At 33.3% G+C, this 106,710-nt stretch overlaps 15 protein-coding genes, 1 long non-coding RNA gene, 1 other non-coding gene and 1 pseudogene across 20 annotated transcripts; 14 read left to right on the forward strand and 4 right to left on the reverse strand.

Annotated features, from left to right (window-relative positions):
- Positions 1–2,982: 2,982 nt before the first annotated feature.
- On the reverse strand, positions 2,983–7,135 carry LOC11407216 (probable lipid phosphate phosphatase 4). Its single transcript, XM_003599288.4, has 7 exons — positions 6,890–7,135; positions 6,597–6,684; positions 5,409–5,518; positions 5,035–5,128; positions 4,549–4,737; positions 4,354–4,413; positions 2,983–3,189 (listed from the first exon to the last, which is right to left on the reverse strand). Exons 1-7 carry the CDS (start codon positions 7,079–7,081, stop codon positions 3,059–3,061), a joined length of 864 nt encoding a protein of 287 aa, XP_003599336.2. The 5' UTR covers positions 7,082–7,135; the 3' UTR covers positions 2,983–3,058.
- Positions 7,136–9,158: 2,023 nt separating this feature from the next.
- Positions 9,159–13,786, forward strand: LOC11408368 (glucan endo-1,3-beta-glucosidase 9). Its single transcript, XM_024778442.2, is given in 3 exon segments — positions 9,159–9,574; positions 12,446–13,389; positions 13,392–13,786. Coding segments are annotated over 3 exon segments (1,434 nt in total). The 5' UTR covers positions 9,159–9,233; the 3' UTR covers positions 13,541–13,786.
- A 1,162-nt stretch (positions 13,787–14,948) lies between these two features.
- LOC112420498 (probable disease resistance protein At1g61300) lies at positions 14,949–21,738 on the forward strand (annotated as a pseudogene).
- A 1,901-nt stretch (positions 21,739–23,639) lies between these two features.
- On the forward strand, positions 23,640–24,524 carry LOC120579341 (uncharacterized). The gene is made up of 3 exons (XR_005645139.1): positions 23,640–24,133; positions 24,227–24,328; positions 24,426–24,524. It is a non-coding gene; the product is annotated as an uncharacterized lncRNA (long non-coding RNA).
- Positions 24,525–24,624: 100 nt separating this feature from the next.
- LOC11410794 (uncharacterized) lies at positions 24,625–27,182 on the forward strand. The gene is made up of 6 exons (XM_039831312.1): positions 24,625–24,758; positions 25,010–25,089; positions 25,210–25,508; positions 25,634–26,012; positions 26,111–26,212; positions 26,310–27,182. Exons 4-6 carry the CDS (start codon positions 25,875–25,877, stop codon positions 26,886–26,888), a joined length of 819 nt encoding a protein of 272 aa, XP_039687246.1. The 5' UTR covers positions 24,625–24,758; positions 25,010–25,089; positions 25,210–25,508; positions 25,634–25,874; the 3' UTR covers positions 26,889–27,182.
- A 2,076-nt stretch (positions 27,183–29,258) lies between these two features.
- On the forward strand, positions 29,259–33,104 carry LOC11409261 (transcription initiation factor TFIID subunit 15b). Of its 3 annotated transcripts, XR_003010415.2 has the most exons (7): positions 29,263–29,630; positions 29,726–29,828; positions 30,349–31,036; positions 31,694–31,844; positions 31,933–32,014; positions 32,436–32,624; positions 32,737–33,104. XR_003010415.2 is itself a non-coding variant. In XM_003599284.4 (6 exons), exons 1-6 carry the CDS (start codon positions 29,330–29,332, stop codon positions 32,530–32,532), a joined length of 1,422 nt encoding a protein of 473 aa, XP_003599332.1. In that variant the 5' UTR covers positions 29,263–29,329; the 3' UTR covers positions 32,533–33,104. The 3 variants fall into 3 exon arrangements, 2 of the variants coding, with proteins under 2 accessions (XP_024635178.1, XP_003599332.1); XM_003599284.4 differs by having other exon boundaries at positions 32,436–33,104; XM_024779410.2 differs by lacking the exons at positions 31,694–31,844; positions 31,933–32,014; positions 32,436–32,624; positions 32,737–33,104 and adding an exon at positions 31,427–31,609 and having other exon boundaries at positions 29,259–29,630.
- Positions 33,105–36,157: 3,053 nt separating this feature from the next.
- On the forward strand, positions 36,158–36,318 carry LOC112420593 (U1 spliceosomal RNA). Its single transcript, XR_003010766.1, has one exon. It is a non-coding gene; the product is annotated as a U1 spliceosomal RNA (small nuclear RNA).
- A 442-nt stretch (positions 36,319–36,760) lies between these two features.
- Positions 36,761–40,016, forward strand: LOC11426118 (protein DOUBLE-STRAND BREAK FORMATION). The gene is made up of 6 exons (XM_024779184.2): positions 36,761–37,654; positions 37,726–37,933; positions 38,033–38,176; positions 38,361–38,508; positions 39,216–39,414; positions 39,747–40,016. Exons 1-6 carry the CDS (start codon positions 37,596–37,598, stop codon positions 39,748–39,750), a joined length of 762 nt encoding a protein of 253 aa, XP_024634952.1. The 5' UTR covers positions 36,761–37,595; the 3' UTR covers positions 39,751–40,016.
- A 1,860-nt stretch (positions 40,017–41,876) lies between these two features.
- On the forward strand, positions 41,877–44,096 carry LOC112420194 (uncharacterized). The gene has a single exon (XM_024778891.1). It carries the CDS (start codon positions 41,877–41,879, stop codon positions 44,094–44,096), a length of 2,220 nt encoding a protein of 739 aa, XP_024634659.1.
- Positions 44,097–46,705: 2,609 nt separating this feature from the next.
- LOC112420195 (uncharacterized) lies at positions 46,706–50,090 on the forward strand. The gene is made up of 4 exons (XM_024778892.1): positions 46,706–46,751; positions 46,874–47,627; positions 48,738–48,911; positions 49,061–50,090. The coding sequence occupies exons 1-4, from the start codon at positions 46,706–46,708 to the stop codon at positions 50,088–50,090; spliced, it is 2,004 nt and encodes a 667-aa protein (XP_024634660.1).
- Positions 50,091–51,005: 915 nt separating this feature from the next.
- LOC11420457 (protein DOUBLE-STRAND BREAK FORMATION) lies at positions 51,006–53,832 on the forward strand. 2 transcript variants are annotated; one of them, XM_039831313.1, is made up of 6 exons: positions 51,006–51,093; positions 51,165–51,372; positions 51,468–51,611; positions 51,829–51,976; positions 52,848–53,046; positions 53,552–53,832. In XM_039831313.1, the coding sequence occupies exons 1-6, from the start codon at positions 51,035–51,037 to the stop codon at positions 53,553–53,555; spliced, it is 762 nt and encodes a 253-aa protein (XP_039687247.1). In that variant the 5' UTR covers positions 51,006–51,034; the 3' UTR covers positions 53,556–53,832. The 2 variants fall into 2 exon arrangements, with proteins under 2 accessions (XP_039687247.1, XP_024636021.1); XM_024780253.2 differs by lacking the exon at positions 53,552–53,832 and having other exon boundaries at positions 52,848–53,525.
- A 6,255-nt stretch (positions 53,833–60,087) lies between these two features.
- Positions 60,088–61,822, forward strand: LOC11409260 (LOB domain-containing protein 12). The gene is made up of 2 exons (XM_003599279.4): positions 60,088–60,334; positions 61,277–61,822. The coding sequence occupies exons 1-2, from the start codon at positions 60,176–60,178 to the stop codon at positions 61,649–61,651; spliced, it is 534 nt and encodes a 177-aa protein (XP_003599327.1). The 5' UTR covers positions 60,088–60,175; the 3' UTR covers positions 61,652–61,822.
- A 3,668-nt stretch (positions 61,823–65,490) lies between these two features.
- LOC11410793 (phenylacetaldehyde reductase) lies at positions 65,491–70,137 on the forward strand. The gene is made up of 6 exons (XM_003599277.3): positions 65,491–65,653; positions 65,827–65,999; positions 66,099–66,284; positions 68,453–68,615; positions 69,126–69,312; positions 69,746–70,137. The coding sequence occupies exons 1-6, from the start codon at positions 65,545–65,547 to the stop codon at positions 69,885–69,887; spliced, it is 960 nt and encodes a 319-aa protein (XP_003599325.1). The 5' UTR covers positions 65,491–65,544; the 3' UTR covers positions 69,888–70,137.
- A 112-nt stretch (positions 70,138–70,249) lies between these two features.
- Positions 70,250–72,130, reverse strand: LOC11409772 (putative receptor protein kinase ZmPK1). The gene has a single exon (XM_003599276.3). The coding sequence runs from the start codon at positions 71,737–71,739 to the stop codon at positions 70,447–70,449; it is 1,293 nt and encodes a 430-aa protein (XP_003599324.2). The 5' UTR covers positions 71,740–72,130; the 3' UTR covers positions 70,250–70,446.
- Positions 71,841–73,069, reverse strand: LOC120579591 (putative receptor protein kinase ZmPK1). Its single transcript, XM_039832044.1, has 2 exons — positions 72,147–73,069; positions 71,841–72,061 (listed from the first exon to the last, which is right to left on the reverse strand). Exons 1-2 carry the CDS (start codon positions 72,847–72,849, stop codon positions 71,841–71,843), a joined length of 924 nt encoding a protein of 307 aa, XP_039687978.1. The 5' UTR covers positions 72,850–73,069.
- Positions 73,070–84,142: 11,073 nt separating this feature from the next.
- Positions 84,143–86,626, forward strand: LOC11405231 (putative receptor protein kinase ZmPK1). Its single transcript, XM_003599273.3, has one exon. It carries the CDS (start codon positions 84,143–84,145, stop codon positions 86,531–86,533), a length of 2,391 nt encoding a protein of 796 aa, XP_003599321.1. The 3' UTR covers positions 86,534–86,626.
- A 1,635-nt stretch (positions 86,627–88,261) lies between these two features.
- LOC11405230 (putative receptor protein kinase ZmPK1) lies at positions 88,262–91,308 on the forward strand. Its single transcript, XM_003599272.4, has one exon. It carries the CDS (start codon positions 88,295–88,297, stop codon positions 90,695–90,697), a length of 2,403 nt encoding a protein of 800 aa, XP_003599320.1. The 5' UTR covers positions 88,262–88,294; the 3' UTR covers positions 90,698–91,308.
- A 2,243-nt stretch (positions 91,309–93,551) lies between these two features.
- Positions 93,552–96,080, reverse strand: LOC11410792 (putative receptor protein kinase ZmPK1). Its single transcript, XM_003599270.4, has one exon. The coding sequence runs from the start codon at positions 96,029–96,031 to the stop codon at positions 93,674–93,676; it is 2,358 nt and encodes a 785-aa protein (XP_003599318.1). The 5' UTR covers positions 96,032–96,080; the 3' UTR covers positions 93,552–93,673.
- Between the last annotated feature and the right edge of the window lie 10,630 nt (positions 96,081–106,710).

The following is a 106,710-nucleotide window of genomic DNA, read 5'->3' on the forward strand; positions in this document are numbered from 1 at the left end:
ATTAAGAAGATGTTTATATTATTGGTCCTCTCAAAAAATAAAAAGGAGATATTTATTGGCTTTCAGATATTTTTATAAAAAAAAAAATTCTTTAAAAATTTGTTAGTTGTACTAGTATATACAAAATAAAACACTAAAAAAAAAGTACATACAAAATAATCACCACAAATATATATTTAGAAAATAAGAGTTAATATATAAAATTATATTAGACATGGACCTTCAAAATCAACATTTTATAACTTGGCGGTTCAGTGACCTTTATGACTATCCAGAAGATGAAAGACGACGTGATTCATGGAATTTACTTCGTACTTTAGCATAAGATAATTCTCTTCTATAGTGTATTATGAGAGATTTCAATGATACTTTATCAAATAAAGAGAAAATGATCACAATGGGACACCCTCCATGGCTTATAAGAGGGTTTAGGGAGTCGGTGCAGGAAAGCGGTTTAGTTTATATCCCGCTTATATGATATTAGTTTACTTGAGTGCATAGGAGGGAGAAGAGGGATAGGGTGTATGAGATATTGGATAGATTAATGGCTACGCAATCATGGCTTAACATATTTCCAAATTCACAATTATCTAATCAGGTGGCATATAGGTTCGATCAATCACCGATCATTTTGCACTTATTTGAAAGCAATATAAGGAGAATCTAAATACCTATCCAATTTAAGAACACGTGGAAGAAGGAGGAAGGGCTGCACATATATATATATATAGTAGTTATAGATACTCGATATAACGCTAGGGATCAACATGTCTGGATCGTTTGAATCAATCCAGGACATAATTAGAGAAATGGAGTAAGCAAATGCGAATGCGGTTTAGAAAAGACATAGATAAATGTCGTAGAGAGTTAGAGAATTTAAGGTAGAATAAGGAAGATTGTTAAAGATACTTGGTTAAAAGAGACAATATGATTCATCTATTGGCTCAAAAGGATGCATTTTGGAGCATATAGTGTGTGAATTGAAAATAAAAACTATTGTTCCAACAATCGTTTAGCAGCAAACGAGAGTTCACTGCCGTTGGAGGAATTTTCAAGAGTTTGAGGTGCTTGTGAGCAATCATAGGTGCCTAAAGATCAATTTTATTGAGGGGGAGCCTTATTGGGTTTGCACAATCACATTAGGCATAGAGAAATCACACAAGTGAGATTGGACACCAAAGCCTTAAGGCATTGAATTTTTGTGTCCTCTCACTTATACGTTGTTCAACCTCAACATGTGGGACTTTAGCTCACATCTAACGAATCATATATCTCCCTTAAGTGTGAGACTCTCCGTGTCCATGATCGAGCACCAGAAATCTCTCTCACTCGCCCAATGGGTTGGATCATCATATTGGATAAGAACAACCACTCAAAAAAGATTGGACACCACATATTTACCTTGAAACCTTAAAGAATTTGATTGATGGATCCTCTCACTTTTATATTTCTCAACTTTAACTTTTTCATCTAATGTGAAACTTTAACTCACACTTGACATATCATACATATTTAAAATAAAATTGTACATCGAGTAAAATAATTAAGAGTTAAGTGTTTATAGAAAGGTGATTCTACTTACCTTTCTCTTTCCACCCAACCTCGTTATATCATACTTCCCTCACATAATTCATTTCACACTTATCCCTTCTCACTCTCATTCACATGGATATTTCCATTTTGTCTTTCCCTAATTCTCTGAGCATAAACACCCTGCACTATTGGTCTAACCAATTGTTGTGCTAATTGTCTTTATTCAGTTCAAGTTTATAATTTAAAAGAAATGGCAAAAAAAACAAAGATTTGGAAAGAAAAAAAGATTGGGGGAAATAGTGAAGACTTAAGCAAAATGTATCAATTTTTTACTATAGGATCAATTTTTGAATCGACACTGATTTATTTATACCATTAGTAACTTAAACGAAATGTTAAAGTAATAGGTCAAATGACTAAATTAAATGAATATTAAATAGTGAGTCCAAAATTTTATAAAATTTTAGATTTATCGATATTTATTGAACAAAGTTCTTTGGGTTAAATATGTTTTTAGTCCCTGTAAATATGTCAACTTTTCGTTTTAGTCCCTCTAAAATTTTTCTTCAACTTTCAGTCCCTATAAAATTTTTAATTTTCACTTTTGGTCCCTCTTTTAAAGTAAACTTATATGTAGAATTCATATTTTTTAATAAAATTTTTCAGAAAAATTCAAAATATTATAAGAATCACTACAAATTTTTTTAAGAATTTTTTAACAAAAAATGAATTTAATATGAATTTTTATATTTTTTACGGTTAAAAATTCATATTTAATTTGTACTTTGTTAAAAAATTCTAATTTTTTTTAAGAATGTTTTTTAGAATATTTTACACATTTCTGCACAATTTTATTAAAAAATAAAAAAAATAAATTAAAAATGGGGACCAAAAATAGTGATTGAAAATTTTATAGGGACTAAAAATTGAAGGAAAATTTTAGAGGGACTAAAACGAAAAACTGACATATTTATAGGGACCAAAAACATATTTAACCCCAAGTTCTTTTAATGAAAATGTTTATTGTTATGAGAAAGTATTGACAAGAAACACAAAAATCCTATGTGGAAGCATGGAATTAACTCTTATTTTAACATTATATAAATTGTATGGTGGATATGTTTAATTAATGTTTTAATTAAGGTACAAATAAAGTAAGATTGAGAACACTCACCTTAAAGAGTGAGTTCATTCTGATGTTTAAATAGTTGTTTTTTATAAATAAATAAAAACTTGTTAAGTAATCTAGTGTCTTGAAATTCACTTTTTTAAGATGAATAAGTGAAGTGTTTGGAATTCGAATCTCGATCCATATATATATTTATACAATGTCTTTATCATCTGAGATAAACTTACGGAGACTTTATGAAAATATTTTAATAGTTATCAAAATGATGTTGTGTTTTTCATTTTTTAAGTATAGAAGAAAAACGATAAAGATAATCATGTACAAACTTACTACTATCATTAAATAATTAAGATCTCGCAAAAATAAAAATAATGAATAAAATCATAATCATGTACATTATTTTCCACGTTCCATTTTATCCATCTCTAAGGAGGAGTCTTCTAGCCTTACAAATGATGGAGTTTGACTCTCTCTTTGAGAACTTTCACTCTCTTTCAACATGTAAAAAAATGCATGAGGAGCCCAACCTACACATTTAGATAAGACAATTGAAGTAAGAAAATCAACTATTTGATTGATAACTCTTTTTAAAAACTTATACTATTTTCAAAGAAAATTCAATAAATAGTTATTAACAATTTAAAAAGAAAATAAATTGAGCCGATAAGTTAACTTGTTAGGTAAAAGTGTTTCATATTTTTAAAACAGAATAAAAATAGATAAGGTTTTATTTTATAAAACGGTTTTTAAAATTTATTTATTTATGCCTATATATAAGGTGGATACATGGTTTTGAGATGGATTTTTCACCTTCAATTATATCCTTCATTTAAACTATTATACATACAATTTTATTCTTTTACGTCATTTTTTAAATTGTTAATTAAAATTCTTAAATCCCGTTAAAATATGAACAAAACCGCTATTATAAGAATTTAAAATATTAATTAAAAATTAGTTCTTTTTGATGAATTAAATTGAAAAATTAGTTAAATCCCATTAAAATATGAACATCACTACAACAGGAACAATATTTGAAACAATTAAAATAGCTTATTTTAATCTTATTTTTCAAATATTTGATCATAGTATATGCTCAAAATGATACCACATTATGTATGCAATTAAATGTAATAGAAAAGCGGATGGACAGACATGTCAGTGTCCGTCTTTCCTCTAGATTATATAAAGATTTTTTAGTTTTGGACATTTATTGTTCATGTAAAGCAAATTTTCACTAATATCCAATAAAAATAATTGACTTTTTTAGTCATGCAGTCAATTTGAAAATACCCTTTTATTAATTATATGTGATATTACAAAATATTAAACTTTCATTTGAAGTTAGTGGCAAATTCATTTACACTGCTTAACTACCCTTAAAAATATATTTTAAAAATACATCAAAACAATTCACTTCCTTAACTACCATCTAACATATACTTGTGTATTTCCTCAAAAAAAAAAAAAAAATTGTGAATATTTGCTTATTTTTCTCTAGCTGTATTAGAGATTACTCATGTTGATATTAACAATAAAGAGTAGTCATAATTTGAATATTTGGTGATACTTTTCATTGGAGAAAAGAAAAACATGGTAAATAAGATACTAGTGAAGATAAATTAAACGATATAATGCCACCACCTTTACTAATGTATTTTTCATCAATTTTTGTTTACAATAATACGTACCATGAGCATAAGTTGGAAATGGAAAGAGTAGCAAATAACATGTTGAAGACACGGTAATTCCTAAAAAGCAACACATCAAATTAACGAGTTAATAAAACTAAAATTATTATAGAGAAAAACAAAGATTAAATGTAATGCATTATATATCATGAATCTAACTATGATGTTACAAGATAAATTAATTTAGTTACTGACCTATAAGACCTCCAGTAAATACATCAGTCCAATGATGCCAGTAATCATCTACTCGAGTAATTCCAACAAGGGCAGCAATAAGTAAAGGAAGCAAGACTATACTCAATTTACCAATATGGCCCCTACGATCAAACACTCTAACTTTTCCTGATAAATACCATGAAAGAAAACCAAGACCAGCAAAGGACCCTACATTTGGTTAAATCATTAATTAACCACCAATTTAAGGATTAAATCATTTCATTACAATAACAAAAAAAAAACTTGCATAAGAGATGTTATTTATTCTAGATATATTCAATATCTAGTACTCAGTCAACCTTCTAGATGGCCTTTTGTCATCAACTATCATCTAAATTTGGATTTCAGACTGTAATTTTTAACACATTTAATTAATACATGTAAATATGTTATTTGCAAATGTAGAAAATTCAATACTTTTCAGCTACCCAATTTTTTTTTTATATGATATGATCCGCTACTTACATGATGTATGACCGCTCGGAAAGCTTTTGTATCCTTCTTTTATAACTGACTTAATCCCGGTACAAAGAACATCACCAGTTTCTTTGTCAAACACCTGATGAACCAATAAGAGTAAATATTCAACTTAGTTTATAAAATTATAGATTTAATCGATTTGATCCATAAAATTATTGAGATTGAGCATATTTAATTGCACTAGTCCTAAGATAATTTGTCTGTCTCCCGAGAAGTCACTAGGTTGAGAGTTTCTCTCTTCAATCTTGAGAAACTCGGTTTGAATATCGGCAAATAGAGTCGTAAGACAATTTCAGAGACTAAACTTACCAATTTTATAGACCATTTTAGAAAGACTAAGAGTAAGAACAAAAACATACCGGTATTTTATTGGGAAAACACCTTTGAAAAAAGTTTGGTCTTGGTCTACCAACAGCATCTTTAATGGAATCCGTGATAACTCCTGTTATTAAGCTTGCAAACAAGAGACCTAAGTATACAAAACCAAATAAGTGGTTTCAATGTGACACAAAGTCTAAAACATAAACAATATAATAATTTGGTAAAATTGCTCTTGCGGTTCCAATCCTTTATTTTTTTCCGATTTAATTATTTATTTTTAAATTGTCAACGTCGTTGTCCTTTAAAAAAAAAAAAAAAAAAAAAACTAAAAACACATAAATTTCATCTTCATAAAAAAAAAAATCCCTAAATTACAAAAATATTTATCTTTTTCATTGTCTCTGATCTTCATCTTCATAATATTTGTTATTTTAAGCAAATGAAAACCCACAAGTGTGGCACCCCTTTGTTTCAATCCTCATACTCATTCACATGCCTAATCACAGAGCTTTCTTTTCTTCATTTGGTACCAACATTTGATTTCTACAAATCCTGTTTTTTTAGGTGGTAATTGGGGTTCGAACCCCATACCTTACATATATTATGCATTGTCCTACCAACTGAGTTAAAGCTCATGAGGACATCTACAAATCATTTGGTACCAATATTTAATTTTCCTACAACCCATAAACTAAACTCTTAAACCCATAATTTTTTTTAGTAAACAAGTCTTCATCTCATACCAAATACAATACATCTATACATCCAGCCTATTTTTTTTTTTTTTGGATATTTCCCACCTTAGTTTGCACTAATACCTTTTAATCCAACCACACAATACTTTCCTTTTTTTTTTTTTTTTTTTTTTTTTATATATATATTTTCCACCCTATTTAGAACACTTGAAAGAAATCAGCGAGAAGGAAAATGTCATAGCATAACCCCATTGAGATTGCTTGTTTAGATTGTGGGACAAATTGAGAGTTCATATGTGTCAATCTTACAATTTTGGTGTTTTACTATTGTCCACAAAGAATAAAATTTAGGTTATGTATGAGGATCTAAGTTTAGGTTATATAAATTTAGGTGTTTGTAAGATTTGAAAAAAAAAAATATGAATGACAAGAACGTTAAATGCTAACTGAAATTAATATAAAAGACTACAAGAGCAACTTTGCCTAATAAGTTTAATAAAAACAATAAAAAAATTGAGGATAAGAAAATACCCAATGTTGCATGGTGTAAATCATAGATATCCCCTCGGACAAAGTAAAATGCAATAAAGATGAGAATTGGGATGAAAATTGACAAGATCTGTTTCAAGGAATAAAATTTAATAAAGGTTGTTTCCTTAAATTATAAAGTACATATTCAAAATGACAATGAATTTAGCATAATCACTGTGATTTTATCAAAAATTACAATTTAAAACCTTATCCAAATCAAGATGTCACCGTGAGTTTGCTAAATTTATTGTTAAGTCAAAAACATGATTATTGGAATCAAAATAAATACTTACTGGGACACCCCACATGGGTATAGTGTCTTGTTTAAATGGAAACATAAGATCTTGCATTATGTCCTTATTAACATAACGATGAAAAGGTTCTATCATATTCAATAATCCATCCATAACACCAAGGGCCAATATAATCAACCAATCACGCATATGAGCTAATGCCAACTTTGCTCCTGGTGATTGTGAAGCCATCTTTTCCAACTTTGGTTACCAAAAAAACTGTTATTTGATATTTCAGTACTAATATTTGTGCTATATGTTATAATCATTGAAGTATCAAATAGTGATAGACATATATTACAAATCTCATGTCGATGACTAGTGAAATTATTGTTATAGACTGTATAAATGCTAAATGTATATTTGGATTGATGGTAGGATTATCAAAATCACATCGAGTCACAATGATTTTGAAAACAACTATATTTTTTTTGCATGTGTTTGAAAAGTATAAATCCACGACGTCATTGCACATTCAAAGTGAAGTTCTATTTTGTAGCTTTTAAATGTCACGGTAAATATGCATTATTCGGCTTTGAAAATGACATTGTTAACACTGATTCAAACACGTTATTTGTAGATTCAACAAAATAACATTGTCATCATGATTTTTCAAAACTCATCGCTCATCCAAAATACACTTAATTGTTAAGAGACATGATGAGGTATTACTCAGAGACTGTATGATAAACAAATTCCTCCTATGACATATCATGTAAACATTGATGGCATTGAGAATAAAAAATTATTGGTCACTATATACATATGATCATAGAAAATAATTAAAACAATAAAATAAATTGAAAGGTATTGATAAATTAGTTAAGAGATACATACCTTAATGATAAAAACAAACCTTTAAACACAAAGCTTAGGCAGAAATATATGGAAAATTCGTTCTGCAAACTGCACGACCAATGTCCAGAGGAAAGATGTGATAGAACTTCACATAATGAAATAGTCTGATGAATGATTTGAGAAATAATTGCATCTTATAATCTAAAATTAGAATAAAGTGTTTATTACTAATCTCAATTAGTATGCATTTAAAATTTATGTTTCAGTTTATAGAATCTAAATGAGGGTGAAATTGAAAATTCGAAGAAAAATTTAATATATCACCCAAATATTTTCTGCGTTGGACTAGTTCATACCACACATTAAATGCATCCTTCCAATTCAAACACCACCTGCTCACTCACCAATCCATGGACAAAAAACCTAAACAAGTCACTAGCCTCCAATATATTTTGAATTAAAGTGCTTGGATAAACATGTTTTATTCAACAATAATGCGGTGTAAGTAATAATGATATTAAAGTAACGCAAAAAAACTTAATAATGATAGAGCAATATTATATATCAAAAAAGATTTTATAAAAAAAAATTCAAGAATGACATGGCAGAATAACCATTTTTAGATTTTATTAAAAAATAGTCCTTAAATTAATGTGGTGGTGGGTGTTATGTATTTTTTTATGAAAGGTTAATAAATGAGACTGAAATCTAAGGGTGATTATTGTGCCATGTTATTCTTGAATCTTTCTTAATAAAATCATTATTGATATCTAACATTTTCCATAATGATATATAAACAATAAAAGAGTCTTGCTAACCCGGGACAATGGTTAAGGAATCTACAAATAAATGTTTTGTCTCAGAAATATAAAATGTTATTTTTAATCAAGTAATAATTACATAACTTTTTTTATGAAAACTTACTTGTTTTGGATGCTTAACCAACGCAACAAGGACACTCGTTAGCATTCTCTATGATAAAAATATCTTCATTGTAGATCCATTTCGACGAGCTCATTATTAAGGTAAAAATAATAAACAAGGGTACATTTTTGTCATGACTAAAAAATTAATTTTTGAGATTATAGTTTTCCTAAAATTCCTATTAATGGAACATTATTTTCGCAATTGTATTTGGTTGGTAAATTCTTGAAAATTTTAAAAATCTATTTTTAAACAATTTCTGTATTTTCTAAAAAATTGAATAGGCTACTTTTAAGACAATTTTTATATGTATCGTAATTTATTTTTTTGTGATCTATGTACCGTAATTCTTTAACACGCATTTATTTTTTTGAAAGAATGTGCCTTTGAAACATGATATTCCTAACTAAATTTGTTAATGTTAAATTGCTAACCTCGTTTTCCCATGAAAATTTTATGGTAAACCCTTAATCTTATACAAAAATTAATTACATTAATAAATTCAAATACACTTGAAACAACATTTTCAAAAAGTACAACACTTAAAACACCAACAAAAGTACCACAAAAACAACCAAACATTTTACAGTTTCCTAAAAAGAACCCCAAACTCACTTCAACAATGTCCACTGTTTCTTCCTTCATCACATTCACCTTCTTTTTCTTCACCATTTTCAACATAGCTTCTATCTCTGAAGCTATAGGTGTGAACTGGGGAACCATGGCTTCACACCCACTACCACCCATAAAAGTAGTGAAGCTTTTGAAGTCCAACAACATCAACAAAGTGAAACTGTTTGATGCAAAACCTGATGTTCTTCAAGCACTTTCTGGGTCTAACATTGGTGTCACTGTTGGTATTCCTAATGCTTTTCTCAAAAGCTTGAATTCTTCTAGAAAAGTTGCTGATACTTGGGTTCATGATAATGTTACTCGCTATGTTTCTAATGGTGCTAAAATTGAGTATGTCCTCTTTTAATTGTATATTTTCTCATTTTATATTATTTATTTAATTTTTAATACATTGTTGGTTATTTTTTATTTTAACTCATATTTGTCGTTATGTTCTTTGGTAATAACGTAAAGACTTAGTATAGAGTGAAACAAGAATTAGTCACTCAATGAGGAAGTTTTATATAGATTATAGAATAAATAATGTCACAGGTGTCAAAACCTATTAAGCACAGACACATACACGAACACCAGACTAACACACGTTGATGTCGTCAACAATAATAATTTAGGAAAATGAATTAATAAATGTAACTACATGTGCGGGAAGCCGACACATGTCAGATAACAACAACAGACACACTTTTGATCAGAAGTGTCGTGCTAGATGCCAAAACCCACAATTATAGAACAAACAATGCCATAGGTGTCAACTGAATGGGGTTGTGTTATTAATAGTTAAGTTAGGGAAGAGATGTATGTAGCAGAGTTGGAATGTGTCAAAGATAAAATGTAGCTAATGTGATAATTAAGGGATAAAAGAACTAAAATTAGCTAAGCCAATATTCATTGCAAATGAAAGAAGTGAATCAAATGCAGAATTTTGTTAGAAACCAGTATCAAAATACAACTTAAATGTAGAATCTGACTTTTATTTATAGTAGAATACGTTTACAACAGAAACAGATTTACACTAACTATAGAGAATGCACAATTCACAGGTAAACTAAAGAAAGAAATTGTACACTATTACAAGACAAATCCTATCCGAGAAATTTGAGAGTCTTGGTCTCTCCCTCCGAAAATCATTAAAAAACTACGCTATAATCACCTTTTCCTTTCATTTCTCTATTTATACTTGACATTAAACAACATACATAACTGCCTATAACTGCCATAATAAGAAGTCTAACAAAGTTATGATTTATAGCATCCAACAAATGTAAGAGGACTGCATTTGTTAGAATAGAATGCTTGCAATTGCATTTCAGTGTTGAAGCGGCTGCACGATGTAAAATCTATAGTTGGAATTTGATTTTAAAACAAATCATTCTTTTTTCTAACTTGTATGAGCTGATAAAATTGGAAATCAAATCAGTTATGATGAATTAATCACCTCAGTGAAGGGGTAAGATGGCACTCATATTATGATGATAAATTTTCTGCAAACAAGGGATTCTCTTCAGGGATTTGGCGTCTTCCAGCCTGTAAAATAACTACAATTTTTAACACAATATTCTTTCAAATGCAATAAAAAAAGAAACTTGATAAAAAAATAGTTGCAGAAGCAGAAAATTATGAACTAAAGTGTGATAGTTCTATAGAAGTTTCATCTCATAAAGTAGAGAAATTTAACTTTATTGCTTAAATATTGAGAATGCCCCTTGTTTTCAACACCGAACATTAAGAACTATTTATGGGTTTTGCATGATTTAAAACACCAACTAATCCCTTCATCCCCATCTTTCTTCTAAAGAGAAAAAGTTTATCCAAAATATTAAAATAAGATCCAAAGTGACTACAATTAGCAGCTTGAGTTGGCATGACAGCATGGACATCATGAATCATGATAAGACGCATCACTGTTAGATAGCATGCTACTAGGATTGCTATGTTGTAGGCTCTTAGTATTCTATGTTTGCATTCAAAATGTGTCGTAACTCCCAAGTCCTAAGATGCTAGATTGCCAAAGAAATTATCAGCTGACATATTCAGGATCTGTTTGGTTTGAGAAAATAAGGAAGGAAATAATATGACAATAAAAGCTAATCATGAAACAGGACAGTTATACAAAATCAAATCCCTATGATTAAGACTACAGAAGGTGTGTGTTGTTTTTCAATAACAAAAATGAATCGATGACTGTTCATGAAAGAAGCAATAACTGGAGGTAGTGTTATGGAAGAGTAGATTAGTGATACTGGTGTACATGATTTGTTGATAAGATGATGTTTCTCCTTGGCATAAGGATATGGCCGATGCTGAAGGGAGAAGAACGAAAGCATGTTCTTTCATTGAACCGGGGATCCCACGATTGGTTTGATGTGGAGAAGTTGCTGTAACTAACAGTAGGCTTCTGTAGATCTACCTTTAATTCTATCGAAGGAATTATTTAGAGATGTACCTTTTGTGCAAGACGCTTGTAGGGTGACTTGTTGCAATTTACTGAATAAAAGTTTCTTTTTGCTTGTTCGAAAAAAGCTGTATGGTTTCTCTCTGCACGGGTATAAGAGAGTTTTCAATAGCTAAATAGCTTAATTCAAATAAAAATAAATAGCTGCAGAATTACATAATCTGCACCTGGAGTATTAGAGACCATGTATCAAGAACAAAAGAACCTAATGCCACTTTTCTTGAGTGCGCTTTTTGCATCAAGTCTGTGTCTCTTTTCTGTATTAGATTAGCTTTATTGGTTGTTACTTTCAGCCGTGTTGCAACTTCATTTTCACTTTCTAAGTGGAGTTGGGTGAGGTATTTCAACAACAAAATTTGTCAAAACTCTTTTCTTAGTTCATATAAAGAGATAATGACATGAGGGGTTTCTAAGATATGTTCAACTAAATTTGCTTATATTTTGAATATACGTATTTTAGATGGAAACTTTAACTAGGTCATTTTTCTTTTTAAGAGTTGATTTTTTAACAGAATTAATGTTACTGTTTTCTCAGTGGTGTATGCTAGGACCATGAAATGCTAGATCAGTTAAATTCACTAGCCATAGAGCATCAAATAAGTATGCTTTCTCGAAGGTTTAATCAGCTAAAATTTGAACAAGTAATTGAAACTTTTGAAAAATTTACTCCTAGTTCAAAAAAGATAGATATGTATTTCTGAAGTATGACTCACTTTACATATATGGTTCTAAATTTAACTTATATGCAGATATGTTGCTGTTGGTGATGAACCATTTCTTAAAAGTTATGGCGAACAATTTCATCCCTTCACGGTTGGTGCTGCTATGAACATTCAAGCTGCTTTAAAAAAAGCAAAATTGGACAACAAAATGAAAGTTGTTGTTCCATGCAGCTTTGATAGTTTTGAGTCAGGATCCAACTCGTCCACCGAAGTGCATTTCAGGTCTGACATCAACAAAACCATGATCGAGCTACTCACATTTCTCGACAAGCACGAATCACCTTTCTTTGTGACCATTTCTCCATTTCTAACCTTCCTTCAGACCAAAAACATTTCACTTGATTTTTCACTCTTCAAAGAAACTGCACACCCTCATAAACTTGGCCACAAAACATACAAAAACAGCTTTGATATGAGCTACGATACAGTGATCACTGTTTTATCAAAAGTAGGATTTCCTAATATGGAAATTGTTGTTTCAAAGATTGGTTGGCCGACCGATGGAGCTGCCAACGCAACCTCGTACCTAGCCGAAACCTTCATGAAAGGCCTAATGAACCACCTTCATAGCAACTTGGGAACACCACATCGGCCACCACATGAAACATACATATATAGCCTTCTCGACGAGGATCAAAGGAGCATTACTGCTGGAGATTTCGAAAGGCATTGGGGTTTATTCACCTTTGATGGCCAATCAAAATACCACGTAGATCTTGGCCAGGGTTCAAAGAGCCTAGTGAATGCTCAAAATGTTGAGTATCTTTCTTCCAAGTGGTGTGTTGTGAACAACAATGAAGACTTGTCTAATGCAACTGCAAAAGCTTTAGAAGCTTGCGCAAATGCTGATTGCACTGCACTATCTTCTGGTGGATCTTGCTTTAACATCACATGGCCTAGTAATATATCATATGCTTTTAATAGTTATTATCAGGAGCATGATCAGAAAGCTGAAAGTTGCGACTTTGGGGGCTTGGATTAATCACAACTGTTGATCCGTCAGATGATCGTTGCAGGTTTCCGATTGAGATTCACACTTCTAATGTAGAACTTTACAGGGTGTGTAGTTTTCAGTGGTTGATTTTACTAGTAACAATCCTCTTGGCATCTTTGGAGGTTTGACTTAAGTAAATTTTAGGATCATTTTTGCAGATAATTTACTGCATTAATTTTGTTGTAGATGTGTATTAGTGAATTAAAATGGTTAGGTCTTCCTAGAGTTAATTTATTTGTGAAATTAAAGTATTAGGGCTATCACTTTGGTTTGCCTGTTTCATGGTTATTAACTGCATGTGATTGAACATGAGACTACGATTTCCTGAAATTGAGATGTACTAGTTCTTAAAGAAGGCTCTGTTGATTGTTAAATTATGATCAATTATAGTGTATCTTTTTGTTAGATTAGTAGTAGTTCGAACACTATAAAAACACCACCATACTTAACGCTTAAGAAACCCACAACCAGGGCCGTCTCCGATAATTTGGAGGCCCCGCTGTAATCTTGACGATTTTAACTTAAAAAGTATTGAAAATAAAAATTCAACACCACTTAGAGCACAAACATCTACGTTCTAGTTAAATATATGAGCAATGGTTCAAAATCAAACATGACTTTTAGCCACAAACAAATAGACATTTATATACGGACAATGTATAGTTGACAGTAAAATAGTTGAATTCTAAACTTCTACGACCCTCTGCCAAGGGCCTTGATGCACTTGCATAGGACCGGCCCTCACCACAACTGAGAGGATATAGTTTCTTTCTCTGCACATAGAGAAAAGGGAAAAAACAAAAATTGAGAAATCATACTTAATCCTGCTAAGACGGGCACTAACTTTTTTTTTTTTTCCTTTAGCTTAAACGAATTATCTTCCGCAAGCGCAATTAACTAATCTTTCGAGCATTGTGGGACCCAAACAAGCGGCAAACTCTCCGCAAGAGTGTTTTAACGCTACTGTATGCCAATGCTGAATTTAATCCCAACTCAGGCAATTGATTTGAAAAGTGGAGTAGATCAAGATTTTGCAGATAAATACTTGTTCAAAAAAGAGTTGCAGATCAATAAATTTACTATTACATTCCAAAAAAATATTAAAATAAAATTTACTAGTCTTGAGCTGCAAAAATTTGTGGCTGGGTAAGAGTGATTTGTAGTAGTATATTTTTTAATAGTACGATGTAGTTGCATTATTAATTTATTATATTGATAGAGTTTATCGTTTGGGAGGAACAAAACAAATAAAAAAAAAAAACCATAAAAACCAAAAATCGAGGTTTGGGAAGTATAAACACGAGATTAAAAATTGATTTTTAAAGGTTTCAATAGAATAATCGATTTTTAAAATGAATGAGCAGTGTGAAAGTGTGAAGTTCGAAATGGGATTAATTTAAAAAACGAAAAAGGTACAGGTGGTAGTAGTAGTAGTAGACCAAGACAAGACTGAGGTTGGTATTCTCTGCTCTTAGTTAGAAAAACAGGTATTAAAAAATCGTGTAGTGTGAGTGAGTATTAAAAAAAAACAATTCAGTGGAGTGTAGACAAAGTGGTTGGTTTTTCTAAAGTCAAGACTAGACTAGGGGTTAGAAATGTTATAGTCTCTTTCTCTCTGCTGCTATTGTTTGAGTTTCATCCATGCTTGTTGGAGAAAGAAAAGGGACCAAAGATTCATTCTTGTTGTGTGCCCGCTGCTAGCTGAACGTAACGGAACTGGTCCAGAGGTAACAAGCATTTCATTCCAATCACATTTTCTGTCCATTATACTTACTTCTTTAGCTGATTTATTAAATAACCAGTATATCTAATTTATATATAATACGAAATAGATATATCACTTATTCAATCGATAGTTTTAAAAAGTAATTCTTTTTTTATAAAAGATATCAAAATGAGAAGTTGTTAAAACAAGCTAATTCGTATAGGTCCGTTCGCCAGGTAAATTATAGGATTTGAACTTTAAATTTTTAACCTAAATTTTTTCCGAACTTTATAGTTCAGCCCGTAATAGTTTCGATATCCATTTGGGTTAGTCCATATGAACCATGAGTAGCCTGTATAAAAAAATTATATTTAAAATTCCTTAGAATGTTGGTTATTAAAGTGAAAATCCAATAATCAACACAAAAATAGAAGTAATAAAAAGTTGTATTAATTTGTTTAACATGTAATCCATCTAAATTTATTTTTTGGTAGACCAAATTTAAGACTTAGGCCTAGGCCTTCAATATTTTGGTAGACCAAACTTAAGACTTGCAAAGTCTAGTTTGTCCTAACATATTCCTACACCTAGGTGCAAAGTTAGATCTTGTTCCGGATCGGCAAAGGCCATATAACAAGCAACCTAATGAACCAAGGTCTAAGGGTGCACAAGACTAAACACGGTTAGCTAACACGTGAAGCCCTGTGCGGATCACCGCACAAGAGCACGTCATAGTCTTATCTCCATCGTCCACATTATCTGTATAAGAGTGACTCAGTGTCACGCTCAAGGTACTGACTTGACTTGAACGTTAGAGTGCTAATGTGCCTGCATGCACCTTTCTCCTCCATCGTGGAAGCTCAACCTCTGTCACACCAGAACATCACGAACCACCACTTCACATCTTCGTTCTTCACCGCACTGATATTTTGGTGCTAGAAAGAGGGGATTGTTCACTGGTTCCCGTTGGCTCAAATGATTCTGAGCCTTAACGTTAACGGTTTTTGATTACGCATTTCTCTGACGTAACCGTTTTCGGTTACAAGTTACTCTACCACAACGATTTACAGTTAGTCTCTGCACAAGAAATCATGACTGGAATTCGCAAGAGAAACACCGAAGTAAATCCTCCACTGCAGCGGAGGTTCGATCTGTGATTCAAACTCTCCAAGATCGTTCGATTCTGATCCTCTAACTGGTTGACCAAAACGAGAACAACGTCAAAGCTTTTCCAACGATAGCGAACAACGCAATCCCTTCTTCAGCAATGCCTCCACCACCAGGTCCATCCTCATTCTTCTCGGCGGAAACCTGCACTCAGATTCCTAACCAGAACCTTCTTCCACCACCTCCAGGCACTAACAAACTCTTAAGAAGCCTTTGGAATCTATTTCAGCAACAGAATGAAAGACTTAGGCGAATGGAAGAAAATCAAGTAAATATCCCTACGGAGATTGCTATGCAGCTTGAAGTAGCATAACAAAACCAGTGAAACTCCACTCCAGTGGTGATTGCAGATGCCGTTTCGATTCTGATGAAGTTGCGTCGAGGAGGAGGCGACAAACCTCCAGATGATTCAGACTAGGGAAGCAGCAATCATTCACCTCATTGACGCGGTCGCAGAGCAGCACAAACGCTACACATTGGACATCCACAAACTAGTGTAAGAAGGTAAGATTCAAGTTCTTCTGAAAGTTTATCGAGAGCAGTAAAAAATTTAAAAACAAATCTAGATCCTTGATTGAGGTAGTAACTCACACTGAAGATCAAGGAGATATTTATAGCTCGAGTCTAACAAACTCTAACTAATCTATGAAACTAACTTCTGATAACCTTGCTGAATGTCGAGTCAACACAATAGAAAAGATAAAGTTATGCTACTCTATGCTAATGCTCATAACAAGCCTATGGTTGAGCCAAGATGCTAACTAGCACAAGTAGCTTGTATTACAAGGCATCTCTATGCTGCTTCTAATTCCAAATTGTTTAACAATGACCAACTTTGTCATCGAAGGAGAGGCCTAGTGACAAGAGTTGAGACACTAATATATTTTATGAAGGAAGTATAAGGTTCAATATCTTCTACTAATAAATCGCCATCTCCCTAACGAATTAATCTCTAACAATTTGCATATAGGACTAAATTCAAATTTATAAAAACTATAAATATCAACAATTCGGTAGCAAGTACAGTATATTCAATTAAAGACAAAAGACAAAGCAATGAATCATCTATCGCCAGTTACCACAATAACATTATTAGGATGTTGAGGGTCTGATCCTGCTGCTAACAAATTCCATCTCCCCTGAAGTTTCCATGGTATCATCTCTATTCTATTTCACAATCTTAAACCATTGGCGTATGTTACATCAATGATAATCACTGTAAAACTAAACATAGCTAGTTTATAAAAAAAATGATTGAAAAAGACACGTAGTCATACCTTTCGTTCTACTTCTATCTTTATTGCTTATAGAACTTCGCCTAAAAAATAAATCATGTCTATTTGAAGTTGGCAAACATTTATATAATTGCCTAACTTTGTTTTATTGAAAATGATTTAGATGGCGAGTTTTCTGTGTGATTTAGTGAAGCCATATGTGGAAAAAATGATAAATGGGGCAATAACAGAAGCGCGTCATGTATTTTGCTTTACATGCATTGTTAAGGATTTCGAAGAAGGAAGGGATAGGTTGGAGCAAGAAAGGTTAACTGTGGGGCAACGTGTCAAGGTGGCAATGGGAAAAGATAAAGATATTCAAGCTAATGTTGGTTTTTGGGAAGAAGAAATTGGTAAGCTCAAAAAAGTGGACATCAAAACAAAACAAACATGTTTTTTTGGATTTTGTCCTGATTGCATATGGCGATATAAAAGGGGGACAGAGTTGGCAAATAACTTGGAGGACATTAAACGACTAATAGAAAAGGGAGAGCAACTTGAAAATATTGAACTCCCTCATCGTCTTCCAGATGTTGAACGTTATTCATCCAAAACTTACATTTCTTTTAAAAGCAGAGAGTCAAAATACAAAGAATTGTTGGATGCACTAAAAGATGGCAACAACTATATAACCGGATTGCAAGGGATGGGGGGCACTAGGAAAACTACATTGGCCATAGAAGTGGGTAAAGAACTAAAGCAATCTGAACAATTCGCTCATGTCATTAATACGACAGTGTCATTTACTCCTGTTATAAAAAAGATTCAAGATGATATTGCTGGACCTTTAGGATTGATGTGGGAGGATTGTAATGAATCAGACCGACCCAAAAAACTATGGAGCAGATTAACAAATGGTGAAAAAATTCTTTTGATAATGGATGATGTGTGGGATCGAGATCCACCTCTTGATTTTGATGCAACAGGGATTTCCCAACCATGACAATCACAAAGGTTGCAGGGTTCTTGTAACCTCACGTAGTAAAAAAACATTCAACAAAATGGATTGTGATAAGGGAATTGAACTGTATCTTTTGTCGGAAGAAGACGCATGGATCATGTTCAAAATGTATGCTGGTATATCCAGTAGCTCCTCAAAAACATTGATCGGTAAGGGATGTAAAATTGCAAAGGAATGCAAACAATTACCAGTTGCAATTGCAGTTATCGCTAGCTGTGATCGAGTGCATGAGTGGGATGTGATATTAAAATCCTTGAAGAAGCCTGTATCCATGCAGGATGTTGATGACGATATGGTTGAAGTTTATAAATGTTTAAAGTTTAGCTATGATTATTTGAAGGATGAAAAAGTCAAGGGATTGTTCCTCTTATGTTTGTTATTCCAAGAAGATGTAGAAATTGATGTTGAAACCCTAGTCAGAATTTGCACTGGAATGGGTATTTTTAGGGATGATTACTGCAGCTACAACGATGCTCGAAACCAAGTAGTTGTAGCCAAAAATAAACTCATTGATTCTTGTTTATTGTTGGAGGTCAATGAAAGAAATGTAAAAATGCATGATTGGGCTCGTGATGGGGCTCAATGGATAGGGAACAAAGAGTTTCGAGCAGTAAATTTGTCTGATAAAATTGAAAAGTCAATGATTGAATGGGAGACAAGTATTAGACATTTATTATGTGAAGGGGATATCATGGATATGTTTTCTTGCAAGCTTAATGGTTCTAAACTTGAGACTCTAATTGTCTTCGCAAATGGATGTCAAGACTGTGAATGTATGGAAGTCCCAAGTTCTTTCTTTGAAAATCTTCCCAAGCTTCGAACTTTTAACCTTTCTTGTCGAGACGAACTACCTCTATCCTTAGCACATTCAATTCAGTCATTGACAAATATTCGATCTATATTGATCGAAACTGTCGATTTAGGTGACATCTCTGCTTCGGGAAACTTGCCTAGTCTTGAGGCTCTTGATTTGTATGATTGCACAATCAATGAATTGCCAAGCGAAATTGCAAAACTGGAGAAATTGAAATTGTTGTTCTTGCAAGATTGTGTAATTAGAATGAAAAATCCATTTGACATTATTGAAAGATGTCCTTCACTTGAAGAGTTGCATTTCAGAAATAGTTTTAATGGATTTTGTCAAGAAATAACCTTACCTGAGTTGCAAAGGTATCTTATCTATAAAGGGCGGTGTAAATTGAATGATTCACTATCAAAATCTGTAAATTTTGATGCGAGGCGTGGTAATGAATGTTTTTTTTCAAAAGAAACATTCAAGTACTGTATGCAAACAACAAAGTTTCTTTGGCTAAATGGAATGAAGGGGGGGATGGAGAAATCTCATGCCTGAGATTGTTCCTATAGAACTAGGTATGAATGATATTGTTGAGCTTCATTTGAATTGTATTCCAAAGTTAGAATTCCTCGTTGACAATATTGGTTCTCAAGTCCCAAATGTCTGCTTATCAAAAAAAAGAAAAAGAAAGTCCCAAATGTCTTGTCCAAGTTGGTTATACTAAAACCGGAAAGAATGGAAGATTTGGAAGAACTATTCAGCGGTCCCATTTCCTTTGACTCTTTGGAGAATTTAGAGGTTCTATCAATCAAGCATTGTGAACGTTTGCGAAGTTTGTTTAAATGCAAGCTAAACCTCTGCAATCTTAAGACCATCGTTCTACTGATTTGCCCGATGTTAGTTTCCCTGTTTCAACTTTTGACTTCTCGAAGCTTGGTGCAACTAGAGGCATTGCACATAGAAAATTGCGAGGGTCTGGAAAACATAATAGTAGATGAAAGAAGAGAGTTGGAATCAAGAGAAGATATAGATGGCGATGATAATGATAACAAGAGTCATGGCTCTATGTTTCAAAAACTAAAATTTCTGAATATTGAGGGATGTCCCTTATTAGAATATATACTTCCTATCCTCTATGCCCAAGACCTTCCAGTACTGGAAAGTGTCAAAATTGAAAGATGTGATGGATTGAAATACATATTTGAACAACATGTGGAACTTGGTTCACTAACATATTTGAAGCTCAATTATTTACCAAATTTCATTGGTGTTTTTCGAGAATGTTATCATTCCATGTCTTCGTGTCTGAAGGGATCATCTTCAACTTCCAATTATGGTTCCAAGGCACAAACAGAATTGGAACCTATCAAAAGCAGTATCTTCTCTTGGACTCACATATGTCATCATGGTAATAAATTCAGACACAAACTCGGGAGTACCACATCTACTACAATCCCATTGGTTGATGGCGATCAACCGGAGGAGCAGAAACACTCAGTAAGCCTCTCGCCTTTTTCTATTATCTTTTTAATTTTTTCGGTAATTATCATATTTTCTCTTTTTAATAGCTAGAATGTATCTTATATTTATAGCGTTTGTGCATATTAAACATCCCAGGATGACTATTAATACAATGTAAATCACCGATTACAACTTTGTAATGTATACTTTTTTTGGTATCAATACCACCAGAAGAATTTAGAGGAGCTATCAATCAAGCATTGTGAACATTTGCAAAGTTTGTTTAAATGCAAGCTAAACCTCTGCAATCTAAAGACTATCATACTAATGAGTTGCCCGAGGTTAGCTTCATTGTTTCAACTTTCGACTTCTCGAAGCCTGGTGCAACTAGAGACATTGCACATAGAATATTGCGAGGGTCTGGAAAACATAATTGTAGATGAAAGAAGAGAGTCGGAATCAAGAGAAGAAATAGATGATGATGATAACAAGAGTCATGGCTCTATGTTTCCAAAACTACAATTTCTGCATATTGAGGGATGTCCCTAGAGTATATACTTCCTTTCCTCTCTGCTCAAGATCTTCAGATACTGGAAAATGTCCTAATTGAAAGATGTGATGGATTGAAATACATATTTGAGCAACATGTAGAACTTGGTTCGGTAACACATTTGCAGCTCAATTATTTACCAAATTTCATTGGTATTTTTCGAGAATGTTATCATTCCATATCTTCGTGTGTGAAGGGATCATCTTCAACTTCCAATTGTGGTTCCAAGGCACAAACAGAAATGAAACCTATCAAATGCAGTATCTTCTCTTGGACTCATGTATGTTGTCATGGTAATAAATTCAGACACAAACTCGGGAGTACCGCAACTAGTACAATCCCATTGGTTGATAGGGATCAACCGCAGCAGGACCACTCAGTAAGCCTCTCCCCTTTTCTATTTTTTTGGTAACTATCATACTTTATCTTTTTAATAGCTAGAATTTATCTTATATTTGTAGCATTTGTGCATATTAAACATCCAAAGATTACTATTAATACAATGCAAATCACCAGTTACAACTTTGTAATGTATACTTTTTATGGTATAAATACCACTAGAAGTTCAATGCTTTTTCAAGTGAATTTATGGCCTTTGTCAGGAGTCGTATAGGAGAAAAGTTATATTTTTAAATTTCCTTAATAATTGTGCACATCACATGAATGTTTGATTTTACTTTGAGTTCCTTTAAATTGGGATTTTATAATTACATTACAGGAATCAAATTCATACTGCTCTGACATATGGGAATGCCCTCAATGTCTTTCAAGAAAATCAAAGATCCTGAGAAATATTGAACAACTACAATATCTTCATGTTCCAAAGATAAAATTGATATTTATGCCAAGCACGCTGTTGGAACTTTTGATAGTTAGGAGCTGTGATGAATTGAAGCACATAATAATAGACACCGGAGATCATGGCAGTGATGGCAATAGTTGGGGCAATGTCTTCCCAAAATTAAGATCTCTAACAGTTGATAATTGTGTGCAATTGGAATACATATTTGAACACGACATTCATGATCATCAAAACCACACTGAGATTCACCTTCAACTTCCAGCATTAGAAAATTGCCATCTTCTCAACCTGCCAAGTTTAGTTGCCTTGTGTCCCAAACAATATCACACAACACTTTCACCATTAAAAGAACTTGTATTCAGTGAATGCCCTCAGGTTGCTATCAAATCTATTGCCGATTTCATAACTCGTCATTCAACAACAAGATCTATGGACGGTACAATCATAAAGGTATCCCTCTTTTCATATATCTTTGTTGTTTGTGATATTATTTTGCTAGTCTTATTTTATGCACATATTTATTTCCCATTCTTTTATTGCAGGAATTGAATGGAAACATAGAGCATTTTCTCGCCATGGAAAAAATGGTGGTAAAAAGCTCCAAAGTAGAAAGCATATTTTGTCCAGATGAAGTAAATGAACAACACTTGACCTTAAGTTTGACATACCTTCAGTTGCAAGATCTTCCTGTGATGACATGTCTTTTCGTGGGTCCCAAAAATTCTTTTGCCCTCCAAAATCTACATTTGCTAAAAATAGTGGGCGTGAAAAATTGGAAATAGTTTTCTCCACTTCTATTGTAAGATGCCTACCACAATTGCGTCATCTAATTGTAAGAGGATGTAAAGAGTTGAAACATATAATCGAAGATGATGTGGAGAATATAAAAGGATCAAATTATTTGTCTTCAAGGACAAGCTTTCCAATGCTAAAATTACTTGTTGTCGTAAACTGCACCAAGTTGAAATATTGATTTCCAACCTCCGTTTCTCAAGAGCTTCCTGAGCTAGAGGTTCTGATGATAAGAGAAGCTGGTGAACTAGAGGAAATATTCAAAAATGAAGATGATGATGATCAGAAAGTCGAGATTCCAAATCTAAATGTGGTAGCATTTGTCGACCTACAAGCCTCTGCCAGACACAAGGAATTCAATTTCAGGATGTAGAAAATCGTTTTGTACAGAATTGTCAAAAACTCTCTCTAACTTCAGCATCAACAACCAATAGCATCTCTGACATTTCTGATGTAAATTTCAACTCAGGTACACACTATATCCAGTATTCTTCAAAACTATTACATGTTCGTTGTAATACTTACGAGCTGGTATATGATCATGTTAATTTCTAGGCTAAACTACACTTTTCGCCCCCTATGTTTCAAAATGTTGCAATTTTGGCCCCCTATTAAAAAAAATGGCAATTTTGGCCCCTTTCATCCCAAAATTGCTGAGAAGACGCCACGTGTCCCAAAAAAGGGGCCATAATCGCAACTTTTTGTAAAGATAAGGGGTCAAAAAGCATATTTCCCTTATGTTAGGAGGTCAAAAGAGCATATTTCCCTAAACATAGGGGGTCACTTTTGCCATTTTTTTTAATAGGGGGCCAAAATCGCAACATTTTGAAACTTAGAGGGCGAAAAATGAAGTTTAGCCTAATTTCTATTACGTGTTACTATAGACCATGAATTGCGTGAGGATTTTCTGAATCTATTCAAACAATTACAAGAAGAGTCCAAAGGCGACGATTCCTGTAATAAATATTCCGTAGATTTAGCAGTTGAGATTGAAGTTGAAGCGGCATCAGGACACGGGTTGGCTTCATCACAGGTCAATACTATTCAAGCTAACCACACCTGAATACAATCACCATGATAGTGTATTTGAATCAAACATGTACTTTTTTTGCTGATACTAATGAAACAAACACTGGAGGCAGTGCCTGACTTCATTGAAGATGATCCTGATTTAGAGATAACGTCAATTGCAATATTACCAATGAATTCAGAAGTAATTATTTGCAGACCAATGGAAATCCCTTACTTATTAAAGAATGGATGTAAGTGGTAGTTTCATATCACTAATGCTTATGTTCATTTACAGGAGTTAATGAAAGAACAAACATTGGATCAACAATGTTTGATGAACCAAGAACATCCGCTCGGAGAAACATACATTACCTTCAAACATTATTCGGAAAATAATGTAATGTAGTACAACCTCATTTTTCATATAAAACTATAATAGAAATATTATAGAAAATAAACTTCAACTAATTTATATTTTCATGCCGTGGAATCAGTTGGAGGGTTCAACGTCAGAGAAAACGGTAGAAACAACTTTGTCCACCACTTCAGGAACAAAGAATAAGTGGCCCATACAATTAGTTACTCCTAAACAAAAGGCACTGATTCCCCTATTTTGCTTGTATTCGTTTTGACACTTTTTCAATGCAGAACTTGAACTATACAACCAACTCAAATATCCTTTTAAATTTAAGCAGGGTATCGAGATAAGCGTTGAAGAAGGAAACACATCAGCTAATGCCAAGCCAATAACATTGTCAACTCATTTAGAATTAGTCAGTTCATCATCAGGTCCAATTGTTACTTTTGAGCATAAAAGTTCTTCACAAGTAAGTTTATTGTATGGAAGGAACCAAACTTTCAAACTTTTACTTTATCTTACATGTTTTTGTGTTATTTTGTTTTGTTATTGTTGCTCAGTATTTCTAAGTTCAGACTTAAAACTAACTCTTTTGATTTCAATTCCTTATTATTTCTATAGTGAAATCATGATTATTTGTCTAAATTATATTTTTGTAAATTAAAGAGGCCAATCCTACAAATAGTAACAATTTATAGTTGACGTTATTTTAATGTGTAGGAATATGGTGATAGCCAAACCATCTCCTCCAATTTCCACTACAAAGCCGCTTGCCATTGAAGATTTTGATAATGATGAAGGTGAAGACTTTTTGGATCAATTTTATTTTCTTATGTTATCTTATCACCCTTTTGACTGTTCAAAAAAAATCTTATTACCCTTTTGATTTTGAACTCTCTTCTCTTCCAAATGTTGTTCAGGTTCTCTAATTGACAATCCTCTCATGAAGGTAAACTCAAATATCGAAGAACAGTTTCCTATGGACGATGAAATAATAGTTTCCAGATCAAGACTCTCTTCTATCGTGTCTCAGTTTCCAAATGGGACTGAAGTTCAAGCAACATCTAAACATGAGTTAACTTCTTCACATAAAAATGGCAATGAGTCAAATGTTGTGGAGACAAAAATGAAACAAACAGAAGAGAGAAAGCAAGAATTTGTTGTAAACATTCCTGGTTTAGAGATTCCTTCGGTAGCAAATTCACCAACAATTTCACAAGTAATTTTCCAGCCATGTCCCTTCCTTCGATATTCTTCTTATAAAATCCATTCTTATGGATATAATGAATATAAGGAATGTAATTAGTAGTTTCACATCTCTAACGCTTAATTTCCTAATCGCAGGAGTTGTTGAATGAACAATCAACGAGTCAACAATGTTTGATGGATCAAAGTATTCAAGAGGGTTCTACGTTACAGAAAACTGTCGCAACAACTTTTGCCACCGTTTCAGAAACAAGGAACGAGTCTACTATACAATTAGCTGCTCCCAAACAAAAGGCAACTATTCGCTCGACTCTCTTTCAACTTATATTGGAAATCAATTATGCTAAATTGCAACCCACTGTAATATCTTTTTAATTTTATGAAGGTTATCAAGTTAAGTTTTGAAGATACAACAACTATAGCTAATGCCAAGACAATAACATCGGCAACTCATTCAGAACCGAATATTTCATCATCAGGGCCATTAGTTACTTATGAGCTTAAAACATCTTCACATGTGAGTTTACTGTATGGAACCAAGCTTTCAAGCATTTACTTCAACTACTACTTAAAAATATCATGCAACTAATTTACATTTCCATGGTTTGCAATTAGTTGGAGGGTTCTATGTTAGGCAAAATAGAAGCAGCAAGTTTGTCCATCATTTCAGGAACAAAGAATGAGACAGATTTACAATTAGTGGCTCCTAAACAAAAGGCATTTCCCCTATTTTGCTTGTATTCTTTTTTGACTCTTTTTTAATGCAGGAATTGAATTATATTACAAACCTAAGTATCCTTATAATTTTAAGCAGGTTATCGAGATAAGTGTTGAAGAAGGAAGTACATCAACACATGTAGCAATGGAAGATATTAACAAGCTGATCGAAGAAGACCCACTTCTTGCATTTGAGAAGCTTCTTACTGGACAAGTGCCAATTTCCTCCGTTCAAATTTTACTTCAAGAATTGAAGACTTTGGACTCATCGTCAGACCTTGACGATCTTGTATCTAACCAAGAGTCCAAATCAAAATTGATTTCGCTTGTTCATCAGTTGAGTCAGCATCAAGAAATGTTAACTTCTGAATTGAAGGACTTTGTTGAGAAAGTGAAGAACTTCTTCAATGATAACATTATCAAACACGCCACTTCTCAACAAGTATTCAACAAGCACAACCAACTTCTTGCTTTGAAAACTGATCTCATGAACAAGCTTTGGAGTGCAAAGAGTACACAAACCCACATTGACGGGGAATCTTCAACTGCCAATGCTCAGATACATGAATTCTCTTTACAAATTGATGATTTGAAGTCAGTCCTGAACAAATGTGATGTTCAGAAGGATAAGTTGAAGGCTGAATGTACTGAGTGGGCACAACAAAGTAAAGAATAACTTTCTGCACTTGCGTCATCCGGGGTCGATGTAAGAGAAGCTGAACTTGCGAGGAATTTCGCAACAGAAGGCTTTGCAAATTTAAAATCATCCTTTCCTACATTTTAGGAGGGAGCCTCACAAAAATAGGATAGGGTGTGATTAGTGTTTTTGTTAATGTCGTTTTGTTTATGTAAGCTTAGTACTGCGCTCTTTTTTCCTTCATCTGGTTTTATCCCATTGGGTTTTACAAGTAAGGTTTTTAATGATGCAGATGTATCACATTGTTATTCACTTAGGTATTAATCTTTATTTTATTTTAATAATATTTTTTGAGTGCTCCATATGATAAGTGGTAGGATTGCATTTCAAACATAGTTGGATGTTTTTCTTACCATATGATGCTTTTGCAATATTTTTTGTTAGAAGAGAATAATATATACCCGCGTTGCACCGTGCAATCTGCATTGCACGGTGGGAAAATAAAACTTCTGAGTTGAAGGACTTCGTTGTGAAAATATAGAACTTCGTTGAGAAAGTATAGAACTTCGCCAATGACAACATTATCAAACACGCTACTTCTCAACAAGTATTCAACAAGCACGACCAACTTATTGATTCGAAAACCAATCTCATGAACAAGCTTTGGAGTGCAAAGAGTACACAAACCCACGTTGACAAAGAAACTTCAGTTGCCAATGCTCAGATACATGAGCTCTCTTTACAAATTGATGAACAATCGGCAAGTCTTGAGAATCAAAGAGAGGATTTGAAGTCAGCATTGAACTAATGTGATGTTCAGAAGAAAAAGCTGAAGGCTGAATGTTCTAAGTGGGCACAACAAAGTAGAGAATTACTTTCTGCACTTGCTTCCTCGAAGGTCAGTGTAGAGAAGCTGAGCGTGCGAGGAATTTGGCAAAAGAAGGCTTTACAAATTTAAAATCATCATTTCCTACATTTTAGGAAGGAATGACAAGGTGCAATACTTTCTTACGTGCATGTTGCTTGTACTGATATCTTCTTGAACTTAGCATTGAAGATTAGTAAAAGCACACTTTTAGCAACTAACCTATGTATTGTACACCTTTCAGAAGAAAAAACCATTTGCATCGTAACTTTCTATGACAACACTGAAGCATTGAATTATAATAAAACTCTAATATATATCTGATTTGAACAGCTTAACAATGAAAAAGAAAGAAAGAAAAACTTAGGAAAGTCAAAAGAATATACTAAAATATTATGAACATAAGAAAAATAATAAGGAAAAACTCATGTTCGATTTTCTCCGATGCTAATTTAAATGATTAAACCACTTTTTCATACAAATTTATTTATCTTAATAATTTAACCAATACTCTGAAGACACTCATTAGCATTTTTCTTAGTTTTCACATGAAAGATTTTTATTTGATCTTAAATTTGAATCACCGTGATCTTATATTAATGAACATAAAATTGTATCTGGAGACAAGTTTTACTTCCCTCTTTTTGTATTGTTGGCCGTGAGGCCTATTTTTGTTGTAGGATGAGTTTTTCAAATTTTTTGTTTAATGTATAAATTGATGACTTCGGTAAGTAGATTTTAAAGAAAAATTGATTTTTGAATCATGTCATAAAACGTCTTAAAAAAAGTGACATAAATAGTGACTTATATCAACAATCTCTTATTTGGATGAAAAATAAAATTTAAATTATTTTATTAATATTGTTCCAACAATGCTTCATCCAAAAATATATATTTTGATCCTAGCTAGCTGATGCCACAAGTGCACAACATGAAAAATCTCGTGCCATTGGCAAACCTAGGAAAAAGTTACTCCAACCTTCTCACAATAACGAACCCATTTTCTTGTATGAAGTTATAAATAATAAAATAAAAAATATTTACAAAATTAACCTAGTTAACGATTGTGGTATTTCTATTATCATAATAAATACAAGGCTAAACTGCACTTTTCGCCCCTAAGTTTTAAAATGTTGCGATTTTGACCCCCTATTAAAAAAAATGCGACTTTGGCCCCTTTCGTCCAAAAATTGCCGAGAAGGTGCCACGTGCCCCAAAAAAGGGGCCATAATCGCAACTTTTTGTAAAGATAAGGGGTCAAAAAACATATTTCTCTTATGTTAGGGGTCAAAAGAGCATATTTCCCTAAAGATGGGGTCATTTTTGCCATTTTTTTAATAGGGGGTCAAAATCGCAACATTTAGAAACTTAGGGGGTGAAAAGTGCCGTTTAGCCTAAATACAAAGTGTAAGTCAAGAAACAAAAATACAAAGTGTAGAATAATAATTTAGGAGGGTGTAATAGAAATAACAAGGGTGCAAAAAGTTTCTTCCTTTGTTAAAACGGAAAGGCCCAATATTTCACAGTTACATTCTACAATAATATTTCAGAAGCTTCACTACACAAAAAAATCTCAGTTTCTCTCTTGTGGTAGTAGCGAACCCTAGATCGAATCATGTCTGGAGGGTACGGTCACGATGCCGGAGGTGGCTCTGCGCCACCTTCCTATGGTGCTAGTGGTGGTTACGGAGGCGGAGGAGGTGGTGGCTATGCTGGTGGATATGCTGGGAATGAAAGCGGTGGTGGTTACGCAGCGAAAGGAAGCGGAAACGGTGGTGGTAGAGGATATGGAGGTAACGATGGTGGAGGTTACGGTGGAAGGAGTGGATATGGTGGAAACGATGGCGGAGGATATGGTGGAAGAGGTGGTGGCGGTAGAGGAGGTGGTGGTGGTGGTGGAGGATATGGAGGTCGAGGTTTGTTATTTTGATCTGTAATTTGTTTTCTTTTTTAGTTAATTTTCAATCTTATCGTGTCTTTAATTTCTGTGGATTGATGTGAACTTAAACAGGTGGCGGTGGCGGTTTTCAAGGTGGAGATCGCGGTGGCCGAGGTGGAGGTGGTGGCCGTGGTGGAAGTGGCAGAGATGGAGATTGGCGTTGCCCTAACGAAAGGTATTTGATTTTTTTCTGCCAAAAATTTATGATTTTCACTAGTATTTTTTATTAAAATGAACAATCAATTTAGTCTCCAAACTATGTAAATATAATTAGTAGTCCTAAATTATGTAAAGCCCATCAGTTTAGTTCCTGCACTTAAGATATTAGGGGCAAAAAGGACGGATTTTAATGTACATTTAGAGACTATATTAACGAATTTTATATAGTTTAGGGACAACTTATTATATTTACATAGTTTAAGGATTAAATTGATGGGTTTCATATAGCTTAGGGAAAACTTATTATATTTACATAGTTTAGAGACTAACTTGATGGATTTTATGTACTTTAGGGAATAAATTGACGAAGTTCACAAAGTTTAGGAAATACTTATTATGTTTACATAGTTTAGGTGCTAAATCGGAGAGAGTGATAGTTTAGGGACTAAATTAATGATTTATTTTTTCACTTAACTTTATTGCTGTTGATTTGATTCTTACGTTTCTTATCTGATTCAATATTGTTATTTATATAGTTGTGGGAACAATAACTTCGCTAGAAGGAGTGAATGTAACAAATGTGGTACCCCATGTCCTACCAGTGGTAATGACCGCGGTGGCGGCGGCGGCGGCGGTGGGTATAATAGAGGAGGAAGTGGTGGAGGATATGACAGTAACCGAGGAGGTAGGTCTGAGAACTATGGAGGTAGAACTAGTGATTATAATGGTGGAAGGGGTAATAACAATGATGGAAGAAGTGGAGGGAGCAATAGGGGTGGCTCGTATGGCGGGAATCAAGGCAGAGAAGATGGTGGCTATGGTCAAGCACCTCCTGTTGCTGCTGCTCAGTCTTATGGTGGTGCTGGTGGAAACTATCCACCTACCTATGGTGGGAATGCAAATTATGGAACAGATGCCGTTCCTCCACCTACAAGTTATACCGGTGGACCTAATTCATATCCTCCTTCATATGGGGGTAACACGGGTGGTTATGGTGGAGGTGATGCACGGAGTGGTGGCAGGGCTGTGCCTCAAGCTGGATATGACAGTGGTAATCGTGGTGGATTTGGTGGAGCTCCTGCTGAGCCAGCTCCAGCGGCTCCGGTGAAGCAGTGCGATGAGAATTGTGGAGATACATGTGACAACTCTAGAATCTATATCTCAAATTTACCACCCGATGTGACTGTTGATGAATTGCAGCAACTTTTTGGAGGCATTGGACAAGTAATGTTCTGATCTGTTGACTTTGCACTTTTTATTTGTCGCAATATTTTTATCACGAATGGATATTTTATATGAAAGTGCCAATTTCAGAGTAAATTCAAGTTCTCAGTCTGATACATAATACATATTGAATTGTGCTTTGTGTAAGAAATATAATCCTGTTGTACTTGTGCTAATAGGTTTATATTTTCATACGAGGCTTCAACATACTAGACATTTTGTTACATTTGTTTTAACTTCCTATGTTGGAAGAATAAAGTAGAAAAGGGGAAATAGGTTTATTTTTTTTAATTCTCTTTGAGAAGTATTAGAGGCCTCAACATTCTATCACCAAAAAATAAATAGGCCTGAACATTCTAGACGTTTTTTACACATGTTTTAACTGCCTAGGTTGGAAGAATAAAGCAGAAAGGGGTAATAGGTTTATTTTTTGATTCTCTTTGCGAAGAATTAGAGGCCTCAACATTCTATCTCCCCCCCACACACACCAAAAAAAAGGCCTCAACATTCTAGACATTTTGTTACATGTGTTTTAACTGCCTAAGTTAGAAGAATAAAAGCAAAAATGGGTAGCAGGTTTATTTTTTCGTTCTCTTTGGGAAGTATCAGCTGCCTCACCATTCTAGACGTTCTGTTACATGTGTTTTAACTGCCTAGGTTGGAAGAATAAAGCAGAAGAGGGGTTATAAAGATCAATGGCCTTACAACATTAAAATTTACACTGATGAAAATGGAAAAAACAAGGGTGATGCATGCCTTGCTTACGAAGATCCCTCTGCAGCTCACTCTGCTGGTGGTTTTTACAACGGTACTTCTTGTAACTGCTTTTTTCTTGCTATATACATTGATATTATTTCTCATACAAAGTTGAACTAATCACGATTCTGCATTTTCAGATTATGATTTGAGGGGTTACAAAATCGGTGTTGCAATGGCAGAGAAATCTGCACCAAGGGCTCCTCCAGCAAATAACCATGGGTATGCATTACACACTGGATCTATCTGTTGGAGATGAATGATATGCTAACGTTGTAGATTTGGATCGAAAACATGGGTTATTGTCATAATAACTCAAAAGTGTTCACTCATTCAATCTCTATCCATATCTTTTATTTTATTTTTCATTTTTTTAAGCATAAATGTAGTAAGTGGAGCGTTGAGCTCATCCATCTTCTAATCATCATAACATTAACGTAAAGGATAAATGATTTTCAAATTTAGGTTTTTTTCAATTTGGATTTGTATACTTTACATTTATTTGGCATATAATTATTTTATTACACTGATGACATAATACATCAACTGACCATGTTATACGTTTGAGTGTTCTCTTATGTGAAAATGAAAATTCTAACCCTTTTTTGAAGTTCAAAACTAATTGTTTTTCTTTGTTTTATAGGGGCAATAGGGGTGGCTATGGTGGAGATAGGCGCAGAGACAATTCTGGTCCTGATAGGCGGGATCATTATGGGGGGAATCGCTCACGCCCATACTAGAGCTTTGTCATTGAACGTTTTATGTACTGTGAAATGTGGTCTAAGGGATTTATTATTTCAGTTGGCTGGTTTCTTGAACTGGATGCTAAGAGGTAGGTTGTTCACTTAACTTGAGCAAGACCTCTTCGCTCCTGTTTTTTGTTGTTAGCTGGTGGGTTTTGATTTTAATCAGGGATTAATTTGATTATATGAATGTTTTTATAGAGGCATGTGGATAGTCTCCAAATAATTGCTGCTAAGGTAGGTTGATTATTTCAGGTGAGTGCTGTTTTCATGAAAACATGCTTTATACTTGCTTGAAATTAAACCAAGTGTCATCATGTGGATAAATGCTTTACATCCCTGGCCCGTCCCATGTGGCATCTGGTACAAGCCAGTGAATGAATTAATGAATAGAATACTGTATATCAGTAATATTTTGATGGATCAATTAATTCCATTTAGTGTGTTTCAAGTGCAATTTGTTTTACCAGGATGTTAGTGATTCTGTCTGTATTTGTCTTCAAAATCATTCACAATCGTTCATTACAAGTTATATACTGTTTTAAAAGCAAGACGTTGTAATTTTCTTACGTCTTTTATTGCCTGCTAAGTTACTTCGTCACTGTTGACTAGTTTTGATAACTCTAATTGGCTGTTAAGCAGGGAACGTGCACAACGGACCTCTAATGAAGACTTGCATATTTTTATGATAATAAATAAAATTTGATAAGTTAAGTTGCTTGTTGTATGCAAAAAACATATATGTTTTGTAGCTGATTTTTGCAAGTAGTAAAACTTTGTTTTTTTGGAGTAAATTAAGGGACGAAATTGTTTGTGTTTTATTATGTTTTTGAGAGATTTAATTGTCTAGGCTTTCAAATTTCAATTGATATAGTTGGATCTTTTTGGGAACGTGGAAGTAGAAGTGAAATGCATTGGCAAGCAATATAGCTTTGTGTCTCATTTTATTATATAACTATATAAATTAGTATGCCTTCTTTCTAAAATTAACCTACTGATGTGAGAGCATCGTTGCATGTAATATCTTGTTTATGTGGAAGAAACACTGATATTTTAACACCTTTCTGGCTTTATGCCATGCTTACTAATTTCCATCAGTTGATATTTGTTTCACTTTCCTATTTTTTTTTTTTTTTTAAATTTGCAACTCCAAATTTGCCTTGATATAAATTATAATTACTATTATTATACTGGCTCCTTGCATTGGGTAACATCCATTTGTAGTTTTAAGCATTATAGCTAATAATTTTCCTTAAAAAAAAACATAATTTATAAGATCTTTCAGTGATTTAGTTTGGCTTTAAAAAAAAAAAAAAAAAAATTAGAATATCTTCTTTCATTTAATAGCTTATGTTAATTCTTATACCCCGAGTCCTTGTCCCTGGGCCCATCAATTGGCGTTGTTGCTTTCCCCTGCTGCATTTGCAATTAAAGTGTTGTGTCTTGGCATCGTACAACCCCTTTTGATGTTTTCTTCCTCGCATTTCTCCTCAGGCTGTACACTTGACATCAACTACAAGCAGAAATTGATTGAGGAGTGGCTAACTTGTTATTGTTATCTTTCTATGTGTTTTCCCCCGTTTTTTTTTTTTTTTTTTTTTTTTTTGAGCTATAGAAATGAAGAAATCATAGACTGGACGTTTAAAGTCTACCTGGTATTTTTAATGAGCTAGATTTTTAGTGGGGGCTGTAGTATGTTTTATTGCCTTCTTTTTCTTTGCCAGAATAGTTCATGCGTCGTCTGTTTGCTGCAATGTTTGGTTTTTCTTCAACATTGTATACAGTAAATATACTTTTTATCATATTAGATTATAACGAGGTGCCAGTTACTTGAATCACCAAATGTCGTAACTTTTCGTTGGAGGCTTGTTCATTGCTGTTATTGAAGAAACTCCTACATGATCGTTTCATTTGATCTTAGTAAAGTGACTTGTTATTAGTAAATAATGTTATGAACAAATTTTGTTGATTACAATTTATAATATGATAATTTAGCTAACCATCGTTGAGCTTATGTATGTTGATATCGCTGGTCAGATCAGATACATTTTAACTTCCACATTTCTCACGTATATGAAACATTTTTAACTTTGAACTAAACATAAACGTTTTTCTAAAAGAATTAGCGTTATGTTGGAAAAAAAAGGTTTCAAATTAACGCATAGTTGTTTTAGGCCTCTACCAACTCTCAGTACCTTTCTCGTATAGCAGCGAATGAACAATAAACAAACAAACAATTTTGGCCTTAAGATTTGTGAAAAACTTTTGCAGAACTTGCAACCCCATTTTTCCTGCTGTAAATCCACTCTTCTATAGAAATCTTCTAACCGGTTGGGTTTTTTGTTCTGTGCATGCAACTGAGGATACTATAATCTCTTGAGCTTCGTGGGACTCAAATGGGCGTAAACTCTCCTAAGAGTTAACCGGCTAGTTTATACCAAATGTTTCGGTAGACGAGTTACACTCCATTGGAAAACTATGACCTTTTGAGGATAGAGTTGAATGTCATTGGCTAAATTCATCCATCTTCATAAAGAAAATTGCTCATCACTTACGAAATTGAACAATAAAGGGGTTATAAGTATTTATCCACAAACAAATGAACAATAAAAGGGTTATAATATGTTTTCGCACCTTACAACACTCGATGAAAGAATAGTTGATCTGTTGAATCCATAAAGTGCAGTTACAAAATGAACTTCTGATCAGTTCATAAAATAATAACCAACTACATCAATTAAGTTTTTTTTTAGTTTACCAAATGGTTCAAATTATCCTCAGGTGTAAACTTCTTGTGGTTTTTGTAAAAGTAACTTTGTTCCTTAAATTCATATCAAACTAATTTCTTTTAGTCCTAACTAATAATTGATAGAAAATTTTCATTCTTGTACATATAGAAAGTTTGAAAGTGAAAATTTAGAAGACTTGTTAAGACATTTTGTGTATAAAATAGATTGAACCATTTGAAAAGGGGAAATAAAACAACTTCAAACTACAGTGTCAACAACAATCAGCTACATAATGAGTCTAAATTTGTATCATAACTCTAATCATGGACTCTGTCACAGCAACACCAGTTCTATCATCTCAGACTAATGAAGGTTTCAGAAATAACCAGTTCAACAAAAATTCTTGTTGCCCTGCATGCTTACAATTTTGTACTTGGTAGTATTTATTCACAAATAAATGCATAACAAGTGGATTTATAAGTAATTTTTTGGGTGCCTTACCTGCATAAAATAAACACTTGATGGAAGAATATCTAATATGTTGAATCCCAAAATTGATCATAGACAAGGTTGCAAGAGTTTAATATCCTTGGTGATTCAGGATTGGTAGTTTAAAGTACACAACTCCAGCATTGAATCTTGGATATAAATTCCTCCTAATTTACAAAATGGAAGCTGTTCTTGATAAAGATTCTTGTTAACTATATCAGTAGCCATTACAATATAGCTAGAGTGATCCACTTTTTAGCAAGAATGTTCACAAACACCTGTAGTAGTAACTTCCAAAGTCCAAACTTCAAAGGGACTTCTTTTGGCGAGTCCCACATCGGTTAGATTGGACAAAGTAGTTTGGAGTATGAGATATAAAATAGAAGTGTCTGATACATTGTTACTTACTTACCTGGATGGGGTCGATGGGTGATCAAGAAGGCCCATGGCCTAGACAAGTGACCTCCATTGCACTTAGGAGGGGTGCTAGTCTAAGGTCTACCCAAGTGGTGGAACCTACATCATAATTTGTTGCAGTGGGGGCCTGCGTTCGCGCGGCCCCTTCTATTTCTAGTTTAAATTTTGTTTGATTGAATTTGTCTTAATTTTTAAACATCATCAATTTCTCATTCTTATATGGGCATCTCATTTTCTTCAAGTGAATAGGCTTTTTCATCCTTAAATTTGTACGCACTGGACAAATTTATCCCCTAGTTTTTCGAAATACTCCCTCCGTCCTAATTTATAAGCAAAAAACACTAATTCACACTTATTAAGAAAACTAACACTTAGTGATTTGAGATATAATTTTTTGTGTTCTCCTTGGAATAAGTTTCATGGAAAGATGCAAAAATAATTCTCATTGGTTAAAAATTATGGAGAAAATAAAAAGGAGAACAAATTGAATGCAATTTGCATTTAATTTTACCTTGAAAAAGATGATTTGTTTGAAAAAACATAATAATAGCATAAAAGTTGGTGTTTTTTGCTTATATTTTGAGACAAAGAATATGAGATTTTTTTGCTTATATTTTAGGACGGAGAGAGTAGCCATTAGCTCTGAAGCATGAGTACTTGTACCGGGTATGCGTACGATACTCATGGTATTCCATTTTTGCTCATTAATATGGCAATATAATGTTATTTGTGCGTTTGAGTTTTTTTGTTGTTGTAACCAACTCTAAATTTTTTTGATTTTTTTTTTTATGAATCGAAGAATTTAACTATTTCGTATTATATTCTGTAACAAAACTTATGATTTTATTAATGTACCCATACCTTACTTTTTTCTAAAATTGTTATATTCTCGTATCGGTACCCGTATCGTACCAGGAAGTATCCGTACCTATGCAACATATGCAATTAGTAATTACTAATTGGGGAATAGGCATACAACAACCAATTTCATTATTTTCTTTGAGTCTGTTCCTTAAGATCTAAGGTTGAAACTCATGTGGGTCGCATCACTTTATGTGAGACCTATTTTTAAATTGTAGAAATCATATAACTTTGATCAAATAAAAAAGTGAGTGTCCTCGTGAACTTAACTCGTTTGGTAGGGACCACCACAAAAAAATAAAAAAGGTGAGTTTAAAAAAAGAGTTGTCTTAAAAAAAGAAAAAACAGAGTTGTTTAATGCTTATCTCATCTCATCTCAGTATTTAAACCGAAGTTCAAAATTTCAAAGGTGTCACTCTCAAGAACGTTACCTTCTTCTTACCCGCCAAAATCCAATTCTCTCTCTCTCTCTCTCTCTCTCTCTCTCTCTCTCTCTCTCTCTCTCTCTCTCTCTCTCTCTCAAGTTACCCTCCAAATTCGAATTCTATCTCTCTCTCTCAAAAAATGTCAGACTCTGTAGAACAACAACTCTCTCTCTTTCGCTACCTCATCCAAACCAGAAGGTTGCTCCTCTCTCTCATCTTTCTCTCTTTCTTTCTCTCTCTCTCTCTCTAACATTTTGATTTCATCGCAGTTTCGGCGATTCCACGCTCCGATTTCTAGATTCGCTCTTGGTTTCCAAAGACGTGAAATCGTTAGTTGAAATTCGATCCAGCTTGAATCAACTCCTCAAATCTGAATCTCTTTCCATCATTCAATCCATCACTGCAGAATCCGTCCACAATAAGCTCATCGTTCTCGATTTCTTCGTCTGCGCTTTCGCTATTGTTGGAGATCTAGAGGTACCTCTCTCTCTAATGATTCAATTCTATAACAAATGCTTGTGTAATAATATGCTAATTCGTTTTTTCCTTTTGCGTTTTTTAATTTCAATTTTGAAGAGTTGTTTGGCATTGAGATACGAGGCTTTAGTTGTGCGAGAACTCAAGTCTGCTACTATTCAATTGCTACATGTTTCGCCATTAGAATGGTTAAATTTTGTGGAAGACGCTGTGAAGAACGGTTTTCATGCAGTTGCAGTAAAGGTAACGAAATATGCGTGTATTGTGTTTGTGATAATGTGCAATTCGAGATTTAGCTTAGTTAATGCATTTTCTGAAATGGACTTATTAGTTTTGAATAAAATTCTGTAGTTTTCGTCACTTTTAGTTTGAAATTTGAATTTCTTGTGTTTGGATGCTTAATTAGCAATTACTGTTTGGTGAATAGGCATGTGAAAATGCATTGAGGTGCATTGGAAACAGCGATGTTCAAAAGCTTGGAAGAGACGTGATTTCTGATAATTTGAAGGCTAATACTATCAGTGAGATTACTAGGCTCAGGAACTTTTCACTGGCATCGATTACTTCACGTTCTGGTATATCTTCATTCGTTTGCATTGAACATTCAAATGCTGTTTATTGCACTGGCAAGCATGTTTAAGTTTAACTACATCACGTACACATCATTTTCACAATATGCTATTCGAAATTTGAAGAGAATAGTTTCTAATTCATGATTTGATCTAAGATTTACTTGGAATCTATGTAGCACCGACACTTCAGATTGAAGGTTTGTCCGGTGTCTGATAGCGACACGGCACCAATAAATGTGGTTACATTCAATTATTCTATTTTCTTAAATTATTACCAGTATCGACGTGTCAGTGTCCTGTGTCCGTGTCTATATTCGTGTTTCGTAGGTTGCAACAAGGTGTCAAAATTCAATGGGAGTGTGTCCTTTTTGCTTTTATTATGGTGTTGTATTTGGTTAGACCAGAAATCCCTGGCTTGACCTTCAAAGCATCTTTTCTTAGATTATGCTATGTAATTGTAATCTGTTTATAGCTTCTATCTTTAACTCTTTATGTGTGCCTGTGAAAGGCCATATAGTGTGAATAATATTTTTTTTTTTTGGGTATTATGCGGAGATATTGTACTAATTGTCATATTTTCCTCCTTAGTGACTAACTTTATGGACATTTACATTTTATCTTTAAGGTTGACTTTCATTTTCTATCAAGAATTGGGTTTGTGCTTTATAAATATTCATTGCTTAACTACAAATGATGTTTTGATACATCAGTTCAAGTGCAAGCAACAGAGTACCTAGAGAGGAAAACAAGAGAGCAGCAAAAGTTGGACTTACCCTACAAAGAAAAACGATGTCTAGCAAGCACTTCATTCAGAAATGGAATTAAGAGACAGAATATGCGAAAGTTATATAAACGACAAACCCTTCTGCGTGCTAATTCTGAAATGCAAGGACAGCATCCGAATTTGAGGTAAAATCAGTTACTGTCACTAGTCAGTGGCTTCTTTTTGGTGATCTATTTCATTGTTTAAGCATAGTTTCAAATTTTAGCCTGTATTTACATTATGAGACTAAAGTGTATAATGTTTGTGATGTAAGGGATTTAATTGAAACAATTTTTTTTTTAAAGGACTAAAGTGTATTTGTTTTTTTATCAGACTAGAGTAAAACTTAAAAACAACTTTAAGGACCAAAAATATAATTTAATGATAACAAAATCTGTGATTTTATCGTTTGTGGACAAAAATTGCAAATATGAGTTGCATTTAAAACTAATATATTTTTTGTTTGTTTTTTTATCAGTTGAAGCCACTAGTCCAGTGCAGATTTCAACCTCCAAGGTTTGTAATTCATATTCACTTGCACTTTTTGATTGATTATTAGTTTCATACGGTATCTAGACTCCGACCATATTCTCCTCTCTTTGGCTAGTAAAAACTCTGTGGACTCATCCACATTGCTCCATGTTAATAGTAGGTTTCTTTCAACCGAAGTGATCGCCTAACAATTGTATAATACTACTATTATGCACGTTCTTTTGATTTATTTTTTTACCAGAAGTTCTTTTGATAACAATACCTTGTAATAACAAGTCTTGAGATGTGTATCTGAGTAATGCTACAATTCACTTTGAGCTTTAGTTTTTGGATGTTTAAAATAACACAAACCAGAGAATGGTCATTTTAATCGTTAAATGTGTAAGATGTTGTCATTCTAGCAATTAAATGTTTCCAAATTAGGAAAATATAATCTAGGGTCTTTGTTGTAATTTCAGGATAGAAATTGATTAACCAAAAAACACCGTTGAAATCCAAACTAAAAAAAAAGGCACTTCAAGGACATGGCTCACCAATGAAAGCCATATTTAAAAATGTTTTTGTATCAATAAGAGACTATTATAACAATGTTTTGCTTATTCAATAACCAAAATGACTGTTTCCTCAAAATGAATATTGTTACTTCATTTTTGAAGGGAATATTGTTATTTCATATCTATAGTAGATAATGGTCAAAATTTACTATTTAGACATAGAGAAATGATATTTGAACACCTATTTTATGATAACTTTTGCGACAACTTTTTCTCTCATATTTACAATAATTTTTACTTTATTTCTCTATTGCTTTGGTTTTCATGCAAATATCTACTTTTTCTTTGTAAATTATGATTATCCCATAAATTGTCATCCAAATAGTTGTTCAAATAATACTCCCCTAAACATATAGTATAAATATAGATAGATCAAAATAGCATGTAGAGGTCAAGCTATCACTTGATGTTTTAATATTCATTTCTTTTCACTCTGAGATCATGCTATCAAGAACAAAACTTGTTCTTGACTTCTCCTAACACCTACGATAGGTCAAACATTGAATTTTTAGTACTAATATTGGAAACCATTTTTTTATTTTATTAAACTAGTTAGATACATACATGGTTCCTTTGGATAGTTGGTTATATTTCAAATTGGAAATTGAATTAATTGGCTAATGAAAATAAAATAAATTATAAATCTAATTCAACTTTGTGACGGCCCAATTCTTCCGAGCATGAATAAAAAAATCAATTAATGTTTGTGATGGTCTTTTTTTATGGTGGTCGGGGTTTGAACCTCGAACCAAACATATTTTCATACCAACTGAGTTAAGCTCACGATGACATGTTTGTGATGGTCTAATTTTTTACAAATGTAACTGGATTAAAAATAAATAAATATCTGTGAGGGTAAACAAATATTTGTGGGTGCCAGTTACAAATGTCAATTATTTGAAAAACAATTTGTGTCTGTCTAAATGGAAACAAATTCAAATTCTATTTGTGAATGATTGTTTGGACTAAAATAACAACCGAGTCAAAGTTTATCATTTGTGAGATATTTCTTCCAAGCTTCTCATATTTGAGTTTAAGTTGATGAACGAAATATATATTTTTTTAAAAATGTAACTAATTTATTGGTAAATTTAATTAATGAGCGTATATTTAAGTACTAAATTTTATTAGTTTCTGTAACCAATTTTTTTTTTATTAGTTTCATTTCATTTTCATCACACCAATAAGAATGTCACTATCACACCAACAAGTATTTTCTGTCAAAAAAAAATGTCACTATCACAGCTTGTACCGAAAAAAGGGGAATGCCATTACACACACACACCACGAAAAAGGACAAGAATAACAAGCAAGGAAAAACACAAAATTGCCCCTAAACTTAATTAAAATGGCACATTGTTTGTTTTGAAAATTACTAGAAGCAAAGGATACATCTGGGTTTTCACACATTCCCCCGTTCATTCTCCCTTCCTGTAAAAAAGGATGCTCTAGTGAATTTTCCCCTTAACATGCTACTGTTGTACTACAAATTTTGTTGCCAACAACGTAGCCTTTGCAAAGAAAGTAACCATTTTTTTTTTTTAAAGCTGAGTGTGATACCCATGATGAATGAACAAACATTGGAAGATACTATTATGGAGGTGAAGGAAGATCATATGATTTCACCAGCTGGTGACAGTGCACCAACTCTCAGAATCGCCCATTTTCTGAAACCAATTGCAAACACCATTCATGAACCAGCTTTTGAGTTTAAACAATCATCACCGTCTTCTGTTTTTGAACCAAAGGAGTGGCCTTTGAAAATCAACTTCACTGGTTGGCGTCGCCCACGCGCCAAATGGGTTAGATGGGTTGATCAACTTAAACTCAAATATGAAACAGTGTGGAAGAAAGTTGGCATCTTTGAAGCAATAATGGGCACAAGGTGCCGCATACATAAAAATCATGACTTGCTATATGGGGTAGTTGAGAAATGGTGTTGTGAGACAAATACCTTTGTGATTGCCTTTGGTGAAGCAACTATTACTTTGGAGGATATCATGGTTTTGGGGGGTTATCCTATTATTGGGGATCCTGTTTTCATTTCACTTGAAGACCAAGAAATGAGAGAGGTGGAAAAGAAACTCATCCTTGCAAGAGAGCAACTTTGTAAACACGGTAAGGCTAGAACACCATTATGGATCGATAGTTTCATGGATAAAGGTAGTGAAATTGAACATGAAGCATTCCTTTCTACTTGGTTGTCAGTTTATGTTTTTCCTCATCTAAATTTGGTGAAAAGTTGTTTGTTTCCTATTGCTGTTCATCTTGCTAGAGGGAATCCAATTGCTTTGGCACCGGCTGTTTTAGCTAGCTTATATAAGGATTTAAGTTTGTTTAAGAAAACACTTGTTGATTTGAAAAAAATTTCTGATGGTGGTGATAGATATCCTTTGGAAGTTACTCTTCAATCACCCTTTTACTTGGTTCAAATTTGGGTGTGGGAAAGGTTCAAAAATTTACAACCACAACCCAATTTGATCAACCAAGGAGACCCTTTGTTGTTTAGGTGGCATAAGGTTAAGATCTTGAAAATTGACAGTGTTAAGTGGGCACTAGATTCGGCTGTTGATGATTTTCTTTGGCGTCCTTATGTTAGATATGCTGATAAGTGTGAATTGTTTTATCCAAATGATGAAATTTCGGTACCATTTAAGAAAGATTTGGTTGATGAACAAATGCTCTCATTTGTTATATGCTTGAGAGTTTCTGAGCTTGTTGGATTCGACTCTATAGAACAGTATCTGCCACATAGAGTTGCTATGCAATTTGGAATGGATCAAGATGTTCCGAGTGATGTGCCTCGATTCAATGAGACTAAAGACATTGCTTGGAAAAACTACTGTAGACGCATATCTGATAGGAGTTTGTATTTCCCATCGAGATTTTTTGAGGCAGATGTTACTACCCGTTATGCAAGGTGGTGGAAACAATCAGTATTGGGTCGTGATGATTTTGTTATGAAAATTGTGCAGAAGAAACGAAGTGCAAGTTCAAGGAAACATAGAGTTTGTGTAGGAAAAGATAACATAAGTGGTAATGATGTTGGTGTTCCCCCTGGTTTTCCTCCCAATCTTGTTGACACTCTTATTTTTGGAAAATTTTGTTATAATGGTTCCAAAACTAAAACTAGGAAGGTTGCTGATTTTTATGCCGATGTTCCTTATGAAAATGCTGTTCATAATTGTTTGAAAGCTGATGAAAATATTGATGCTGATGTTGAGGATTGTAAGCCAATGTTGGCAGAGTACAAGTGTGGTGGCAAAATCCATGAATCTAAGCATTTATTGGACCAAAGTTGTTCAGCCTCTTCAGCATATTATGAAAAGATATTACCACTGAAAAGGCCAGTTTCAGTAGATAACATTGAACTTTCAATAGAAAGTTTGGAGGATGATTCTGAAGATGCAAATGGGAGCAAACAAGCAAGGATGTCTAATGACAGAGTCTGTTTATCTGAGACTCAAGGTGAAAGCAAGAACTTTTTTATCAGAAAAAAGGTCCCTTCATCCAACAATGTAACTGCTGTACAGCAAGATCCTTCAGCTCAAGCACAAGCTAAAGAAGCGGTTGAAGAAAAAGGAAGGAAAGAAAGTGATCATGAAGTTGTGGTTTTGTTAAAAGAGCTATACTTGAAGAACCAAGAGGAACTCAGGCGCCTGGCAAGACAACAAGAAAAGATGTTTCAGTTAATAGATTTGAAGGAGAAGAGGGATGAAGAGTTGAGGCAACTCCTCACTAGTGTTCTAAAGAATCAACAACCACCATCATCTTTTTCTTAAAACTTTAATTTGTTTTTGAATTCTCCTCCTGAAACTCATGACAGTAGTGCTCTTTTCATACTGTCCATTTGTTGATAACAAAGGAAGGAGAAAGTAGTATTAGTTTTAATGAGTTATGATATATATTTTTATCAACTGATATGCCTGTGTTATTATTTATCTATAAGTAGCATTGGCATGACTAGCACATTTTGCTATGTATATATTATCAACACTTGAGCTTCCTATCTGAAGTGAAGCATAACTCTTCCTTAATTTTTTCATGAGTAATTTAATGTAGCTTTTATTTCTCTTTTACAGCCAAAACACAAATTCGCAAATCTTAAATCTGCTTGACAAAAATTAGAATGGATCTAGATCCTCTGCTGTAGATTTGTTTCTGCATCATCTTTCATTTTTCTCATGATTTCTGCTGTTTCATATAATAGTGTCTTTATTCTTGTATAACCTGTGATACATAATAGCTTTCATTGATAATAATTATTAGTGGCGACTAAACGTGAAGGGACTGAACTAGAGTCTGTTATGCAGATCATGGCAATATTGAAGCCAATGACGATATCGATTTTGTTATATGAAGAGCATAATCTGGAGTATCACTTTTTTCTGTTGACTAAAATAGTTTTAGGAGCATATTTTGCATTTGCTTTGTTGAGAATGAAAGGTGATATATGATTCTTCCGTATCACTGGTGTGGCAGGTTCTAATGTGTTTAGTTTTTGTTTCCCTTTTCATGAAAACTATTTTGCTAGCATCATTCTCATTCCAATTTCAAACTTGTTACAAGAATATGTAATTCAACTAACCTCCTTATTTGTTGTTTTCGTAATCTCTTATCAATTTCTTATGTTAATCATGGTTTAATTTCTGGTTTAAATATTGTTTTACATCAGATGAAAAAGCATTTATTGTTGATCAAATAGAAGTTCATGTAGGTTAAGCCTTTATTGATGTTATACTGTTGCTTGCCAATGGTACTAGAAACACCATTTTTAAAGCCTATTTGCCAAGGGTGCTAGATGCATTAGGTAAATGTGATTCTCCCAACATGACCTTGACACAAAACACTGAGTGTGAGGATAAAATAGTTGAAATAACATAGCAGAAGAGGGTAAATGTCTTTGTATGAATTTTTTGATCAAGGATTTCAGGTCTTGGGTCATTTAGATATTTATATCTTTTAATCTTATTGTAGAAAGATGTAAATGCAAGAAATGATTCAATTATTGTTTACTCTGAAAGTGTAATGTCTGGCAGCTGTTAAGTCCCTGAAGTGTGCAGTGCATTGTAACTAATTTTGGATACCTGCACTATACTAAAATTGCATTGTAAGATCTATCATTATGTGAATTTCAATTACTTTCGGGAAATTATCGTTCTATTGTTTCTGATTTTGTCTATTGCTCTCTTCACTACAAGATCAGGGACTTATGTGTAGCAGCTTTTATACCTGAAGTCTATCTTTTATACCTGCACTGTATGAAAGTTAATACATTACAGGACTTAACAACTTTTCTGGTAATGCAGCAACTAAAGTGTAGTGAAGAGTGCGATTATATTTCTCTTAGAAAAGTGACAAGCATGCTTCAATATGTTTAGAGTTGGATTAGAATACTATTGTTTTATCATGGTGTGAGTAGCTTATGTTCTAATGTTGCTAATTTAACTTGCGTTTAGAATGTCGATGAAAATCACTTTCAACTAGAGCTATTTCGATTGTTCTGCCAACAAATTTGACGACTAAAACTTTGAACGACGAAGATGTAAAAGACCAAATATTAAACAAAAATTTAGTAGATACTTAAGCAGAAAGGATGACATTTTATAAAGATTTATATATTTAAATCAAAAGGAGACCATGAAATTAAATTGATATGATAAGGTGTAGCTGCAGTGATTCAGTTGAAGCCGATAATCCATATTGCAACCTCTTGTAATTCATCTTACATCGGCTTAAAATCAAAACCGAAAATAAAGTAAAAGGACAAAAACATAAGTGACAGAAAATTTTTCTAACATGAAATGAAATGAAGTAAATATGAATTTTTCAAACTTTATTCAATTCTAAACATGTCTTAAAAAAACCACTCAAAAAATTAAAAGTTTAAAAATAATTAAACAAATTTGAATTTAACAAGATCTAAAACTTTATTCAATTCTAAAAAAAAAAACTTTATTGAAAATTTTTAGAAGACTTAATAAAGATATTTTAGTAAAAACATTTTTCTCTCTCTTTCATTTTTTTCCTTCTCTTTTTCATTTGTACACTTGTTTTAATCTTTATGAAAAACTTAAATGAGTCATTTCTTACTGATCGAAGGGAGTAATATAAGAAGTAGCCTTTTCTACTTCATGTCCATTCTGTGTAGATTTAGAGCATATCAATTATGTTCTAATTCCCTTCCAAAAAAAAATTATGTTCTAATTATGTCTATCCCATTCCATACTCATGCTTCTTTTCCATTATTAATTAATTGTGTCTAATTAATCACAATATAATATATTTGTTGTTAAATCACCTATTCTTAAAATCTGGAAGTTATTAAAAAAAGTACAAATGTAGTAAAGGGAAATTTGGGGTTTCTATCCATTCACATTCTATGTCCACTATGCCAATTTTTGTGCCACACTGCCGCTACGTACCTTACCTGCAAAGTTTGTTACACTGCAATGGTCCAATGAAGCACAACACTCTTAAAATAAAAATAAAATTTGCTACTTGTTACTTGTTAGTTAAGTTTCAATATTCAAATTCATCTATCACATTCTCATTAAAGATCATAGCTTTTTTCTTCTTCTTCATAACCATGAATCATCAAGAACAATCCGAAGATACCATCATGGAAATGAAGGAAAGTTTCATGCTTTCACCACTGCCCATACCGAACCAACTTTCAGAAATGTGCATTTTCTTAAACCGATTGCAAACTCCATTCAGGAGGTTAACGTTAATCAGTCATCTTCTTCTTGTTCTGTTTTTAAACCAAAGGAATGGCCTTTGAAAATCCGTTTCAACTGGTGGCGTTACCCACACACGAAATGGGTTAAGTGGGTTGATCAACTTAAGCCCAAGTATGAATCAGTGTGGAAAAAAGCCGGCATCTTTGAACCTATAATGAGTACTAAGAGCCGCGTAATGAAAAATCAAGACTTGGTTTATGGGATTTCTGAGAAATGGTGTAGTGAGACAAATTGCTTTGTTTTTCCTTTTGGTGAGGCAACAATCACTTTGGAGGATGTCATTGTTTTGGGGGGCTACTCTCTCTTTGGTTATCCTGTTTTTACCCAACTTGATGATCCGGAGATGAGAGACATGGAAAACAAGTTGAAACTTGCAAGAAAGAAACTTCGGCAAAGTAAAAAAAATTTGTTTAAGAAAACACTTGTTGATTTGAAAAAATGTCCTGATAAATTTTCCTTGTTGTTGGAGGTTAATGTACTACAATCACCCTTTTACTTGGTTCAAGTTGACAATGTGAGGTTGGCATTAGATTCAGCTATCAATGATTTTATTTGGCGTCCTTATGTTCGGTATGCAGATAAGTGTGAAGTGTTTTATCCAAATGACGGAACTTTGGTACCATTTAAGAAAGATTTGGTGGATATACAAATGCTCTCATTTGTTAAATGCTAAAGAGTTTCTGAGCTAGTTGGATTTGAGTCTATAGATACACAATGACATATGATTAATTTATACATGTTAACAGAAACAAAAAAGCCAAGAATGGGTAGAAAGATGGTCTCTGCAGTGGTTTTACTGTTGTGCTTTAGTGATTCGGTTGTCTTGGCAAATTGGTTATGTGCTGCGACTTGTTTTTGATGATTAACTTACATGGTTTTTCATCTTTAAACCCAAAAGAACAACGAAGATAGATAGATTTAGAGATGAAGATGATGAATATTATTTTTTTACTTTCAATTTAGTCCGTATGATTGACATCATCGATTAACAGAATTTTTAACAGTAAGGACTAAACTGATAACAGAGATACACATTCATGGACTATTTTGTATTTTATCCTAAGTCAGGGACTAAAGTGACAGCGAGATGCAAAGTCAGGGACCCAAGTGACTATTTACTCAATTTTATTATTGTCATGACACCAATAAGAATAAGAATATCATCACAGCTTGTACTTGCCATCACACACACACGCCAGGCAAGAGAAGAACGGACAAGAATACCAAAGAAGGAAAAACACAAAATTGCCCCTAAACTTAATTCAAATGGCACCTTGTTTAATGTGAGAATTACTAGCAACAAAGGATACATTGGGGTTTTCACACATTCACCATTCATTCTCCCTTCGTATACACTGTAGTACAATTTTTGTGGCCAACAACGTAGCCTTTCCAAATTAAGCAAAGTAACCATTTTTGTTTTGAAAGTTGAGTGTTATACCCATGATGAATGAACAAGCATTAGAAATATACTATGAAGAAGCTCAACATTGCAAGAAAACAACTTAATAGCAAACACGGAGGTGTGGCTAACACACCAACATGAATGGATATTTTCATTGACTAAGGTAGTGAAATTGAACATGATGCATTCCTTGCAGCTTGGTTGTCAATTTTTGTTTTTCCTCATATAGAATTAGTGAAAAGTTCTTTGTTTTCTATTGCTGTTCATCTTGCTAGAGGAAATCCTATTGCTTTGGCACCAGCTGTTTTAGCTAGTATATATAAGGACTTGACTTTGTTTAAGAAAACAATTGTTGGTTTGTCAAAATATTATGTTGGTGGTGATAGATTTCCTTTGGAAGTTAATCTACGATCACCCTTTTACTTGGTTCAAATTTGGGTGTGGGAGAGGTTCACAAATTTGCAACCACAACCCAAGTTGATCAATAGTGAAGACCATTCATTGTTGAGGTGGCATAAGGTTATGCCCTTATAATTTACAATGTGAGGTTGGCATTAGACTCAGCAATTGATGATTTTCTTTGGCGTCCATATGTTAGATATCCTAACAAGTGTGGAATGTTTTATCCAAATAATGAAATTTGGGTACCATTTAAGAAGGATTTGGATACAAACATGCTCTCATTTGTTATATGCTTGAGAGTTGCTGAGCTAGTTGGATTTGAGTCTATTGAGCAATATCTTCCACATAGAGTTGCTATGCAATTTGGAATTGACCAAGATGTTCCAAGTTATGTGGCTAGGTTCAATGAGACTAAATACATTGCTTGGGAAAACTACTGCAGGCCTATTTCTTATAAAAATTTGTATTTTCCACCAAGGTTGTTTGAGGCAGATGTCATCATGCGTTATGCAAAGTGGTGGAAGCAACTGGTATTGGGTCATGGAGATTTTGTTAAGAACATTGTGAAACGGAAGAGAAGTGTGAGTTCAAGGAAACCTAGAGCTCATGTAGGGAAAGCTAGCAAAAGTGGTGTCGATTTTAGTGTTCCACCTGGATTTCCTCCCAATCTTGTTGACACTCATATTTATGGAAAATTTTGTGCTGATGTTCCTGCTGAAAATTCTGCTCATGATTGTGTGAAATCTAAGCATTTAATTAACCAATGTTCTTCAGCCTCTTTAGCAGATTATGAAGATTTTGAAAAGATATTACCACTGATAAGGCCAATTTTAGAAGAGAATGTTGAACTTTCCCTAGGGGCCTTAGAGGATGATTTTGAAGATGCAAATGGAAGAAAAGAAGCATGGAAGTCTAATGACAGAGCCTTTTTATCTGAGACTCAAGGTGAAAGTCATAGCTATGCTTTCAAAAACAAAGTAACTGTTGTGCAACATTCTGATATGGCTGAAGGAGCTAAAGAAATTGTTGAAGAAAGAAAAGAAAGAGATGATGAAGTTGTGATTTTATTGAAAGAGCATAGCTTGAAGAATCAAGAGGAAATGGCACGTCTAGCAAGACAACAAGAAGAGATGTTACGTTTAATGGATTTGAGGGAGAAAAGAGATGAAGAGTTGAGGCAACTTCTCACTAGTGTTCTAAGGAATCAACAACCACCATCATCTTAAAACTTTATATTTGTTTTTGAATTCTCTTCATGAAACTCATGTGTTAGGAGTCCCACATCGGGTAAATGAAAGTGCTTGATGTGGTGGCTTAAGTCCTAACATCATGACAGTGACGCGCTTTTCATATTCTCCATAAATGGTGATGAACTCTTAGTTGTAGTAATAAAAAAAGCCTTTGATTGAAAATTCAATTTCAATATTTATCGATTAGAAAGAGCATTTACATTCATTCTTTAATTTATTTTTTAATAACAAAACTATATAGCAATTGAATAATTTTTTTTTTTTACAATTAATTGTGCATGTGTGACCCATACATAAATAAGATAGAGAGAGCTTATATAATCATCCATCTCTATAGGAACCTAAATTATTGATATTATAAGGGTATCTATTTAGCATGATGCACTTTAGAAGAAGGGCTCCATTGTAGACATTCTTAATGCAGAAGTTAACATTTTTCATATATTATATCCTATGATTGATGTCATGTCCATCACTTAGGGAACGTTTGTTTCAAGTCATATTTGGAAATTCTTGAGAATGATAGCAGGAAAGATATATTCTTATGTTTGTTTCAAATTCTTAAAATTTTATTCTCGGAGATATAAGTTTCTTGGAAATGTTGTTTTGTTCCTAGAAAAATTGGAATGAATAAAGTTCACATGAAGGTAGAAATAAAATCATTAATTGTTATCATAAATATCGTTTTATCAATCATTTTAAAAAATACTTTAAATACTAATTAAACACATGTAATTGTGAGGTTTAAGTTTGAACAATGAATTATTTGGTTTAACAATATCCACATTATTAATTGATTTAGATTTTACCATGATTATCTTGTCTTGTCTTGTATTTAAACTCAAACAGTTCAAAATTTAAAAGTTCTCATTCTCAAGTTACCCTCCAAATTCGAATTCTATCTCTCTCTCCCTCCAAAAATGTCAGACTCTGTAGAACAACAACTCTCTCTCTTTCGCTACCTCATCCAAACCAGAAGGTTGCTCCTCTCTCTCATCTTTCTCTCTTTCTTTCTCTCTCTCTCTCTCTAACATTTTGATTTCATCGCAGTTTCGGCGATTCCACGCTCCGATTTCTAGATTCGCTTTTGATCTCCAAAGACGTGAAATCGTTAGTCGAAATTCGATCCAGTTTGACGCAACTCCTCAAATCCGAATCACTATCTATCATTCATTCCATCACCGCAGAAACAATTCACGATAAGCTTCTCGTTCTCGATTTCTTCGTCCGCGCTTTCGCTCTCGTCGGAGATCTAGAGGTACTTCTAATTTCACATTCTTCAATAGACATCGAAACATTTCAATATCCTAATTCATTTTTCTGCTTTTGTTTTTCCGAATTCCAATTTTGAAGAGCTGTTTAGCTTTAAGATACGAGGCGTTAGTTATGCGAGAACTCAAATCTGCAACTATTCAATTGCTTCAAGTTTCGCCATTAGAATGGTTAAATTTTGTGGAAGACGCTGTGAAGAACGGTTTTCATGAAGTTTCAGTAAAGGTAACGAATTACGCATTCCTCGTGTTTGTGATAATGTGTAATTCACGATTTAGCTTATCTGAAATTAATTTTTTCTGAAACCTACTTATTTTGAATCAATTATCAATGATAATATAAAATTGTGATGTGAAATTATGTAGTTTCGTCACTTTTAGTTTGAATTTTGAGTTTGTTTTGTGTTTGAATGCATAATTAGTAATTATTGTTTGGTGAATAGGCATGTGAAAATGCATTGAGGTGCATTGGAAATAACAATGTTCAAAAGCTTGGAAGAGACGCGATTCCTGAAAATTTGAAGGCTAATGCTATCAGCGAGATTACTAGGCTCAGGAATTTTGCACTGACATCAATTACTTCACGTTCTGGTATATCTTCATTGGTTTGCATTGAACATTCATGCTGTTTTTGTTCTGTTTATTGTATGTGCAAATCATTTTGAGTATGTTTTTCAAAATTTGAGGAGAACAATTTTTAATTCATGATTTGATCTAAAGATTTTTGTTGCAACCTATTATCACTGACACATTTTAGTGTCGGACACCGACACGACACAACACAACACAAACACATGTGGTTACATTGAATTATTTTATTTTTCCAAATTACTACTGTTGTCAACGTGTTAGTGTGGTGTCATGTGTCTGTGCTTGTGTCGGAACTTAATAGGTTTCAACATGGTGTGCCAAAATTCTGTGGAAGTTTGTGTGTCCTTTATGCTTTTATTATGGTGTTGTATTTGGTTAGACAAGAGTGTCCTCCTGGCTTGACCTTGAAAGCAGCTTTTCTTAAATTTTGCCATGTCATAGTAATGTGTTTATAGCTTCTATCTTGGACAATACTCATAGCTGTCATAAGAGTGTTTCCATTTATTGAAGGTTAATATGCTGGAAAGCCTTGTTAGTTACATTATTGGTTCTTTCTCTCTATCTCCTTGTTCTTTTGCTGTTTCTGTTCTATTAATCTTTTTCTTGACATATCATTTTCCATTCCTCGGATGTTATTTACTGCTCTATAACTCTGTATGAGTGCGTGTGAAAGGCCATGTTATATGAATAATAAACTTTGGTTGGGTATTATGGGAACATATTGTAATAATTGTCATATTTTCCTCCTCAAGGGTTAATTTTATGGACATTTATATTTTACCTTTAAGGTTGTTTTCATATTCTTTCGATAATTGAATTGTGCATTGTAAATATTCACCGCGTCACTACAAATGATGTTTCTTTATATCAGTTCAGGTGCAAGCAACAGAGTACCTAGATAGGAAAACAAGAGAGCGGCAAAAGTTGGACTTACCCTACAAAGAAAAACGATGTCTAGCAAGCACTTCCTTCAGAAATGGAATCAAGAGACAGAATATGCGAAAGTTATACGAAAGACAAAACCTTCTGCAGGTCAATAGTGAAATGCAAGTTCGACATCCAAATTTGAGGTCAAATCAATTTCTGACAGTGACTTTATGATGTTCTATTTCATTGTCTGATCATGTGAAATGTCAAATTTCTGCCTGTCTTTTCATTTGAGTGATAAACCTTGATCTGTATTTGGTGTTTACACTTTTCACTGTTAAAAGAACAAGTTGATTGCACTTTACATCATATAATATTTGTAAAGCTGATTCGGTGGGGTTATAAAGTGAATGGGTTGGTTTAGAAGGTAAGAGTTGGAATGATCAGAAGGTAACTCTGGTCCTTCTAACTACATATCAACACATGACCGGCCCAAGGGTAAGGTCACCAAGACAATTGCCTTAGACCGCTTTTGTAATAAAAAGGTCTCATATTTAAATTTGCCAGCCTCATACAATGTTGGTCCGGCCCTGTATCAGTATATTTTGGGTAAGGGTGGATGTGATATTAACGTTTGTGGACAGAAATTGCAAACCTGAGTTTCTATTATCAAGACTAACATTTTTTTTCTTCTGTTTTCGTGATCAGTTGAAGCCAATAGTGCAGATTTCAGCCTCCAAGGTTTGTAATTCATCTGCACTTGTACTTTGTTGATTGGTTATTAATTTCATAGATATCCAGATTCTGACAACTCACTTCTGCTTTGCTAGTGAAAACTATGTGGACTCATCTTCCATGTAAATAGGTGGTTTAGTCCCAGTGCTTTGATCACTTAATAGTATCCAGCTTAGGCATTATTAAACTATATATATGACCAAGGGGTGTATAAGCAATCAGCGGTGTTATAGAAAAGAACTTTGAATCAGTTGATAAATTAATCTTCGTTATTAAGCAAGTTCTTTGATTTTTTTTTTCTCCAGTAGTTCTTTTAATAACATGACCTCTTTCTTAATATCAAGTCTTAAGATATGTGTATCCGAGCAATGCACAATTCACATTGAGCTTGAGGTTTTGGATGTTTAAAATTGTACAAGCCAGAAAATAGTTGTTTTTCATCGTTATATGTGCAATCACCAAATGTATCCAAATTAGAAAAATGTACGTCTTTTGTTGTGTAATTTCAGGAGCAACATTGATTAACGAAAAAATACATTTGAAATCTAAATTAAAGAAAGACAAATTCAAGGATATGGCTCACCAAGGAAAGACATTTAAAAAAGTCTTTGCATCAATCAGAGACTATTATAACAATGTTTTGCATATTTAATAAACAAACAGACTATTTATTCAGAATGACTTTTGTTGTTACTTCACATGCTCTTCACAACTATAGTTGATAATGGTCAAAGTATAGGATTTAGACATCCCCTAGAAAAAAGGTATTCCTAAAAAAAAAGTATTTAGGCATACATATATTGTATAAATCTATTTTTTTTGAAGAAGTATATAGTATAAATATATATGTGGTCAAAATAACATGTAGAGATTAAGCTATTCAGAACAAGTCGGTGTGCTTAACTTTTAACACCTGCAATAAGTCAATATATAACATTGAAATGTTTTAGTGCTATTATCAATGTTGGATAATTGGTTAAAATAGTTAAAATACTCATGCGTTCGCAGGGTTCTTTTGGATAATTGGCTATATACACAAATTGAAAAATCTTTTCATTCAAAAATAAAAAACTGCAGATTTAATTATTTTTTTAACAATTTTTTTTTCAAGAAACTAAATTAACTCATCTAAATTGTCCACCCAAGTTAAAATCAAGGTGGTCAATAGTTTATGACATTTTTTTTTTGATATAAATGGATGATTTATCGTAAGATTGAAACTTAACTGTTATAAATATGTCTATTTTGATTATATGAATTTATATAAACTAATGTAATTCATTATAAGCTGAAAACTTGGTCTTATTAAACAAGGGTTAAGATTCTTTGCATTAATTTATGATATTAAAGTTTAACTGTAAAATTTCTGCATTATCAATTATACTAATGATTTTTCTTTATAGATCAGATAAATCATTTATTTAATAAATTTAAAAATAATTTTTTTTCTTTATAATAATGACCGAAGTGAGTATTCTGAACAAAACATGAAGTGTTATGTTCGAAAAGAGATACTCCCTTGATCTTAAATATAAACATATGTCTTCATAAATAAATGTCCTATCAGACATTATACCCTATTTGACTAAATTTAAATCGCATGTATTTGAATTTTTAAATCAAATGTATTTGACTTTTTACTTGTATTTAAGATGGGAGAAACTATGAAGCGTCAATATTTGTAGTTCTCATAAACATATTTGTTTTAAAAAAAATCACTTATTTAAATGAATCTAAACATTATTTTTTTACTTATAATAATAATAATAATAATCAGAGGAATTATGTCCTACCAAAGATCATACCGTCCAAAATAAGAGCCTACTAAATTCACTTGAGTGAAATTGTTGTCGAGATACCTCTTATTCAATGTAGCTAAAAAATAGTTTTTTTTCTTATAAATGTCCTACCAAACATCATATTGTCCAAAAAAAAGAGCCTACTAATTTTCACTGAATTGCTAGTGATAGTCAAGCCTCGAACAGTTTGAGTTAGAGACCCTCCCATGTTCACTGCCACTCTAGATTTAGAAGACCACACTAATCTCAAAAATGGAATCTTCCTCATCATCGATGCATGGGACTGGCCATTCATTAATTGTTCTGAATGCTTGGCATGTTTTTCTCTATGGAGTCCGAAGCAATTAATGCATTAATCGAATCTTCCTCACTGAGAGATGTTTGTTTTTTCACTATTCCTTGGTAACCCAAATTTACGAACCCAACTGTTAAAAAAATGAAAATGTTAGAAGTGTTCTAAGAAAATAAATAAAGAAATTTTTGTGTTGAAAAGTTGCGTATTCTTCTGTTTGTTATGTGATTGAGTTATGATAAGTCCAACCTTTCCTTACCATATTGCTCAATGAGTGTGTAAATTTGTTATTGTAAAAGTACCTTTCAACTAATCAACTTATTAAAAAGATAATAACTCCTTATAACGATTCATACACAATTAAACAATATAAAAGATGTAAAAAAAAAAAAAAAAAACAATATAAAGAAGCATAAATCATAGTAACAAGATGGAAAAATACTAAGGCATAAGATTCATCATATCATTAGTATTGAATTACACAATCATGGCAAACGTAATCCGAACAAAACCATAAAATAATATGATAGATAAGAAAGAATCAAAACCATAAAATAACATAAGGGAGAAAATTGTCTGGTGAATTTAACTAGAGACATTACATAATATATGTAGGAGATATGATTTGAATTCCGGACACCGTATTTATTCTTTTTGAAAGAAAAAAAATCTAGCCACTAAACTACTTGATAATATGTAGGGGTCGGAGTTCGAACCTGACATCCTACTTATTCTCCTTAAAAAAGAGAATTTCTAACGACCAAACTACTTGACAAATTCCTTTAAAGAAAAAACTACTTGACAAAAAACATAAAGTAAAAGCTCAAAATCTCAGACAAAATAGTGAATTACTAAAGCGATCAAATATAGTTCAAGAGCACATATAGTTGTTTAAGATATAAAATTTAAAGTCTTATAAATGTATCTCAATTCGTAACTATCAGAGATATTTATATACAGAGATTGAGATTTAAACATATTTCTCACTTCTCCATACACACAATATGTGAATCTAACTATTACACTACTTCAACAAATACATGAAATTTTAAAAGTAGCATCAACTAGAAGTGAATGAGTGAACCAGATATTAGAAATCCAATTGGCCCCACGCCTATTAATCTCTCATCATATAAAACAGGAATCATCGATCGATGGAAGAGGAAAACAAGGTCTTTTCTCTCTTTTTTTGACAATAGGAAAACATAGACTTGGTATATAAGCCAAAGTCATATGCATGTTTTTTTATTAATATTCATTTCCAATTAATTAATTTGATCAATAGAGGAAGATAAGCTTCCTCCTCGGAACAGAAGACTAAATTAAACTAAAGGAATCATGTGGGGCATTTAATGCAAAGAGAAAGGGATAGGTCATAGGGTTTCACAGCTAGGTACATACAATTTTGAATTCAATCTCTCTGGAAATTGGTGTTCTTTTTGAAAATCCATAGTGCTTAGCCTAATGTCGGATCGATGCAATTAATTAATAGTCTCTCTATAATAACAACTATGATACTTGTAAAAGAAGTAAATTAATTAACCATCAATCCTTATATCCTTACATACTAAGGTGTATTTATATGTAGGGTGGAAAAAAAAACCAAAAATTGAACTAAACTGCTGAACTGAATAAAAAAAAAAAAAACTGAACCATTATTAACAGTTTGGAAACTGAACAGAAACAATTCAGTTCAGTTCAAAATAGTTTAGTTCGATTTAAAACAGTTCAGTCCAGTTCGCAACAGTCCAGTTCAGTTCGATAATTAAACTTCAATTTTATTTATTTTTTCTTTCAAAGATATCAATAATAACAGTTCAGTTCAGTTCGAAATGCAAACAGTTCAGTTTAGTTATTTTAAATTTAGCAAGCAATTTGGTTCAGTTTTCATCCCAAACTGAACCATGCCCACTCCTATTTATATGATAAAAGTTAAGTATTAGATAAAATAACACAAGAGAGAATAACATATGATAAAATTTTGAAGTATTGAACAAATTTTTATCTTGTATGATATTTGATAGGTAAAAGGTTGTTTTGAAATAATATTTATATAACCATGTTGAAATAACTTCCTTTCATACTCACATTATTACAAAAGTTGTCTAAATAATTATCACAAAATATTTGTATAAATTATCATCAAAGTGATTTAGTGAGGGGGATGAATTTTTAATTTTTGTTCAGTCTGTTGCCACCCTAACGGGAGTGGTTATGGTGCATAAGGAAATCCTTATGCACTGTGCATAAATCCCAACATAATTGCTTCCTACACCCCCAAAGTGAGCCAAAACCATTTTTGTTCAAAATAAAAGAAATCTGATGGTTGTGATGTGTTTATGCACGGTGCATAAGGAAATGGCTTATGCACAATAACTTTTGCCTAATTGGAGTTTCTTGTCCAAATCCTTTACATGTTGAGAAAATTTTATTCCCCTAAAAAAGTGGGAATTGCATTTTTCTTTCTTATGTTAAAATATATATTTTTCTCCCTTCATAAATATTTTAGTCCATTTTAATATAATCAACTTTATAATGTATTTTTCTTCCTTATTTTTATTCATACCATTAATATATAGTTTTAAATGCTATATACACTATGAAGCAATACAATACAAGGTAAAATAAAATATTTGGCCAAATTACAAAAGTTGATTAAATTATAAAACTATTTCGATTATCAAATGGGGTGGTGGCGCAGTTGGCTAGCGCGTAGGTCTCATAGCTACTGAGTGATCCTGAGGTCGAGCCTCTCTCACCCCATAAATTTTTGTCCTAAAAAAAACTATTTGAAATTGAAATTTTTAGTCTAAACTCCTAAAATTAATAATAAATTTTCAAAGGAAATTTTTTAACCGTTAAACGTTAGAGGGTATTGATGGTCGGAACTCGGAAGCGTTACAAATTCTTGAAACTTCTAAAGGTGAATTTAAGCATGGTAAATGTCAAACATGGGTCATTTGTCTGTCGAGAACATAACTCAAGTATATATTAGAAGAGGAGAGTATAATTTACTCTACATATTTACTTCTCAAGGAAATGTAGCATATGTTTTAATTTTAACATAAAAAGTGACGAGAGTGTGTTTACACCTAAAAATAAATAACTTCTTAGCCAAAATCAATAAACGAGAGATTTAGGGTTAAAGACCTCCGCTCAGCCGACTGAAGGTTAGGCAAATACAAATACATCCGATCGTTGCAACTAAAAAGGGCTTCACAAGTTCAATTGAATCCTAAACAAAATTTACCTTTTATTCTTTAAATTTTTTAGCTTAGTGACTTTATCACGGCTAACCCAAGGGAGTTAATCTTCAGTTGATGCCTCAGATCAAAGCTGAAGTGGAAAGACTCTTGAGAACATATTATAGATAGATACACATGCTATAACCAAAGACTCTTGTGGCTTGCTAGTTCTCATATTTGAATAAATAATTTACGCATTAAAAAGAGAGAGGTGGTTTCGATGTGAAAGCCATAACCTACAAACATTCACGTTGGTCCAAACCCTTATCTCTAGGGGGTCTCGGTCCATGTTAGGATTCCAATTTACTTCTCTTTTTTTGACCAAATGATTCCAACTATACTTAAATTTTTTATATAATATGTATCCAATGCTAACAGCTATTAGAACTTGCAATTTGAATGTGAAACTTCAAATTAGATGTACACATTGTGTACTACACAAGTATTAAGTATACAATACATTATTAAAATTAAAGAGTCAATGTGTACGTAAAATCTACACAACTGCGTGAATTGCCAACCCATCAAGCTCCTACGCTGTGTTTGACCACCGCCAAAATACTAGTTTATGATGAAATAATTTATCCTCAATTAAAACCATTGTATTTCATCACTTCACATGTAATTTCTCTTCACTGTTTGACTTTATATTGCTCCCGAAAAACTATGTTAATGTCTCAAATAACCTGTTCATCAATTGAAGTTTTTATTTTACCCTATTTTTTAGAGGAATATGCAGGTTTCATATTTTGGGATTCTGTCAAAAGTTAAGTAAAACTTGTTAAAATATAATTTTTATTAAAATTTAAATTTCAAATTTTTTAAATGACTTCGGTTACCTTTTGTTTTTGACAAAAATAAACAATATTCATTTTAAATTAATATAATACATCGATGCAATACAAATTTAAAAAAGTGACTTAATCACTTGATTACATTAACATGTGAAATGTATATATTATATTACTTATATATGATCTCTATTGAAGAATACTAGAAGCGGTTTCTAACTAATTTCTTCTTAAAACATCAACGTAATAATAATATATTATTATCAACTCATACTTTACAAGAAGGACATGTGCATCTAGCTTATACTAATATTTTACATTATTAGGTAAGCAAGTTGAAATCTTACTAGCTAGCCATATTATAAATACAAATCTTAGGTTCATTCTCCTTAACAATAATAATAACAACATAGTTTCTGCTTCATTTTGGTTTTATTAGTATTCAGATAATAATCTCTATCTTTCACCAAATGGGATCAGGTTCCTCACCTTGTGCTTCTTGCAAATTGTTGAGAAGACGTTGCACACAGGAATGTATCTTTGCCCCTTACTTTCCTTCTGATGACCCACGCAAGTTTTCCATTGTTCATAAGGTTTTTGGTGCTAGCAATATCAGCAAAATGCTGCAGGTCTCATCTCATTCCTTATTTTCTTTTTTATCATTAAATTTTTGTAAGGGTTAATTTGTTACATATGCTACTATAGAATATGTACAATCAAATCAACAATTGGCTTGTTTGAAAATGTTATACTATATGTTATATGTTATACAAGTTATGTTTGGAATAACATGTCATTTTTGTAAGGGTTAAAAAATGTATACTATGAAGCATAAACACATACACGGACATCGGATACAACACAGACACCGATAAACCGACACAAATAATAATTTGAGAAAATGACGTGATTCACTGTAATTATAGGCGTCGTGTCGGACACCGAAGCGTGTCCGACACCAGAACACCCCTAATTCAAGGAGTGTTCGTACAATAGGACATAACATGACTTGGTATAAGTTTTTATGAGGTGCATACTTCAATGTTTTAAAACGCAGCAGCGATAACAAAAGTGTCACAAATCTTAATTAAGGAGAATGATGTTGGAGTCATTCAAAATACTGATGTTGAATTCCAAATCCCAGTCATATACCTTTATTTAAAGACTGCTTCTTTTCCCACCATATGAGTTTCTCGCGCGCCCTATGCAGTTTGAATTATAGAATCCGAACGGCATAAACAACCCATAAAAATTTCGGAAAACATGTTGAAATATTTCGGATTTTAAAATCCAAATAGGACGCGCGAGAAACTCATAGGATGGGAAAAATAACGACCTTATTTAAAGCCCTACACAACGGCCTTATTTAAAATCCTACACATTGTTCCAAGTTTCAAGCCCAAAAACTCTTGGCCATGTGCTAAATTTGAGTCTACATTAAGCAAAGGATTGTGACTACTAAAATATTTATCTTTACAATATAAATATTTTAATTACTAGCATCTTTTTATTGTACTTGGTTGTGCAATAAACATGACTCAATATTGGTATGTTTTGTAATTTGTTTGCAGGAGCTTCCAATTCATCAAAGATCAGAAGCAGTGAACAGTTTAGTTTTTGAAGCAAATGCAAGAGTGAGAGATCCTGTTTATGGATGTGTTGGAGCCATATCATACCTTCAAAGTCAAGTTTCACAATTACAAATGCAACTTGCAATGGCTCAATCAGAGATTCTTTGCATCCAGATGCAACAAGAATCTACTACGGTTACCAACTCATTACCAACACATGTTGATGATCAAGATGACAAATTGATGATACTATCTGAAAGTAGTAATTGCTATGGAGTTCTTCCACAATATATTAACTTTCCTTCTTCTTCTTCCTCATCTTCCAATGTATTCCAAGATTATGAGCCTCTTAAGAGAGAGACTTTTTGGAATTAATTTGACAACTAATTTCTTCAATGAAAATTTAAACTTTTTTATTTCACTTATGTTGCTCTAATTAGAATAAATTACCTTTTTCTCTTCTTAATACACTGATTTTTTTAATTAATTTAAAATTTAGTCAAGAGATACGCAAAGTTTAGGTAGAGATTGTTTCAATTAAAGATTGAATTTATGTAGTACTATGTAAGCAGATTTGTTATTGCATAAAACACATTGCTAGTTACTTCAGTTCAACCTTAATTGAAATAGAATGTGGAAGGCCTAACTCAATCGACAATGTTAGGTTTTCTTTGGTTTTTTTTTTACATGAAGATTATAGGAAGAGGACGAAGAAGTGCTAAATGGAAGAATATGAATAAATGGAAAGAAAAATTATGTGTTAGTGGTTCACTATTTGATTCAATGGTCTTTTATGATCCAAGAGTCTATTTTGTTTTGAACATGATCAAACAGATAAAATTAAATAATTACTAAAGTCTACGGTGTATCACATACAATGTTGATCCACCTTAGACATTATAAGTTAAAATTAACGGAATGAGACCAAATTGACAAACGGATATGGAATTAAGGGACTAAAATGGAACTTTTATTAATTAGAGGACCAAAATGAAACAAAAAAATTATTTAGAGGACCAGATATGCAATTAAGTGGTGAGATGCATTTGTCAATAATATAGGAAATCAATGGAATAACACCAATCAATTAGAGTTTTATATGATAATATTACAATAACATTACTTAACAAAATAAATCTCTACATCTTATTCTAGAATGATTCCACTCTTGTCATGAATCAAAGGATTTCATGGTTCTAGATCAAATGCGATGGAAAGGTAGATTGTGTAATTCTCCCTAAGAGTCATCACAAAGATAGAAAATGAATAAAAGATATGAAAATGGTACAATGGTGAGAGTTATTTATAGGGGTGAGTTAGTCTAACTAACTCTTAACTACCTAACTAACCAACTAACCATAATTTACATATTAACTAACTATGGTTAATTCACTATACTGTAATAGTCCCCCTCAAACTCAATGGAAAAATTCACCAATTTGAGTTTGAAAATACAATGATTCACTATACTGCAGTGACTAAGTAAAATCGAGGGTAAAACAAGTAAATGACAAAAAATGATAGGAAAACATAGAACACCCAGATTGTGTTAAATTGCCTCAACAATTCTAGAAATCCAACCAAACTAAGCAAACATGTTAAATTGCCTCAACAAAGCATACACACTACTCACATATGTTCATAGTAGTTTAGACATATGAGTATCCTAGGCCAATCCCAAGAAATCACAATATCATGCTAAATTCGTCTCATTCTACGGTCAAATCATTCTAAACAATCTCGACCACACAAATTAGATTGGACGGTACTAAATTGTTACAACGTCCTATTGTAACAGTAGGAAATCCAGATCCGTATTTTTGTGAGTGTGCCTTAATAAATTTGCTTTTATATTTATTATTATTATTATTTAAATTTAAATTTAAGAGGAGGATAATACTTTATATTTAATTGCTTAAAACTAGTTGACGATTTTTTTTTGTCATATAATCTAATCGAAATAAATTCACTTTTTAAAAATAAATAAATGAGATATATAGGGTTCATACTCAACCATACAATATAATGCGATATTCATATTATAAGTGAATTTTCTATCAAGTAAGTTAAACTTATATGTTACTAAACAATATTTTACCTTTGTTATAACAGTCTTGTTAATCGGTGCCTCCGAGCCACGGGTTAAAAAACTAAAAATAGAAAAAAAATTAAAAGATTTGTATTGAAAAAAGTAATTTTCAACTTTTAAAATGTATATAATACACAATTTCTAAAATAATATTTTCTTTTAGGCTTATATATGTCATTAGTCCTTGCAGTTACACCATTTTTTGGGTTTGGTCCTTGCACTTTTTTTTATTTGGTTTTAGTCCCTACACTTTATAAAAGAATTGGTTTTGGTCCCTGCCGTAGCACTCCGTTAACTTTCACTTTTTTTATTTTAACATCTGACTAGCGGCAGGGACCAAAACTATTTCTTTTATAAAGTGCAAGGACTAAAACCAAACAAAAAAAAGTGCAAGGACCAAACCCAAAAATGGTGTAAGTGCAAGGACTAATGACATATATAAGCCTTTCTTTTATAATTCCTTAACAAGTGTCTTCGAGACACTCTTTAACATTTTAGGTCTTATAATCGAGAAAGTGGATTCTTTATGGTGGACCATGTTTAGGATGACCGACTAGATGCAATTGACCACTAATTGTAAGATTTGATAACGCGTGTCATGAAAATTAGGCCAATAAAGACATTGATTGTAGGGACCTTACCTAATATCATGATATGACACTGTTTTGTTTTGGGACCCTTTCAATTTCTCTCCACAACCTCATTACCAGTAGTAGTAACACTTTTGTTTCTTGGGCAGTTTGAAAATCATAATGAAAAAAGTATAGAAAAAAAAAAAAGAAGGGATGATTGTATACCTTTTATGAGTTTAGCAAATCACAACAATCATTTACTATATGCGATTTATAAGTGGTTAGAATTAAAGTTTAATAATTTTTATGATCTAATATCTTTTGTTATTGAGTGATAATGTAAAATTTGAATGAGAAATAATATTTGTACAATCATTTTATTATAACTCTTTGACAACTTTTTTTTTCATATTCACATTATATTCTTATTCTCTCTTCTTTTTTCTCTCTCTATTGTTTTGGACCAATGAAAAATGAGAAAATGAAAGTTGTCATCATAGTTGTCCTAAATGGTTGTACATATATCACTACTGAATTTGAGAAATGATATTTGTACAATCACTTTGTTACAATTTTGTGACAACTTTTTTTTTTTCATACTCACATTATATTCTTATTATCTCTCTTCCTTTTTCTCTCTCTATAAACATTCTCAAAACTTGATAAAGTGTAAAGTGGAAAAATTAATAACTGTTATTGTAACAAACTCATGATTTATTATGATGTATATACAATTTTCACTCTTAATTTATTAATTAACAATTGATATTGTTCATTTTAAAAAAACTGGATCCGTAAAATTCATACATTCACAATGTATAATTAAAACTTTTTTACCCTAAAAAAATAAATTAAAGCATCTATTATCATGCGACCAATTTAAAGAGTTTTTTATGCGATAATTGTTTTAATGTATGTACAAATTAAATTCATATTTAGTTTTTCTTTTTATTTTTTTAGAGAAAATTCATATTTAGTTGTCTCTGCTATAGTTTAATTATTTAGTTGTTTTTGTTGTTGAAAAGATCTAATTATTTAGTAAGTTTTATGTAGCATTTTATGCCTACACTCGCAATCACCATATTTTCTTTTTTATGCGTCTTTATTTGAGTATATGTTGGTCATTAGGTCAATAATAATTACAAAAACAATCATATTGAATATGTGTTTGTAGGAAAAAATTATGATTAAAGTCAAATTTTCTTAATGATATACGAAGATTACGATTGATTGTCAATATAAAAAATGTGACGATGAAAGTGTATATAAATAAACGGAATTCTATGCAATAATTGTTTGGTTGTAGACGAAGGGACAATTATCATTATGAACTCATGCATACAAAATTGAAAATACCGGATTCAAATTCAAACAATAGTTAGGCTAGTTCTTAAGGATTATACAATGTCGACTTTATAGGTAATGAAAAATTTATCTCTAATAATCATTTAAAAATAATGATAGATTTCCAAACTCGTGTGAAGTACTTCCAACGATGTACTATCGTTTTCACAATGCTTTCTCACTCCTATATATTCAAGGTATCTCTATACACTTCAACACCACATCTTGAATTACCAAACAAAGGATTCACATAGATATAAGCCATGTCAAAGACAGTTTGTGTGACCGGAGCCAGCGGAGCCATCGGATCATGGGTGGTTCGCCTCCTCCTCGAACGAGGCTACACCGTCCATGCCACCATCCAAGATCTTGGTTAGCCACTATATGTATATTGCCCAAGTTTAATTTATTTCTTCTCCTCACATGATAATAAATGCAAAAACATTACATAAAAATAACACAAGAGTTAATGTTCACAAACACAACTTATGCATGCACTAAGGTACGTTTGATGAACGATGAATATTGTGACACATAATTTACAGAGGATGAAAATGAGACAAAGCATTTGGAAGCAATGGAAGGAGCAAAGACTCGTCTCAAATTTTTTGAAATGGATCTTCTTAACAGTGACTCTATCGCGGCCGCCGTGAAAGGCTGTGCCGGTGTTATACACCTGGCATGTCCTAACATCATCGGTGAAGTCAAGGACCCCGAGGTTAAGAAACAATTTATTAAAATTTTAAGAAATTTGCATGGTTCAATTTTATATGGTCCACATTAAATTAATTTTGGTGTTGTATTATTATAAACGCAGAAGCAAATTTTGGAACCGGCAATTCAAGGAACGGTTAACGTGTTGAAGGTTGCAAAGGAAGCAGGGGTGGAGCGTGTGGTGGCGACGTCGTCGATCTCCGCCATCATACCGAGTCCTAGCTGGCCAGCTGATAAGATTAAGGCAGAGGATTGTTGGACGGACCTTGAATATTGCAAGGAAAAGAAGGTGAGTTTTTTCTAGTTTAACTCAGTTATAATTGATGTTTTCATAATAATATGAAAAAGATCCTCTTTAAGGATTTATGATTAAGAAGTGATTCTCTAAAAAAAAGAGTAGAATATTGTAATTTCTAATACATTAAATACTTACTATTTTAGATATTTAAATAATGTTCAGAAGACACTCGTTAATATTTTCGTGTGAAAAATCTTGTTTGAAATATTTATCATCAGGGGTAGGAGGGTATGAAAAAACAGACTAATATTGTCATTGTAATTAAGTCCTTTGTATTAGTCTCTAAAGTTTACCACTGTTGATATAAAAAATAAAGTTCACCCTTGGTGGATAGCAGGAATAGAGATAATTTATAGCACTAATTTAATAAAATGTTTCTCACACTCAAAGTCACATTGATGATGTTGTAATTTTTGGATCTTGAAGAGGCATTCCAATTTTCTCCTTTACAAAAGTGTCTCGCTAAATTAAGGAATATATATTAGTGTTGATTATAAGTTATTATTGGTCTCAAATTCTCAAGCAATGCAGAATTTTGTGATGTACCAGAACATTAACATATGTGATTTTATATATCCTAAAAATTTTATTTCTTTTGAGAAAAGTATATGATCAATTTTTACTTGATCACTTCTTGGAAATTTTTTACTTGATCACAAACCTAAATAGAGAGGTTTTAAACACATTCATGAATGAATAAAAATAAAAGAAAAAGGAATTAAACAAAGTATATTTTTTAAGTGTGTAAACAATATAAATTTGATGTGACTGCGTCTAACCTAATTCGTTTTATTTAAATTTGTGTCCAAGTAAGTGTTGCTTATTATATTAAAATAAATTGCTTCTAGTTTAATTTCACTGATATAGAATTTAAAATATGAAAAGTACCTACACTATTAGGAATTGTAGAGTAAAACACGTGTCGTCTATTGTGTGAGTGATACAATAAAGAATCTTCAAGCACATAAAAACAAAAAGTTATTGACAATTTTTTTTTTGTGTATATTGTTATTGACAAATTTGAATATGTATTTTTCTACTTATTTTTTTCTTTCCAAAAAGCTTAAATAATTAGCTCAATACACCACGTGTTCTCTATTTTGGATTTACAAATGAAAAATGAAAGCATGAAAGGGACTTTAGCCTTTAGTTGCCCGATATGCTCTACGTGTTGCTCAATAATGCACTCTCTCTTTTGTACTCCCTCCCTACATCCAACTATATAACGACCATAAATGTTAATAATATATATTTTAACGCATATTTTTCATCACATCTTTTATGATTAATTAAAAATAAATTTCATCAAATAATACGAGTTTTATATAAATTTGATGGGTTCTATGTGACTTTTAATAAATCAATAAAAGTGTGTTGGAAAATATATTCCATTCGATCTCATATGTACTCCATCAAAAAATTAGTAAGAAGTTGATTCACTCACAAGTCATAAGGTCGTGAGTTCAATTCCCGTTGTCGATGTGATGACCTCATTAATAAATCACGAGGCTTGCCTTGATTATGATAAGTTACAAGAACCAAGAAAGATAATTATGAAAAGACAAGAAGAGAAATGATATTTGAACATTCATTTTGTGACAACTTCTCTCTCATACTCACATTATTTTTACTTTATCTCTCTATTGTTTTGATTTCTGTGCAAATACTTACTTTTTCTTTGTAAATTATGGTTGTCACATTTGTCAACCAAATTAATTGTTCAAATAACACTCCTCTAACAAAAAATCATATATACTCTGCGGTCTTGAGTTAGTCTTCTATGGTCACACGATCATATGCACACATACAAAGAGACATTTTTTTAATAATAAAAGATAAAATTATTTTAACATTATGGAGGACAAATGCCTCATTATTTGTGTGCTTAACACTATACATTTGGTTTTGGGTTCAGGTAAGTATTTCTCAACGGTCTTATTCAATATTTGAAAATCCAACTCCTCTAAAAATAAAAGCCTCAATTTTATTGATGGTGTACCCTTTATGATGTGAAAGGTTAAACTTTTTTTTTTAATAATTCATCACCACATGTTGGAATATAATTTAACCAAATTTTCATTTATTTTTAGAAAATAAAATCAATTTTAACCATCCAATGACAAATTAATTGATAAGGTTTACATTATGTTGTGGGCCAGTTATACTACCCCATTGCAAAGACACTAGCAGAAAAAGCTGGTTGGGAATTTGCTAAAGAGACTGGTTTTGATGTGGTCATGATTAACCCTGGTACAGCATTGGGCCCTTTGATTCCACCAAGAATTAACTCAAGCATGGCTGTACTTGCTGGTGTTCTCAAAGGTAAATTAATCACAAACTGTGCAAAATATTTGAGTATAAGGTTTACATTTTGGTCGGAGAAATCTATTTGGATTGGTTTGGTGGTATTGACTTGAGATTGGGAAGTATGCTCTTAGGTTCAATTCTCTCTGATGCCAATTTGAGTGGGTTAATTTAACTTCTTAAAAAAAACTTTTGGTCAGAGAGTATATGAGCCTCTAATATTTTTTTTTTTTGGGAAAGAATGAGCCTCTAATCTTAATGAACACAAACATCTATAATAACATCTATAATGAATGTGACACATTAAAGTTTTATTATTAAATTGTTTTGAGAATTTTTTTTTTTAAAATTTTTTTGAGGCCTAAAACCCTGCCTTAGCTGCTTGGCATTTAGGCCGATCTTATATATTATTATGATACGTTGATACTGGATTTCAAACTTAGCATAGTTACACCTCTAATACGACTTCGTGTAAAATACAAATTTTATAAGCTACTAGAATGAGGTATTTGGACCTTCTTATTATAGGTGACAAAGAGACATATGAGGACTTCTTCATGGGAATGGCTCATTTTAAAGACATAGCTTTGGCACATATTTTGGGATTTGAGCAAAAGAAAGCATCTGGAAGGCATTTGTGTGTGGAAGCTATTCGTCACTATAGTGATTTTGTGAATTTGGTTGCAGAGTTATACCCTGAATATAATGTGGCAAAGTGAGTATATTTCACACACTTACATTTATTTTGGACAAAATTCACTTAATCACAACAATTGAACAAGTACATTTTCCTACATTAATATGCAACTTTAAAAATTATTTCAACTTTAAAAATTACATAATTTCGATTGAACATATAATATTTAGATTTTTCACCCAAAAAATATAGTATTTGCATTTATATGCATTCATTTTATGTGTTCGAGATGATTTATGTGTATATAACGTCTACAAACTACAACTTCTTCACAATGCAGTGGTCTATAGAGATGTAGATTTAATGAGAAAAATTTCTCTATCTGAATCAAACGCCTCTGACGCCCATTGCATTGTGCAGCGGATGTAGAATATCCAAATCTAAGGTTTATAATTATAACCGATTTGGTAAAAATTAGTGAGTAAATTAAATAAAAGGATTTTTATTATAGGATACCAACGGATACTCAACCTGGATTGTTGAGAGCAAAGAATGCATCAAAGAAGCTGATTGAATTAGGGTTAGAGTTCACTCCAGCAGAAGAAATTATCAAGGATGCAGTTGAGTGTTTGAAGAGTAGAGGTTTGGTTTAACTTGAAGAAACCTATGGGGGCTGAATACAATGTGACATGTGATGATGGTTTTCTCATTGTTCATGTGATTCCCTTTTCTATTTTTAAATTTATGTTGTGTGCGTATAATTAGCATGTTAAATAAAGGTTCACATGTATTCAGTCACTATAACTATCACATTTGACTAGAATTCTTATATGTGAATTCTTGTGGTTTTATAAGATTGGACGGTTTAATCTTCACTACTTAATTGAAAATGCAATTTGTCTATTCTATTTCCTTGAAATTGCTTTGCTTGTCACCTAATTGTTGGTATTCCAATAACAGTACAAGAAAATTCCAATAATTGATTTAGAAAAGCTTTTTTTTTTTTTTTTTTTTTTGTAGAAAATGAAGTTTTTCCAGCTTGAAATGAGATTTTTGGAAGTGAAATAAGAAAATAACAAGTCAATTTTATGACTCCAAATTCAGCAACACTTTCTGGTTTTTTATTCTAGTCATTCTGTGGATTTTCACCAAGGATATGTATTTCCTTCCTTTTTTATTTTTTTTATATGGCATGATATATAGATGGTGTACTCAAGAATCATGTTGATGACTTTGGAGCCTCTCAACAACTTGACTCATGGTGGGTCTAACATCTTTCTCTTTCTCTACACAATCCAAAGCCACCACTGCCAAGGTCTTCAATTGAACAATGTCATAATTTAATCCCAATGCAGGGTCAACTATTTGTTCAATCCAACATCCCACTTCTGATTCTTTCCTTCTTTTCTCTTTAATCCATGTTACTAACCTCTCATTATGTGACACTATTCCATCATCTGTGATTTCGATACAGGTCGTTGGACTCTTTCCGGTAATCATCTCCAACACCACAATTCCATAACTATAAACATCTACCTTGGAAGTGATTGGCAAGTTGAAAATCCATTCAGGTGCCATGTAACCTCTTGTTCCTCTCATCCTTGAGAAACTTGAATTATTAAGATTGTTCCTATGTAATAGCTTAGACAACCCAAAATCTACTATTTTGGGTCGGTAATCAGAGTCAATAAGTATGTTTTGAGGCTTTATATCACAATGCAAAATCCACTCCAAACATTCTTCATGTAAATATGCAAGAGCCTTTGCGGTTCCTAGAGCAATGTTATACCTCTTACCCCAATCAAGTGCATTTGATGAGAGGTTTTCAGCTAAAGAACCCTTTTCTACGAACTCTAAAACCAACAATCTGTGTTTTCCGGCTAAACAATACCCCAACATGCCAATTAAGTTCATATGGTTGAGCATTCCAATTATGTTCACTTCCGCAAGGAATTCTCTTTCACCTTGGTTTGCTTCGTGTAGTCGTTTTATAGCCACAACCCTATTATCAGATAATAAACCTTTATATACAGTTCCTCCAGCACCCTTTCCAATCTCTTGACTGAAACCTTTTGTTGCTTGTTTCAATTCAGAGTAACTGAATTCCCGAAATCCAGGGGCTATTGCAAGAATGTAGCCTTGTTTATTTGTAGCGGAGTGCTTCCTATTCTTAAATAAGAAGCACCCCGCAATAAAGAAGCACAATACCTCAATTACTCCCAAGCAAGTCGCAAACCAAAGCAAAAAATTAAGTGATCCATTTTTTTTGCCTTTGATGTATGATCTTTTTAGTTGCTGTACTCCAGTATTTCTCGAACAAACCAAGCTTCCATTTTGTATATCATTCTCATTGTAAAAAGCATGTTTTCTTTTTGGCAATCGCAAAAAGATGGATCCTCGAAATTCCGGAGAACTAAAGCCGTTTTGTAATTGTCTCTTTGGATAGCAATAAGATATACCCTGATCCCTCACCAAGCGATATTGGAAGGCTACACATTGGCACATTCGTAAGCAGAAATGCTTACATTGTTTATAAGTGTAATTTGCTTTGAACTGATAATCATATCCATAAAACTCAACATGGGGTAAACGTTGGAAGTAAGTCTCTAACTTTGTTTTGTTATTGCATGAAAGTTGGAAGTTTGGTTTGCACCCCTGAGACCAATTTTGATTATCGATCCTGCTATAACCGGGAACACACAAACACTTTCTACCAGTTCTTGGATTATTAATGCAAACACTATTAGGTCCACAAATTCCATGTATTTTGAAAGGTTGTTGGTGGAATTGCCCTGAAATCGACCACTTCTCTTGTCCATGTTTTCGACTATAAGAACGAACGTTACCATCAAAATCAATGGTCAATCTTCGTTGGAGCGATGTCCCATAATCACTTGTCTTTAAAGTAAAACCATCGGAAGAAATAAAGTTCCCCAAAACATCTAGTTTTGCAACCCTGCTATTGTTATACGATGATCTCCTAGCTTCCCAACTGTGGAGCCAAGGATCTGGCCAGTAAATACTAGAAACTTGAGGGCCATCATAGAGAAGACTTAAAAGATTATCATTGTTGAAAAGAAGCTTATAGAACCCTGATGAATATACGTTGTCACTTTTCGAGGAAACAAGTTTCATGTACCTTGTGAAACTTTGATCAGGAAGGAGGGTATCTGTTGGAAAATCAAAGCTTCGCCACAAAATGAAACCATTTGTTTTGCGTTCTCGGAGAACAAGGTTTCCTATGTCGTATAAAAACAACTCAAGTGGTTTGGATGAGTTAGTATTTGTGGACCATACATTGGAATGTCCTGCATCGGTTAAGACGAGGTTGCCGGTTTTGAGAAGGGAAAGTGTTGAGCGTTTTCCGTTAACTGGTTGGTCACGATTTGCCATCCAAACAACAGTAGCGTTGTTTAGATTTTTGTGTATTTGAGTGAACCATATGGCAAAGGAATAAGCATTTTCACCGACGGAATAAAAGCCTGCGGTAAATGTACCTTTGGGTGACATTATAATGTCTTGTTCGGGTTTTTCCACTGAGAGGGAGAATGATGATGAATGTTGAAAATGGAAGAACAAGATGAGAAAAGTGAAGAAGTTTAGTGAAGAGGCCATTGGTATTATGCTATGTTGTTATGTTTTCTTATTGGGATCATATAAATATAGTATGGTCATGTAGAAAGTATGCGCATAAAAACAAGTATCGGTGACTGACTTTAGAACCTTGGTTCCCATGGGATGACCGTAATCGTTATTGACCCAACCTTTTATTCTTGCTGGAATGAAATTAATTAAGCTTCTGAATAATTGTTTGTAACATGTACTCTTCTCGGATTAGACTGTCCAAGTGTCGGACACTGAATTATGTGATTTTTTCAAATGAACGGAGATAATATTTCATAGTTTATAAGCGAAGATAATACTCACTTAATCGGTTTTTATGTTCAACCACAAATTATAAAATCATGTACATTTTCTGCAGGTAAATTCCACCACCGGTTCATTTATTTCTTCGTAAAGTTCACGTGTTGTTCAACTTTTCCTCACTGTTGGAATATGATGTGTCGTGTAGGAGTGACATGAATAGTGGAACTTCCTCTTTCTACGAATTTTCTATTCCCAATCCGGGTCTTTTGCTTGGACAATTCTCCCCTCAATGTCTCCATCTCATTGAATAAATGGTGAAGTTAATAACAAATTATTCAATGAAGCAACAATATTAAAAAAAAAAAGTAATCAATAAAATTTTTATTTTAGTTTGCAGGTACTCTCTCCGTCCTAAAATGATTGATCTTGTTTGATTTTTTTTTTTAAAGGAATAAGCTTATAGCTTTCCATTATTGATCAAAGTAGAAATACAATGTGGAATGTTGCGATAAATATGGAAACTAGTATTATATGGTGCTTCTTTATCTAGACTATGGGCAACACCATTGGCTTGTCTCCTAATGAACTTTACATCCGAGTTCGTTAGATCAGTTTCCAATAAGTGTCTACAATCATTTATTATTGCCATGAAATCAGAGACATTGTCCTTCCCATAAACGTTGTCTCTCACTACTTTAAAGTCTGTCTCGAAATCCATGTTTGAGTTCTTTTACCCACTACAATGCAGATAAATGACCTAGAGCTTCACCCATGTCAACATCAAGTATGGGAGTGATCCATGCAGTTTTTGCTATAAAAAATTTCCTTCTGAATCTTGAATACAAACTTCAATTCCAGTTATGTTGAGGGAATTGGAGCAAGATGCATCAACATTGCATTTAAATCTCCTGTTATCATGGTTTTTGGGTACCAAGCCATTAATTGGACTTGAACCTTTTGACCGTTGATATCTCTCTTTTTTCTTGGGAAAGGTAAAAGGAGAAAAACCCTTGAGTTTCCGGATTCGGGGGTCGTTTTCGCTACGGGAAGGTGTTAGGCACTCGGAGCGATTATGGTATTCCATAAGAACCGCTTTCCTAAGTTTATTTCTACGCTTTAGTTTTATTGCCTATTTGTAAAAAAGGAAAGTATGATTAGTGAAGAATGGGGGTGAGAAGAAGTAGAATTTGATTTTATTTCGGCTTGGAGGAGTTTTGGCTCCTTGCCTACGTACCTTTTTAAGGGATCAAAACCGTTCGTAGTTCTTTCTAAAAAAATGGTTTTTGTTTTTGTTGGTTGATTTTAAGTTTGAAAAGAGATTTTGAAGAATAGAGATAAGAGGCCTCAAAGGCATGAGATTTGGAAAAAAAAATGAGGTGGAATTAGCTTTTTCAAAATGAAGTCCAAGTATAGTTAAGATTTATTAGAAATTTTACTTAAGAAAATAAAAGGGAAATAAGGAGTTTTGACTCCTATTTTATTTTTTGCAAAAATGTTTTCAAGTGAGGTTATTTGCATATTTTGGAAAAAGTTGGATTTTCTCTAAGTGTTCAAACCTAAGCATTCGTCTAACCATGCAATCCTGGCCGTATATCTACACATGCAATCCTAGTCATACATCTAGGGTGAGTGTGTGCGTGCCGGTGCGTCATAGTGTCCATAGTCCATATTACAAAAATTGCCTAAATACATTCTATGGTCCCTTTGCCAAGCTACAAACCAATGATAACAAATTACATCACCAAATGAATTAAAACTTGCAAAAATAAATGCTAAGCTAAAGAAAGTGGAGGAGGTAGTGAAATGCTATGAAATGTATGACACATGAGATGAAATAGTTAGTAAAATGAAGCATAGAATAAAAGAAGTACACAAAAAAAATATTAAGAGGAAAGACATAAAAGAGACTAATAAAGCGACGAAATGTGCATGAAAGTGGCCCTAACACTCTAGCATGTGTATGACCTATGATCCCTTCATTATGGCAAATTTTTAGAGGTCTTGCTTTGTGCCATAAGGTGAGAATTAATAGGACATATTCAAGCTAAAACTCATGACACATTTTCAAGACATTTTGCACCTTATTTATTATTAAAACACATACTAATTGCAAGGCAAGAAGAAAAATGAAATTCATATTCACAAGCAGCAAGCCACACATAGGATCAGCAACAAATTTATCATAAAATTGCATTCCAAAAGTTCAAATCACATGTCAACAATTCATGAGGGATATGCTACTAAAAAATGCACAAGTTTATGTCTAAACACACTTATTTAAACAAGAAATATCACATGCCCTTTTTTATCATATTAAAACCATTGAGAAATAGAAAAAAGACATGAAAAAACATCAAGAAACATGTGATAATCTTTGGAGATTTTTTAGAGAAAAATTAAGCATGCAGGGGTTCAAACAGCAAAGAAAAATGGTGCAAATAGCAGAAAATAAACAAAAACGTAAAAAGAAACCTAAGCCCAACCCAAAGCCCAAAACTACAAGGTCCGGATGCACAGGAGCCACACGATTGATCCAGGATCCTGAAACCCTAGATCAAACGGCCAGGAATCAAAGGGGAATGGACCGGTTCTGAACCGGTCCGGTTCACTGGCTATATAAAGGGACTGGCACCGGTTTTTTTTCATTTGGTTACTCTCATTCTCTCTCTAACTCTTCTCTCTTCTCTTACCTCTCTCTAACCTCGCCGTCGGCGAGGATGAAGCTACGGCGGAGACCTTGAAGGTCCGCCGGAAACTTCATCTTCTCCGGTGAGTTCATGCAGTTTCCGGTGACCTAATTTTCCAGATTTCAAAGATTCTTACTTCTTTTGATTCGTCCTTTAACCCTAAACACGAATCCAGCAACCATTTTTTCAAATACAGCTTGAAACGACATAGATCTTGGAAAAAACTTTATACGGTTTTGAAATGTTTTTTTTGATTTTTGAACAAAAACGCTTAGATCTTTAAAGATCTACATCGTTTCGTCGTCTGATCACTTTTCTGGTACTCGTTCTTGCTTTCAAAACTTAGATCCTTATGGATCTAGGTTTCGTGCTTACGGTTACGGTTTTCTTTGAACTCTGGAAATTTTTTTGATATGCTTTGCTTGCGTGATTTTTTACAGGTTTAAACTATGATTAACACTTTTTGAGAGAGGAAATGAGTTTTACCTGAAGTTTTGGCTGAAACTTTTAATGGAGGAAAATCTTTGGAAAAAAACTTGAATGTTCTTGATGATTTTGATTCTTCTGCTTGCTTTTGGACCGAAAATAAATCGGTTTACCGGTTTCAGCTTTGCTTCTTTTCTTCTTCTTCTCAAACTCTCAAATCCTTCGTGATCAGTGCTGGAGTTCGCCAATGGCGAATTCTCACTTTGAATTGCGAAGGAAATCAATTCGGTGATGAAGATTTGATGCAGAATCTCTGAGAATTGTGAGGAATCTTGATGATTCTGCACTGATTTGTGGTTCTTTTGTTGATTTGTAATGGTTCTGGTTGATTTGAGTTGATTTGGGATTGGTTCAGAAACGGTTAGGGTTTGAATGTTCTTGGTGTTCTTGAGAAATTTTGAGAGATTTTCTGTTTTGATTCAATAGCTCCGAGAGAGAGAATTGGATTTGTGTTTATGAGTTGGCGTGTAATTAATGGCTCTGCGTGGCACTGTACACCTTTTATAGCTTGACATGTATGCTTCTGAACCAATGAGAAAAGGACACCTGGACTTGAAAAAAAAAAAAAGACACGGCTTTGGCAAATTTGGCTTCTGGACCTTTCTGCAAAAACAAAGAATTTGAGGACTAAACTGCAAAATTGACTAAAAAGGCCTGAAATGAAATTAAAAAAACTGTTTGGACAAAATGCAATTTTGGGACCTCAATTGAGGGACCAAAATACAATTAAAAATAAAATTGAGTAAAAAACATAATTTGACCAAACGTAAAGCGAAACAAAAAATAAAATTGACAAAACGGACTAGAACGAACCAATGGCTTAAATGAGGTACTTCAAAGTATCCTCTCTATGCCAAAATTTTGTGTGAAATGACCAAAATGCCCCTAGGGCTAAAAATGACCTAAACAGATTCAAATTGACTTGACACTGACTCAGATGCAAGTTTGAAATGAGTTTAATAAGGTTTACTGATAAAATGTTTTAAAAAACAATCTGAAAAGACTCGGAGACAGTCACAAGGATGAAAATGGGTCCCACTGCAGGAAATGACCAAAATACCCTTCTGTATGACTTTTTGCAAATTTTGAAATAAATTTGTAGGAAAAACAATGTAATGATTCAGAGACACTTGTGAATGACTTATAAGACAAGTAAAGACATTTCAAAAGGTTTTATGCAAGAAAAACATAGATGAAATTGTGGTTGAAAATACTGCGAGGCAGAGACAATTTGAACTGTACAGTTGAAATTTAATAATTGACAAAGTTTGAAATGAAATTGGGCCCAGTACTTTTAGGTCCAAAAACAGGGTATAACATCTCCCTTCTACTGGTTTTGTCCATTTCACATTCTCACTTTGCATACTATTTGGAGGGCACCAGTTTCACACTTCTTTTGCATTCTTTCGACTGTTAAAAAAAAACTCGACTCAGTCAACAATTTGTTGTATTGTTTCCACAACATTGTTCCACACTTCCATATTCAACATTGTTTAAACAATGTTGTGGAAACAATACAACAATGTTGTGACAAATCAATGGTGTTGCCCATAGTCTAGTTAAGGAAACACCATATAATGCTAGTTTTCATATTTATCACAATATTCTACATTATATTTCTGCTTTGATCAATAATGAGAAGCAATAAGCTTATTTCTTAAAAAAAAAATCAAACAAGATGAATCATTTTAGGACGGAGAGAGTACCTGTAACACCCCATTTTCCCAACTTAAAAATTTCAAACAATAATCAGAGTAAAACATCACATAAACGGGATATCACACTTCTTAAAAATCTTAAATAGATAAATAATAATTTATCCTTCAGCATAAATCATCAACGTAATAGCAGCGGAATTAATTCAACATCATAAAAAATCTTGGCACGCAGGCCTCATCAAAACACCTCATAAAATCAGTTCAAACAACTTAATCATAATTCAATAAGTCAATATGTAAAGGAATAGAAGCATGCAATCAAAAACCTCATCCTGTTACATATCAGAGCAACCTAAGACTCAGTGAGGAAAGGCCACTCACGACAGCAAACACAACAACCTACTCTGGATCACCTGCAAGTTACTCATACGAAGAGCAACATTTCCAAGCAGAAGGGATGAGATTTCACAAAACAATAATATTAAGCATATAATTCAACAATTATATTTAACAACATAAACACATCTTATTATTCATCATAGATAATAATATATCATAAATCACTTCGTTAACAATTCATATAAGTAATCACAACTTCACATCTTATCATCATCGACTCAACAAATGCAACTATGCAACTTAGACCTCTTATATGCATGTGGTACCAATACAGGGCATCAAGCCCCCATCGCTATTTGAGTATTAATATACTTCCAGGGTGTTATACCCTGTTTTTGGACCTAAAAAATACTGGGTCCAATTTCATTTCAAACTTTGTCAATTATCGAATTTCAACTGCACAGTTCAAATTGTCTCTGCTTCGCAGTATTTTCAATCACAATTCCACCTATGTTTTTCTTGCATAAAACCTTTCGAAATGTCTTTACTTGTCTTGTAAGTCATTCAAAAGTGTCTCTGAATCATTACGTTGCTTTTTCTACAGTTTATTTCAAAATTTGCAAAAAAAGTCATACAGAAGGGTATTTTGGTCATTTCCGGCAGTGGGACCCATTTTCATCCTTGTGACTGTCTCTGAGTCTTTTCAGATTGATTTTTTAACATTTCATCAGTAAACCTTGTTAAATTCATTTCAAACTTGCATCTGAGTCAGTGTCAAGTCAATTTGAATCTGTTTAGGTCATTTTTAGCCCTAGGGGCATTTTGGTCATTTCACACAAAATTTTGGCATAGAGAGGTTACTTTGAAGTACCTCATTTAAACCATTGGTTCGTTTTAGTCCGTTTTGTCAATTTTATTTTTTTGTTTCGCTTTACGTTTTGTCAGGTTACCAATTTTATTTCAATTTTATTTTTATTTTTGCATTTTGGTCCTCAAAGAGGTCCAAAGTTGCTTTTCAGTCCAGAACTTTTTTTAAAATTACATTTTAGTCCAAAATATTTGAAAATTCCATTTCAGTCCTTTTTATTATTATTGCAGTTTAGTCCTTTTATTTTTCCTTTTTGCAGCAAGGTCCTTAAGTCCAAGACAGGTGTCATTTTCTCATTGGTTCAGAAGCACACATGGCAGCCTATAAAAGGCGCATTTACTGTACAAGTCAGGATCAGATACATTAATCACATGCCAACTCATAAACACAAATCCAATTCTCTCTCTCTCAGCAATTGAATCAAAACAGAAAATTTCCCCAGAATTCCTCAAGAACACCAAGAACACAAAACCCTAACCGTTTCCAGAAACTCCAAAGTTCATCAGAAATCAACGAATTTCACATCAATCCTCAGAGATTCGTGTGAATCTTCATCACTGGATTGGAGATTCTCCTACAATTCTAAGTGCGAGCTCACATTGAAGCAAGCTCAAGCACTGATCACAGGGATTCTCTCACGCAGATCTAAGAAGCAAGAAGCAAGCTCAAGCACGTAATCACAGAGAGAGAAGTAGAGAAAGAATCGGAGAAGATGAAGAAACAGAACCGGTAAACCGATTTATTTTCGGTCCAGAGAAAATCAAAGATTCGTCAAGAATATTCAAGTTTTCCGAAGATTTTCTCTATCAGAAGTTTCAACCAAAACTCAGGTAAAACTCATCTTTCTCTTTAAAAAGTTGTAATCACAGTTAAACCTGCAAACAGATCTAAAAAATTTCCAGAATCATCAAGATAAAATCGTAACCGTAAACACAAAACATAGATCCATAAGGATCCAGGACTTGTAAGCAAGAATAAGCACCAGAGAAGTAATAAACAACGAAACGATGTAGATCCGTAAAGATCTAAGCATGCTCTTTCAAAAAAGATAAAAAAAATTAGTTTCAAAACCGTACAAAGTTTTTTCCGATCTACGTCGTTTCAAGATTTGTTTGTAAAAACCAGTGCCAAAATCATACTTAGAATAAGGAGACGAATCAATTGATGTGAAAATTTTTAAGTTCTGGAAAATTAGGTCACCGGAGAGTTCATAGGCTCGCCGGAGAAGATGAAGTTTCCGGCGGACCTTCAAGGTCTCCGCCGTTGCTTCATCCTCACCGGCGGTGAGTTTAGAGAGAGGCGAGAGAAGAGAAGTTTAGAGAGAGAAAGGGTTTGTAAAACTGAAAAAACCGGTGCTAGCGTGTTTATATAAGCAACTGAACCGGACCGGTTCAAGACCGGTCCAATCCCTTCAATCCTGAGCGTTGGATCTAGGGTTTCCCTCCCTGGATCAATCCAACGCTCCCTGTGCATCCGGATCCTGTGGTTTTGGGCTTGGGCTTTATTCTTTGTTTTTTCTACGTTTTTTGTTTTTTTTCTTGCTATTTGCACTGTCTTTCTTGCTATCTGAACCTGTTGCTTGCTCACATTTTTTACAAAAAATTCCTAAAAAATCCTAGTTGTTTCTTGATATATTTTTGGTATTTCTATGGTGTTTTGCATGAAAAAAAAAAATTGTAAAATGGCATAATTAATTCCCATGTGTTTTCACATTTTTGGTATTATTTTGGTTATGTTTTTGTTCTTGACACTTTGATATGTGACATGAATAAATGATACACAATCTTGTGATGAATATGCCTCTGGTCATGTGCCTTTTTTGCTGTTTTTGGATATGATTTTGTAAATTTCTTGTTTTGCAAGCAACAAGTGTTTGTCTTAAGGAATAAAGTGTCAAATTCCTCTATGAATTTGGTGTGATACTTTGCTTGCATGTGTCTCTATTAATTTCATATCATGGCTTGAAACAAAATCTCTTTCAAAATTGCCATGATGTGAGAATTATGGGTCACAAGGTCATTTGGGTATCATATCAAATTTTTTTAGGTTCTTACCACTTTATTACTTTCTTTTTGCCATTCTTATGCAATTTCTTTTTGTTTATTTCCTACTATTTTGTGCTTTATGATTACTAACCATTTCATCTCATGTGCCATACATTTCATAGCATTTCACTATCTCCTCCACTTTCTTTAGCTTAGCATTTATTTTTGCAAGTTTTAATTCATTCGGTGATGTAATTTGTTATCATTGGTTTGTAGCTTGGCAAAGAGGCCATAGAATGTATTTAGGCAATTTTTGTAATATGGACTATGGACACTATGGCGCACCGGCACGCACACACTCACCCTAGATGTATGCCTAGGATTGCATGGTTAGATGAATGCTTAGGTTTAAACACTTAGAGAAAATCCAACTTTTTCCAAAAATATGCAAACAAACTCGCTTCAAATATTTTTCATAAAAATAGAGTCAAAACTCCAACCATTTTTCACCTTTTATTTTCTTAATAAAATTCTCAAATAAATCTAATTATTTAGACTTTTTGCAAAATCACTAAACAAACCCCCACTTTTTCATACTCTAATGCTCATGAAGCCTCTCAATCCCCTTCTTCAAAATCATTTTCAAAATTTAAAATCAAACAATTAAAACAAAAAAAAACAACAAGTCTTTTTAGCAAGAACTACGCCGGTTTTGATCCCGTAAAACGGTACGTAGGCAAGGGACTTTAACCCCTCCAAGCCGAAATAAAAATTAAATTCTACTTCTTCTCACCCCCATTCTTCACTCAAATAAAACTTCTTTCAATAAGTAGGCAATAAAAATGAAAGCGTAGAAATAAACTTAGGAGAACGGTTCTTATGGAATATCATAATCGCTCCGGGTGCCTAACACCTTCCCGTAGCGAAAATGACCCCCGAACTTAGAATCTAAGGGTTTTTTCTCAATTTTGCCCTTCCCAAGAAAAAAGAGAGATATCAACGGTCAAAAGGTTCAAGTCCAATTAATGGCTTGGCACCCAAAAACCATGATAACACAGGGCATCAAGCCCCCATCGCTAATTGAGCTAAAACTCCAACATGTTGAGTACAAAGCTCTAGGGCATCAAGCCCCCAACAATGAAATGCTAATGCATGGACTCGACCTCTTAAACATCTTAATTCGACAACCTCTTATATAGTCCAATAATTTGGAACATCATCATCTTCTTCAACTTAGACCGACTCATGCAGCTTAGTTAAATAACAACAACAACATAGGCAGTATACAAAAACAGCATGACATAATAATATCAATTGCAAGTCAACATCATCTTAAATATTCCATTATACTTCAAGTAATGCACATAACATTATATCACAACATAATCAACATCAACACATCTTAAACAGCTTCACAGATTATAATTAACATCCTCATTAAGTCCCAATACTACCCCAAAGTTCAACTCTCAACGATTCGTGCAACAAAGGTCGTAAAACCTAACAAGACACTCTGTTTCTGGGTCACTCGCGAGGCGAGAGCCTCTGCTCGCCGTGGCGAGTTCAGGTCAGAATCCCACAAGTTTCATTCTACAATCTTTCCAGGTTCAATCTCATCCTACATTCTTTCCTAATCATTATTAGACATGTTTAGGCACTCAAAAGCATCTAAGGATCAACTCAAAAGTCAAAATCACGAAATCTTGCATGCTCTCTGGTCAAGCTCGCTAGGCGAGTTCATCTGCTCACTATGGCGAGCTGCGACGTGCAACTCGCGAGGCGGGAAAGGTTGCTCGCGAGGCGAGCAATGAAGTTCATCACTCGTCGTGGCAAGGATCATGGCTTGGGAGGCGAGCGATGAATGTCACTACGGGCAGAAGTGCAGTTTTTAAGAAAAATCACTAATTCTCATGGTTTTAAGCCTAACTTCGATTCCAGAATTCATCATAATCATTATCTAAGGTCTAGGGACAGTTTCTACATCAATCTAACAATTTTTCACCGTTTAATTATAAATTCTACCAATTTGACCTAGTTTCCGATTCCTCTTAAATTCATCCTACATCATGTTAAACACAACCATTGAATCAGAGACTTAATAGAATTGCAAAGTTAGTCTCACCCTTACCTTATAACTCAAAATCGCAGCCTCTAGGTCTTCTTGATCTTCTCTTGACTTTTTCTCCTTTTTTCCAAAAACTGATCGTACGTACGTTTTTATTTTTTCTAATTAGGTCTTTCCTATTTATATCTCCTCCAACTATCTTATCTTATTTCTCTTTCTCCCCCAAAACTCTCTAAAATCTCAAAACAACCCCTAAACTCAATATTTATTTTATTTTCAAATCTTATTTTACTAAACAATAAAATAAGTCACAACTTCTCATAAAATCATATAAAACCACCTCAATCATATAAACCTCTTAAATCACACATATATCATATAAATATAATATAAACTCATCTAAATAACTTCTAGACTCAATTAAATAATTTGAAACGGGTGTTACAGTATCTACAAACTAAAATAAAAATATTATTGATTTTTTTTTTTTTAATATTGTTGCTTCATCGAATATTTTGTTATTAACTTCACCATTTATTCAATGAGATGGATGGAGACATTGAGGGGAGAATTGTCCAAGAAAAAGACCCCGATTGGGAATAGAAAATTCTTAGAAAGAGGAAGACCACTATTTATGTCACTCCTACACGGCACATCACATTCCAACAGTAAGGAAAAGTTGAATAATTCGAACGTGAACTTTACGAAGAAATAAATGAACCGGTGGTGGAATTTACATGCAGGAAATATACATGATTTTATAATTTGTGGTTGAGCATAAAAACCAGCTTGTAAAGTGAGTATTATTGGGTCAATAACGATTACGGTCATCCCATGGGAACCAAGGCTCTAAAGTCAGTCACCGATACTATATTTATGCGCATACTTTCTACATGACCATACTATATTTATATGATCCCAATAAGAAAACATAACAACATAGCATAATACCAATGGCTTCTTCACTAAACTTCTTCACTTTTCTCATCTTGTTCTTCCATTTTCAACATTCATCATCATTCTCCCTCTCAGTGGAAAAACCCGAACAAGACATTATAATGTCACCCAAAGGTACATTTACCGCAGGCTTTTATTCCGTCGGTGAAAATGCTTATTCCTTTGCCATATGGTTCACTCAAATACACAAAAATCTAAACAACGCTACTGTTGTTTGGATGGCAAATCGTGACCAACCAGTTAACGGAAAACGCTCAACACTTTCCCTTCTCAAAACCGGCAACCTCGTCTTAACCGATGCAGGACATTCCAATGTATGGTCCACAAATACTAACTCATCCAAACCACTTGAGTTGTTTTTATATGACATAGGAAACCTTGTTCTCCGAGAACGCAAAACAAATGGTTTCATTTTGTGGCGAAGCTTTGATTTTCCAACAGATACCCTCCTTCCTGATCAAAGTTTCACAAGGTACATGAAACTTGTTTCCTCGAAAAGTGACAACGTATATTCATCAGGGTTCTATAAGCTTCTTTTCAACAATGATAATCTTTTAAGTCTTCTCTATGATGGCCCTCAAGTTTCTAGTATTTACTGGCCATATCCTTGGCTCGTGACCTCGGAGACTGGTAGATCTTCCTATAATAGTAGCAGGGTTGCAAAACTAGACGTTTGGGGGAACTTTAGATCTTCCGATGATTTTACTTTAAAGACAAGCGATTATGGGGCAGTGCTCCTACGAAGATTGACCTTAGACTTTGATGGTAATGTTCGTGTTTATAGCCGAAAACACGGACAAGAGAAGTGGTCAATTTCAGGACAATTCCACCAACAACCTTTCAAAATACATGGAATTTGTGGACCTAATAGCTTTTGCATTAACAATGCAAGAATTGGTAGGAAATGTTTGTGTGTTCCTGGTTTTAGGAGGATCCATAATCAAGATTGGTCACAAGGGTGCAAACCAAGCTTCCAACTTTCATGCAACAATAAAACCGAGTTAGAGACTCGTTTCCAACGCTTATCACGTGTTCAGTTTTATGGATACGATGATGATTACCAAGCAAATTACACTTATAAACAATGTAAGCATTTATGCATGAGAATGTGCCAATGCATAGCCTTCCAGTATCGTTTGGACCTGGGTGTATCTTATTGCTATCCTAAGTCACAATTACAAAATGGATTCAGTTCACCAAATTTTCAAGGATCAATCTTCTTGCGATTGCCAAAAAGAAAGCATGTTCATTTCCATGAGAATGTTGTAAAAAATGATATCTTGGATTGTTCTAGAAATAATGAAGTAAAACAACTAAGAAGATCATATGTTGAAGACGAAGAAAATGGACCAATGAAGTTCATGCTTTGGTTTACTTCTGGCTTAGGGGTAATTGAGGCCTTGTGCTTCTTTATGATATGGTGGTTCTTATTTAAGAATAAGAAGCACTTTGTTAGAGATAATCAAGGCTACGTTCTTGCAGGAGCAAGATTTCGAAAATTCACTTACTCGGAACTAAAACTTGCAACAAAATGTTTTAGTCAAGAGATTGGAAATGGTGCTGGAGGAACTGTGTATAGGGGTTTATTATCTGATAATAGAGTTGTGGCTATAAAGAGACTGCATGAAGCAAACAAAGGAGAGAGTGAATTTCTTGCTGAAGTTAGCGTCATTGGAAGGCTTAACCACATGAATTTGATTGGTATGTGGGGGTATTGTGCAGAGGGAAAACACAGATTGTTAGTTTTTGAGTACATGGAAAAAGGTTCTTTAGCGGATAATTTGTCATCAAATGCACTTAATTGGGGTAAGAGGTATAAAATTGCTCTCGGAACTGCAAAGTGTCTTGCATATTTACATGAAGAATGTTTGGAGTGGATTTTGCATTGTGACATAAAGCCGCAAAACATACTAATTGACTCCAATTACCAACCCAAGGTAGCGGATTTTGGGTTGTCTAAGTTACTACAAAGGAACAATCTTGATAATTCAAGTTTCTCAAGGATGAGAGGAACAAGAGGTTACATGGCACCTGAATGGATTTTCAACTTGCCAATCACTTCCAAGGTAGATGTTTATAGCTATGGAGTTGTGCTGCTAGAGATGATTACTGGGAAGAGTGCAATGATAAGTATCTTAATCACAGATGGAGAAAAGACTCATAATGAGAGTTTGGTAACATGGGTGAGAGAGAAAAGAAGGAAATTATTAGAAATGAAATCTTTGGTGGAACAAATAGTAGACCCTACATTGGGATCAAATTATGACATGGTTAAATTGGAGACTTTGACAATGGTTGCACTAAAGTGTGTTGAGGAAGAGAAAGACATGAGACCTAACATGAGTGAAGTTGTTGAAATGCTTCAAACTCATGAACATGATTCTTGATGATATGCACAAACTAAGAGCCATCTTTGATGGTTATTAGTTTTCATGTTTATCTTTCTCAATTCAATTCAAAGTCATGGACATAATTCTTGATGGTTTGCACAATGAAGAGCCAGCTCTCATTGCTGTTATAGTTCCCCTGCTTATCTTCATCTTATCAAATTTTTTAAGTCATACTGCTCTATTTATATAGGTCATTTTCTTTTGTAGTTTGCAACCAAAAAATAGTTGAGTACATAGGTCATTTACAAAAAACAAAGCATAGATTTGGTAAATATTAACGAGTAAATTAAATAAAAGGATGTATGCCAGCTTAATTATAAAAACCATCATATTTCTTCAATTCACAACTTTAGGCTAGTTACACGTAAATGTAACGCTCTCGAATGCTTACATGATTGCCAATTGACCGCACAAACCAACACGTAAATGTAACAACTCTTAAAGCTGTTTTTGTTGGTGTTCCAATGTTTACATTCCCTTTATTCTTTGAGCAAGTTAAAAAGATCAGAATCGTGAGGATTTGATCACACCAGAACAAATATAGAAAGTTATGAGGAAGTTTATGGATTATGGAGCTTTTGCCGTACCTCAAATTTACTGTTCATGTTCATTTTTACACGAGTGTATACAAATTTAAATCAGTTTACATTCAATCCATTTCTTACTAAAATCAATTTTACAAAATATATTTTTTTACATCAGAACCAATAATTTCCCTAATTATTAAACTAAGTTAACAGTAAGGTAAGGAAAAAAATTAATATCCTAATCATACATTCTTAAATCACACTACATCTAGAAAATAATTGAATTACAAGAAGTGAAACAGTTGAATAATAGTAATAAGGAGAGATGGTTATTCATTGTGCATGCCATTAATAGTTATGTTAATGACTTATGAGCCTCTCAACAACTTGACTCATGGTAGGTCTAACATCTTTTTCTTCAGCCACACAATCCAAAGCAACATTTGTCAAAGTTTCCATTCTCTTTGCATCATAATTTTATGATAAAACTAACATTCTTACTAGTTTCACTTTCCCAATGTAGATCGAAAATATTATTAATATCAATATTGACTTCAGAAACTTGAATAAACAAAGATCCACAGGAGAACTAACAGCCATGATAGATGGTGTACTCTTCTTTGTGCAAACAATCAACAATCATGTTCATGACTTTGGAGCCTCTCAACAACTTGACTCATGGTGGGTCACCACGGCCAAAGTCTCTAATTGAGCAAAGTCATAATTTAAATTACATTGATATTGTAAAGCGATATATAATTTAGAACAAATATTTTTTCTAAAACGACATACATTTTGGGACAGAAGGAGTATAGAGATGCCAAATAAATAGGGGTATGGTGGTAAAAAAATAATTAATGTGATTGGAGATACTAAAAGAGTCTTAGAAAAGGGACAATTTTTTTTCTCAAAAGAGTGTTATACTTAAAAATCTGTATATTATTTTGGTCAAAAAAAAAAGTCTGTATATTTTTGTTAATTTTCCTTGTAATTTACAACCGGATTAAAAGTCTGAGTCAATATTGTACCAAAAAAAGAAAGTTGGATCAATACCAATTTATGGTCATATGGTGGGGAAAGACGGCTAAAGTCACCTATACTTTTGTTTTATTAACATATTTTCTAGGCGCCTTCTACAAATTTTAGTCCTGACCTATACTTTTTTATGACCATACTGTATTTATAAGATGACAATAACAAAACAATACATCAACAAGCTAGCATTATTTGAATGGCTTCTTTACTAATCATCTTTGCTATTCTTATCTTCCTCTTACATTTTCAACACTCATCATCATTCTCTCTCTCGGTTGAAAAACACGAAGAAGATATTATAATATCACCAAAAGGCACATTCACTGCGGGTTTTTATCCCGTAGGTGAAAATGCTTATTCATTCGCCATATGGTTCACTCAAAAACACAAAAACCTCGCCAACGCTACCGTTGTTTGGATGGCAAATCGTGACCAACCTGTTAACGGAAAATGCTCAAGACTTTCCCTTCTCAAAACCGGGAACCTTGTATTAACTGACGCGGGACATTTTGATGTTTGGTCCACAAACACTAACTCATCCAAACCACTTGAGTTGATTTTGTACGATACAGGAAATCTCGTCCTCAGAGAGCACAACAAAATTGGTTTCGTTTTGTGGCAAAGCTTTGATTTTCCAACAGATACCCTCCTTCCTGATCAAAGTTTCACAAGGCACATGAAACTTGTTTCCTCCAAAAGTGGCAACAAATATTCCTCGGGCTTTTACAAACTTTTCTTCGATAACGACAATCTCTTGCGTCTTCTCTATGATGGCCCTCAAGTTTCAAGTATTTATTGGCCTAGTCCTTGGCTCGTTAGTTGGGATGCTAGTAGATCCTCAAACAACAGTAGCAGGGTGGCAAAACTAGATGTTTTGGGTAACTTTAGTTCTTCCGATGATTTCACTTTAAAGACAAGTGATTATGGGACAGTTCTCCAACGAAGATTGACTCTTGATTTTGATGGTAATGTTCGTGCTTATAGTCGAAAACATGGGCAAGAGAAGTGGTTGATTTCAGGGCAATTCCACCAACAACCTTTAAAAATACATGGAATTTGTGGACCGAATAGCTATTCCATTAACAATCCAAAAACCGGAAGAAAGTGTGTGTGTCTTCCTGGTTATAACAGGATCAATAATCAAGATTGGTCTCAAGGGTGTAAACCAAGCTTCCAACTTTCATGCAACAACAAAACAGAATCAAAGACTCGCTTCCAACGCTTACCCCATGTTGATTTTTATGGATACGATTATTTGCACCAAGCAAATTTCACCTATAAACAATGTAAGCAGTTCTGCTTGCGAATGTGTGAATGCATAGCCTTCCAATATCGTTTGGTTAATGACGAAGGTGTTTTTTATTGCTATCCTAAGTCACAATTGCGAAATGGGTTCAGTTCACCGAATTTTCAGGGATCAATCTATTTGCGATTGCCAAAAAGAGAACATGTTTCTGTCCATGCAAATGTTATAAAAAATGGTAGCTTGGTTTGTTCGAGAAATGATGGAGTAGAACAACTAAAAAAATCATACGTTGAAGACAAAGAAAATGGATCAGTGAAGATTATCCTTTGGTTTGCGTCTGGCTTAGGGGTAATTGAGGCGCTATGTTTTTTTATGATATGGTTCTTCTTATTTAAGAATAGCGAGCACTTTGTTATAGATAATCAAGGCTACGTTCTTGCAGGAGCTACAGGATTTCAAAAATTCACTTACTCGGAACTAAAACAAGCAACAAAATGTTTTAGTCAAGAGATTGGAAAGGGTGCTGGAGGAACTGTGTATAAGGGTTTATTATCTGATAATAGAGTTGTGGCTATAAAGAGATTGCATGAAGCAAACAAAGAAGAGAGTGAATTTCTTGCTGAACTTAGCGTCATTGGAAGGCTTAACCACATGAATTTGATTGGTATGTGGGGGTATTGTGCAGAGGGAAAACACAGATTGTTAGTTTTTGAGTACATGGAAAAAGGTTCTTTAACTGATAATTTGTCATCAAATGCGCTTAATTGGGGTAAGAGGTACAAAATTGCTCTCGGAACTGCAAAGTGTCTTGCCTATTTACATGAAGAATGTTTGGAGTGGATTTTGCATTGTGACATAAAGCCGCAAAACATACTAATTGACTCCAATTACCAACCCAAGGTAGCGGATTTTGGGTTGTCTAAGTTAGTACAAAGGAACAATTTTGATAATTCAAGTTTCTCAAGGATGAGAGGAACAAGAGGTTACATGGGACCTGAATGGATTTTCAACTTGCCAATCACTTCCAAGGTAGATGTTTATAGCTATGGAGTTGTGCTGCTAGAGATGATTACCGGGAAGAGTGCAATGACGGGTATCTTAATCACAGACGGAGAAAAGACTCATAATGAGAGTTTGGTAACATGGGTGAGAGAGAAAAGAAGGAATTTATCAGAAATGAAATCTTTGGTGGAACAAATAGTAGACCCTACATTGGGATCAAATTATGACATGGTTAAATTGGAGACTTTGACAATGGTTGCTCTAAAGTGTGTTGAGGAAGAGAAAGACATGAGACCTAACATGAGTGAAGTTGTTGAAATGCTTCAAACTCATGAACATGATTCTTCATGATATGCACAAACTAAGAGCCTTCTTTGATGGTTATTAGTTTTCATGTTTATCTTCCTTAATTCAATTCAAAGTCATGGATGCAGTTGAGTGTATGAAGAGTAGAGGTTTGGTTTGGAACAGGTGAAGAAGAAGGAAGAAAAGTGAAGAATGAAGAATCTATAGGTGACAAGTTTGTCAAGGATCTTTGTACCGAATTGGAGTCTAAGGGTAGGCAAAAGTAGGAAGCTCAAAAGCATGTTTCTAAGCGGGAGTTCACATCAAGGGTCTTAAACTTCAAGTAAAAAAGGCTTGGAGTCCAAGGTCAAGTAGCTGATGGATGGCAAGGTCTTGTTGGAGGATAACGCCGAGGCGGCCAAGAAAACTATTGTTGATTTGTAAAGATAAACCATGAGTTTACTGCTAAGTCCGCCGTTGATTTTGTTGCAAGTTTTTATGCTGCAATCAACCAGGCCAAGTCCGCCGTTGCATTTGTTGCAAGTTTTTATACAATTACTTTTTGTATCGAACTTTATGTCCTTGATTTGTCTACATTCAAATATACCTTAAAGATTAATTCATGGTACACTGACAAATAATATAAATGATTAACAATGTAACAGACCCGTGCGATAGCAAAGTACTATATATATCTTGAAATAATAATGCTATGTATAATGCAAGAAAGAGCTTAATGGGAAATGCATTGTGACAACTTGTAGTGGTTCAATAAAGTTTCATGTTACAAACATAAGAAGTGACATAGAATTTGTGTTCTTTACTGGTGGGTTTCTCAGCCCCTGCCTTTTTGGAAGGTCCACTCCTTTGGGATTTTCTAATCCTAACAAGCCACTTTATGGACATCTCTCAAGCATAGATTCAACTGCAACATCAGTAAGTACCATATATTCTGCTACCACGTTTCAAATTTTATCTCAAATACATGGTTTTGAATAAAAGCCTGAGGCTTCTTGATTGATTTTTTATGCTGCCAAAACCAACCGAAAATGATACTTATAATTCTATAGTATAAAAATGATACATATACTGACAAATGACCACTCACGCACAATATGTTTTGTTTTAAATTGAAGTTGCAGTTGCAGCAAACCTTTATATTGCGGTAAAATACATATAGATGCAACCGATGTGGCCATAATTGGATTTGCAGTCGACAAATTAGAACTATTCTTTTGGGCCTTATCCTCCCTTAAACTGGCCCTAGAAGTTTGTTATAGTAAAATGATTGGTAATATGATTGGCGTTGCACATGAGATTGACATAGATTAGTGGAGACAAGGAACCTCAGCAAGTCCAATATGGAGATGGTAAAACAATAACTTCAGAAGTCACTACTTTTTCACAAGATGATATGTGTAGTGAGTAATAGATTCACTTTTTTTCAAGCTCATATGTATCAGTTTCATATATGTTTCTATATATAGTAGTTTACTTAATCAACTTTGTGCAAGAAAAATGGAATTCCTACAAATATTAAAGACTTGTTGACCAAGCCAAGTCATGGATCAGTAAAGATCTCTTTTAATGACCATGAAGTGGAAAATTACTCAGAAACTCACCCCTGGATTAATAAAATTTTCATCTCCCACATTTGTGCATTTATCTTTTTCTTTACATAATAAAAAACCATGATGTTTCTTCAATTCACAACTTTAGGCTAGTTACACGTAAATGTAACGCTCTCAAATGTTTTCAGGATTGTCAAATGACCCCACAAACCAACACCTAAATGTAATAACTCTTGAAGCTGTATTGCTGGTGTTCCAATGTTACAATCCCTTTACTATTTGACCAAGTTAAAAAGATATAAGTCGTGAGGAATTGATCACACAAGAACAAATATAGAAAGTTACGAGGAAGTTTATGGATTATGGAAGTGGGAAGTGTAAATAAATGGGAAAGGGCACAAGATCTTAAGGGCATCTGCGACAAAACAGTTGCAAAAGGTTTATGAACCTCAACGTATTTATACAAGACATTTTGTGTATTCAAGGCCATTGAGCACAAAGAGCTCCTGTTCCTTTGTGACAATTAGAAAATTGGAAGATAAAAGAGGTTGTATGCATATTTATTTGATTGAGCTTAAAATAGGCAAAATGGCATATAAAAGATAGAAATGTGAAAACTATGATTACATTCTAATTAAACACACCTTAGACAACTAATTTCAGAGGTATAGAATTTATTTGAATATGTTTGAGGTTTATGAGTAAAATTAGTACTGTCTCCTAATTTTTTTCAGAATCAGCAAATATTATTCATGTCGAGAGTGTACAAGTTGCACAACTAAACTCGCAGGCACAAAAACTAAATACAAAGGGCACCGACATAACCAGAAAACCCCACAGCCAAAACCCCTTTGGGCCACCCAAAAAATAGACCGCTAAAATGACAGAAGGAGGCAACAAAACAGCCCATCAACTAAACAAAAATTGAGGCTGCTATATACATGCTGACATAAAACCAGAAAAAGGTAACGGCAGCCGCAGCATACCCCAGCCTCAACCTCTAAGTCGCAAAAAACAGCTCCACTACCGCAAAAGACACTCTTTTGGGTTCCAATTCCATTCGTAAAACAAACAAGCCGGCAAATTCAACCGACTCAAACACCATCTCCACGACAAAACCTTAACATCCTCCACTATCTCCTCCACTTCGCCAATAGAATTTGGAGTTTTTACCTCTACAGTTTATTTTAACCTCAAATTTACTTCATGTTCATTTTTACATGAGTGTATCCAAATGTAAATCAGGTTTCAATCCATTTTTGACTAAAATCAATTTTACAAAATCATTTTTTTTTACATCAGAGCCAATAATTTCCGTAATTATTAAACTAAGTTTACTCTAGAGAAAGGAAAAACAAATTAATATCCTAATCATACATTCTTAAATCACATTACATCTAGAAAATAACTGAATTACAAGAAGTGAAACAGGAGAGATGGTTATTCATTGTGCATGCCATTAATAGGTATGTTAATGACTTATGAGCCTCTCAACAACTTGACTCATGGTGGGTCTAACATCTTTCTCTTCAGACACACAATCCAAAGCAACATTTGCCAAAGTTTCCATTCTCTTTGCATCATAATTTGATCCCAATTTAGGGTCAGCAATTTCCTCAACCCAACAACCAAATTTAGATCCTTTTCTACTTTTTTCCCTAACCCATGTTGCCAAGCTCTCATCACAAAAGTCTTCTCCATCTTTGTTTGGTATACTTGTTGTTGGACCCTTACCAGTAATTATCTCCAACACCACAACTCCATAGCTATAAACATCCACTTTTGAAGTAATTTGCATGTTGAAAACCCATTCAGGTGCCATGTAACCTCTTGTCCCTCGAATCCTCGAGAAATTTGAATTATCAAGGTCATTCCTATTCAATAGCTTAGACAAACCAAAATCTGCTACCTTAGGTTGATAATCCGAGTCAACAAGTATGTTTTGTGGCTTTATATCGCAATGCAAAATCCACTCCAAACACTCTTCGTGTAAATAAGCAAGACCCTTTGCAGTTCCCATAGCAATGTTATACCTTTTACCCCAATCAAGTTCACTTGATGAGAGATTATCAGCTAAAGTACCATTTTCCATGTACTCATAAACCAACAATCTGTGTTTTCCCTCGGCACAATAACCCCACATTCCTATCAAATTCATGTGATTAAGCCTTCCAATGATGCTAACTTCAGCAAGAAACTCATTCCCTCCTTGAATTGCATCATGCAATCGCTTTATCGCAGCAACTCGATTATCAGATAAAACACCTTTATATACAGTTCCTCCAGCTCCCCTTCCGATCTCTTCGCTAAAACCTTTTGTAGCTTGATTTATTTCAGAGTAACTGAATTTCCTAAACCCTGTAACTTCCTCTAGATCATTCCCATGAATAACAACAATAGATTGCTTCCTATTCTTCTTATATAACATACACCCTACTAGAAAGAAGCATAAGACCTCAATTCCGCCCAAGCCACTCACAAACCAAAGCATGAACTTCACTGATTCATTTTCTTTGGAAGTGATGTATGATCTTCCTAATTGTTTTACTCCTTTATTTCCCAAACAAACCAAGCTATCATATTGTTCCGAAAAAACAGTATTGTTTTTTGGCAATCGCAGAAAGACTGAGCCTTCAAACTCCGTTGAACGGCGTACGTTTAATAACTGCGTCTTTGGGTAACAATAAGAGAAACCCTCTTCAGTCATATAGCGAAATTGGAAGGCTATGCATTCACACAATCGCAAACACAAATGCTTACATTGTTTATAGGTGTAATTTTCGTAGAATACATGGTTGTCGAAGTTGTCAAACTCAAGATGAGGTAAGACTATGAAACGAGACTTTGTCTTGTTGCAAGAAAATTTGAAGCTTGGTTTGCATCCTTGAGACCAGTCCTGGTTGTTGATTATGCTATAACCTGGAAGACACGAACATTTTCTACCAGTTCTTGGATCATAACTGCAAGCGCTATTAGGTCCACAAATCCCATGTATTTGACAAGGTTGCTGGAGGAATTGCCCTGTTACTGACCAATTCTCTTGCCCATGTTTTCGGCTATAAACTCGAACATTACCATCAATATCAAGGGTCAATCTTCTTTGTAGGACTGTTCCATAATCACTTGTTTTGAAAGTGAAATAATAGAAAAAATGGAAGTTTCCCAACCGATTTAATGTTGCTACCCTGCTACTATTGTATGTGAACCTATCAGCATTCCAATAAAGGCTTGAACTTTGCACGCCATTGTAGCGAAGACACAGGCTATTGTGGTAATCGAAAAAGAGCATGTAGGAACCAGAGGAATAGTTGTTGACACTTCTTGACGAAACAAGGTTCATGTACCCAGTCAAATCTTGATCAGGAAGGAGAGTATCTGTTGGGAAATCAAAACTTTGCCACAAAACGAAACCATTTATGTCTTGTTCTCTCAGAACGAGGTTTCCTGTTTCGTACAAAAACAACTGAAGTGATTTGGATGAGTTTGTTTCTGTTGACCAAACATTGGACACCCCTGCATCGGTTAATACAAGGTTGCCGGTTTTAAGAAGGGAAAGTGTTGAGCGTTTTCCGTTAACTGGTTGGTCACGATTTGCCACCCAAACAACGGTAGCGTTGTTGAGATTTTTGTGTTTTTGGGTGAACCATATAGCAAAGGAATAAGCATTTTCTCCAACAGGGTAGAAACCTGCTGTGAATGTACCTTTAGGTGAGACTATAATGTCATCTTCGAATTTTTCAACTGAGAGGGAGAATGATGATGAGTGCTGAAAACGGAAGAGGAAGATGAGAATAGTGAACAAGATTGGTGAAGAGGCCATTTGCATCATGTTACTTTGACTCTAGATGTATTGTTTTATTATTGCCATCGCATAAATATAACATTATACTCTTATCATGAAAATTGAAAAGTATATATACTAGTATAAATATAACATTGACTTTAGCCTTTTGATCCGGTCGTAATGAAATTAAGTAAGTTAAGATTAGACTAGAACATCTGACATGTACACTTCCTGCAGTTTAATTCCACCATTGGTCCATTTATATTTTCTATATTCAAATGTTATGTGCCGTGTAGAAATAACATGAATAATTAATAGTAGAACTTGCACTTTCGATGAATTTTCTATTTTCAATTATTGTATTTTTCTTTGACCATTATTCATTACAGCAATTGACGATCTGCATGCTTAAAAAAACTATTAAATAATCTCAAGACCTAATCACAAAAATAACAACAATAACAACAAAATGAAATGGTAGCATACATAAAAAAAAAGGTTTGAACTTTAATCATCAATATACATTACGAAAGGCTTCGTGATAAACAAGATCGTATCAGTATTCTCTCCATCTCCATCAATGATTAGTATTTTCAATCCTTGTTTTCAAGTGTCTCTTGAGATTGCAACATACAACTGACCATGCGAGAACACATGACTCGGCAAATAAATTCCAAAACTTTTGAGTGATTGCCCTTGACTCTTGTTGATTGTCATGGCAAATGAAACAGATATTGAAAATTGTCTTCTTTGAAATTTGAAAGGAATTTTAACATCAGATGGTGAAAGAGATAACCTGGGTATGAAAACTTTTTCGCCAATGTTACTTCGAGATACAACCTTTCCTTCATGTACAAATTTCCCCATTCTGGTTAGAAATAAGCGAAGATGTTGTATCGAGAAAATCTCTATAGTTAATATCACTATTAGTGGTGTATGAGACTTGAAAGCTAAACTAAAACTTAAGACTATAGAGATGCATGATTTTTTTGGTGATAAGGCTAATCAAAAAACAGAAAAAACAGAAGGAAACAACAGGAAAACAGAAAGCTTAGGCTCTAGGAAAGCAAGTTCCTATAGCATCATTCCTAAGTAAAACGTGAAGGTCTTGAGGAGGAGATGGATGGATTAAGCACACATCGTTAGAGGAAGCTTCGAATTTTGCCATGAAATCAGCACATTGGTTTCCTTCTCTGAGGCAATGTTGGATAGAGAAATTGTGCGAGGATAAGATGTCCTTTATGTCTTGAATTAGAACTGCATAGGCATGGTACTTTGAAGCTTGACCTGTAATGAGATTGATGGAGAGAAGAGAGTCAGAGTAGCAAGCCATTTCATTAACTCCCATGTCTGAAGCTATGCGGAAACCCCGGTGAATTGCGGTGAGCTCTGCGAGCAAAATATCAGTAGAGTCTGCAATGAAACCGGAGAAGCCAGAGAGGTAAAGGCCGACACTGTTTCGAATAATTCCCCCATAACCTGCGCGAGTTGGAGTACCGGAACAACTCCCATCCACATTTAGAATATGACAGTACTGTTGTTTTGAAAGCTGGTTTTTATGGTATCTGCAAAATTCTGAATGTGGAAACTAAGTCGCGTAAGGGACCAAGTATCATTGCTATTTCTATTCGATCATGAGGAGATGCATGATTTCAGCCATAAATCAAAACTATTTCTATTGTCCTCAACAAATTCACTTTTAAATGACAATTGATTTGATAGTAAAATACTCCCTCCGTCCCACAATAGGGAGGGAGGGAGTATTTTATTACAGTACACACTTTTAATTGGTTTTTAGGGTTATACCAAGACTTTAGTAAAATAGATGTTTTTGGAAAGTAGGTTTAATAGAAATAAATAGAGTTAAGCAAATCTTACTGATTTAAATAAGTGACAACACAACCCACCAAAAAATTTGATCACTATTAGAGGATTATTATTATAGGCATTAATATACGATTTAGCCCTTCTACTTTTTCTTTGAATTTTAGACCTCAAATTTGTAGAATTACTGGTGTAACGTCCCGTGCCAAGCACGGGATACATTTTATTTAAATTTTTTTAATATGATTTAAATTTTAACAGATTTTTTAAATATTATTGTTTTTGTTTCTTTTCATCCATAATTTTGACGTTATGTGGTATTTTATCTTCGTATTTAAAATTGAACAATAAGTAATCATTTATTGAGATCAAAAAGTTAAATTTTATAGATGACTATTTTTGTGAGAGTGATAAAATAATCAACAAAAGTACAATTAAACCCAAAAGATAAAAACACTATAAATAATTAATATATTTCTAAACAATTAACTAATTAGTAAGAGTTTGTATTAGCTTTGGTTTGTCAGTCATTCAATATATCAAATGGATATGATTACCTATGTTTTAATTTTTCACTCTTAATAAAAATATTAATTTTTTACTTAATCACAATGATCTCTATGATCGCAATTATAAATAAAAAAAAATCTAAATTCAAAATTTTAGTTACATCTATTATTTTTATTGGTTTCATAAATAATATTCATTGACATTATTTTTTTTAATTTATCAAAATAAGCACATTTTTGAATAAAATTTACCTCATAAATATATGTATATTTTGTATTTCATTAAAAAAAATGAATTTTTATGTTAAATTTTGAATACAAAAAAAGCATTAACAAATCATGTTTGGTTTTATATTTGTGAACAAAAAATAAGTTAAAACACAAAAACAATATTTTTAAAATAATAGGTTATCGCTAATTATTCACATTTAGGGAAACTTAATTTTTGTATTTATTTTAGAATTTGTGTAAAGTTTAAGACATAAGTAAATTGTAAATTGAAAATATGGAAACTGGTTTATTTTATTTTATTGAAGTGTCAATACATGCAACAAAAACGATTTGTTCATTTGAAAATTGAAATTTTCAAGACAATAAAAGAGGTGCCCTGCATCACCATACAAAATAACATTATACCAAAAGGTGTACAAACTTTACCAAAATAGACTTGTAATAAAATAAAATAAAAAACCTTATTAACATTCTTCAACTCCTCAATAGTGGTCCTAGGGGTAAGTAAGAGAAACTCCTCATTTACAGGTATGCGAGATGAATTTGGTAACTGGATCAATCCCGATGCAGGAGATTTTGTATTTGCACTAAGAAAGCTATAATAAAAAGTAGGGTTAAATATGTTTTTGGTCCCTATAAATATGTTAACTTTTCGTTTTAGTCCCTTTAAAATTTTCCTTCAACTTTTAGTCCTTATAAAGTTTTCAATCACTACTTTTGGTCCCTATTTTTAATTTAATTTTTGTATTTTTTAATGAAATTGTGCAAAAATATGTATAATATTCTAAAAACAATTCCTACAAAAAATTAGAATTTTTTAACAAAACACAAATTAAATATGAATTTTTAACCGTAAAACATATAAAATTCATATTAAATTCATGTTTTGTTAAAAAATTCTAAATTTTTGTTGGAGTGATTCTTGTAATATTTTGAATTTTTCTGGAAAATTTTATTAAAAAATATGAATTCTACATATGAGTTTACTTTAAAAGAGGGACCAAAAGTGAAGATTGAAAATTTTATAGGGGCTAAAAGTTGAAGGAAAATTCTAGAGGGACTAAAACGAAAAGTTGACATATTTATAGGGACCAAAAACATATTTAACCCTAAAAAGTATCAATCAATAATATTATAAATTAAGAAAAAAAATGTTATATTAAAAAATATATATATACCTTTTCCTTAGTTCCTTTGTTTCACCAATTTCAGGATTGAATGTGATTCTAGTGGAAGAAAATGCATTTTGCAATGCTGGTTTTCCTATCATTAAGATTTAAAAGTATATGAATCAAGTATATATATTCGTATAAACAAACAATCACAATTGCTAGTCATAAATTATTACCTTGAAACAATTTAACTTTTGTCCACATAATGGCTACAACAGCATTTTGAGATTAACCGGACGATAGGAAAGAGTTCAGCTCTTCAACATACTCTCCAAAAAGAGTACATTTAAAAGTTAAAACAGTTCCTATTTAAAATTGTCAAAGATTATACAAATATTAATAAAAATACTATAATACAGGTCTTGAAAAATTACAATTACCAAAACAAAATAAAATCAAACCTACCCATTTGAATCCAATTCAATGACATTCATTTTAGTTTTTACAGCATGTCTTTCGTACTCTCTTTCAACTCCAACTCCAATCATGACTCCAATTACATCTGCATATATAAAACACATTAAAATATCAATCAAATTACTATTTATTATTAAAAGAATATAACGTACAATTGAATCATATTAAACAAAACATTTTATTAATTCAATATATAAATTATTGTGTTATTTTTGTAAGCAAAAATAATATTTTAAAAAATCTACATGAAGAAAATTATAGTCACTTACCAACTAAGTAGTTGTTGTCGTAAGATTCATTGAAAACATCAGGTGCAGGTATAAACGAATACACGTTTGTTGGGACCAAAACAGTTTTAGATAGTTTGACTTTTGTGTTGATTGTGAAATTCAGTTTGTATTCGTTGCGTGATGGTCGATACGAACCATTGTTGCTAGCAACATCAAATGAGGAAATCGTGAACACCATTCCTCTTGGAGTTGCTCCTTGAACTTGTAGATCAATGTTCTTCGTATAGACGCACCAATTCGATCACCCTAGATAAAAAAGATGAGAACACTATACTTTAAACAAAAAAATACTAAAAAAAACAAAAAAGAAAAACGATATGAAAAAGGTACATTTCGATACATTAGAACCAACTCCATGGAAAATGGTAGTTTTTTATTTTTGTAGTCTTGACCAAACCAAGCACGAACAACCCTCACAACCAATGTTCACGATTGTTTTCTTGGTGAAACATTAGAGATGAAGTCGTGTTTCGTAGACATTTTTCTTTGCAATAGAAAAATTACAGAAATAGTTTAGAATATAGATATCAGAGCACCAAAGAACAGAAAACGAAGAACTATATTTTGTGATTGTTATGTACTCATACCCAAAATCTCTACTATTTATATAGAAAAATAGTACCATAACGGTTAATATAAATTAATTATCAATTTGACCGTTTTAAAATTAATATTATCAACGTCTTTAATATTATAAAACGTGCATTAAACGATTAAATTATATTTCATGTAACGTACAAAAAATTAACTTCATAACACTTGAAATTTAATTTAATATTTAATAATATCTTATAAATAATTATGTAATATAGTTTTGTAACAAACAAAAATTAATTATATAACCTTAAAAACTAATTAATACAATTAATTTTTTAATTAGTAGGTTAATGCCTTAGTGTAACGTCCCAAAATTCAAAATATAATTTATTCAGTTTATTTATTATAATTTTGTAACCAACCAAATTTTGAATGTTATATATAAATGTTAATTGAATACTAATTAGATTAATAATTATTTGATTTGTAACGTCAAATTTTTATTGTAAAATATAAATTTTAATCGAAACAGTAATTATATTAATCATTATCTGATTGTAACCAACTATTTACTTTATGTACAATTTAATGTTAAATAAAAAACGGTTTTTAATAATAATTAAAATTATTAAGCTTGTATTAAAAATTAGGAGAAATTTTGGGAACATATGCCAAGTAGGCTTTTGATGAGGTGGACATTCTTAGAGGAAAGAAATTTAAAATAGACTATTTCTAAGAACTCTAAATTGTTAGTATAAAGATTATCATATGTTCCTCAAGATATACTTTCCACTTCATTTACTCCTAAATACATCCAAGTTGAGACAAATGCCAATTTTATGCAACTCCTTAAGAAATTGATCATTTCTTCGAAAAATACTCCCTCTATTCCTTTTTTACGTGTTGTTATTTAAGGAAAAAAAATGTTTATATTACTTGTTATACCTTTTTTATGTAATTACTTAATAAACACTCATTTTGTCCATTCTAACACCTTAAAAAATTATTAAATGGGATCCCATCAATAATCTATGTTATTATATATTTTAACGAAACTCGTTTATTATAAAACAATTTATTGAATATGGACCACAAAAAGTGAGAAAGATATGTGCTTTCATAACCATCGTTATCTTTTAACACCTAACATTTTCCCTCCACAATGGAGGTGCCAATTTAGCATTTTGATTAATTGTTGTTTTAAGATTTAGAAAATTAAAGTACCTTTTTAAAAAAAAGAAAAAATCACCACCGAAGATATTACCGTATTGAGTCATGACTTGACCACTCTCTAAGACGTTTCGCAGCACTATCCAAGTTTGTGCAAGGTAGACTAACAACTGCGCCGCCTCCAGGATAAAATTACAGTCCAGTTCACCTGTTCGATTACGCACTGCACTGTAAGTAATGGTTCGAGAAATAACACCCTCAATATGATATTAAATCACCTATACAATACGAAGACCACTCGACACCGAAGGGACAAAAGGAGTAGAAGAAAGGAAGAATGACTTCTCAACACAAGTCGAAACAGGGCGAAGAGAGGAAAAGTACAGGAAACATCAACGGTATTTTTCGGTGTAAAGAATAAGTGAGGCAACCTCTCTTTTTATAGGTAGACTTCGTAACAAATCTGAAGTGACTTAAGGATTAAGTTAACTTGCAGATAAACAAACTTAATCTTTAAGCAATTTGCGGATCGCTTCTCATGTGAGTGGATATATCCGGAACTTTCCAGATATTCTGTTGGATCAAATTGTAATGAAACTTATTCTTTACAAAAATGCTTCCAGGTAATGATTAAATTAATAAAAAATAATTTAACATTTTCAGATGATAAAAAATATATTTCTTTCTTACCCAAGTCAAAGCCCAAGCCCAACCTGGCCGGATAAACAGCAGTAGCGACGTCATCACACATGTGATATATATATTTTCGTAAGCGCTCACCCGTTTGCAAAAGTTGGTACCCCAAAGGCACATCCTTGGCGGTCACCCCCCACTTATATAAGCACTGCTGGTGGGTATGTATGTCCTATCCAATGTGGGACATTTTTCAATTGATACCAACACTAGTTCTTTCCTAATGGACGTGTGTTTACTCTTCCAACTTCCACTCATACTCAACTAGTGTTCCAACATTAATAGATGACGCATCCACCATTATAGATGCCCTACTTAGTTTAGTTCCTTGATTCATTTAGAAATAGTAGAGAGAATGACAATTCAGATACCTTTTGGATTTATAAACTGAAATAGTTTATAGACTACCCATAATTAGATTTCTTTAGTTGAGGGACAATTGAAGAGAGTGTGATATACAACTACTACATAATTGTAATCGAGTAACATTTGAAAATGGTTACTAAATCAAGAAAAATGTTACTAATTAAATTTAGTAACATTTGAACAATTGTTAGGTAAAGTCTCTGTTACTAAAGAGGTTCAGTAACATTTCATAGTATTCTCAGTAACAGTAAAAAACTGTTGTATATTCATATTTTTGTAACACTTTTCATAGTATACTACCAATTGATGATTTATTCAATGAAAATTGTTTCTAATTTGTTGATGTTTGAAATTTTTTTATTTGCTGTCAGTAATGTAGATGATTGTGTTGACCATATACAAGGAATTTCTTCAGCACAATTAGCTGATCTATGACTAATACTTCAACAAAACGACTCGAGGTTTTGTAACTTGGATTTGAACGCATTTCAACAGCTCCAAAAGCAGACTGTCTTATAGTAAACATAAATCAAGACTTGGAAGTTGCAGAAATGAATTTTTTAAAAGCTTTGATAAACTTTCCAATATTTGCTTGAAAGAATTCATTCAACAACATCTAGTCATTTCAAACTTGACTACTTGAATTGGCTCTTGAAGGTTATGTCACATCCTTCTATAGAGTGTTTTTGGAGTCATTGTGGGTGGAAATCAACTCTAGAAGCTGTTTTTGACCAAGTTTCAAATAGCAGACAAATTTTGGACGTGAGGAATTGATCACAAAAACAAATATTGTGTTGGAATTTAGAAAAGAAATTAAGCAGACTTATGAGTTCTGAAAACTGAAACACACACATTTCATTCCTTCTAACAACTTTAAATACAAGAAATTCATAATCAGAAATAAACAAAAAAACTGCCTATAAATTTGTAACAGACAAACATAAATTTGTAACCTCCCATAATTCCTATAGTTAAAATCATAACAGTCATAACCATAGGAATACTACAATAAACTCTAATAATAGGTTCTGATCCATATTCTCAACACTCCTCCTTGGATCAGAAGCTATTGACACCAAGCTTCTGTCTCAAGTTCTCAAATCTTCCTTTTGAAAGAGTCTTTGTAAAGATGTCTGCCAATTGGTCTTCTGTCTTGCAATATTGTAACAAGACTTCTCCTTCCTTTTGGACTTCTCTAAGAAAGTAGAGCTTAATATTGAAGTGCTTCGTCTTCCCATGAAAGACAGAATTGTTAGAGATTGCAATTGCTGCTTGATTATCTACAAACACCCTAGTTGGTTCTGCTTGAGTCATTTGTAGATCAACTAGAATTTTTCTCAGCCACAGAACTTGATTAACAGCTGCAGCAGCAGCAATGAATTCTGCTTCTGCAGTTGACTGTGCTACAATATCTTGTTTCTTTGAAGACCAAGAAAACATTCCAGAACCAAGTGTAAAACAATAACCTGATGTGCTTTTCATACCATTCAATGATCCTCCCCAATCACTGTCAGAAAATCCATGAAAATTAAAGTCTTGATTGTAATTGAACCATACTCCATAATCAAGAGTACCTTTGATATATCTAAGCACACGTTTAGCAGCTTGAAGATGCACTTCTTTTGCACAATGAATGAATCTTGAGAGAATGCTCACAGCATGCATAATGTCAGGTCTTGTTGCTGTAAGGTACATGAGGCAGCCAATAAGACTTCTAAAATCAGTCTCATCAACCTTTTCTGCACCATCTTCCTTGCCTAGCTTCAATTTAAGAACCATTGGAGTATCCACATGCTTACAGTTCTCCATCTGAAACTTCTTCAAAATCTCTTTTGCATATTTCTTCTGACTGATAAAGATTCCTTTTTCATTTTGTTTGACTTCCATTCCGAGAAAAAATGCCATTTCTCCACAATCAGTCATTTCAAAGACCTTCATCATATCTTGCTTAAACTCTTCAACAAACACATTATTGCTTCCTGTAACCAAAAGATCATCCACATACAGAGAAACAATTAAAATATCAGAACTCAAGCACTTCACATAAAGAGTTGACTCACTGAGGCTCTTTGTAAAGCCAATACTCAGCAAGTACTCATCAATCCGGCTATACCAGGCCCTTGGAGTCTGCTTCAAACCATACAAGGCTTTTTTCAGCAAATAAACCTTGTCTTTCTGCCCTTCAACTTCAAATCCTTCTGGTTGGTCAACATATATCTCCTCTTGCAAATAACCGTTGAGAAAAGCAGATTTCACATCTAGTTGAAACACCTTCCAACCCTTTTGTGCTGCCAAAGCAAGGGCCAATATGATTGTATCAAGCCGAGCCACTGGTGCAAATGTTTTAGAAAAATCAACTCCAAATACTTGAGCGTAACCCTTCACTACAAGTCTGGCCTTGTGCTTATTAATGGATCCATCTGCATTGAGTTTGGTTCTAAACACCCACTTTACACCAATAACATTTTTGTGTTGGGGTCTAGAAACCAATTCCCATGTTTTGTTCTTCTCAATCATGTTAAGCTCCTCATGCATTGCAACAATCCACTTTGGATCCTTTTTCGCTTCTGCAAAATTTTCAAGCTCTAACACAGCAACATTACACGTTTCATAAATGTCAAAAAGCAATCTAGTTCCTCTAACAGGTGGATCATCTATATGTTCATCTTTCATTAAAGATAAATCAGAAAATTGATTCTGATTATCTTTCTCCCAACTCCATTGTTTTTCTTCAGCAAAATGAACATCTCTACTTATTAGAATCTTACCAGTTCGTGGTTGAAAGACTCTATAAGCCTTTGAAGTTGTGCTATAGCCAATAAAGATTCCTACCTCTGCCTTTTTATCTAACTTGTCTCTTTTCACCTTTGGCACATGAGTAAAACAAATACATCCAAAAACTTTAAGATTTTGAACAAAAGGTTTATGACCATACCATACTTCAAAAGGAGTTTTTCCTTGAACAGCCTTTGTAGGAAGCCTATTTAATAGAAACACGGCTGTATTAGCAGCTTCAGCCCAGAATTTCTTTGGAAGGCCTTTTTCATGCATCATACATCTAGCCATCTCCATTATTGTTCTATTCTTCCTCTCGACTACTCCGTTTTGCTGTGGAGTGTAAGGAGTAGTAAGCTGGTGTTCAATTCCCGCCTCTTCACAAAAAGAATTAAATTGATCTGATACATACTCCTTTCCATTGTCAGACCTTATGACTTGAATTTTACAATCACATTGATTTTCAATCCAAGTCTTAAACCTCCAAAAAACTTCTGCAACTTCAAACTTAAATCTCAAGAAATAAATCCAGCACATTCTAGTAAAATCATCAATAAAGGCAATGTAATATCGACTTCCCTTTAAAGATATTTCAGGTTGTGGTCCTCCGAGGTCTGTATGAATCAGCTGCAATTTTTGTGATGCTCTCCAATTTGATTGAGGAAATGGTAGCCTGAATTGCTTCCCGTATTGGCATGCACTACAGCTACTGACATAGTCTTCTAATGATGGCAAGCCTT

Source organism: Medicago truncatula, chromosome 3, assembly GCF_003473485.1.
Source record: "Medicago truncatula cultivar Jemalong A17 chromosome 3, MtrunA17r5.0-ANR, whole genome shotgun sequence".
NCBI classification, from domain to species: domain Eukaryota; kingdom Viridiplantae; phylum Streptophyta; class Magnoliopsida; order Fabales; family Fabaceae; genus Medicago; species Medicago truncatula.

Coding starts and splice junctions, on each gene's coding strand:
- LOC11407216 (XM_003599288.4), bottom strand. CDS start 7,081: ATGGCTTCACAATCACCAGGAGCAAAGTTGGCATTAGCTCATATGCGT. Junction 4,738..5,034: donor TCCGAGCGGTCATACATCAT/GTAAGTAGCGGA, acceptor AACCAAATGTAG/GGTCCTTTGCTGGTCTTGGT. Junction 3,190..4,353: donor ATTTCCAACTTATGCTCATG/GTACGTATTATT, acceptor CTAAATGTGTAG/GTTGGGCTCCTCATGCATTT.
- LOC11410794 (XM_039831312.1), top strand. CDS start 25,875: ATGAAGGTTATCAAGTTAAGTTTTGAAGATACAACAACTATAGCTAAT. Junction 26,013..26,110: donor AGCTTAAAACATCTTCACAT/GTGAGTTTACTG, acceptor GTTTGCAATTAG/TTGGAGGGTTCTATGTTAGG. Junction 26,213..26,309: donor TAGTGGCTCCTAAACAAAAG/GCATTTCCCCTA, acceptor AATTTTAAGCAG/GTTATCGAGATAAGTGTTGA.
- LOC11409261 (XM_003599284.4), top strand. CDS start 29,330: ATGTCTGGAGGGTACGGTCACGATGCCGGAGGTGGCTCTGCGCCACCT. Junction 29,631..29,725: donor TGGAGGATATGGAGGTCGAG/GTTTGTTATTTT, acceptor GAACTTAAACAG/GTGGCGGTGGCGGTTTTCAA. Junction 29,829..30,348: donor TGGCGTTGCCCTAACGAAAG/GTATTTGATTTT, acceptor TTATTTATATAG/TTGTGGGAACAATAACTTCG.
- LOC11426118 (XM_024779184.2), top strand. CDS start 37,596: ATGTCAGACTCTGTAGAACAACAACTCTCTCTCTTTCGCTACCTCATC. Junction 37,655..37,725: donor TACCTCATCCAAACCAGAAG/GTTGCTCCTCTC, acceptor ATTTCATCGCAG/TTTCGGCGATTCCACGCTCC. Junction 38,509..39,215: donor ATCGATTACTTCACGTTCTG/GTATATCTTCAT, acceptor TTGATACATCAG/TTCAAGTGCAAGCAACAGAG.
- LOC112420194 (XM_024778891.1), top strand. CDS start 41,877: ATGATGAATGAACAAACATTGGAAGATACTATTATGGAGGTGAAGGAA.
- LOC112420195 (XM_024778892.1), top strand. CDS start 46,706: ATGCCAATTTTTGTGCCACACTGCCGCTACGTACCTTACCTGCAAA. Junction 47,628..48,737: donor ATTTGGCGTCCTTATGTTCG/GTATGCAGATAA, acceptor TCATCTTGCTAG/AGGAAATCCTATTGCTTTGG. Junction 48,912..49,060: donor CAAATTTGGGTGTGGGAGAG/GTTCACAAATTT, acceptor TCCATATGTTAG/ATATCCTAACAAGTGTGGAA.
- LOC11420457 (XM_024780253.2), top strand. CDS start 51,035: ATGTCAGACTCTGTAGAACAACAACTCTCTCTCTTTCGCTACCTCATC. Junction 51,373..51,467: donor CTCTCGTCGGAGATCTAGAG/GTACTTCTAATT, acceptor CCAATTTTGAAG/AGCTGTTTAGCTTTAAGATA. Junction 51,612..51,828: donor TTCATGAAGTTTCAGTAAAG/GTAACGAATTAC, acceptor TTTGGTGAATAG/GCATGTGAAAATGCATTGAG.
- LOC11409260 (XM_003599279.4), top strand. CDS start 60,176: ATGGGATCAGGTTCCTCACCTTGTGCTTCTTGCAAATTGTTGAGAAGA. Junction 60,335..61,276: donor ATATCAGCAAAATGCTGCAG/GTCTCATCTCAT, acceptor ATTTGTTTGCAG/GAGCTTCCAATTCATCAAAG.
- LOC11410793 (XM_003599277.3), top strand. CDS start 65,545: ATGTCAAAGACAGTTTGTGTGACCGGAGCCAGCGGAGCCATCGGATCA. Junction 66,285..68,452: donor AATATTGCAAGGAAAAGAAG/GTGAGTTTTTTC, acceptor GTTGTGGGCCAG/TTATACTACCCCATTGCAAA. Junction 68,616..69,125: donor ACTTGCTGGTGTTCTCAAAG/GTAAATTAATCA, acceptor TTCTTATTATAG/GTGACAAAGAGACATATGAG.
- LOC11409772 (XM_003599276.3), bottom strand. CDS start 71,739: ATGTGCCAATGTGTAGCCTTCCAATATCGCTTGGTGAGGGATCAGGGT.
- LOC120579591 (XM_039832044.1), bottom strand. CDS start 72,849: ATGGCCTCTTCACTAAACTTCTTCACTTTTCTCATCTTGTTCTTCCAT. Junction 72,062..72,146: donor GAACTTTATTTCTTCCGATG/GTTTTACTTTAA, acceptor TCGTTCTTATAG/TCGAAAACATGGACAAGAGA.
- LOC11405231 (XM_003599273.3), top strand. CDS start 84,143: ATGGCTTCTTCACTAAACTTCTTCACTTTTCTCATCTTGTTCTTCCAT.
- LOC11405230 (XM_003599272.4), top strand. CDS start 88,295: ATGGCTTCTTTACTAATCATCTTTGCTATTCTTATCTTCCTCTTACAT.
- LOC11410792 (XM_003599270.4), bottom strand. CDS start 96,031: ATGATGCAAATGGCCTCTTCACCAATCTTGTTCACTATTCTCATCTTC.